The sequence below is a fragment of the Lissotriton helveticus genome, chromosome 12, assembly GCF_964261635.1.
Source record: "Lissotriton helveticus chromosome 12, aLisHel1.1, whole genome shotgun sequence".
Lineage (NCBI taxonomy): Eukaryota > Metazoa > Chordata > Amphibia > Caudata > Salamandridae > Lissotriton > Lissotriton helveticus.
The window spans coordinates 528,079,258-528,223,436 of NC_136073.1; the positions used below are offsets into that span (position 1 = coordinate 528,079,258).

The 144,179-nt window shown below is 45.0% G+C and overlaps 5 pseudogenes; all 5 read left to right on the forward strand.

Moving 5' to 3' along the window:
• The first annotated feature begins 37,377 nt into the window (after positions 1-37,377).
• Positions 37,378-38,131, forward strand: LOC144798856 (tudor and KH domain-containing protein pseudogene; annotated as a pseudogene).
• Positions 38,132-38,460: 329 nt separating this feature from the next.
• Positions 38,461-64,383, forward strand: LOC144798054 (tudor and KH domain-containing protein-like; annotated as a pseudogene).
• A 5,219-nt stretch (positions 64,384-69,602) lies between these two features.
• LOC144798055 (tudor and KH domain-containing protein-like) lies at positions 69,603-92,809 on the forward strand (annotated as a pseudogene).
• A 6,989-nt stretch (positions 92,810-99,798) lies between these two features.
• Positions 99,799-102,915, forward strand: LOC144798056 (tudor and KH domain-containing protein-like; annotated as a pseudogene).
• Positions 102,916-103,111: 196 nt separating this feature from the next.
• LOC144798057 (tudor and KH domain-containing protein-like) lies at positions 103,112-109,759 on the forward strand (annotated as a pseudogene).
• The last annotated feature ends 34,420 nt before the right edge of the window (positions 109,760-144,179 follow it).

Genomic DNA, 144,179 nt, shown 5'->3' on the forward strand with positions numbered 1-144,179 from the left:
AAAAGCCGGATCTTGCACCCAATTGCAACTGTTGCGGTAGGCACTGTTAAAAAGTAAGGAAATACTCCACTTGATACACTGGTGCGATAACACCAGAAAGAGCCCGCACCCAATTACATTGCAGACAATAACTAAAGCTGTCCAATGTGCCAAACTTGCAAAATGGCCGCCCGAAAGTTTCTTTGACAATGACTGGAGCCTGCAACCAATTTAGTTGGAACCAATGACAAAGATTGTCCAAGGTGCCCAAAGTGTTAAAATGGATGCCTGATAAACAGCAGCTCAAGCATTTAGGATGGCTACCCGCATGTCACTTTGTGTGCGCTTTCTGTAGGACATTGGATTTTTCTACATACCAACTGAGGGTTTTGAACAACGTGCTTGTCCAAAAAACAAAAATGGCTGCCTGCATATCTCTGTATATGCTTTTCCACAGGAATTTACCCTTTCTTGATACTTGGCCCAGGATCACCCAAAGCTAGGGACTTTATAAATATGCACCATCCTCTCTGCATAATGTGTTTTTCTTATTTTCCACCCACACCTGTCTACTCGTCAACAGCTATACTTCTGTGCCCAAGATCTCCTCTCTTTACTGAACTTTCTTGGAAAAGGCTCTCAATGCAGCACTAACTTCTGATGTCCTCCAGTCTGACAGCTTCCACCTTAATTTCTTCACGATGCTGAGGTGCTCTCACTACCCATCCCATACTTGTCGCCAGTGTATTGTGTGTAATAATATCGCCACACAAAGATGGTGGGTAAGAGATACTTTATTAGAGCACCTCATCCATCAAGTACCATTGGCATTTGACTCACTGGTACCTAACTTTCATTCTACATTCCAAACACCATGTGCCATCACATAGCCACAAGCTGCAGAAGCATGTCTTGCTAGATATCACACTTTTCCCCATTCAATAGGTAGCCTCTTAAAATAAAACAATACTGCATTACATCATTGACCATTACAGAACGCAAGCTTAATCAAGCTTCTAACATTCCTAATTAACTAGCTTTACAAGACTTTTACATACAATATATTTTCTTCCCTTGTGGATCTAGTCCTTTATTCAACATCATCTTTAAGATATGATTAACTGGTATATCTGCGTTTACTTCTATTTCTGTTCTCACTCATCTGATTCTCAGAGAGATATTTACTTGATTATCACACTCTGATAAATTTTCATGGTTATCCCCTGAGTTCAATACAACTACTTAGTTTTAATTCCATATCCTTCTATCTTTCATCGTAATAACAACATTAGATCATTTTATAACTTACATAGGTTTAGTAAATTGTGGCGGGTAGAGGTAAGAGATACTTTATTGGAGCACCTCATCCATCAAGAACTAGTGGTACCTGACTCACTGGTACTTAACTTGAATTCTACATTCAAGTTCTCTGTCACATTACATAGCCTCAAGTTGCAGAAGAATCTGCAGCTAGATATCACAGGATCCTTGCAGGGGGGCCATATCAAATGAAGTCACAGGTGCTCTCCTGTGGCACTCATCACAAACTGCAGCTCCTTTTGTGAGACATTTGATGTCCTGGAATGGTTAAATCACCAGTTTCCACATTCATTACTTTAATGTCAGTACTGCATTAGTCTATATATTTTTTGCCATAGAACTCCACATGATTTAATCAGTTTTCCTCAAACTAAACTTTGGCCTATTCATTTGAACCCCTTTGCCACTAATATTTATCAACTCCTCATATCACATGTTTCATGTCACCAGGTTTCACTTTCATGTACTCGGTGTGCTGAAAAATGCACATACTTAACAGTCAATCAAAAAGGGGCCACCTACAGACTTGAAAATTATATGCTTCTATTTGTAAGCCTAATTACACAAAGTAACACTTCACAAGTTAGGTCCTGTATTCAGAGTGAAAACATGAAAAATTAGTGCTATATGAGTAATAAGTATCAATTCTACAACCGGGGGTTAGAGGTGGTAGAGAAACTCCTACTCTAAACCAATGAGGGCACAGAGAGAAAAACTCACCTCCCATGATAACATTAAGGGAAACAACCTTTATATTGCAGATTTTACATCACAATAAATTCACAACGTGGTCGTTACAACAACCCCATTGGTACAACGCAGGACCATTACTACGCAAGTCTTTACAATGACTTGCACTAGATGGCACTCTAGACTAAGGAATAGTATGATTTACTTTTACAACACATTCCCTACTGTTGCGCACACTGGAGTTGGAATAGTAAATCATACTATTCCTAAGTCCAGCACACCATCTAGCGCAAGTCATTGTAACGACTTGCGTAGTAATGGCACTGCTTTGTAACAACACGGTCATTGTAACGAACACGTTGTAAATGTATTGTGATGTAAAATCTGCGATGTAAAGGTATATATTCAACGTGATCATAGCGGTGGACTTCACTACCACCATCTAACCTATGGGAGGTGGTGGCCATATGCTCACCGAAGAAGAGGGCGAGTAATTGGGAATCCCATCTCTTCATATCCCGCAGGTAGAAAACATTACAGAAATTGGATACCAACTACTTTCCTTTACATTATTTTAGGGACTGAGAGCATGCAATGGTCACATAAGGTCTGCTTTCTGTGCATCCCATACATATTATCGATCAAGTTGCTCCAGCAAGATTGATTATATACTTGTTGCTCTACCTTTATGGAAATTTGTGGAGGATAGTATGATCATAAATAGGAGTGAAAGTCACCTTAATGCGGTTGTAGGTAAAATGATCAGTTTGATTGGGAATCAGGAGCATGTTATATGTTTGTGCTCTGCTACTCTGATCCCTACTAATGGCAGACCCAAACTTAGATGGGATAGAACTGTATCTAGGCCGAAGGTTGGGGTGACAATAGATAATGTCATTAAAAGAGCTATAGTAAGTTTGGAAAGCCTTCTATCCTGGTAAAGGCAAACACAGGATGTTGTAACGATCAATGAGAATCTGTTCCATTTTCTGGAGGAGTGTTTCTACAGAGATGTCGTTGACCTAAAAAAAACACTACTGCTAGTTGGTTTACTGAGGAGTGCAGGATTGCCTAGCTAAATTTAGGCCTAACCTTGAATGATGAAGAACCGGTGCATATTAGGCTGAAGAGAAAAGTATATAGGCAGAACCAGGCAAAAGCCTGTGCTAACTGGGGAAGCCAGTTCTGGGAGGAGCTCTATGAGGCTGTGGTTTCTGGGTCTAGAGATAGTAAACGCTTTTGGAGCCTGATAGCTAATGGGGGTAAGTGTGACAGACAGTCTTTGTCAAATACCTTTCACTCTGAAACATGGCATAAGTATTTCTAAGACTTGTTTGATCTTCCCTTTGGATTAAAGGTGCACTCCTTGCCACTAAGTTTTAAGAGAGGAGAAACTCTTATCAGCTATTAGCTCTGATGTTATGGGGAGAGTGCAGCGGTGCGGCCGGATGGTGTTTAGGGTGATCGTTTTCAAGAGGACCCAGAGAATTGGTCCACCTATATAAATATCCTATCTAATGCAATCCTACAAGGGGCTGGTATCCCAGTGAGCTAGAAAGCAGTTGAGGTAGCACCAGTACAGAACAAAAGGGCCCAAGGATTCACTCCTAAATTACAGCCCCTTTAGTCTGCTTGATATGATACAGAAAGTCTTCTGCAGGCGGAACCTAATTATGGATGGATGAGGCTGAAGCCCTATCTAGTTTGCAAGCAGGATTTCGATTGGACATTAGTGCTATGGATCAGGTCTTGAGATTCAGGACCATTTATTGGAAGATTGTAATCTTACAAAAATGTAATTTATATCTGTGTTATGTGAATCTGAAGTCCGCGTTCAACTTGGTCTCATGTTCTCTTGGTCTCATGGCCTTTGGGCAGTGACAAAGAATAATGGGGTAGTATTTTGATGAGGCTACACCAGCATACTTATGCTCAGGGTCATTGGAACACTTTAGGGGAACTAACAAGACACATAGTAACCTCAAAAGGTCTCCAACAGGGCTATATCCTTGCCCCTACATTGTTCTCTATCTTAACGATGTGGTGACCTATCTAAAAAATAATGACAGTGATGCCCCGAAAATTACAAAGCAAATAATCCTCTTCTCCTGTTTGTGGATGACACCTCATTGATGTCTAAAATGTAAATGTAAATTGATACTTGTATAGCGCACTACTCACCCGCAAGGGTCTCAAGGCGCTTGTATGAATACCGCTGTGGAACCCATCCTGGCTTTCCCTGTGAGGTGTCCACTCCTGGGCACCCCCAAGGTGGAGGCCAGGCATCCTTAGCGTTGTGGGGGCCGTTGTGGAGATTAAGCAAGCTATTGCCCAGAGTTGCAGAGTGGGACTCCATGATTGGAATAGGCACCGAGGCGAGAATTATCAGGTCTGTGGAATTTTTGAGCCCTAGACCCGCCGAGGCGGGGAATTGAACCCTGGTCCCGGACTAGACCTCTGCATCAGGGTCTGCCGCTCTAACCATTGAGCCACACTTCTCCACTCTCTAAAACTTCCACGGGTTTGCAGAAATTGATATATCAGTTTGAGGCGGCTTTTCGCATGGAGAACGGATGTGAAATACACCACACTAAAACAAAGTAATGGCCCTAAATCATCACAAGTCCTTTAGAGAAACTTTTAAACATGAGGGAAAGGACTTAGAAAGAGTGAGTGAATTTGACTACCTTGGCATTAGGTTGTCAAGTAGTATGCATTGGTTCTCACAGATAAAGAAGAGCAGTCCGAACCTGTTCCATCATGCATCAGCGATACAGAGGATGTATCAAGCTTCAAAAACTAAACAGATATCCCCTGCACTCAGAGTGTATAGTATTAAGGCTGAAGGTAGTGCTCTTAATGGAGTAGAACTGTGGGACTTTGTGAAGCCATCATGTTTGGACGAAAGCTGAAAACACTTTCTTAAGATCCTTGGTAGGACTCCTCAAGAGTACATCATTGTTGCCAGTGCGATGGGACTTGGAAGTGAAACCAATTATGCAGAAAGCTCAACTAAGACTGTGAATCTTCTAGAGGAGGTTGAAAACAACACGAGCCCTAGCAGTAGACAATGATGCCCATAACAAGTTGATAGATCTAGATAAGAACTCTAAGATTGTTTGGATTAATTCAGCCAGGGACACTTTGCACTAAATTCGTTTGGGAGACCACTGGAAAAATTAAGGTTGCCCCCTGAATCTCGCTAGGAACAGAATTAAGGACGCCTATTGAGAGCGTATTTGGACATTAGAGGTGGGTAAATGTAGCCATGGCTCCCTCACTATGGCTTTTGTTTACTTTAAACGGTATAGTATGTATGAGCTGTTATTTGACTACATTATGACCCCAACAGCATGGTCATTATATGTAAAATTCAGGCACGGCACACTTTCTTTGAAATCTTTTAGTGCAAGTTTGAAATCTAAATCAGATCAAAATATGGTTTATAGGTATGCCAAAATAATGATAAGAGCTTGCAGCATTTCCTCCTTCTTTGTCTAGGGTATAATAAACCTAGATCAAGGTGAATCCTGCCCATCTGTAGGCTGCTGGGGCTTAGGCAGTGTGTGGTGGCATTGAGAGTGTTGAGAGCTGAGACCAAGGAGTCAATAGTATGAGCAGTTGCTAAATATCTGATATAAAGCATGAGTATAAGATCTGATGCACTGAGATAATTTATGAGCAATTCTGAATCCATTTGAAGATGCTTAGCTCAGATGGTTTAATGTTCTTTGGTCTTACAACACATACACAATTTTGTTTTGTACATCAGTGATGCGAAAACATTAAGATCATGCACTGTTTCTAATAGGACGGCTTTTGCTTTTCTTATGCTACTGATAAGTTTTAACCTATATTTAAGTGACCATTGTGGTTATACTGTATTTTAGATAAATCCGAAGCTTTAGTGATGATTTTTACATCATGGCTTTTCAAGTGTTTTAATTGTATTTGTGTGTGCTGTGCTTTATGGCTTATATGCCGAATAAAGTATTTTACAAAAAAATTGTCAATAAAAGAAGTCTGTGGGTTAAGTCAAAAAAGATAAAAGGTCTTACATCAACAAACAGAACCAGAATAAGAAAAAGTGTACATGCCAAAAATACAGACCAGAATGTCTTGGTGGGAGAAGTGCACAGTCAAAATAAATAAATACCTCAGTGCTGTGTTTTTGTGATCCATTGAATTCAGGTATGTTCAAACTTTTTACAGTAGTATGTAGACATAGACTGATTTATTGTTTTCAGAGCTTTGTGTCTTGAAGAAGCCCAAGCACTACAGCAAAAGAGTGAAACTTGTGTAATCAAGAAAAATCATGCTAAAGGCACTAAAAATGAGATGGATATAATATTTCAATACCCTGTTTATTAGACTTTGTAACATATTTATTTAGGTAAATTGGACCCAGAACAAATTGATGCTGCTGTACATTCCTTTCTGAACCCAAATGTAGCATCAAGGTCAACACCAGAACAGGAAAGAAGGTATGCAACAAAGTAAGGATATTTAAATCATTTGTCAACACACCTGAGAATAGAATTCCTTACAGCTTTATCTTCATAAAAGTTCTCTATTTTTGGGTCTTTCTCCCCTTCATCTTAACTAACACTTGACTTATTTTTGGAATATCATTGGGATTGCAGTACCTATGGCTATAATAAAAGAGGTTTTTATCTCACTCTTCGTGGTTTTTCAAAGACGAGAATTAGTAACAGCATTGAAGGTAATTTTCAAATGGATTAGATAGGCTATGTATGATATTAATTTACCAATTATATAAAAATCGAATTCTTAGAAATTTTTAAATCTGTAAATATATTATTTGTCCTTTTAGGAGGATTATGAATATGCGCTATTTGGGCGCTATCTGAAGAAAATTGGAGTAACAATAGTTGTTCCAAGTACACTTGCATTGAGCTGCTAATAGGGTTTTAAAGCAATATGGCCATCTGGTAAAAAGCTTAAATATATAAACAAGGTATGCTCCCCCTAGTAATTAAACTGGAAGATTCCCATGGACGAGTGAGCTGGATTAATGACATTGTTCCACCATTTCCCCTTTATGTATTTGTTTTTCTATATGTAGGTTTCTGTCCTTATCGATGACGAATATCCAGATAGTGACTCCATAAATGAGTGCTTCTTACCGGTGAGTTAGTTACGCTCAGATAGATTCATGGGTGAATATGGGATTGATTGAACTACAAGTAAGTGGTGTTAGTGCTTTATTGCCAATGTTTTAGGATGTATGAGCGCTTTGGGATAGAGAAATACTTATCTCCATGGTCAAAATTATTGAATAAATATTCTGTATATGTTATATATATATCAGTAAGATATGAAAATCTGATTCCTTCTTGAGCATTAAGATAAGCAATGTCTCGATTTTTATATTTTTATTCTTTTTATCACAGGTTTTTGAAATAAGTAGGGGAGGAATATATTGTGTCATTGTCCTGAAGAAGGTGGTTTATCCTAGTCAACCCACTGAAACGCATCAACGCCTTGTTTTTGTTAAATTTGGGCTACATTGAATCTCATTTTAATATGAAATTGGCCTCTGTAATGTGATGTTCTTGTGTATTTTCACAAATGAACTTGATTTTTATTACAAATGTGACTGTCTTAAGTGTTTTCTCACCCCCTTTTTATATTGTATTTTCAGAAGACTTTGTGTATATAGTTTGTATGGATTCTTGTGATTAATGGTAACAGATAAATTGTTAAACTTAATATTTGTATTAATGTTTGCACTAAAGTTGGAGATATCAGTATTTCGGTATTCCGGTGAGTTTTGGTCTTTCTAAGCCTGATGTGTATAGATTGTTTACAGAGTGATTGATTTGAATGATAAAGTGTACCCGAAGGGAGCCATATTCTTGACTTTTGAGTCTCACCCGGTGCCCTGTCCCTTTAAAAGGTGGTGCCCCTCTCTTTTCATTTGAAATAATAACATTGTGACCAGCAGTTCAAAGAGAAATACAAGTGAATTCTGTGCACAAACAAATGTATATTCAGAGAAGCGTTTGAAAGATGAGGAATACAGCAGTAAGTGATTGCAAGGTTTTGCATAATACAAAACATGCTAAAGATTTCATTCAAAATGAAGCTAATAGTGGTGTAGCATGTCTCTTTACTTCCATTTTAAAAATAAATATATAAAAATAGTTTACAACAATGTATAATAAACAAACATTTTTACACACCTTTTCCAAATGTTATAAACTTTTTAGTTTTTTCCTATGCATTACTATACAGAGATCTCTGCCATATGGGTGGACTTCTTCCTATGGTAAAGTAATGGGATCAATTCCATATACTTACCTATATGGAGATCTCAGCCCCCAACCAAACTAAACTATAGGGAAAAGTACAACATTTTATTAAACTTGAAAAAAAAAGTTTTATGTTAACTATTTAAGTGAATTAATTGTATATATTTATTTTAAATGTAGAACTAAATAAAAAATGCTACACCACTATTAGCTACTTGTGAATTAGAAATGAAATTAATTTGAGTAGCTTAATTGTATTACAATGATTTGTATTTTATTACAAATTTAAATTAAAAAACGACATTCCCATCTAAAGTAAAAAAAAAATTATCATTAAGAATTATTACATGGATTCCTAGAATTATTTACAAATAATTGCATTGTTGTTTATAACATTTTAACCTTACAATAATTTTAATGCAAACAAGTTTGTTGAGGTGTTTTATGATTAAATAATTATTTTGATATATGTGTATTTTATATTAAATTATATTTGCCTATATTTGACCTACATTAAATATTTTCATTTCATTTCACATTATTTTCAATAGGCTTTTATTTTCAGTAACTACCTCCATTGAATCCTATTTGAGGGTGTTGCAGGTGATTGTGGAGTTTTGAAAAGTAAAAAACAAGCTATTGTTTGCATTTATTGTACTTGGTTTACACAAATTAACAATATAAAGCAAAAAATAACAGAAAAAGTAGCAGTTTAGGGCACAGAGGCAATAATCCCTTATTATTAATTCTTAACTGAAGGAGATAGGATTTCGGTTTTCCGTCAGCATACCAAGGAACAGAATTCCTTTCACAGCCTTATCTGCATGCAAGTTCATTTTATTGTGTCTTTCATTCCTTTATGTTAAGTTTATACGTGATATATTTGTGTAAAAACTACAAATCCATACAAGTTACATAAGTATTACTGTCAAATTATTAATTGTCATATGTTAGCACTGTTCATAGTATTATTATTGTGGGCTCTTCGCAAAGGTAACTTGCACTTGTGGTTAATTTATATCGGTCATTTATTCTTACACTTTTGAGAAACTTTACTTCTTTTGCTTATTCACAAAATATATTTGTAAAGTTATTCAAAACTGTAGACTTTGGAAACAATTACATGAGTGTAAATTACTACTGAAAAAAAAAAGTAGTAAGTCAAGCACCACACATGGCCCACAGTTAGAACAGCGACACTGTCCCATGGAAAATAATGAAAGCAGGGCCTTAATTTTAATCACAGGAAACATGTCATAATTATATTTCATTATTTATAATAGATAAACATATACATGATTATAATTTAATGTTCCAAGTATATGAAAATAGCCCATATTTATTATGCAATTATAAAATATTTTAATAATCTTATTTTAATTAAACAATTAATGCAACAATAACTTTTATTACATTTTACCCTTACATTTTTTTAATGCAAACAAGTTTGTTGAGGTACTTTATCATTAAATTATGATTTTGATATATACTTATTTCGCATGAAATTATATTTATGTTTGTTATGTTAAATTTATTTCTAAAGAGCTCGTTTACCCATAGTTGTCTTGTCGCTAGCTCAGCAGAAACTTATTGCCTGAAGCTCATTGCAGCTGACAATTAACAGCAGCTCATAGAAGGCTTATTGCCAGAGCTCCTTTAGAGCCAAATAATCAAGTTTTTAAAGCTTTCCTAAAGAGAAGCAGACTGTTTATCAATATAAGATGGACAAGCAAAGTATTCCAGGTTATTACCTATTTTAAATAACTTAATTTAATATTAGTTTCTCTAGGGTTTTATTATCAGTCCCTACCTCCATTGCATTCTATGTGAGGGTGTTGCAGTACCAGTGGTTGGCCACATGTAGTACTGGCATTACTTCAACTTTGAGCTGGAGTAATTTACTGATGTATGGATCCCAATTTGGCTATAGTAACTTAAGAAGGGTCGTTTGTGAATGGCAATGGGCTAACTTTTTTGAGGGTGGGTACACGTCCCTCCATAAATCCTACTCTAATACTCTCTTAGGGGCTCATTAGGATGGCGGACGGACTTGCGTCCGTCCGCCACCCTAGAGTAGGAGGGACCGTCCGCATGGGCTGCGGCGGTCCCTCCGTGCAAATTAGGATGTGACCGCCACCCTGGCGGTCACATCCTGGATATTTAACATTGCGGCGGGTGCAGCTTCAAGCTGCACCCGCCGCAATGTTAAAAAAGCATACATTGCATATGTATGCAGCAAGCAGCAGGCACCGCGCGGTGCCTGCCGCTTGCTGCATACATATGCAGGGGGGTACCACAGGTACCCCCCATGTGCACCCCCCACCCCCCCTTCACCCAGGGGGCCCGCAACGGGCCCCCGCAGTGAAGCTCCGTATGCTTTTACACGGAATACCCGCCGTGTAAAAGCATTTCTTTCTGTGCATCCTAATATGGTGGACGGTGTCTGAGAGACACCGTCACCATATTACAGCTTTTCCGCCGCGGTTGTAAGCCAACCGCGGCGGAAAAGCTGCGGACGGAAACCAGGACCCACCAGCCATCCTAATGTGGCGGTGGGTCTTTGGTGGGTCCACTGCGGTTTTTCCGAATCCTCCGGGCCTGCGGTGGATTCCGCCGGCCCAGAGGATGCGGAAAAACCGCCATCCTAATGAGCCCCTAAATCTAATAACCCCTCTTAAATACTCCCTATACCCCTCCACCTTTACAAGTAAGAATGGACCATTTTCCAGCTACTTACATTTGTCCCTCCCACATCACTACTAAAATATATACTTACATGTGTGGGTGGAGATCTCGGCACAGAAAAAGACTGGAGAGATGGAAACTCCACACAGAAGTTTGGGAATTATAAAATGCTTGTATCACTATTGTAGTCATTCTAAACATACAAAAATGCAGTTTTTGAGTAGGCCATAGTTTTGCATGTATGTTGTAGGAATAATAACCATTTGTTCATTAAAATAGATCATGTATCAACCTACAACCATTTTCTTGTTAGATGCCTGTTTCTGAAGTAAAAAAAAAATACAATCAAATATATCTAAGAAGGCAGTTCATATGAAAAAGTCTCAACGAAATAGGATGTGGGCATGGACTTTCCCTATTGTGTTATATCTATTATTGTGACTTATTTTCAGTTCCATGCATTACATGTACTTTTTAGCAAAGTTGTTTGCATTCAGAGTAATGCAAATTATTAGCCGTTTGATGTAAAACATTCTTCTGTATGAACGAGTTGGTACGCTCTGCTATAAAACTGCCCGGCAGCAATTGTTATAATTCCTCTGTGACTAAAAACTCTCCTCAGCTTTCAGATATAGACATACATTAATTTAAAGTTCACCATTAGTCTAAATTCCTTTTTGATTTTACAATTAGCGTGTGTTGTTTCGATTTAGCTACTGTTTTTTCTGGATTTTCTCTTTAAGAACGCTACTTGAGGCAATGTCTGCTTTGTGCAAGAAAAACAATTATAGCTGTACCAAGAAGAACATTGGATTACCAGTACTGGTGGCTGTAATGAAATTATGAGCAGCAGGTCAGAGAAAAAGACAAGGGAATTATTTGCAAAAAAATGAAAGTTTGTTCGGAAGAGTGATTTAGCAGGCATTAACCACAAAGGATTCCATTTTTAAGTGTGATTTTGGGGAGTTGCATTGTGATGATCAGGCTTAACCTCTACCGCGCTAGCGGGTTTTCCCGCTGTGCACTGATTTTTCAAAATCGCGCGTATCGTGACAAAGCCGGCTCGTCATGCGCGTAGCGCAGGTAACGCCCATGATGAGCTGGCTTTGTCATCAGCGCTGAAGGGGTTAAAAAACAGAGTTTATTGTGCTTTGTTCTGACAACCTAAAAATTGGAAAAAATGGGACCCAAAAACAATAATCTCTTATCATAGTCTATTAATTGAACAGCTTTAAAAATCAAGGGGTGGTGGGAAGCTTGCAATTATCCCAATTAACCTCTCAAGAGATACCAAACAAATCAAAGAGAGTGAAAGAGCACTGGATCAAATCGTGGATCTACGACTGAAAATCGTGTAGTACCCTTTAAAGTGATGTTCTGCCAATGGCATGTTTCCCACTGACATACTGATAACTGATAGTGGCATCATTGGGTCTGTACTCCACCAGGAGGAGATTTTCTCTCATGCCAAAGACATTCTGGTATCCTCCTTTCTCCAAAATGGTATGATTTTATTTGAAAAATATTTAGGGGTAGTGGCAACATTAAAAAATAGATACAGGGTGTGTGTTGGGAAATAATGAGGTATCCCACTCATCTTTAAATAATGCAAATGTATGGTCTACCCCAAATGCAGGTTGCCAACAGGTATGCCACACTAATCGTTTGTCAAGTGTTGGTAAAGTAAGATTGAAGTGACTACAACTACCATGAGACCTTGTGACTGGAACTCTTACAAAGATGTGAGACTCGTTTTGCCCCTTCTCAATTGTCTGCCATGTTACAACTGATATTCACTTATATTGCAGGTTACCATTTTTTAAGTCAAGTATTGGTAAGTTCAGATAGAAAGGCTTCCACTGCTATCATGAGGCCCTGTTAGATCTGGGGACTCTAGTTGGCAGAGGTAGGTGCCAATGTCCAAATAGGGACCCTTGCTTCTAGTCAGGGTAAGGGGAGATACTCCTTGGGTAACCCTTGCTCACCCCCTTGGTAGCTTGGCACATGCAGACAGGCTTGATTCCGGTCCAGGAAAGAAACTGGAGTCAGGCTTATCAAAGGCAATGTGTAAAGTATTTGTACCAACACTCACAGTAACACAGCGAAAACACCACAAATGGACTCCACACCAGTTTAGAAAAATAAAGTATCTTTATCTAAACTACACACAATCAAAACGACAAACATCCAACATAAACTGTTCCAAAATAAGACCTTAAAAAGAGTTCAAGGGTTTGCACCAAAATAATCCACAGTTGCGTCACTTTTCGCCCAAAGTAAGTGTAGAGGCGACGAAAGTTCCAAGCGGCAGCTACAGCATCAGAAAACAAGCGATGAGTCACTCCTGAGACCCTGGGAAGGCGATGCGACAACCTCGCTGCATGCAGCGGGTGGGTTGTGTGGAATCCGGTCTGTATGGGGGGTGATGCGATACCTTGTATGGATCCCAGGTTGCAGGTTCTCCGGTAGGAAGCGTCTCGCACAGGTATGATGCGACGATCTCTGGGGAGGCGATGATCTTCGGTGCAGCGGCGATACGCAGCATTGATCCTCTTCTGTCATGGCCCCTCGATGCGTTGGTGCTGGACTCTGCGACGATCTTTGCAGCGACAGGATGCAGTCCACAGGCAAACGGTGGATGGGCCTCACAGCAACGACAGGCTCTGTGATGATATTCGCAGCAACGGGAATCTTCCCGAACCAGGGCGATGCGCTCCACAAGCGAGCAACGCGTCGGGTCTTGCAGCGGCAACAGGCGATGGGACGATCTTCGCGGTGACGGGAATTCTCTTGCACTGTCGACGATTCGCTCCACAAGCGAGCGCTGCGTGCAAAATTGTACATCTTCTTCTTTACTAGCTCGCCAAAAAGCAGGAAACAACCTCCAGAGGGCCCCACAAATGGATCAAGCACTCTAGGCAGGTCAGAATTCACACAGCAGAGTTCAGGGGGAAAGCTGGGGATGAAGTCCTTTTGTTCCTGGGACTTCTTAACAGGAGGCCAGCTCTCCTCAGGCACTTGGAGATCTCTTCAAGCAGGGGACCCCGCAACAGCGAAGTCCTTCCCCTCTCCTTGGCAGAATAGCAACTGCAGGTCACTCTACAAACACACAGCAAGGCAGTCCTTCCTCTTCAGACTTCCAACTTTTCCTCTTGGCAGAGGTTCCTTCTTGATTCCAGGATGATCTAAATGCTTGGGGTCTGGGCCCCAGTATTTATATCAATATTGTCTTTGTTGTCTGAAGGCCTAGAGGCCTTTGCCTTGTCCAAACCAGTTCTGGTCAGTCCTGGAGCACTCTGTTTACATGACTCCTTCTTTCCTTTGAGAGAGAGGGGCAGGGTCATCAGCCACCCAGCAGGAGTTAGAGCCAGCATTGTGGAAGGCAGGCACAGCCCTATTCAGGCCCAAGTGCTATCCCCTCCCACCACTCCACATGCAGATGAAGCTATTCAGCCTAGTGCTGACTCACCCAGCCTCCTGGAGCCACCCCAGCCCCTGTCACTCACAAACCAGACAGTCAATTCACAAACAGGCAAAGGCAGAGAGAAAGGTCAGACATGAAAACAGCCACTTTCTAAAAGTGCTGTTTTCCAACACCGGATTTAAAAAACATCCTTCCTAAAAGATGGGTTATTAAATTCTGAGTTAAGGGATACCAGACTTCAATTTTCCATCTTGCTCCTATGGGAAGATATGCAGGTAAAGATTATACACAGCATTCCGCATTCTAGCCTATGGGCAAGATAGCCTTTCAATAGTGAAAAACGAAATTGGTAGTATTTCACTATCAGAGCATGTCACCCACACTAGTACATGCTCTACCTTTCACATACTTTGCACTCTACCCAGGGGGTACCTTGGGCCTTCCTTAGGGGTGTCCAATGTGTACAGAAAGGGAAGGGTTTAGTCCTGGCCAGTGGGGACACTGGTCAGATCAGTATGTCAGTTAGCAACTGCACACAGGCACTGCGGTGGCAGGCCTGAGACATAATTTTAGGGCTACTCATGTGGGTGACACAATCATTGCTGCAGGCCCACTAGTAGCATTTGAATCACCAGCCCTGGCAAACTCAGTGCACTTTACTGGGGACCTACGGATGAAACAAATCTGTCAATCATGGATAACAAATCATATTAACAATTTATACAGAGAGCATATGCACTTTATCACTGATCAGCAGTGGTAAAGTGCGCAGAGTCCTATTGCCAACAACCACAGGTCAGGAAAACAAGGGAGGAAGAAGCAAAAAGCTTGGGGATAACCCTGCAAAAAAGGGCCATTTCCAACAGGCCCTTTGACAGCAACTCTAACCAAGATGCCAGACTCCACTGGGGGTTTGGCTGGACCCCTCCCTCAACTTTGTTGGCCACACCAAAAGGACGGCGGCGTGCTGCTTCGGCATCTTGCGCAATTTGAGACCTGCTCTTAAGTACTTCGATGCCGCAACCCGTCAACTCGTGGTTCAAGCGACGGTTCTGGCTCGGCTGGACTATGCCAGCTCCCTTTTTATCGGGTTAAACCAGGCCGAGCTGACCCGCCTCCAAAGAGTGCAGAACGCGGCGGCCAGAGCAATCGTAGGTCTTCCTAGGTTTTGCTCGGCCACTCCAACTTTGCGGGCTTTGCATTGGCTACCCGTTAGGCAGCGGATCCATTTAAAGTGCTGTGCATGTCTTTTAAGATTCTGAAGGGCTTGTCGCCCCCCTTATTGCATCAACTTTTGTGTCCCTACATCCCGGGCCGCTCTCTGCGTTCTTTGGACCAAGAATTAGCAGTAGCCCCTCGATTCAAACTCAGTCGAGCGGGGGGCCGCTCCTTTAGGGTGCGGGCAGCCGCACTTTGGAACGCTCTCCCCCTGAAAATCCGGACTCTTGGCGACTTGCTCTCTTTCCGCAAGGCTGCTAAAACCTTTTTGTTTCCCCAGCTATGTTAAATTTTAAACCCCTTTTTTAATATTTTCTGTCTCCTTGTTGTGTTGTGTCGCCACCTTGTCGGTGCGCCGGGACGCTCCTTCGCTGGAGCAGCTGTGCGCAGTACAAATAGCACTAACATAACATAACATAACATAACTCCTGTAGCTCCTTCTCACTTGTCTGCCATGTTACTACTGATCTTTTCTCTTTAAGCACTGTGCAATGTATAGACAATGCTCCACTCAGATATACATCTGAATACTTTGTTTGATGGTGTCCTGGACCCATCAACTTAAATTACTGATGGCGTGACTGTCACCATAACAACGGTGTACCCCTAATATATGTGAGAAATGTAGAAAAGTCAGTTGATTAGCAGTGCAAGGTTACCGCTTGACTCTGTACTTCTCACATGAAGCACCATGCTAAATATACAACCAGGCTGGATGATTGCCTGTATTAGACACAACTAGGCCATGGAATGGACAAGTACATATGTTAAGACTACATTGTGTTTGTAGCTGAGTTTTGCAGATGTCGTCTATCCCTAAAGCCAAAATGCCACATATCTGCATATCTAATGAACTGATTAAATCTACTACATATATGGAATGTCATAAAATATCTAGTAATAAACTTCAACTCCAAACAAATAGACAACAATACTAATCTCTATCTATTTTATTCCATTCTATGTCCCCATTTACTTTGACCCAAACAAAATGAATGTAGATACCTCACATCAACCATTAACAATGTTCTCTATTCATCAACAGGTTGATCAATCACTGCACCTGCACAGGGGTTCGAAACCAAACAGAGTTCCTCTCCACCCCAGGACAAATCCCTAATTGATGTCAACGCTCCGGAAGAGGTGAATGTGGATGACAGTCCTGGTCCATCTGGTCAGCCTGGGCAGACACCCACAGTGGGGCTCTCTGTGTCCACAAGAATACCTCCAACTCTAGCTGGAACAACACAGACAACCCCTGCCCCCCAACCTATGCACCTAGCACAAACAGTCCCCTCCTGTGCCCCTAGTCCTGGATTCTGAAACATCTCACACCACCCCAGTCACAGAGAACAAGGACTCAGTGGGAGCGTGCAGTCTGTGCCAAGAGCACAGGGCTGTGGCGGTAGGAATAGTGGTAGGGTAAATGTTGCAGCCACACAGGCTGCCATTACCCAAGTCTTGGGAGTCTACCAGGACTCCCAAAGTGAAATGGGGCAAGTAATGACTGAATCCAGGAAGTGAATGTGATGCAGAGGAACATATATCACAAGGTTGCTGCCATCCACAATGAGGTGGCCGGCATCCATACCGAAGTGGCCGGCATCCCCACTGAGGTGGCTGCCATCCACACTAAGGTGGACTCCCTAGCTGAGGTGATGCGGGACATTAACACCACCCTCTGCAGGTCTTTTCCACCTGCATCTAACCCTTCCTGTGATACAAGTATATCCAAACCATCAACATTTGCTGCATCCAGAGGAAGGGAGGCCCTATCAGAGGAGGACATGCTTGCACATGCCCCTGTCTCAGCAGCTCCAGATCCTCACTCTGGCAAACCAAGGGGAACTCTACACTAAAACCCAGGAGCTCAGAATGGCAAGACACCCACCACTACCAGGAAGAAACCTTTCCCCTGATGTCCTCTTGTGTGTGCTGCACATTCACTTTGTTGGGCTATTCCTGTCCACTTTTCGATATCTAAAGGGAGGAGCATGTTGGACTTTGGACTCCTGACAATTTGGACTCTACTACAATGGTTTCATCCACCATGGCTGAAGACTTCACTTTTTATTTGCACTGTTGAATTTTAAGTTAGTTTAATTATCTTAGGCTTGTTCACTTCATTAAAAAACACGTCAACCCAAGCATTGACTCCTGTTGTAATTCTCACATAAAACAATGTGAATGTACTACCTTGTGAAGTTTGCAATATCAAAAGTAGGGACATCTGGAACCATGGATATCTTGTATGTAAACAATGTTCAACTCAGAATCACTACCATTTCATCACAACACATACATGTGTCTGGACTGAGAACATCTTTATTTATGTATTGTTAAAATATTAGGCTGACATGATGTAAGCCACATAGCAAATAAGACATGACTCAGTTTTTCTGTGTTAGTGACCATATAATCACTTGCATACTTTCACAAATGGACGAAGGGTACACATCTGGCAGTATCCCACACAATAGGTAAGAATAAACAGCAATAAATCAGGTCTACATCATCAGCTGGAGACATATTGCCTACCTCACAAAATAAATCCTACATCAAATAAAGAAATAAACAGATTATCAGTGCAACCGTTTTTGACCACAGGGTGATTTCAATTTAGGGTTGCTTGTATCTGGTGGAATGTCGCAAACACATGTCAGTGATGTTCTACAATCTCTTTGGCCTACAATGAGGAGCCACATCAACAGCTACATCCAGTTCATAGACAATGAGAAATTAGCTAATGTGACAGCAGGATAGCATAAATTGGGTACAAAACAGCATTGTGTTGAGTCACATGATGGCACACATATTGCATTAGGACCAACATACCACAACGATCAAGTCCAATGAAAGCCAAGTAGTTCCCATCCTATTTCTGTGCAAGCTGTCGATGTACCAGCTTTGTACACGGAAAACTCTGTGACAAGACACTCCCAGGACCAATCCATGCCCACTTTGTACATTTGAACAGCATCCTATACCTGCTAATGTCACAATGCTGAAATGTCCAAATGAAGATGACATGGTGAAGGCACCTAAAACAGACCACTACAGAGAGATTAGCTAAGAAAACATACATATGACACACATCACGTTGTCAACTTCAAGAAAATACAGTCAAAGACAGTATGTACCGCTGAACAAAGCTTATAATACAAACATCTTTCCCCGGATATTTCCAGACACATTTCTTCCTCGTATGTAGCATTAGCATCATCCTCACATCACTACATGTGCTTCAAGAGTAGTCAAAGTCATCAAATTTCACACCAGACTTTCACTCAGGAGAAGTAGTTTTGGATGAGCTCTTTCTTCAAGTCAGCTTCTTCCTCTTCATGACAATCATCATCTTGCATTTCAGAGGGTCCAGACATCTGAATCTGGATCTCAGGAGCCAGAAAGGTCACTCCACTGGCCACTATGTTCTTCCATGGGCCTCATTGAAGCAGACTTCACCTGGTGTTGTGAGATTCCTCAGCGATGCCAACAACCATGGATGGTTGGAATACACTGAGTCTCCTAGATGGAAGATGGACAGAAAGGCAACATTAAATAACAAACTTTCAGATCGTACTTCCTGACATTTCCCACACAAAGTTTGGGCAGATCATACTTACATACAAGCCGGGCCCTCTCTGGTAGTAGTTGTGACATCAGTTGGGGTATGGTGCTGTTCTGCAGTTCGAAGGAATCATGTGCAGATCCTGGAAACTAGGCACAGACATTTGAGATGAACAAATCTGATAAGCAACTTGCACATTGATAGAATTGAATTACTTCCTGTTCAGTACACTTGTTCAATGTCATGTGGTCGCACTATGGCAACATGAGTGCCTTCAATAGATCAATTATATATAGGATGTGACCAAATCCATAGAAATTCACCTTCACAGTGGCTAAATCCTAACGTCTGGGGAACTGGATGTAGTTGGCTATGTGTCTCAAAAGGGCTGCTAGCACCTCTATGAGTATGAGACTGAACATAGGTAGTGACATTCCACCTGAAATAGCAACTGGGAATTGAAATGAGCCTGAGGCCAAACAATGCAACCCAGACATGAGTTTACCTACGGGTCATATGGATATAGGATTATTGATGTGAGGACGAAGGTCAAGCTCTGATTACATAAATCCAGGATAGTTTGCCTATTCAAACAGAATTTCAGGATGACATGTCACTCTTCCATGGTGTGTAGGTCTGGAAATGGGTGGTACTCTGGAGGCTGGCATCTCCTCCCTCTCCAAGGGTACCTATGTGAGCAGTAACACAAAAATGTATTTTGGTCACTGTGTTCACATTAATATATGTGAAGAGTAAAGCAAAAGTCATGTTTATGAACATCAATACTTCATGAAGCAGTAAACATTTTACATCATCATTGTCAAATCTTGAACATCCACCTGTCATACCTAAGGTGGCCTTCACATGTCTGTAACAGAACTGTGCACATCATCAATTCAGAAATTGTAAATTGCCACTATGGTGAAGGTCGCGTAACATTTCATGTGAACCGCCAACCATGGTGTAGTGTGTGCTGTGCACATTTTGCCTACATGCACAGAAATGCACTACACAAATGAAGTTTTGCACTGAACATGACATGGGAACAGTGCATTTCGAATATAAATACGTTGACCCCCATTTGTAGTGGTGGTGACACTCTAAACTGTCACCAGTATAGCTTTTTCAATCGCTACAATAGTGGTTGCCTGACCTCGCTAATAAGACATGTCGAATTTACGCCGCCAGGAAAGTGGACCACACACTGGGAGGTCGCATGCACGGCGATCACAGCCATAGGCTAATGTTAAGGATAGTGACGGTCATGGCCCAATAGCTGTGTTTGCCAACACTGATGGCCGTGTACATGTACGTGATGGAAGGAAAAAATCTTGCCTCCTGACACTGCTTCCGTTAACACCTCTTCCATTTTAGCTGCTGTTTGCCACATCTTGGAGCAATCATGGCATGCACTACAGGGGACAGGGCCTGTCCCTTCGTTCCAGAGGAGCTGGATGCCCTAGTGGACGAGGTTCTTCCCCTGTATGCCAAGCTCTAAGGCTCAACAGAGGAACAGGTATGTTTCTCAAATACATATTGACTTTCGTTTCACTGCTTCCTTTCTATTACTATCGGCTAAATGTGCCTCTGAGTATCAGAGTGTAAGAATTTTGTTGATTGCATACATTGTGTTGCCTTACATAGGACACACATGTAATGGGTTAAGGGGTCCTGGACTTGGTGGAGAGAAGGCCACCATTAGAATGTGTTATAAGGGTGATTTCTACTTGTGTTATAGGCATATCTCTATGCAGGGCTCAAGTTCATAGTAGCTACAAGGAATTCTCAAATTGCATCATGGTACATGTGCATTGCTATGTATAGGCTTCATACCATGAGCCATTTCTGTATACTGGTATAAGCATTTGAGGTCGCTGTTAGCCAAGTGTATCATCCCAATGAATACTCAGCCCACATCTGACTTTGTAAAACAGTTGTCTGGCAGGTACCTATATCTCACAGACCCCTTCTGAGTGCCACACAACCGTATGTTCACAAATGAAATGGGCAGAATTTTCACTTTTCTGTTTTGACTTGTTGGAAATGTGAGGTTCATGTGGGATAAGTAGCCCCAGCTTACAGAAAGCAATGCCTGAAATTGATATGTGGGCAGCCTGGACCAGAGTTACTCAGGCAGGAGAACTGATGCACCAGTAATGTCCCCGTAGACCTGTTGATCCAATTATGTTCTCAGAAAGAGTTATCTGTACCACTACAAGCCATGATAGCTGTTACATGGATAATCGGAGGCAGGGTGACTGAGGTGATCCCCTGACCTGATACCTCTTTCCATTTACCCACAGTGTCAATGTGTGTCTTCACTAATGACTGTCCCATTACTCACACCGGTCTGTTGACACTTTTCTGATTGTGTTGCTTCCACTGTACAGCCCTATTTCACATGTGAGACCCAACAGTGTAGATAGTGGGTTACTTTTGAATAGATGGAGAAATGTGAATCTTCTGCTTGGCTATAGTATTGCCTATCACACCACACAAACAATGGGATGTTGATTGACCACCCTGTTACAATGCTGCATATGGCAAAAGGGGTGTCCTGTGATGGCAGTGCAAACATCACAAACTCATTATGTCTTTCAAGTATATTAATATAAGTAGTCTAAACATACACACAGCCCCAGGAGAGGTAACACTCAGTGTCACACATACCAGCCCTTGTCTTGTGACCTACGTCTTAGGATGTTGTGAATACTATGATAATTTGCTTTATGGACCATATGCATTAATGCAATTGGCCTGGCATTAAAGGTGTCTGGATAGACATGTACAGGTTGTGTTCCCTTCAAAAGGTTTGAATGGTGTTCTGTGTGTTATAGTACCTCATATCACTTTCCAGGTAGGATGGCCCTGGCCTACATGATGTTAGTGGCCTGCCTCAGTCAGTGTAGGTCATAACCAGGGTTGAAGTTAGTCATCAGATGTCCAGAAAGGTGTGAATCCATGCTTCAGTTATGCTTAGCATGTGACATGGACATATGTATTATGTTGACGCTTGATGAATGTTTGTGCTACGTGCAAAAGAAATGTGTTATCAACCTTACAGATAGCCTTAAACTTCCAGTTACAATCAGTTTCTGCATCCATAACATCCATACAGGGCATCACCCATCAGAAGAAGGCCATTTGGAGAGCCATTGTCCGGATGGTACGGTCCCTGGGGATCTTTAACCGACGTAGTTCCCACTGTAGAAAGAGGTACAAGGACCTGTGGCGCTAGACTCGGAAGATTGTGGAGGTCCAGCTGGGAAAGTCCTCCCAACGTGGAAGGGGCATGCGCTGGACCCTGACCCGCCTGATGGCCTGCATACTGGTGGCGGCCTACCCAGACCTTGATGGGAAGTTGAGGGTCCAATAGCAGCGACAAGGGAGTGAGTCCTGGCCAGAGTCACACATGTCATATTGCCAACTTTGAGTGTTACTGACAGGCTTTTCACCAACCATACTGGTGGTGGCACATTTGTCACAAACAGGATGAGTCATTGTTGGTGTAAGGGTAGTAGTAGGTGCATGCTGCTGTGCTGTGCCGATTGTCTTTTTGACCTGGAAGACAGCAAAGTCCTGTCCATATCCAATTCTCTCCTATTCAGCAGACACCTGGCTGAGAGAAGCAAGTAATCATCTCATGTTCTCAGTGATCTGGGTGACAATTGTACCACACAGGCAGTAGGTCTTGCTTTGAGAGGAGTGATAAACCCTCAGGTCTGTCTCTCATGTGACTGTGGACCTATTGCATGTGACATAACATGACTGAAGCGCTGGGGTACCACCAGCACACGGCCTGACCCAGGCTCAGCAACCTTAGGCTCGCTATACAGGAGACCATTCTCCCAGTAAATCCAATGTGATCCAGACTGACCCCCTTCTGCCTGGCTTGTGGCCTGTTGCCTCAAACCCACAGGAGAAGGGCACTTGTGCTGCTCTTCACAAAATTCTTCCCTGGAGGGACCTCCTTCTTGCTGCCAATGGGTTAGCTCAGGTAGGTTCCCCAGTTCAGAAACCTACTTCCCTGTAGGTTCCAGGGCATTCCCTTCAAGGTCTGTCTCCTCCTTTACCGTGGGAACAATGGGGGGCTGGTTTCCCATGCCCCTACCTCTTCTCTTTAAGGCTGGTCCCTGGGCCATACTTTCAGGCTCCAGGGTCTCTTGAACACCCTTAGCTGCCATAGACCAAGTGGTCACACACACCCACTCAGGCAGACCTAACATCTCTAAATGTACCTCCTTCTCCACCCTACCCCAAGGGGAGCTTTCCAAATCATTGCCTAACAGACAAGCAACAGGCATGGCAGCCCTCACAGCTACTTGAAGAGTACCAGAGACCCCCCACTCAAAGGGCACTTGAGCCACCTTGCAATGGCTCTCTGTGTTGTCAGCAGCAACAACTGGGAAGAATGCATTGGGGACCACCTGCTCTTCAGACACCAAGTGACACTTGACAGCTGTCACACTGGCTCCAGTGTCTCTCAGAGCCTCCACTCTATGGCCATTGATGGTCACCCACTGCCTGTATTTTTTAGTGTTATCAAGCAGCTGAGTGTTAGGGACCATCTCAAAGTCTCCTAATGAGGCACGGGACATTTCTGCGGGCCCCCACCCCCCTTGGGCACCCATCTCAGCCCCACCTAGGGCTACACTGGCCATCTGACAGGTTGGTGCTCAGGGTGGCACATACTGACCCTTTTGGGGACACTGTGGATAATACCAATGGTGTCCCAACTGTTTACACTGAAAGCAGGTAACACGCCCCCTATGAACAGGTTCACCTGTCGGGGATCCTAACTTCTTCTCAGGGGGGGGCTGGGAACCCTTACCTTGGTTCCCTTGGGAATTACTTTGGGGCCTTTTCTAGAACTCCCTCTGTTTACCCTTGTCCCCCCATTCTTCTGCTGGGGATCCTGCCCCCCCTTGGCGGAGTCTCCGACAAGACCCTTGTGGACCCTGGTACTGACCCAGCGGTCCGCCTCCTCAGCAAGCTTCCTAGGGTTAGTTTACTTGCTATCAATATGGTGCTGGCGTAGCTCTCAAAAACAATTATCAGACAAGTGCTCCCTAGCAATGAAATCATAGAGCGCTTGAAAATTATTCACATTGCTACCCCTCACCCAACCATCCATAGCTCTGCAAAATAAAGCTACATATTCTACCCAAGTGGTTCCCTAAAGCTTCTTACAATTCCTGAACCTCTGTCAATAGAGTTCTGGGGTCAAACCATATCTTGTCATCAGTGCTTCCTTCATGTGGGCGTAAGACATCCTATTCTCACTGGATAGGTCTACTAAAGTATCCCTTCCTTCAGTCAAAAAGCGGCCCCACAACCCCGCTCCCCAATCCTTCTCAGGGACCCGGTGGGCCAACATCGCTATTTCATAGGCTGCAAACCACTGCCCAATATCTCCACTTTTGCGGAAATCTTTGATGACATCATTGGGAATATGTATCCTGCCTTCTGAAGGCACAGATGGTGTGCTGCCAGCAGAGGGATTGATTTCTAAGCCCTTGGTCTTGATCTCTAACTCCCTCAACATCCTCTCATGTTCCATTCTCATTCTCTCTCCAAAGACAACCTGTTATTCTCTGTTTCCATCTGACTCTCCATCTTAAGCTTAGCCAACTCCAGCTTGAGTGCCCTATTTCTCTCCCTGTCTTCCAACTCTCTGGGGGACAGGTCTTTGGAAGAGATACTGCTGCCAGGTGGAGAGAGTCCCCCTCCCCTGGCTGAAAACACTGGCCTATCAATTTGCCCATCTTCATCCCCAACTGGCTCCACCACAAGATCAAGGGCATTTTTTGCTTCTGCCCATGCCCTCAGCGCCTTTTGGTAGTCATCCTTTTTAGAAATGCCTGGTGTAGCAACTTTCAATTTCTTGCAGAGATGCTTGAGCTGTATCAAAGTGTAGGTTTTCAACCTCTCTTCCTCAAATTCAAGATCCATAGATGCAACAGATGCTGGTTTACTCATGGTAGTAAGAATTGGGAGTTTTCAGGAAAAAATAACAGTTCCAAGAAAAAAGAGTCTAAAAAAAAAGTATGTGGTCGCGTTTGGTCTGCACTCACTAGTAGTGTACACCAATCACTGTATATGAAACACAAATGCAAAGTCCAAATCCTCACCGCTGACCACCAATGTTAGATCTGGGGGTCTCTAGGTGGCAATGGTATTCACTTTCGTCCAATTAGGGACCCTTACTTCTAAGTCAGGATAAGGGGATTACACTCCTAAATAACCTATGCTCACACCCTTGGTAGCGTGGCATGAGCAGACAGGCTTATCTCAGAGGCAGTGTGTTAAGCATTTGTGAATATACACAGTAATGCAGTGAAAACACTATAGATGGACACAACACAGGTTTTATAAAAAGTAATCTTTATATAGACTTAACACAAGACCACAAACAACAAAAATCCACAATACTGTACTTAAAGATGACTTAAAGATGATACAAGTTGCTTAGTTCAAGTTGATGATAAATACGACAAAGTTCTCAACAAAGTACCTGGATGCATAACTCAAAGTGAACAAAAGGCTCGCAAAAGGGGAGATGCGTCGCGTCCGTGATCCGGGGGAAATGATGCGTCGTGCCTCAATGCGTGCGCAGAGTAGGGGATGCGTTGTGATCCTTACCGGTGCGGGGTTGATGCGTAGATTCTTGGCCTGCGCGCCCATTGTGATGCGCAAGATGGCGCCTTGATGCGATGAGATGATCTGGTTTCGATGCGAGAAGAGGGTTCCCTTGATGCAACGATGAGATGATGCTGCAATGACGATGTATAGGCGCCCTGGCAGCCTTGCGCCGACTCTGTACTTTGGAGCCGCGACAGGCCCTGCGACACGCTTCTCGAGTGATGCGATGGTGACTCTCTCGATGGCGTCTTGCTTCTCCGGTGATGCAACAGCAGGCAGCTTTGACGAAGACACGCTTCCAGGGAGATGCGGCGGCGGCACGCTTCTCCGGCGATGCGACGATCTCAGCTGGGGCGGTGACACGCTTCCTCTCGATGCGTCGTGCTTCCAGCTCCCAGCGACACGCAAATGTCTGTAGATAGAATTCCCAGCAAGGATATTCAGAGAGGAGCTGGAGATGCAGTCTTTTGTCCCTGAGACTTCAGCAGGAGGCAAGCTCTTGGAGAATATTCTGTAGATGATGAAAGTCCTTAAAAAGTTCCTTCTCCTTTCCTTAGCAATGAAGCAACCACTGCAGGCCAACCCAGCAAACAGCACACCGGCAGAGGGGCAGTCGAACTCCTGCAGCTTCCTTCGTTCTTCTTTTTGGCAAAAGGTTTCTTGTTCCAGAAGTGATCTAATTTCTTGGGATCAGGGTCCCAATATTTATACCCCAACATCCTTTGTTCTCTGATCCAAAGCAGTTCCTGAGCACTTTGTATACATGGCTCTCTCCTTCCTTTAACTGTGCAGTCATAGACATCAGCTGCCCCACAGGAGGTGAAGCCAGCACCGAAGAGGGAAGGCACAGCTCTCGAGCACTTTGTTGACATGATTCCTTCTCTCCTTTCACGGTGCAGGGCAGAAACATCAAACACACCACAGGAGGTGGAGCCAGCATTGTAGAAGGAAGATCCAGCCCTATTCAGGTCCCAGGTGCAACTGCTCCCTCCCATCTAGATGCAGATCTCTCTATTCACCACTGGGCTGTCCCAGCCTGTCTCCTAAAATCCCCGAGCCCTGTCACTCACAAACCCAGACAAGGAATACACAACCTAGAAGAGGCAGGCCTGGACAGTTAGGCAAGAAAATACCTACTTTCTACAAGTGGTATTTTCAAACACAGAATGTTAAAACCAACTTAACTAAAATTCGTATTTTATCATTCTGGGTTCAGGCATACTAAATTCGAATTTCTACCATGATCCCTGAGTCAGTTAGGTTTATAATAATGTAATAATCTAACTGTCCATTCTAGCCTATGGAGAACAGGTAGCCTTGCAATAGTGAAAAACGAAAATGGCTGTAATTCACTATTAGGACATGCTACACACACCAGAGCATGTCCTACCTTATAATTACAATGCACCCTGCCCTTGGGCCTATCATAGGGGTGTTTGACATGAAGCAATGGGAAGGTTTAGAGACTGGCAAGTGGGTGCACTTGGCCACGTCAACATGGCAGTGCTAGACTGCACATAGGCCTTGCAATGGCATGCCTGAGACACACTTTACAAGGCTGCTTCTGTGGAAGGCACAACCAGTGCTGCAAGCCCACCAGCAGCATTTGATTTAAAAGCCGTGGGCACACATGGTGCACTGTACTAGGGTCTGACAACTCCCGGTCCGCCGGAGCCCTTTTGCTCCAACCTGCACACTTCAAGAAAAAAAGAACATACAATCGGGCTTTCTCTGGGGCCGCCCCAAGAATATGAACTCACTCCCACCTGCCATTAGAAGAATACCGTCTCTAGCTCACTTCAAAAAGGAGACCAAAATTTTCCTAATGGGCAAATTCCTCTCCTAAAGCTCACGCTACAATCACCCCCTGAACCTGACTTTACCTATCGTCACTGCACTATTCCTTGGCTGCCTCACCCTATATTACCCACCCTGCACTTCTGAACAATCCTTCAGGGTTTTGAGACTGCTTTTGTAGTTTATTGCATCGTTTTTGCTCCTATCCCTTATAGTAGTCGGATATTATGACTGTGTTGCTTTACCATGTACTGTTTCTATTTGTTTCCCTATCCCTGGGCTCCCTCCCCCCTTTGTTCTGTATCCCACCTGATACTACAGTAAAGCGCTCTGATACCCTCACGGGTCTGGTTCACGCTCTATAAAACACTAAATAAATAAATAAAATAAAATAACCTAATCATGGAATCACTAATTAGTACATCAATTTAACATAGTGATTACTTGCACTGTGGCAAAGAACGGCACAGTGCCCAAAGCATATAACCAGCAAAAATATATCAAAACAGAGGAGGCAATCCGTCAAAATGGAAAGGAGACTCACGCCAATGATGCCAGGTCTAACAATCTTTTATGAGAGAAGGATTTTAGAGCAGCAAATCACCTTTCACTCAATGGACAATTTTTGCATCCTTACTGGTATTCAAAGCAAAAGAGAGCTTTGTAATGTCCAAGGTGCTCTGCAGACCTATAAGCAAAAAGGTATTAACAAACTTTATTAGCTTGCTGACAGTTTCTAGAACTCTATGTTTCCTTACTTATGTATGGGCTTTGGCGCTAATTGGTTTTATAGTTCTTGCATAATATCTTTCTTTCTTTCTCTCTTGCTTTCTTTCCCTAGTTGTTTGTTGACAGGAAAAAAAGCATTTTGAAAGTAATCCTTTATATCAAAAAAGAAGCAAAGTACATGAAGTTATAAAAACTTTGTGATAGACGGATACAACTTTTGACACTAACAGAAGTCAATCTATACGATTAACCCGCTATACACAGAGGCAAATTCCGATTATAAAAGACCATACACCGGGGTAACCTAAAAACAATGTGCAATGGTAACCCCACAATATATTTCAATAAATCTTTCTACATTTCAGGCAAAAAGTAGGATTTTAAATTAAAGTTAGAGCAAAACAAGCAATTACCAATGCCAAATGTGGTACAATATTCTATGATAGAATTTGACAAGGTAGGAATGCACTATCAAAGTGCACCACACATAACAGAACATAATTCTACCAACACAGCTCTACCTCTTATATAATATCAATCAGCCCAAACATGTGGCAGTCTACAACTAAGACAACAGTTCCCCATCTCATTTTCTGGTATCCAAGATGTGACAGCTTCAGTAAAAATAATTCCTCAAAAGCTGGTCCACAAAGCATATATTAGTGCTCAATGGGTGAGGACATTGTTAGAAAGTAAGTGAACAACATTTCAAATAGTTTTCCTGAGTAGAGGGATCAACAGAAATTGCATGTTTGGAGAATACCATACAATATAATTAAGTATCTCAGTGGAATATCCACTTCCTTGTGGTGGACTCTTTTCAGCATCCCCTACCCATGAGATCACCATCTCAGGGGTGAGATTTAAAGCCTTTTTGTTTTTTGTTTTTTTTGTTTTTTAAAATGGTACATGATTTAATGTTACAAAGCCAATACCTCCATTTAAACCTTTGTTTTCTCAGAGAATTTCTATTTTTAATGTAAAGTCATATTTTATTATGCTATGCATGCAGCCAACTCCCAGTGGCCCTGTACCCTTTGCCGCTCTGCACATGGACTTCTGCGCACAACAGACTATGTCATGTAACAAAATAAAGGGTGTCATTTTAAATAAGGCAGACCTAATGGCTTTATCATGGAGTAAAGAAAAAATAAAAAGCGGTGGGTCTATTGGCTGTATTACGGAGTCAGCACATCAACATATGTAAAGCAGACCTATTGGATTTGTTAAAAAATAATCAATAACTTTATCAAAATGTATAATTTATAAATTCACAAAGTGCAATGTTTAATTATAGTGACTGTCTCAAATTATTTTTAATAAATCATTGTGAATAAAAACATTAAACATGTGATTTTTAAAAATGTTCATGCAACACAGTGCAGCAATAGAACCAACCAGAAGGGGTACTGCACTCCAGCTAAAGAGCACAGAGCTCCTGCTTGAAGTGCTTTTAAAATCAATATGGGGGGAGTGTGTGACATTGATCCACATTCAGTCCATCACTTGTTGTTTTTTGCTTTAAAATCAATATGGCAAGCTCTCCTGGGATCATGGATTCAATGACCCAGGAGAAATGATGTGTTTTTTTAATGTTGCTGGGGCTGCTTTACTCGCTGCGGCACCTCACAACATAAACAAAATGGTTTGTGGTTCCCCTGTCTCTTCTGCTTGCACCACCAACAATAAAAAATATTATTGAAAAAAAGCGCAGGGAGATTATGAGGTGCTCCTACTCCTTGCTCGGAGCAGTGACTCATTTTTTAATTTGGTGCCCACCTTGGGCACCTGCAACATATGCCAGTCTTGGGGGCTGTGGAGAGAGCCCCAAGGTCACAAGACCTCTGCCAACTCCATACCCAGCACCAATACTGAGTGCCGTCAGGAGCCGAGATTTTTTTAAAAAAGTGGTTGCCCTGGTGCCCAACTGCAGCACCCACAACATATTTGGGATGAGGTCCCTAAGGCCTTATGAAGGCTCAGGGGAGGAGGCTGAACAAAAACCCTCCCCTACGTATAAATATCAGCCACAGAGGATGGGGTACCTGGGGCCTCTAAGAGTCTAATTGGGGTGCACACATATTCCCTCTTTTAATTATAATTATCTCACCACTGTAACAAAAAGCAGTGGTTATTTTTTATGAACAAGGCTCAGGTTGAACTTGGTACATTGGCTACTTGGGGTACCAATAGGATGGGGGCAGGTAAGAAATTTAGCCCCTGACTGTGGGGCCTATTTACGAGATGGTTTGCATTGTATTTGCACCTCGCAATGTGGTACATGCATGACGCAAACCTTATGTAAGATTTATGAAGCCAGACAAGGTCACTTTGCATGGCCCAGAATGACTCCATTAACCTAGAGTATGTTAACACAGCGCAAATCGCTGCATTGCCTTGCTTTGCCCTGGGAAGGCATCCATTGGCGTTGTGTGTGTTCCCATGCAACTCCCATAGTTTTTTATGCATTCCCAGACTTACAAGAGCTGAGAGACCTGGGAATGTGCCAGAAAGATACGCCTTCCCAGGTGAAGGGGTAAAAAGGAGAAATGTATCTACTTCTCCTCTTTAGTTCCTCTTTCTATGTGTGCTGCATGTGTGCTGCATTCTGCATATAAATGGCTAACTGAAAGGCTGGGGGATGGGACACCTCCCTGACATCTCTTTGCTGAGGATAATGAATGTCTATGTCCTATAAAAGAAGCTGGAAAGCTTCCTCAATGTCATAATTTCTATTTAAATACCGGGGCAAAATGGATAAATACGGCAATGACTGAGAGGAGAGTATTTAACCGGCATTCCACCAGTCCAATGCCAGCTTCAAAAAATGACTCAGAGGCTTAAGATCACAACATTTCGACTCCAGGTAAGGTCTGATCTCAGCCCAAAACCTGCACGAAAGTGAAGCAATCTTAGTACCAAAATAATATGGTTGTGGGGCTCAAACAGTAATCAGCAACATCCTCCCCCGGACAGAAAATTGATTCATATTTGAAAACGTGAGTGTACATTGACGACTGGAAAATTACAGCCCCAACTTATGGGATACTATAGGAAATATATCTAGTGAGCAAAGAAAGATAAAATAACTTGATACATTTTGGGAATTAAGCAGCCAAGTGAGGGTCAAATGAGACCAAGATTAAGAAACCAAATTATATGAATGGCTTACAAACAAGAAAGCATGCCATAAATCTGGAAGACAACTTTGAAGAACAATCAAACTGTTTGACATGCTACCAAAATCCGCTGACATTACTACTCTCTCTCTGGTCAAGATCCACGAGGAAAAACGTAAAATCAAATCCCAGGGCCACAAAATATTAGTTGGTTCGACGAAGTGTGCACATCTCCAAATGCAATCAGAGGCCACTCGAGATGCGATCAGAAAAGCATGAACTTGCTATGAATCACTAGGAAAAAGGGAAGAGGCATTGCAAAATAAATTGTTTGCACTACAAAAAAATGTGGCCCTCGAGAAAAGCCTGCTGTCAGCATGGCAGAAACTCTCCGAAGCACTAGGAACAACAAGAAATCCTTAGAGGCAAACATAACTGAGAATGCCCGGATTAGTCAATTCTCTATATTTAGAACACCAAGCCAACTATTGAAGCAGGAATTTAAAGCAACTTTCAAGCCATCGAAGGACATAACTAAGATAGAGATGGTTCCAACAGCCAGAAGAGAATATTTAGAAGAAATGTTTGTAAGAGACAAGATGAGCACAGCTATACAGGGACTGGCAAAGGGGAAAGCAATAGAACCCAACAAGACACCGGTGGAGGGTTTCCAACACTGCACAGAATGGAAACTAACAATCTTAACACCCATTTTTCTGAAGATTGGTTTGTGAGCTGTTGGTCCTCTATCCTGATGAAACAGTGTAATGATACCACAGTACAACAAATTCACTAAAAACAATACAAGATCTTACAGACTCATCAGCCTGATAGTCGTTGATTCCAAAATCTTCTATAAGACTCATTTTGTGCTTAAAAGGTGCAAGAAAACACTGCAAACAACAGCAGTTCACGTTTTGCTGTTCTCAATCCTTTGTAGTAAATGCTTACTGTGAATTTCATTAATTACACATTGTAGAATAATAGTGTAATTTCAGGACAAAAATGAACCCGAAATGTGATGCTTTGGAAATCGATAAAATACTCAAATCCCTGTAGAACCTTTGCTTAGTAGGGCAGGAGGGCAAGTAGGAGTATTGAATATTTTGCTGAATGTTCAACTGCTTTTGCTACAGATCACACGGAGAGAAGACTTTTCCCACTAAGTAAAAGCCGCATATTTGTCCTGAACTATGTGCTAAAGCACAGAAAACAATCCACAGCTGCAAACTCTTTTTGTAGTAAAAGCAAAGACATCCTGCATTTTCTAATAAGAAGCTCTTTCTTTGATAACATCGAAAGAAGCTCCAACAGGTATATCTTAGAAAAATAGCATCTTGAATCTGATGATGCATTTTTTTTTACTAAGTGACATCTCTGTGAAAACAACTAAAAGGACGGAAAGATAGATGGTCAAAAACTGGGACCTATGAGAAAACAATTTGAGATTCAAAACTAGGTACATCTACAAGTGCTCTCCCCCCCCCCCCAACCCAACCACCATTCCTGCATCCCAGGAATGTCAGTTTAAATTATGGACTGATTTATTTCCCATGCTGTATATTTAGTTTATATTGCCTTGTACATTAGGTGCTCAAGAGAAGTCTTTATGTTTGCTGTTGTAATATCTTTTGGTGCTATTATTATTTCCTGTGTCTTGGTAAAGCCTTCTTATCATTGTGCTTTTCCCCATCTTTCAATAGGCTACTCTAACCATTTAAAATTAAATCTCTGTGTCATTCTGTAGGAAACGTGTCTTTTCTGCATGAACACCCTACATTTTCACCTTTTTCCTGACTGTGTTTTAGGCTGCCTATAAAACTCTGTACTTGTAACCACCACTGCTAACTAGTAACGAAGTGCCTGTGCTTCCCCTTTTAACGCAGTACAAATATACTCCTAATTGGTATATTTAACTTACCTATAAGTCTCTACTATATAGTACAAGATGTAACCAGGGTCTGTAGGCTAAATGCCACTCGTGGACGGTAGCACCAAATGTGCCGTTCACTGTAGTGACAGGGTAAACATCAGGCATACCACTGTAGCACTATAAAAAATACAATTTTGCAGTTCAGAATAAACAGTTTAAACAGGTAAAAAATACCCTTTCTAATATTATAATCACCCTAAGTAGGCCTAGTAGTCCAAAAGGCAGCGTGCGTGGTATCTAAGGCTAGGAATGTGAGGAAAGTGGTTTAATATATGGTGTGGTTGCAGGGCTTCACCATGTAATAAAGTCACAAATTCATCTTGGATCCAGTAGGCTTGTTTGCAAACCCTTAGCTAAACCCTAGGTAACTGTGGCACGCTTTGTCAAAGAACAAGTGCGAAGAATTTCAAAGTACCAAAACAGCTAAATAAGAAATAAACATAATACAAAGGAAATCCAACACCAATTTATACAAATAACTATTATTTATATGAATTTTTGGACATCAAAAACAACAAAATCAACCGCAGGTTCCGGAGATATAAATGTTAAAGTAAATAGTAAATCACAGCTTTTCACTCATAGAGTAAACAAGCACTGGCAACTACCGAGGTTAATAGTTACTTTGACATTTTTTGGAAGGCTTTTGTAAAGTTGTGTTAGGTGACTTCGGTCCACTTTGGGTGACCAACTCTGACAGGAAGTAAGTCACAGGTGCCAATAAGGCTTGGCAGGACAATTACCTTGCAAACAAAGCAGTCTCCAGTCCAGTCCCTATGGATAAACCACCATAGACTTCAATGGAGTCGCCCCTATGGAAGGGATACAGGATGATGAAGATGCTGAGGATGCTGATTTGGTGACTGGGTCTTCCCGGGGCCACCCCTCAGTTCATGAACATGGTGGGGTGACTTTTGGCACAAGAGTTGATGTCGCTCGAAGCCCTGTTAAAGTCCAGTCAAAAACCAGAGGCCACTGGTTTACTGTTCTGTTACAGCAAAACAAGCAGTTCCCTATAACTGAGGCTTGTGTCTGTCTTGGGTGACCAAACTGCAGTCTGATGGCTCTCCCAAGTCTAGCCGACTACTGTACAACTTTTGAGCATAAGCACTTGGTCTCCTAGGCTGCACTTTGGCGATCAGTAGCGGTCAAGTTATTGTGGCTAACATGACAGGCTTCTTCAGCTTTTGTGGCCTTGTAGCTGTAACAGGTACTCAGCCAACTTGCTCTTGGAGTTATCCCTTCTTTCTGGAGCTCGGGCTGACTTTTCCTCGAGGAGGGCCTCACAGACACAATCCTTTCTTTGCTAGTCCAAGGATCAGCAGGTGCAGTCTAGTAATTGGTGAAGCCTTTCATTGCCAGGTCCTGGGAACTGCAGGGCAGTGCTTCTTCGGTCCTCTCTCCAGTGCACACATGATATGAGGTCTAGGTACCAGGGGTGCCACTTTTATGCTCACACCTTGCCCTTGCGGAATGCGGTGACTACTACCCAATGAGCTATCAGGTGCAGTCCCGCCTGAAGACACCTTCCTGCATTGTGCGGTATCTATCTATTCCAGAATGCTATATACTGCTGCTCCCAAGATAGCAGAATCCTTCTCTCAGTTTGTGGAGTTTGGTAGCCCACCCTTTACTTGTGGCTACCCCGTGGCTACCCTGTGGCTACACATCCACAGGAAAATTCATTTTCCAATTGTTTCACCCTCTTTGTCATTGACTCCAACCTGTCTAAGAGAAAAAAACTGCCCCTCTTGTGCATGTCCACCATTTGCCCTTCACTGGTGGCTTACCCATTGAAGCTCATCATTTAGGGCCATACCCTGCTTGGCCTTTCTGCCAGGGAGAGGTAACATCTTTTCAACAGCAGACCCTTTGTGTTTCTTCCTGAGAATTGGTTACACCCAGGAGGACAGAAGGCAGTCTTGTGGCCAGAAACTGCAAATGGCCACTGGAAAACGTGGGCAGCAAAGTAGTAACAGTTGCCTTTTCTTTAAAAGATGCATCAAATTCAACTTGGGCATCAAGTTGAATTAATGTAACAATTGTTTTGATACCTTGAAGTGCAAACTTTAGCAGTCCATGCAGACATTAGCACAGTTCAGCTGTCAGAGTGCAACCTTGATCAATAGGCTACTTAGTCTTTCGACAGCCAAAATGACAATGTGGGTTCTGTACTGCTGGGACATCAAAACACATGCCCTATTGTTTAATATATAGCAGCCTTCCTTGGAGCGTGTTAACCCTGCTGTTGGGGTGACTTATATATACATCTTAAAAGGGAAGGTTTGGGCTTTCCCATTATTTTAAATAGCAATGTCAAGTTTAACAGTAAAAAAACTGCTCTGCCAGCCTGCTATGGCAGGCTGAGAGCCTTGCTTTATTTTGTCACATTTGTGGTGAGACAATAAGTGCTGCAGTCCATGAGCGACACTTTACCTTACAGGCCCTGGGTACCTCTGGGACCATATACTAGGGGCTTTTAAGTAAGCTAACATGCAAATTGTGAGTGAACCTATCAGACATATACCTTTTAAGAGTTCAAAGTGGTTGCAAGGGCAAGATTGTTTTTTGGTTATCTTCAGTTTGGAAACCACACATCCAGATAGAATCGTATGGAATGGCATTATGCCTGTGACTTTGACAAGAAAATACAGGACACTTCGATACAGGCGTATTATCAATTTATACATTACGCCCTGAAGGAAGCCCCAGGTCGGATGGCCATGTAAAGGGGTGAAACACGTGTTGGCTGTCTAGTTCGCACTCTCACGGATGGTGCAGAGCAGGAATATCGATGGAGAAATATCGAGGGACATTAATATCGGCGCAGAAATATCGTCTGGAAGAAATATCGACAACAAAAATGTAGATGACAAGAATATCGACTGACAGGTAAGTAATATCGATTACAAAAATATAGTTGTAATAAATATCGTTTACAAAAATATCGATTAATTAATAATGTTATGTATTTTAGTGTTTTTATTAAGAATTGTTTGTCATTTTATTATGTTTTTGAATTTTTTTAATTATTAATTTATTTTAAGTTTACTTTTGTGTTATTAATTCTGTAGCGGGTTGTGGGTTTATAGGGGAATAGGGTGGGAAGTAATTTAATTATATAAAATTAATTGAATAATTAATGAGTAAATGTATTAATTAATAATTAGTTGTTAATTAATTTCAATTAGTCAATTAATAATTAATTATGTTAAATGTTTAATTAATTATAGGTGTGTGTTGTGGTGTTTGAATGTGTACATGGTGTGAAGGGTAGTGAGTAATTCATTTTTTATTGATAATTATTTAGTAATTATTAATTGTAATTTTGTAATTAATTTTAGGTGAGTGTTGTGGTGTTGATATGTGTAAATAGTGTGCAAGCTGGTAAGTAATTAATTTTTATTTATGAATTAATACATATTCATAAATTAATTTTCATTAATTAATTACTAAATATTAAATGTAATTGTGTAATTAATTTTAGGTGTGTGTTGTGGATATTATAGTGCTAAATAATGTGTAATTGATTAATTAATAAATATTAACAAATTAATTTTCATTAATTAGTAAATATTAAATGTAATTGTGTAATTAATTTTAGGTGTGTGTAGTGGATATAATAGTGCTAAATAATGTGTAATTGATTATTTTTTATTATCTTTGTTAATAATAATATATTTACATTTATATATTAATTATGTTAAAATTGGAAATTAAATTTAATAAAAATGTTGATAGTTCTGTTTTTTATTGTTTTGGGATCCTGCGCTTTCCCTACTGTTGCACTCACTGGAGTGGGAATAGTAATTTTACCCCTACGATATCCAGCGCTTTTCCTACTGTGGCACTCACTGGAGTGGGAATAGTAATCCAGAGCTTTCCCTACTGTTGCACTCACTGGAGTGGGAATAGTAATTTTTACCCCTACGCTATCCAGCGCTTTCCCTACTGCTGCACTCTCTGGATTGGAAATAGTAATTTTTCCCCAGCCCAGACTTTAGCTTCAAAGCAGATGAGCACCTCGAGGTTTATGTCTCAGCTTCTGAGAATCCCAATCACTTCTGGATCCAGCTCCTGGGCACACGCTCCTTGCACCTTGACAAATTGACAAGCGACATGACATACCTATATGAAAGTGAAGGCGATGCTTTTTCTCTTCGGAATGTCCATGTGGGAGATATTGTAGCTGCAGTTTACACCTCTGATCGGTACTGGTATAGAGCAAAAGTTCTTGGATTATTGGAGAATGGAAATGTGGATCTCTACTTGGTGGATTTTGGGGATAATGGAGAATCCCCGCTGGAGAAGTTACGTGTTTTCAGGAGTGATTTTCTGAGCCTTCCATTTCAGGCCATTGAGTGCAGTCTTGCAGGTGTTGCACCAAACGATGGGGAGTGGTCTGAGGAAGCGTTGGATGAATTTGATCGGCTCACACACTGTGCTGAATGGAAACCATTGCTTGCAAAGATTTCCAGTTACACTCAGACTGGGACCTCCCCTTGGCCACACATCAGCCGGTATGATAATATCAATGGAAAGGATCTGGATATTGGACAGGAACTAATTTGTCTGGGTTTTGCAGTTGAAGAACAAAATGAGGATGGTGCTGAGGATCAAGCTGATCAAATTGTGACTGAGATGCATACGGAATCGCTACAGCAGCTACTGGAGTGTGTCACAGGTTGCTCTCTGAGCGGTTTAATGTAGACCAAAAAAAGTCCAGAAGAAGCACTTACGTTATCCTGTCTAAGTCTGTCAGATTGTGGCATCCAGTTGCTCAGATCTGATGTGGAAACTGAAGCTTACCCCCTGAATCAGACTTTCACATTTGTTTTGGATGCCACAAAGATCTCCACACCATATGACATCCTGTGTGACTCCAATAGCCTAGCAGCTGGCATTAGCATGGTATCATTAGATGATGCAAAGGATTATGAGCAATTCAACAGGACTTTTGTGAGCAATGCTGAAAGTTCTATTGATGAACCTGTCATGCCTGGCATAGAACCCTCAACTGAGACAACAGAAGTCCCCAGTAGTGGCGCTGGCTCTTCTTGCCCAAGTCTGGACAGCTCAACATGTTCCCCAACAAGCTCAAGCCTGCTAGAGAGCAGCTTGGAGGACAGCAGTACTTTTGCACCCCAGGGCTGTTTTTATTATTTGTCTTCAGAGGACTCTGTTTCTAGCTCTGTTTTTTGACAGCGACTCCAAGTCTGGACTCCACTCGCGTCCAAGCATCATATCCTTCAGTTCAACGGACAGTGACCAGGAAGATTCCTCAAGAGAGACCGAGCGAGAGGGGGCCTCTGTCTCTGGAAGCGGGGATGACATCATTCTCATTGAAGACGATTAATGCTGAACATAAAGAAGACATGCAAGAGGTAGACTTTCTGGACGAAGATCTCCATATCAGCCTGTCTAGATCCGGTCCTTGGTTCTGTTTGACTTAATGACTGACATCCCAGGGGCGTCTGCAATAAAGCGGTCATTGTGGGGATTGATGGTCTGCTGCTTTTCACCAAAGGGACTGGGTTGTGACATTATCCTTGATGAACAGAAGTCAAAGGAAGGACTCTGCCAGTGATAGTCTTCCAAAATGTGGCCTGTTAGCTATGTTCCTGTTCTGTACTCCTCTCAAGTCTGGTTTAGTTGTGGCATTTGACCAAGTGCAGGTGTCTGCACCAAGTGCAGACCCTGACTCACAAAACACTATTTTTTCATCGGTGTTGCTCAGCAATAAGGAAAATTTAGATCAGGCTTTCCCTCTGCAGGCCCAAGTGCTGATATAAATTATAAAAACGTACTAACTTTGTACCCTAGACAAATCTTGTTTCTGTACTGAATAGTTTAATTATTTACGAGATGGTGTTAAGTTAACCTTATATAGCTTGACCCTCACGCCTCATCATACACTGTAATCCAATTGTGCCCTCTTCTTTCCTAAAGGATTTAAACACCACATACATGTTGTCTAACTCAAGCTTTCTTTAATGCAGGTTGTCTGTCTAAATTAGCTGGACGTATTTTTTTATTCAGAGTATCATTAATATGAGGCAATGTGGCCTCCTCTTTTACCCCAAAATGTTCAGCAAATTGCCTTTAATTTCTGATACTGCTGTGCAATCCATCCCAATCCTAGTCTAGTAATACTGCTATTTTGGGGGCACATCTTCGCCATCATTGCCCTTCTACCACATTGTGAACCTTTCAGAAGCACCTCCATCGCTGCTCCAATCTTTGGGAACATTTTGGTTACGGAGTGAAGTCCTGGGCACGTTGGAGCAGTGACTGGAAACCAAGGTTTAAAGAACCGGAATAGAATTGTGCAGACCCAGCATTTTAAATGCTTACTGTTGCACTATTTACCCATTGACGTGTATGGGTTTCCCTAAAATATCTCAGGACTTTGGTTCTTGTTAAACCCCTGCCATCATTGCATCTCTGCATTAGAATGCTTCCTGTTTAATTCTTGGTTTGTGCACCATGTTAGATGTGTGGTGCAATGTCTGTTTGCCATATGTTAGTAGCATGTGGTTCCTATTGTATTCCCCTGGAGTAAATAGGGACTTGTGAGAAACAGGGAGTCATTCTAATATGCCAGTACCTCCATAAGGTCAGTGGTAGGGCCCAACAGAGCATTTCGCATGCTTGCTGAGCTTTATCTTATTTGAATCTTGCAACGAATGTCACTTTTTCTTACTCTTCCCAATCCCTCATGGCCCGTCTAGAGGTTCTGGTCTTCGAGGAATTCTGCATATATCCCTGTAGGCTGTTCACAGTGATTTGAAATGTGCCATTACACTAGACACAATCGCAAGGCCATTGACGGTTGCTTGGCGGCCTTCTCTTCCACCCCTAACTATTTTCTCTACTGATGAGGGAAGTTATCCCGAAACCCGAGCCATGTCTCGGGCGACATCCAAAAACCCGGGACATGTATCGGGTCTAGAGATCATCAGTTCAACAAGTACCTACTTGCACCCACTGGGGTGAACCACTCAAGAACTCCATTTACCAGAGTCCCTAGGGGCGATCCGGAGGAGGAGCTAGCGGTGTGCGGTCCATTGCGATTGTTTCTACAAATTGGCTCCCTTGAGCTTTGAGTCGACGGGTTCCTGGACGACGCACCTGCGTGCCGGTTCGGGCATCGAGGCGATTGACGGTTGCTTGGCGGCCTTCTCTTCCACCCCTAACTATTTTCTCTACTGATGAGGGAAGTTATCCCGAAACCCGAGCCATGTCTCGGGAGACATCCAAAAACCCGGGACATGTATCGGGTCTAGAGATCATCAGTTCAACAAGTACCTACTTGCACGCACTGGGGTGAACCAATCAAGAACTCCATGTACCAGAGTCCCTAGGGGCGATCTGGAGGAGGGGCTAGCAGTGTCCGGTCCATTGCGATTGTTTCTACAAATAGGCTCCCTTGAGCTTTGAGTCGACGGTCTCCTGGACGACGCACCTGCGTGCCGGTTCGGGCATCGAGGCCATTGATGGTTGCTTGGCGGCCTTCTCTTCCACCCCTAACTATTTTCTCTACTGATGAGGGAAGTTATCCCGAAACCCGAGCCATGTCTTGGGCGACATCCAAAAACCCAGGACATGTATCGGGTCTAGAGATCATCAGTTTAACAAGTACCTACTTGCACCCACTGGGGTGAACCACTCAAGAACTCCATGTACCAGAGTCCCTAGGGGCGTTCCGGAGGAGGGGCTAGCGGTGTGCGGTCCATTGCGATTGATTCTACAAATTTGCTCCCTTGGGCTTTGAGTCGACGGGCTCCTGGACGACGCACCTGCGTGCCAGTTCCGGCATCGAGGCCATTGACAGCTGCTTGGCGGCCTTCTCTTCCATCCCTAACTTTTTTCTCTACTGATGAGGGAAGTTATCCCGAAACCCGAGCCATGTCTCGGGCGACATCCAAAAACGCGGGACATGTATCGGGTCTAGAGATCATCAGTTCAACAAGTACCTATGTGCACCCACTGGGGTGAACCACTCAAGAACTCCATGTACCAGAGTCCCTAGGGGCAATCCGGAGGAGGGGCTAGCGGTGTGCGGTCCATTGCGATTGTTTCTACAAATTGGCTCCCTTGAGCTTTGAGTCGACAGGCTCCTGGACGACGCACCTGCATGCCGGTTCGGGCATCGAGGCCATTGCTGGTTGCTTGGCGGCCTTCTCTTCCACCCCTAACTTTTTTCTCTACTGATGAGGGAAGTTATCCCGAAACCCGAGCCATGTCTCGGGCGACATCCAAAAACGCGGGACATGTATCGGGTCTATAGATCATCAGTTCAACAAGTACCTACTTGCACACACTGGGGTGAACCACTCAAGAACTCCATGTACCAGAGTCCCTAGGGGCGATCCGGAGGAGGGGCTAGCAGTGTACGGCCCATTGCGATTGTTTCTACAAATTGGCTCCCTTGAGCTTTGAGTCGACGGGCTCCTGGACGACGCACCTACGTGCCGGTTTGGGCATCGAGGCCATTGACAGTTGCTTGGCGGCCTTCTCTTCCACCCCTAACTATTTTCTATACTGATGAGGGAAGTTATCCCGAAACCCGAGCGATGTCTCCGGCGACACCCAAAAACCCAGGTCATGTATCAGGTCTAGAGATCATCAGTTCAACAAGTACCTACTTGCACCCACTGGGGTGAACCACTCAAGAGCTCCATGTACCAGAGTCCCTAGGGGCGATCCGGAGGAGGGGCTAGCAGAGTGCGGTCCATTGCGATTGTTTCTACAAATTGGCTCCCTTGAGCTTTGAGTCGACGGGCTCCTGGACGACGCACCTGCGTGCCGGTTCGGGCATCGAGGCCATTGACGGTTGCTTGGCGGCCATCTCTTCCACCCCTAACTATTTTCTCTACTGATGAGGGAAGTTGTCCCGAAACCCGAGCCATGTCTCGGGAGACATCCAAAAACCCGGGACATGTATCGGGTCTAGAGATCATCAGTTCAACAAGTACCTACTTGCACCCACTGGGGTGAACCACTCAAGAACTCCATGTACTAGAGTCCCTAGGGGCGATCTGGAGGAGGGGCTAGCGGTGTCGGTCCATTGCGATTGTTTCTACAAATAGGCTCCCTTGAGCTGTGAGTCGACGGGCTCCTGGACAACGCACCTGCGTGCCGGTTCGGGCATCGAGGCCATTGATGGTTGCTTGGCGGCCTTCTCTTCCACCCCTAACTATTTTCTCTACTGATGAGGGAAGTTATCCCGAAACCCGAGCCATGTCTTGGGCGACATCCAAAAACCCAGGACATGTATCGGGTCTAGAGATCATCAGTTCAACAAGTACCTACTTGCACCCACTGGGGTGAACCACTCAAGAACTCCAGGTACCAGAGTCCCTAGGGGCGATCCGGAGGAGGGGCTAGCGGTGTGCGGTCCTTTGCGATTGATTCTACAAATTTGCTCCCTTGAGCTTTGAGTCGACGGGCTCCTGGACGACGCACCTGCGTGCCAGTTCCGGCATCGAGGCCATTGACAGTTGCTTGGCGGCCTTCTCTTCCACCCCTAACTATTTTCTCTACTGATGAGGGAAGTTATCCTGAAACCCGAGCCATGTCTCGGGCGACATCCAAAAACCCGGGACATGTATCGGGTCTAGAGATCATCAGTTCAACAAGTACCTACGTGCACCCACTGGGGTGAACCACTCAAGAACTCCATGTACCAGAGCCCCTAGGGGCGATCCGGAGGAGGGGCTAGCGGTGTGCGGTCCATTGCGATTGTTTCTACAAATTGGCTCCCTTGAGCTTTGAGTCGACGGGCTCCTGGACGATGCACCTGCGTGCCGGTTCGGGCATCGAGGCCATTGACGGTTGCTTGGCGGCCTTCTCTTTCACCCCTAACTTTTTTCTCAACTGATGAGGGAAGTAATCCCGAAACCCGAGCCATGTCTCGGGCGACATCCAAAAACCCGGGACATGTATCGGGTCTATAGATCATCAGTTCAACAAGTACCTACTTGCACACACTGGGGTGAACCACTCAAGAACTCCATGTACCAGAGTCCCTAGGGGCGATCCGGAGGAGGGGCTAGCGGTGTGCGGCCCATTGCGATTGTTTCTACAAATTGGCTCCCTTGAGCTTTGAGTCGACGGGCTCCTGGACGACGCACCTGCGTGCCGGTTCGGGCATCGAGGCCATTGACAGTTGCTTGGCGGCCTTCTCTTCCACCCCTAACTATTTTCTATACTGATGAGGGAAGTTATCCCGAAACCCGAGCGATGTCTCTGGCGACATCCAAAAACCCAGGACATGTATTAGGTCTAGAGATCATCAGTTCAACAAGTACCTACTTGCACCCACTGGGGTGATCCACTCAAGAACTCCATGTACTAGAGTCCCTAGGGGTGATCCGGAGGAGGGGCTAGCGGTGTGCGGTCCATTGCGATTGTTTCTACAAATTGGCTCCCTTGAGCTTTGAGTCGACGGGCTCCTGGACGACGCACCTGCGTGCCGGTTAGGGCATCGAGGCCATTGACGGTTGCTTGGCGGCCTTCTCTTCTGATGAAGCAAAGCTTCGCATATTTTGCGGCTTGCCGAAGTCAAGAACCTCGTTTATGTGTAACAAGGTAATTAGTGTACGTCTTACTAACATTTATATTAAGTTTGAGTAAAGTTTATGAAGCTTGCCTATGTGTATTCCTAACTCCTTTAATCCGTGTTTATAAAATGGCCGCCGCTTGTATTTAGTTACTGCGCATGCGTCAGCCACACTCACGTGTCCTGACGCGTCTGCAGAAGTGGAGGGAAATTTATGCGCATGCGTAATACATAGCTGTGCCCATCATGTGGTACTGCTCGTGCCACTGCTCTTGTGCCTGTATCCATGTAGCTAACATATAGACTGCATAAGTATATTTTATGATGATAAGTTGAAAGTACAACCCTGTGATGTGATTTCATAACGTTATGTTTGTGTATTAATTTGTTCTCGCTTACTTTTCATGTACCGCGGGGAATGGGGGTCCAAAATGATTGGGAGCCATATTGACGGTCTCTTCTGCGCATGACCAGAGAATACTGAAAGGTGGCAACTTTGGACAGTGGAACTCAGCCAGCTGGCAGCCACAGTCAAGATGTGCCTGGGAAAGCCACCTCTGCGCTACGAGAACGGAGAATGTTGCTCCTCATGTGTTACAATGTTAATTGTCACTCGTATTTCTGCACAGTTCTCATGAGAACCCCAATCTCTCTAGGCGGTACCCAAGTATGCTAATATAGGCTCAAAATAGCGTATTCTGATTGGTGTGTTACCCAAATTCTACCTTAGGACCAATCCAAATTGAGGGATTCTGACACTTTGCAACATTGGGGGGTGGTACACCGACCCAAAAGAGTATATCTACCCTGGGTTTACCTATGGGAATTGTCCGACTTGTCTGGTTTAGCTGACCTGTCACTGACCCATCGCACTCAATAGGTGACTGAAGATACAGAGAGCTGCGGAGCACTCTGTCCGAAATTGACCATAGACTAAGGTTTTACTGAACCTAAAAGTGCTGGCGAAGCACTTTGCTGGGAGTTCGCTGACCCAATCGGGGTCTTGATCGATAGCTGCAGAGAGGGTGGAGCGCAGGCGTTGCTTCCAAACTGCGGGTGCGGTCCTGTCCTGAGCGGTCCTGTCCTGAGGGTTTGCTGTCCTGTCCTGAGGGTCCTGTCCTGATTCCTAATCTGAGGGTATCCTGTCCTGTCCGGGTGTCCATTCTGCACCTGCTGTCCTTTGAGGGGTATCCTTCCTTGAGGGTTTCCTGTCCTTAACTGACCCGTGGCCAGGGTTTGGTTTCCACACCAGTCTAGGTAAATACTGCTCTAAGTTCTTTAAAACTTGCACCTTACTATCTTTCTGACTTTTGCTTAAATAAAGATACACCTTGCATATGGTGATAATTTTCCATGCCTTTTGCCGCAAACTATTGAACGTAAAGTCATTTGCATATTTCCATGATATGTTCCCATGTCACCCTACCTTTTAGAGATTATATTTTGCATTGCAGTTTGTCATTTTCTGATATGGTCTAGAACCTCCTTACCTAGGCTGTTTAAAGGCCCCTTCACTTTAAGTTTAGCGTGTTACTCTTTATAGGCCCTCCTATAGTTACTCATGCATAGTCTGTCCATACTTAAACATTTCTGAGATTATAGTAATTTTCCCATTTGTAGTCCATATTGCATTTGAATGGTTACTCTGTCGTTATTTCTCTATAGCTACCTAATTTACATTATCTTGGTTATTGATTGCCTCATTTTAGTGTATCTTATGTTTGATGATAACGAACTTTAGATAAACATTTTAAAACTTCCAGTTGTCCGTGGTCATTTAAACAACATTGAATATTATTTTGAAATTGCATTTGCTGCCTTTCCTTTTACAGCTAGACCCCTGATCCGTTGAAGTCATAGGTACCCGTGTCGGTGGATGGTAAGTCGGGTACACTGAGTCATAATAATAGGGACACACACAATTGGTAGCAGCCCGTGAAGTCGCCCTGTCAATGAGTAGTGTGAATTGAAAGTATATGGGCCCTGAAGCCGGAAACGGCGGAATCATTGGCTGGGTGACCTCGCGCGCTCTATCAGTTTTCTGGTAAGCAGAGGTATGGTTAGGGACTAGTTAAAAGGTTAGGCAGGATTAGTTAGACTAGTTGAGTCGGAAGCTGCTAGTATATGGATGCTGCTAGAAGAGCGGCTGTTCTAAGAGACCTGATCAATCTCTTGTGAATACGCACGAATAATATCTTGTAAAAACAATTCATGAATTATTGTATCGTTATTATTCTTGTTCTTATATTGTTATATGTACTAATCCATGCATTTGTAAACCGTATTGTTTCGTGTTGTCCGAACTCCCCGGGCAATTGAAAGGGCAAGTGGTGAATAGAATCCATTGTCCTGAGGTCACAGGCTTAAAGGAAAATTAGGTGCAGGTTAGGATAACCGGGAAGCACTAACTAGGGTTTTTCTGAATACATGTGTGAATAAATGTCAGTAACGAGGTTCATTGGCAAAATTCCCATAGTGGCGTAACCTAGTAAGGGTCACATCGGAAGAGTAGCAGGTTCCTCGGAGCTTGGGTGAAAGCAAAGGGGTCCGCTGGGAAACCTTAGACTCGGAACATATCCCGGAAAGAAGTGGATGAGTTTGGGGGAATAACAGGTTCACCGATGCTAGAGTGAAGGGTAGGCGGAAGAGATCTGCCCGCAGCGTGTGAAAAGTAAATGGAAGTAGTTTACTTGCAGTAAAAGAAATCTTTCTGTCTAGACACTTGAGCACTGTGGCGAATGTGTATTCGTTGTAAAATAACCAAGCACTGAGCACTTTAGAAAGAAAGAAAGTTTCCGTTACCTTGTGAAGGGAGGGAGTCAGCCGCGAAGCGTCTCTGACGTCACTCCGTGCCGCGCTGGGATTGGTAGAAACAGCAGGCGGGTAGCGGGGCTGGAATTGTAAAGGAGGGGTGAAGCGCCGAGGAGTGGGAACTGTCTCACGAAGGGGCCGCGCACCCATTGGTCGAAACTATTTGAACGCGTGCACCCCATTGGTCGCACGGAATTGCAAGGCGCGTTCTGATTGGAAGTAGCTTTGTAAACAGAATTAAGCGTAGAAATCGTATGTGGCACTCGTATTGTCCAGAGACTAGACCCGATCCGAGACACCAAGGGTTCGAAAGGGATCAGTGGAAAGCCAATAGATACGATATTATGTACGGAGGGAAGAGAAAAATGTCCCTTGTAAATAGGGTAAAGAATTATTTTAAAACGGACAAACCGATTAAGTCTAGAGAGGGCGTTATTGTCCCGCCACCGAATACTCCCGCCTCATTCATGATGTTTGACCGAGGGTACAATACCTGTGTGTGGTTGGAGAATTGGGTGAAGTACACAAAAGATGACGGAGTATTGGCTTTTCCGTTAGACGGTACTTTCAATGGCAGAATTTTATTTAATTTGAGAACCCGCATGAATGAATTGCATCCCAGACCGAGACTAACGCAATATGAGGCATTAGAGGAATGGGAGATTGAGGCTTTTGAAAGAGAGAAACCCCGTATGGACAAAGGTCTGACCAAGTGGTACCCCAGGCTGAAACAAGAGACAAGGGATAAGAGGATGAAACAGTGGAGGCAGAGTATGATTGTTGAGGGTCTGTTTCCCATGATGCCGGCATGTCATAACCCTGCAGCGGGTGAGAAAAATACCGAAAAGTGTAAGCATTGGGGGGCCCATGGGGAGTCGGATGATGAATTGTTAGATGACATCTTTACGAGAAGCCCGCCCCCTTATAATGAGGGAACCCGACCTTCCAGTACAGGAGACAATCTCCAACGTCCATCTATTAAGGAGGAGGACAGATCCCTATGTAGGGGGGGAGGTGGCCAGGTATTGCCCTATTTTGAGAAGCCCGAACCTCCGGAGGTGAGGACTATATATCCTAGAATGCCTGTAAGCGCGGAAGAAAAATATTCCCGTGAAAAGCTCTTTTACCCCAGACCCCTTTATGAAAACGAAGAGAAGCCATTAAGCTCAGGAGTGCCCTTTTTGCAGCCTCCATATGGGGAGGAGCGCAGGTCATTGGGAACAGGAACTTTGTTCCCGAAACCAAATTATGGTGGGGGACCAAGTGAAACGCATCCTACTGCCCCGAGTTTTACGCCTCAACTGACCCCACAGATGATACCTGACCGAACCTTAGGAAGAGTGTTAGATGAAAGGGAGCAAGGGGCCATAGCTAGACAGAGGTCAGAAATAATTCAGAAAATCTCCCAGTTGAATACCAGTCCTGAAGCTTTGACTATTCCGGTAACAATCGGACCCGTGGTTCCGTTGTACGGGAATAGTCAAGGAAGTCTGAACCCTCCGGTTATGAACCCAGTGATGGCCCCGCCGAGGCAAGAGCCCCTACTGATAGACGATCAGTCCAGTGAATGCGAGTCTGATGTTGTGTTCTTGGACCTACCCAACAAACAGACCGGAAAGGGAGTGCCAAAGCGGCATAACCCTTTTGATGCGAAAGAAATTAAATTAGAATCAGCAACTGGTACCAGGAGTGTGTCTCTGGTAACTCCAGAAGAAATTGAAATTTGGAGTCGTGACTTAGAAAAACAGGTTCCGCAAACGAAACCTTTAGACCTCTACAAACTGAGAGTAGAAATAGAGGAATTAATGGCAGGAAATGTGGGATTAGACAGATTGAATACCTATTCTGAAGAAGAGTTGCTGTTTATGTGTAAAAGTCTTACCCGGAGTACTAGGGTGCTCCACGAGAAACTGACCGACACTGCAGCTAGTATGGGAATAGATATATCTAGATCGAAGCCCTTGCAGAAACCATACCGAGCTGAGTTCTCCGACAAGGATTTAGAGAACTTGAATGTAACAGGGAGGAAGTTGCAGATTAAAGAGTTGCTTGCAGTTTTGCAAAAATGGGGAGACGTGGAAAGGTGGAAAACGAGGTGGGCACATAAGAGAGAGGAGGCCCGATCCAGACAAGCAACTCCTGAGTTCCCCTTGAGAGAGGTAGACAAGCCCGAAACTTTATGCCCCATGCGCGAAGTACCCGGTGGGAGGTATGTGCACGTTCCATGGTCCAGACAGGATATTGTGTCCTTTACTAACGATTTCCCGAAACTGCGTGAGAAACCAGTTGAATGGTACCGGCAAGTGGAAAGGTTTGTAAAGGTGCAGAAATGCCTGTGGAAAGACCTGGATGGGTTTTTCGACATTGTGGTCCCGGTCGATCTATGGACCGAGTGTAAAATAGCCATAGCTTGGCCTAGTGAGGAATACCCGAGAGATGAGAAAACAGGGGAACCATCGAAAGAAGTGATGAGAAAATATGAGCAAGTAATTCAGCATCTGAAACTAAAAGTGCCAGCAAAGGAAACTGATTGGACCAGGATAGATAGAACAACGCAGGAAAGAGAGGAGACAGTGCACTCCTATTATGAAAGGCTGTTACAGGTGTTTAAAACATACAGTGGTATAGATAACATCGAGATGAAGGATATGACGCACTTCATTTACAGGTTTGTAAACGGTTTAAGGCCTGAAATTTGTCAGTGGATAAAGGATAACAAAATCTGTTGGCACTCCAAAAAGGTAGATGAGGTCCTGCGGTACGCAAAATACTGCGAGGACGAGATGGCAGAAAAGAAAAAGGCTCTCAAGGAGAAAGTGATGTGGGCTCAGGTGAAGCTCGCAGAACAGCAGGAAAAACAGTTGAGTAACATGGTCAAAAATGCTAAGAACGAAGGCCCTGGGGGAGGGGGAGGAGGCAAGCCCCGGCCCAAAATGAGCAGGGAGGAGGCTATGAAGAAATTTCCTTGCCATCAGTGTGGCGAAATTGGACACTGGCGTAACGAGTGTCCTTACTTGCCCGAAGATAACCCTAAAACTCCTGATTTAACTCCACAGACGCAGAAAGAGAGACCGAGAAAGACTCAACCACAGGTAAAAACAGTTCAGGTGCCCCGAGCACCAAAGCAAGTGTACAGGGGAAAACAGGCAGAGGGAGATGAGATAGAAGTATGGGAAAGCAATGAGAACAGAAATGCAGCAACTTCGCAGTATCTTTTAAATGATACCTTCCTTTGTGATGACCAGTACTGACGGGGCCTGAGAGGGGAGGACGAGGAGTGCGTACTTGGCGCCTCCTTGCCGGTAGACTAGTCCGGACCATACATTGAAGGAAAGGTTGACGGAAATGATGTCACCTTTCTGTTGGACACTGGCGCTACTCGTTCTACTGTGAGGACAGTGGACGTTCCAAACCTACCCCTCTCGGGAGAAGCAATCCAAGTAGTGGGTGTATCTAATCAATTGATTAGTACACCTGTTACCAAGCCCATGGAGATCTCAATTGGAAACTTTAAGGAAATGCATAGATTTGTCGTTTGCGACACCAGTCCAGTAAACTTACTGGGACGTGACTTGCTGTGCAAAATGAACTGTACCATCTTTTGCACACCAAAGGGTGTTGAAATTCAGACCCCAGATGAAGACGGCATTTATAAATTAATGTTAGTCCGCCCTGACTCGGAAATTAAACGAATGACCATGCAGGATTTACCCAAAGAACTCCAAGAAGCAGTGAAGCCAGAGGTGTGGGACTTTACTGGGAAAGATGTAGGGTTAATGAAAAATGTGGACCCCATACAGATAGCAATAAAGGACAATGCAGTATACCCCAATACTAAACCCTACAGAATGAATGCAGAAGTGAAAGCTGGTGTTGCTGTGGAAATACAGAAATTGCTGGAAGGAAATATCATACAGGAGGTAATGAGTAGCCCATGTAACTCTCCGATTATGGGCATCAAGAAGCCTAGTGGCAAGTACAGAGTAGTACAGGATCTGCGAAAAGTCAATAAGATAGTAGTTCCCTGTTGCCCTATTGTCCCGAACCCAGCAGTGATTCTGTATCAGATTCCCTGGGATGCTGAGTGGTTCACTGTGATAGACTTGTGTCATGCATTCTTTTCCATTCCTTTGCATCCAGATAGCAAATTTCTTTTCTCATTTGCCTTCGAAGGTCACGTGTATTGCTGGAACCGGGTCCCTCAAGGGTATACAGAGAGCCCCTCTATCTTTAATCAGATCTTGAAAAAATGTTTGGAAACTTTAGTCCTACCTGGGAACTCTGTCTTAGTGCAATACATAGACGACCTCTTGGTGGCGTCTAAAAGTCATAAGGATTGTGTGATTGACACCATTGCCCTACTGAATCACCTGTGTGAAAAGGGACATAAAGTGTCCCCTGACAAGTTACAGTTTTGTGCAAAATCGGTGAAATATCTGGGGCACCAGATAGAAAAAGGTGTCAGAAAAGTGACATCGGAAAGAGTGAGGATAATTCAAAAGATGCAGTTACCCCGTACTCAAAAAGAGATCAGAATGTTCCTGGGTGTGATAGGATACTGCAGGCAGTGGATTCTGGGATTTGCAGTCCTAGCCAGGCCCTTGATAAAAATGACCAAGAGAGGAATGCCAGATATTGTAGACTGGGATGATGAAAGCCTAATGGCCTTCACCAAACTGAAAAATTGTCTGTGCACAGCCCCTGCATTGGGAATGCCAGACTATTCCAAAGAATTTGCCCTATTCTGTGACACTCGCGATAATTGCGCGTTGTCTGTCCTAACTCAAGAACATGGCACAACCAGAAGACCGGTGGCATACTTCTCTGCCACCTTGGATCCAGTGGCTGCTGGATTACCAGGTTGTCTGAAAGCAGTAGCTGGTACCTGTGCCAGTTTAGAACAGAGTGAGTCAATTGTCATGGGACATCCGGTAACTGTATATGTTCCACATGGAGTGGTAATTTTGTTGACCCAAACAAAAACTCAGTATCTCACCCCTAGTCGGCTGACTAAATACGAGAGGATTCTTGTGGGTGCTGCAAATGTAAACATTGTTAGGTGCAGTATTCTGAACCCAGCCACCTTACTCCCTGACCCAAAGGACATGGAAGGGGGGGTGGATGATGAACATGATTGTATTGATCTAACAGAAATCAATACCAAGCCACGCCCAGATATAAAAGAAACGCCATTGCCTGTGCATGATAAAGAACTGTTTGTAGATGGTTCATGTCTAAGGCATGAACAAGGAGGCCTGAGTGCTGCATATGCAGTAGTGTCACTAGAGAAAATCGAGGAAGCAGGTTATCTATATCACATCAAGTCTGCACAAGTAGCCGAATTGATTGCTATGATAAAAGCTTGCCAAATTGGGAAGAACATACGCATAACAGTGTATACTGACAGTCAGTACTGTTATGGGGTTGTGCATGACTTTGGCCAATTGTGGCTACAGAGGGAGTTCCTGACTTCATCAGGTACCCCTATTAGAAATGGAAAGGTGGTCCAAGACCTTTTAGAGGCAATCCAGTTACCAAAGGAACTGGCAGTGGTAAAATGTGCTGCTCATAAGAAGAGCATGGACAAGGTATCACTGGGAAACGATTATGCTGATCGAGTGGCCCAATGGTGCGCCAGAGATCGGTATATCGTGAATCCGAAACGAGGGGGGCCAGGAACCAGCTGCCAACTTCAGGTGTTTGAAGAAGTGCCCACATGGGATGAAGTGAAAGAGTGGCAGCAGGCGGCACCTTGGCAAGAAAGAGAGAAGTGGAAGGACGATGGGTGTCGACCAAGGCGTGTGGATGGTGTCATCTTAGGTCCAACTGGTATGCCTGTGTTACCTAGACACTTACTTAGCACAATGGCGAGGTTGATACATGAAGGGTCACACATTGGTAGGGATGCCATGATTCTAGTATTCCAATAGACTTGGTACAGTAAAAAGTTCAGGAAAGTAGCGGAATCCCTCTGCCAGAGGTGCCTGTCATGTCAAAAGATGAACCCAGGAAAGAAAACTTTGGTGGAACTGGGAAAAATTGGGAGGTCCGGGGGTCCCTTTGTAAGAATACAGGTTGATTTCATCACCATGCCCCGTTGTGAAGGGAAAAGATATGTCCTTGTCATGGTCTGTTTATTTTCCAAGTGGGTGGAAGCTTTCCCTACTCCCCAAAATGACGCAAAGACAGTAGCTAAGTGTTTACTAAAAGAACTGATACCTAGGTTCGGGGTGCCAGTCACTATTGAATCAGATCAAGGCTCACATTTTCAGAATGCAGTGATCGACGAACTCTGTAAGGCCTTTGGAATTGCCCAAAAGCTTCACTGTGCCTATCGTCCAGAGGCTTCTGGAGTAGTGGAACAAATAAATGGAACTATCAAAAACAGGCTAGCAAAACTGTGTGATGCATCTAAAATGACCTGGGTGAAGGCCCTGCCCCTGGTCCTGATGGGACTGAGAAGTGTTCCTGATCGCAAAACAGGCCTAAGTCCCCATGAAATCATTATGGGAAGAGTGATGAGACAAGCATGGGTACCAGGAAGCAAACTGTTGAGTATTACTGATGATTTGGTGCTTGAATACTGCAAGAGATTGGGTGACCAAGTGCGTTCTATCTCTCGCCAGATCGGAGAAGACGCCATCCTCAATCCAACGACTCCTCTCCACAAACTGGTCCCAGGGGACTGGGTGAAGATAAAGAAGCATACTCGGAAGAGCTGCCTGGAGCCAAGGTGGGGAGAAAAACGTCAGGTGATCCGGGTAACTACCACAGCAGTAAAGTGTGCAGGAGTTCCACGCTGGGTACACGCCAGTCACACCCAGAAGGTACCACCAGACGAGGTGCCTGAAGCAGAAGGACGTCCAACAGAAGACTCTGCAGGAGCCAGACCGGAAGTAACTGACAACGTACAGCCCAGTACCAGTCGAGCTATAGAATCAGCAGATGTTGGCCCAAGAATAGTTGATGACGAACTACCAAGAGTCCAGCCTGCTGAAGGGGTCCAAGAAGCTGAGCCAGAAGTAGCTGAAGACGAGCTGCCAAGCATATGGCCAGAAGAGTGGATTCCCTTGATTGATCTCACTGAAGATCCCATTCGAACGAGGGAGCGACTACAGGAAGGTAGAGAGTGGACTAGTGAGGAAAAGCAAGGCACAGGCGAAGAACCTCAGAATCTTGAGATTCACATCAAAACTGAGGAAGGAGAAGGTCAGACAGGGACAGAGCACGTGATTGATACAGAACAAGTGAATAAGACTGAACAAGTGCCCGATACTGAACAAGTGCAGGATACAGAGCAAGTGTTTGATACTCCTCCACTGACTCCTGATATCCGGAAGGGACAGCCTAGATATAGTGTAATAGTTCGAGCAGAAGAAAATCAAGAGATCGAAGTGCTTGCACAGGATCAGATAGTACCAGAAGAAAGTGTTCAGGAACCAGAAACAGAGACTTTTGAAGAGCAAACACAAATATTACCTGAACAAGGCCAGATTAGTAACCAGGCAGAAGAAATAGATGCGAGCCCTGGTATTAGTCAGATAGAAGAAGAAGAAACTGAAACAGAATTACCAACAGTAAATGAAAACAAAAGGGCAAGAGAAGGAAACGAAGTCCAAGTACCAACTAAAAGACTTAAGAAAAGAAAGCATCTTGAGCCCAGGTTCGTAAAGAAGTTAAGACTAAGGATAAAGACGGTAGAGGAAAAACGTGCAGAAGAAAGGAGAAGTGCACGTATAGCTAAACAACAAGAGGATACTTCCAACAGAAGGAGTGATCGAATAAAAAGGCAAAACAAAAAGTACAAGTCACCTGAATGGACACTTGTGTTGGAAGAACTTGAAGATCTTGATATAACTGACGTAAGTGACGGAGAGCCCGTCCCTGAGTACTCTGAAGAGGAAGAAGACGAGCCACCGTGAATTTGCACAAAGTATACTCGTGTAAAGTCACAAAGAGGGGTCGAGAAACTTCTTTCTGAGCCGAAATGTCTGATTCAACTGTGAATGGTAGACCTAGTTGCAGTCGGTTCAAGACGTGCTGCAAGGTGTGTATATGTAGTATAGTAGTACTGATAGTTATATGGATAGGACTAACAATTTTCATTCCCTTTGCTGTAAGTAAAGATACTAACATTGTCCCTACTGAAATTGTAAATACTGACAGTGAGGAGCTGACAACTCAGAGTGTAGCAAGACATGAGAGAGCACTGAGACAAACAAAACAAGACTTAGAAGCATCAGATGAGGGAGGACTACATTATCATGGAATTAAGAACAGGACACACTTAAATGTTTTTGCAAACTTGTTAATACACTATGTAGAGACTATGGAAATTGAAGATTGCTATGTCTGCATGAAGCTACCTACTTCTGTAGCTGAAGGCGTGACATACCATCACTTGCCGTTGACATATGGAATCTCCTGTAGCATTTTAGCTAGTTTATTTTACAAAAGAGGACCGTTACAGTACTATTACTCTAACAATGACGTGATTTTTTCTGAACTTCCTATACGTGGGAACTTGAATCCTGTACATACCAAAAGTGACACCATAAGATATATGGGAGACTACTTTCTGACTATAGGTAACATTGACATAGCTGATGCACACAGAGATAACTTGACTTGTTCTTTGCGTGAGCAGGAAAAGATGTTCCTGAACATGGCTGAGAAAAGGAGAATTAAAATACAAAAGAAGGCTAATGACGAAAGTCAGAAAAGGCCAAAGTGGGCTGAGAACATGGAAGGCACCTCAAATGGTGGGGCGGGTCCTGCTCTGTTGCTGGATTTTGAAAAGAAAGGAAAGTTATGTCTTCATCGCGAGAAGACTAGCTACTATAATAACATTTTCATTGGTTCCAGTGAATGCGAACATAATTACAAGGTAATTGGAGGTTGGGGTTTCAAAAATGGGTCAGAGCCTGTGTTTCCTGGAATTTATTATATTTGTGGGGACAAGGCTTATTTCAAATTGCCGGATCACTGGTATGGAAGCTGCTATTTTGGCATTGTCTTCCCGAAAATATACCATGTGAATGGGAAAGCTGGAAGCAATGAAAATACTAATGGCTTAGTGCGTAGTAAAAGAGAAAGTATAGGTGAAATTATGGGTAGCATTTTCAGTGCACTGATACCTGGAGTGGGAGTGGTTCTGAACACACACAGAATTTGTAAATTGTCTACTATAGTGGATGTATTGTCTACTGAGACAGCTCATGGATTTCTGCTGGTCAATACCGAAATGGTTGCGATCAGATCAATGGTTTTGCAGAATCGACTTGCTCTTGACACCTTATTGGCAAAAGAGGGCGGAGTCTGCCGGATGTTGAAGGCGCAACATTGTTGCACTTATATTCCGGATAAAAGTGTACAGATCAAAAGATATGTGAAAAATATTACTAATTTGACAAAGGAACTCAAACCACTCGAGGTTGATAGTGCCTGGAAGAGACTGGTAGATGGTCTCTCAAATGTAGGTCATTGGCTTGCTAGCGTAGGTAAAAGCTTATTGTTCAAGATACTGATGCCAATTGGAATTATAGGTCTTATTATATTTCTCATTTTTATCTGTTGTAAATGCCGCAAGCGCACCAAAAAGCACGAGGTAAATGCAAGAGGGTTGAAACGGAGTGTGGATGAAATTGAATTGGAGGAAGTGAATGATCAGATATACAAAAAGGTGAAGACTTCTCACCCTACCAGAACTGAAAGAGAAAAGTTAGAACGATTGCTGGAAGAGATAGAGCTATATAAAGTGTGAAAGAAAGTTGGCATCTGGTTCCATTATATTTTGTGATGATAGTAAATATCATCAAAGAGGGGATTGATGAAGCAAAGCTTCGCATATTTTGCGGCTTGCCGAAGTCAAGAACCTCGTTTATGTGTAACAAGGTAATTAGTGTACGTCTTACTAACATTTATATTAAGTTTGAGTAAAGTTTATGAAGCTTGCCTATGTGTATTCCTAACTCCTTTAATCCGTGTTTATAAAATGGCCGCTGCTTGTATTTAGTTACTGCGCATGCGTCAGCCACAGTCACGTGTCCTGACGCGTCTGCAGAAGTGGAGGGAAATTTATGCGCATGCGTAATACATAGCTGTGCCCATCATGTGGTACTGCTCGTGCCACTGCTCTTGTGCCTGTATCCATGTAGCTAACATATAGACTGCATAAGTATATTTTATGATGATAAGTTGAAAGTACAACCCTGTGATGTGATTTCATAACGTTATGTTTGTGTATTAATTTGTTCTCGCTTACTTTTCATGTACCGCGGGGAATGGGGGTCCAAACTGATTGGGAGCCATATTGACGGTCTCTTCTGCGCATGACCAGAGAATACTGAAAGGTGGCAACTTTGGACAGTGGAACTCAGCCAGCTGGCAGCCACAGTCAAGATGTGCCTGGGAAAGCCACCTCTGCGCTACGAGAACGGAGAATGTTGCTCCTCATGTGTTACAATGTTAATTGTCACTCGTATTTCTGCACAGTTCTCATGAGAACCCCAATCTCTCTAGGCGGTACCCAAGTATGCTAATATAGGCTCAAAATAGCGTATTCTGATTGGTGTGTTACCCAAATTCTACCTTAGGACCAATCCAAATTGAGGGATTCTGACACTTTGCAACATTGGGGGGTGGTACACCGACCCAAAAGAGTATATCTAGCCTGGGTTTACCTATGGGAATTGTCCGACTTGTCTGGTTTAGCTGACCTGTCACTGACCCATCGCACTCAATAGGTGACTGAAGATACAGAGAGCTGCGGAGCACTCTGTCCGAAATTGACCATAGACTAAGGTTTTACTGAACCTAAAAGTGCTGGCGAAGCACTTTGCTGGGAGTTCGCTGACCCAATCGGGGTCTTGATCGATAGCTGCAGAGAGGGTGGAGCGCAGGCGTTGCTTCCAAACTGCGGGTGCGGTCCTGTCCTGAGCGGTCCTGTCCTGAGGGTTTGCTGTCCTGTCCTGAGGGTCCTGTCCTGATTCCTAATCTGAGGGTATCCTGTCCTGTCCGGGTGTCCATTCTGCACCTGCTGTCCTTTGAGGGGTATCCTTCCTTGAGGGTTTCCTGTCCTTAACTGACCCGTGGCCAGGGTTTGGTTTCCACACCAGTCTAGGTAAATACTGCTCTAAGTTCTTTAAAACTTGCACCTTACTATCTTTCTGACTTTTGCTTAAATAAAGATACACCTTGCATATGGTGATAATTTTCCATGCCTTTTGCCGCAAACTATTGAACGTAAAGTCATTTGCATATTTCCATGATATGTTCCCATGTCACCCTACCTTTTAGAGATTATATTTTGCATTGCAGTTTGTCATTTTCTGATATGGTCTAGAACCTCCTTACCTAGGCTGTTTAAAGGCCCCTTCACTTTAAGTTTAGCGTGTTACTCTTTATAGGCCCTCCTATAGTTACTCATGCATAGTCTGTCCATACTTAAACATTTCTGAGATTATAGTAATTTTCCCATTTGTAGTCCATATTGCATTTGAATGGTTACTCTGTCGTTATTTCTCTATAGCTACCTAATTTACATTATCTTGGTTATTGATTGCCTCATTTTAGTGTATCTTATGTTTGATGATAACGAACTTTAGATAAACATTTTAAAACTTCCAGTTGTCCGTGGTCATTTAAACAACATTGAATATTATTTTGAAATTGCATTTGCTGCCTTTCCTTTTACAGCTAGGCCCCTGATCCGTTGAAGTCATAGTCCGTGTCGGTGGATGGTAAGTCGGGTACACTGAGTCATAATAATAGGGACACACACAATTGGTAGCAGCCCGTGAAGTCGCCCTGTCAATGAGTAGTGTGAATTGAAAGTATATGGGCCCTGAAGCCGGAAACGGCGGAATCATTGGCTGGGTGACCTCGCGCGCTCTATCACTTCCACCCCTAACTATTTTCTCTACTGATGAGGGAAGTTATCCCGAAACCCGAGCCATGTCTCGGGCGACATCCAAAAACCCGGGACATGTATCGGGTCTAGAGATCATCAGTTCAACAAGTACCCACTTGCACCCACTGGGGTGAACCACTCAAGAACTCCATGTACCAGAGTCCCTAGGGGCGATCCGGAGGAGGGGCTAGCAGAGTGCGGTCCATTGCGATTGTTTCTACAAATTGGCTCCCTTGAGCTTTGAGTCGACGGGCTCCTGGACGACGCACCTGCGTGCCGGTTCGGGCATCGAGGCCATTGACGGTTGCTTGGCGGCCTTCTCTTCCACCCCTAACTATTTTCTCTACTGATGAGGGAAGTTATCCCGAAACCCGAGCCATGTCTCGGGCGACATCCAAAAACCCGGGACATGTATCGGGTCTAGAGATCATCAGTTCAACAAGTACCTACTTGCACCCACTGGGGTGAAACTCTCAAGAACTCCTTGTACCAGAGTGCCTCGGGGCGATCCGGAGGAGGGGCTAGCGGTGTGCAGTCCATTGCGATTGTTTCTACAAATTGGCTCCCTTGAGCTTTGAGTCGGCGGGCTCCTGGACGACGCACCTGCGTGCCGGTTCGGGCATCGAGGCCATTGACAGTTGCTTGGCGGCCTTCTCTTCCACCCCTAGCTATTTTCTACTGAAGAGGGAAGTTATCCCGAAACCCGAGCCATGTCTCGGGCGACATCCAAAAACCCGGGACATGTATCGGGTCTAGAGATCATCACTTCAACAAGTACCTACTTGCACCCACTGGGGTGAACCACTCAAGAACTCCATGTACCAGAGTCCCTAGGGGCGATCCGGAGGAAGGGCTAGCGGTGTGCAGTCCATTGCGATTGTTTCTACAAATTGGCTCCCTTGAGCTTTGAGTCGACGGGCTCCTGGACAACGCACCTGCGTGCCGGTTCGGGCATTGAGGCCATTGACAGTTGCTTGGCGGCCTTCTCTTCCACCCCTAACTATTTTCTCTACTGATGAGGGAAGTTATCCCAAAACCCGAGCCAAGTCTCGGGCGACATCCAAAAACCCGGGACATGTATCGGGTCTAGAGATCATCAGTTCAACAAGTACCTACTTGCACCCACTGGGGTGAACCACTCAAGAACTCCATGTACCAGAGTCCCTAGGGGCGATCCGGAGGAGGGGCTAGCGTTGTGCGGTCCATTGCAATTGTTTCTACAAATTGTCTCCCTTGAGCTTTGGGTCGACGGGCTCCTGGACGACGCACTTGCGTGCCGGTTCAGGCATCGAGGCCATTGACGGTTGCTTGGCGGCCTTCTCTTCCACCCCTAACTATTTTCTCTACTGATGAGGGAAGTTATCCCGAAACCCGAGCCATGTCACGGGTGACATCCAAAAACCCGGGACATGTATCGGGTCTAGAGATCATCAGTTCAACAAGTACCTACTTGCACCCACTGGGGTGAACCACTCAAGAACTCCATGTACCAGAGTCCCTAGGGGCGATCCGGAGGAGGGGCTAGCGTTGTGCGGTCCATTGCGATTGTTTCTACAAATTGTCTCCCTTGAGCTTTGGGTCGACGGGCTCCTGGACGACGCACTTGCGTGCCGGTTCGGGCATCGAGGCCATTGACGGTTGCTTGGCGGCCTTCTCTTCCACCCCTAACTATTTTCTCTACTGATGAGGGAAGTTATCCCGAAACCCGAGCCATGTCACGGGTGACATCCAAAAACCCAGGACATGTATCGGGTCTAGAGATCATCAGTTCAACAAGTACCTACTTGCACCCACTGGGGTGAACCACTCAAGAACTCCATGTACCAGAGTCCCTAGGGGCGATCCGGAGGAGGGGCTAGCAGTGTGCGGTCCATTGTGATTGTTTCTACAAATTGGCTCCCTTGAGCTTTGAGTCGACGGGCTCCTGGACGACGCACATGCGTGCCGGTTCGGGCATCGATGCCATTGACGGTTGCTTGGCGGCCTTCTCTTCCACCCCTAACTATTTTCTCTTCTGATGAGGGAAGTTATCCCAAAACCCGAGCCATGTCTGAGGCGAAATCCAAAAACCTGGGACATGTATTGGGTCTAGAGATCATCAGTGCAACAAGTACCTACTTGCACCCACTGGGGTGAACCACTCAAGAACTCCATGTACCAGAGTCCCTAGGGGCGATCCGGAGGAGGGGCTAGCGGTGTGCGGTCCATTGCGATTGTTTCTGTGCCATTACACTAGTTTTCTCTTCAGCAATGAGTTCTATCATTGACCCCCTCAAGCCTTTTGATGTAGATTCTGAAGTGCTGGTCTTTATTTTTTCAAATATTCATGATTTTTAAGCTAAACCTGCCTTTCCATCACTAAGCACCTCCACACTGGTGCTTTTGTTGTCAAGGACTCTTTCTCTAGCCTTTATTAAACAATGCCTCCATGCAGGCATTTAGGTCTATTTATTAAGTGTATTTATTTGCCCTTGGGCTATGGTTCATGTGAATTGGAAGTGAGGATCAGTTCATGTTCGAGTTTGTAGACTGACTGTTTCAGTTTTCCACAAGCGGAGCAACCATAAGATGTGGTTCTTGCCTAGAGATTTTGTTGAAATTTTCAAGACTGTTTACAAAGCAAAAAACGAAAAGAAATAACTATATATACATAAAAAAGAAATGTACCATTTTTTGTTAGTTTAAATTGATTAAAAAAAGTTTACTCTGAAAAAAAAAAGAAAAAGAATTGTTTGTCATTTTATTATATGTTTTTGAATTTTTGTAATTATTAATTTATTTTAAGTTTAATTTTGTGTTATTAATTCTGTAGCGGGTTGTGGGTTTATAGGGGAATAGGATGGGAAGTAATTTAATTATATACAATTAATTGAATAATTAATGAGTAAATGTATTAATTAATAATTAGTTGTTAATTAATTTCAATTAGTCAATTAATAAATAATTATGTTAAATGTTTAATTAATTATAGGTGTGTGTTGTGGTGTTTGTATGTGTACATAGTGTGAAGGGTAGTGAGTAATTCATTTTTTATTGATTAATTATTAAATATTTTAAAATTAATTACCATTAATTATTTAGTAATTATTAATTGTTATTTTGTAATTAATTTTAGGTGTGTGTTGTGGTGTTTATATGTGTAAATAGTGTGCAAGCTGGTAAGTATTTAATGTTTTATTTATAAATTAATACATATTAATAAATTAATTTTCATTAATTAATTACTAAATAATAAATGTAATTGTGTTATTAATTTCAGGTGTGAGTTGTGGATATTATAGTGCTAAATAATGTGTAATTGATTAATTAATAAATATTAACACATTAATATTCATTAATTAATTAGTAAATATTAAATGTAATTGTGTATTTAATTTTAGGTTTGTGTAGTGGATATAATAGTGGTAAATAATGTGTAATTGATTATTTTTTATTATTTTTGTTAATAATAATATATTTACATTTATATATTAGTTATGTTAAAATTGGAAATTAAATTTAATAAAAATATTGATAGTTCTGTTTTTTATTTTTTGGGGATCCTGCTCTTTTCCTACTGTTGCACTCACTGGAGTGGGAATAGTAATTTTACCCCTACGATATCCAGCGCTTTTCCTACTGTTGCACTCACTGGAGTGGGAATAGTAATTTGTACCCCTCCGCTATCCAGCGCTTTCCTATTGTTGCACTCAATGGAGTGGGAATAGTAATTTTTACCCCTACGCTATCCAGCGCTTTCCCTACTGCTGCACTCTCTGGAGTGGGAATAGTAATTTTACCCCTACGATATCCGCGCTTTTTCTACTGTTGCACTCACTGGAGTGGGAATTGTAAATGTTACCCCTCCGCTATCCAGCGCTTTTCCTACTGTTGCACTCACTGGAGTGGCAATAGTAATTTTACCCCTCCACTATCAAGCGCTTTCCCTACTGTTGCACTCACTGGAGTGGGTGGGAATAGTAATTTTTACCCCTACGCTATCCAGCGCTTTCCCTACTGTTGCACTCACTGGAGTGGGAATAGAATTTTTACCGCTAAGCTATCCAGCGCTTTCCCTACTGTTGCACTCACTGGAGTGGGAATAGTAAATTTTACCCCTCCGCTATCCAGTGCTTTCCCTACTGTTGCACTCACTGGAGTGGGTGGGAATAGTAATTTTTACCCCTACGCTATCCAGCGCTTTCCCTACTGTTGCACTCTCTGGAGTGTGAATAGTTATTTTTACCCCTCCGCTATCTAGTGCTTTCCCTACTGTTGCACTCACTGGAGTGGGAATAGTAAATTTTACCCCTCCGCTATCCAGCGCTTTCCCTACTGCTGCACTCTCTGGATTGGGAATAGTAATTTTTCCCCAGCCCAGACTTTAGCTTCAAACCAGGTGAGCACCTCGAGGTTTATGTCTCAGCTTCTGAGAATCCCAATCACTTCTGGATCCAGCTCCTGGGCACACGCTCTTTGCACCTTGACAAATTGACAAGCGACATGACATACCTATATGAAAGTGAAGGTGATGCTTTTTCTCTCGGAATGTCCATGTGGGAGATATTGTAGCTGCAGTTTACACCTCTGATCGGTACTGGTATAGAGCAAAAGTTCTTGGATTATTGGAGAATGGAAATGTGGATCTCTACTTTTTGGATTTTGGGGATAATGGAGAATCCCCGCTGGAGAAGCTGCGTGTTCTCAGGAGTGATTTTCTGAGCCTTCCATTTCAGGCCATTGAGTGCAGTCTTGCAGGTGTTGCACCAAACGATGGGGAGTGGTCTGAGGAAGCGTTGGATGAATTTGATCGGTTCACACACTGTGCTGAATGGAAACCACTGCTTGCAAAGATTTCCAGTTACACTCAGACTGGGACCTCCCCTTGGCCACACATCAGCCGGTATGATAATATAGATGGAAAGGATCTGGATATTGGACAGGAACTAATTTGTCTGAGTTTTACAGTTGAAGAACAAAATGAGGATGGTGCTGAGGATCAAGCTGATCAAATTGTGACTGAGATGCATACGGAATCGCTACGGCAGCTACTGGAGTATGTCACAGGTTGCTCTCTGAGCGGTTTAATGTAGACCAAAAAAAGTCCAGATGAAGCACTTACGTTATCCTGTCTAAGTCTGTCAGATTGTGGCGTCCAGTTGCTCAGATCTGATGTGGAAACTGAAGCTTACCCCCTGAATCAGACTTTCACATTTGTTTTGGATGCCACAAAGATCTCCACACCATCTGACATCCTGTGTGACTCCAATAGCCTAGCAGCTGGCATTAGCATGGTATCATTAGATGATGCAAAGGATTATGAGCAATTCAACGGGACGTTTGTGAGCAATGCTGAAAGTTCTATTGATGAACCTGTCATGCCTGGCATAGAACCCTCAACTGAGACAACAGAAGTCCCCAGTAGTGGCGCTGGCTCTTCTTGCCCAAGTCTGGACAGCTCAACATGTTCCCCAACAAGCTCAAGCCTGCTAGAGAGCAGCTTGGAGGACAGCAGTACTTTTGCACCCCAGGCCTGTTTCTATTATTTGTCTTCAGAGGACTCTGTTTCTAGCTCTGTTTTTTGACAGCGACTCCAAGTCTGGACTCCACTCGCGTCCAAGCATCATATCCTTCAGTTCAACAGACAGTGACCAGGAAGATTCCTCAAGAGAAACCGAGCGAGAGGGGGCCTCTGTCTCTGGAAGCGGGGATGACATCATTCTCATTGAAGACGATTAATGCTGAACATAAAGAAGACATGCAAGAGGCAGACTTTCTGGACGAAGATCTCCATATCAGCCTGTCTAGATCCGGTCCTTGGTTCTGTTTGACTTAATGACTGACATCCCAGGGGCGTCTGCAATAAAGCGGTCATTGTGGGGATTGATGGTCTGCTGCTTTTCACCAAAGGGACTGGGTTGTGACATTATCCTTGATGAACAGAAGTCAAAGGAAGGACTCTGCCAGTGATAGTCTTCCAAAATGTGGCCTGTTAGCTATGTTCCTGTTCTGTACTCCTCTCAAGTCTGGTTTAGTTGTGGCATTTGACCAAGTGCAGGTGTCTGCACCAAGTGCAGACCCTGACTCATAAAACACTATTTTTTCATCGTTGTTGCTCAGCAATAAGGAAAATTTAGATCAGGCTTTCCCTCTGCAGGCCCAAGTGCTGATATAAATTATAAAAACGTACTAACTTTGTACCCTAGACAAATCTTGTTTCTGTACTGAATAGTTTAATTATTTTCGAGATGGTGTTAAGTTAACCTTATATAGCTTGACCCTCACGCCTCATCCTACACTGTAATCCAATTGTGCCCTCTTCTTTCCTAAAGGATTTAAACACCACATACATGTTGTCTAACTCAAGCTTTCTTTAATGCAAGTTGTCTGTCTAAATTAGCTGGACGTATTTTTTTATTCAGAGTATCATTAATATGAGGCAATGTGGCCTCCTCTTTTACCCCAAAATGTTCAGCAAATTGCCTTTAATTTCTGATACTGCAGTGCAATCCATCCCAATCCTAGTCTAGTAATACTGCTATTTTGGGGGCACATCTTGGCCATCATTGCCCTTCTCTCACATTGTGAACCTTTCAGAAGCACCTCCATCGCTGCTCCAATCTTTGGGAACATTTTGGTTACGGAGTGAAGTCCTGGGCACGTTGGAGCGGTGACTGGAAACCAAGGTTTAAAGTACCAGAATAGAATTGTGCAGACCCAGCATTTTAAATGCTTACTGTTGCACTATTTACCCATTGACGTGTATGGGTTTCCCTAAAATATCTCAGGACTTTGGTTCTTGTTAAACCCCTGCCATCATTGCATCTCTGCATGAGAATGCTTCCTGTTTAATTCTTGGTTTGTGCACCATGTTAGATGTGTGGTGCAATGTCTGTTTGCCATATGTTAGTAGCATGTGGTTCCTATTTTATTCCCCTGGAGTAAATAGGGACTTGTGAGAAACAGGGAGGCATTCTAATATGCCAGTACCTCCATAAGGTCAGTGGTAGGGCCCAACAGAGCATTTCACATGCTTGCTGAGCTTTATCTTATTTGAATCTTGCAACGAATGTCACTTTTTCTTACTCTTCCCAATCCCTCATGGCCCGTCTAGAGGTTCTGGTCTTCGAGGAATTCTGCATATATCCCTGTAGGCTGTTCACAGTGATTTGAAATGTGCCATTACACTAGACACAATCACAAGGCCATTGACGGTTGCTTGGCGGCCTTCTCTTCCACCCCTAACTATTTTCTCTACTGATGAGGGAAGTTATCCCGAAACCCGAGCCATGTCTCGGGCGACATCCAAAAACTCGGGACATGTATCGGGTCTAGAGATCATCAGTTCAACAAGTACCTACTTTCACCCACTGGGGTGAACCACTCAAGAACTCCATTTACCAGAGTCTTTAGGGGCGATCCGGAGGAGGAGCTAGCGGTGTGCGGTCCATTGCAATTGTTTCTACAAATTGGCTCCCTTGAGCTTTGAGTCGATGGGCTCCTGGACGACGCACCTGCGTGCCGGTTCGGGCATCGAGGCGATTGACGGTTGCTTGGCCGCCTTCTCTTCCACCCCTAACTATTTTCTCTACTGATGAGGGAAGTTATCCCGAAACCCGAGTCATGTCTCGGGCGACATCCAAAAACCCGGGACATGTATCGGGTCTAGAGATCATCAGTTCAACAAGTACCTACTTGCACCCACTGGGGTGAACCACTCAAGAACTCCATGTACCAGAATCCATAGGGGCGATCTGGAGGAGGGGCTAGCGGTGTCCGGTGCATTGCGATTGTTTCTACAAATTGGCTCCCTTGAGCTTTGAGTCGACAGGCTCCTGGACGACTCACCTGCGTGCCGGTTCGGGCATCCAGGCCATTGACGGTTGCTTGGCGGCCTTCTCTTCCACCCCTAACTATTTTCTCTACTGATGAGGGAAGTTATCCCGAAACCCGAGCCATGTCTCGGGCGACATCCAAAAACCCAGGACATGTATCGGGTCTAGAGATCATCAGTTCAACAAGTACCTACTTGCACCCACTGGGGTGAACCACTCAAGAACACCATGTACCAGAGTCCCTAGGGGCGATCCGGAGGAGGGGCTAGCGGTGTGCGGACCATTGCGATTGTTTCTACAAATTGGCTCCCTTGAGCTTTGAGTCGACGGTCTCCTGGACGACGCACCTGCGTGCCGGTTCAGGCATCGAGGCCATTGACAGTTGCTTGGCGGCCTTCTCTTCCACCCCTAACTATTTTCTATACTGATGAGGGAAGTTATCCCGAAACCCGAGCGATGTCTCGGGCGACATCCAAAAACCCAGGACATGTATCGGGTCTAAAGATCATCAGTTCAACAAGTACCTACTTGCACCCACTGGGGTGAACCACTCAAGAACTCCATGTACTAGAGTCCCTAGGGGCGATCCGGAGAAGGGGCTAGCGGTGTGCGGTCCATTGCGATTGTTTCTACAAATTGGCTCCATTGAGCTTTAAGTCGACGGGCTCCTGGACGACGCACCTGCGTGCCGGTTAGGGCATCGAGGCCATTGACGGTTGCTTGGCGGCCTTCTCTTCCACCCCTAACTATTTTCTCTACTGATGAGGGAAGTTATCCCGAAACCGAGCCATGTCTCAGGCGACATCCAAAAACCCGGGACATGTATCGGGTCTAGAGATCCTCAGTTCAACAAGTACCTACTTGCACCCACTGGGGTGAACCACTCAAGAACTCCATGTACCAGAATCCCTAGGGGCGATCCGGAGGAGGGGCTAGAGGTGTGCGGTCCATTGCGATCGTTTCTACAAATTGGCTCCATTGAGCTTTAAGTCGCCGGGCTCCTGGACGACGCACCTGCGTGCCGGTTAGGGCATCGAGGCCATTGACGGTTGCTTGGCGGCCTTCTCTTCCACCCCTAACTATTTTCTCTACTGATAAGGGAAGTTATCCCGAAACCCGAGCCATGTCTCAGGCGACATCCAAAAACTCGGGACATGTATCGGGTCTAGAGATCATCAGTTCAACAAGTACCTACTTTCACCCACTGGGGTGAACGACTCAAGAACTCCATTTAACAGAGTCTTTAGGGGCGATCCGGAGGAGGAGCTAGCGGTGTGCGGTCCATTGCGATTGTTTCTACAAATTGGCTCCCTTGAGCTTTGAGTCGATGGGCTCCTGGACGACGCACCTGCGTGCCGGTCCGGGCATCGAGGCGATTGACGGTTGCTTGGCGGCCTTCTCTTCCACCCCTAACTATTTTCTCTACTGATGAGGGAAGTTATCCCGAAACCCGAGCCATGTCTACGGCGACATCCAAAAGCCCGGGACATGTATCGGGTCTAGAGATCATCAGTTCAACAAGTACCTACTTGCACCCACTGGGGTGAACCACTCAAGAACTCCATGTACCAGAGTCCCTAGGGGCGATCTGGAGGAGGGGCAAGCGGTGTCCGGTCCATTGCGATAGTTTCTACAAATTGGCTCCCTTGAGCTTTGAGTCGACGGGCTCCTGGACGACGCACCTGCGTGCCGGTTCGGGCATCGAGGCCATTGACGGTTGCTTGGCGGCCTTCTCTTCCACCCCTAACTATTTTCTCTACTGATGAGGGAAGTTATCCCGAAACCCGAGCCATGTCTCAGGCGACATCCAAAAACCCAGGACATGTATCGGGTCTAGAGATCTTCAGTTCAACAAGTACCTACTTGAACCCACTGGGGTGAACCACTCCAGAACTCCATGTACCAGAGTCCCTAGGGGCGATCCGGAGGAGGGGCTAGCAGAGTGCGGTCCATTGCGATTGTTTCTACAAATTGGCTCCCTTGAGCTTTGAGTCGACGGGCTCCTGGACGACGCACCTGCGTGCCGGTTCGGGCATCGAGGCCATTGACAGTTGCTTAGCGGCCTTCTCTTCCACCCCTTACTATTTTCTACTGATGAGGGAAGTTATCCCGAAACCCGAGCCATGTCTCGGGCGACATCCAAAAACCCGGGACATGTATCGGGTCTAGAGATCATCAGTTCAACAAGTACCTACTTGCACCCACTGGGGTGAATCACTCAAGAACTCCATGTACCAGAGTCCCTAGGGGCGATCCGGAGGAGGGGCTAGCGGTGTGCGGTCCATTGCGATTGTTTCTACAAATTTGCTCCCTTGAGCTTTGAGTCGACGGGCTCCTGGACAACGCACCTGCGTGCTGGTTCGGGCATTGAGGCCATTGACAGTTGCTTGGCGGCCTTCTCTTCCACCCCTAACTATTTTCTCTACTGATGAGGGAAGTTATCCCGAAACCCGAGCCAAGTCTCGGGCGACATCCAAAAACCCGGGACATGTATCGGGTCTAGAGATCATCAGTTCAACAAGTACCTACTTGCACCCACTGGGGTGAACCACTCAAGAACTCCATGTACCAGAGTCCCTAGGGGCGATCCGGAGGAGGGGCTAGCGGTGTGCGGTCCATTGCGATTGATTCTACAAATTGTCTCCCTAGAGCTTTGAGTCGATGGGCTCCTGGACGACGCACTTGCGTGCCGGTTCGGGCATCGAGGCCATTGACTGTTGCTTGGCGGCCTTCTCTTCCACCCCTAACTATTTTCTCCACTGATGAGGGAAGTTATCCCGAAACCCGAGCCATGTCTCGGGCGACATCCAAAAACCCGGGACATGTATCGGGTCTAGAGATCATCAGTTCAACAAGTACCAACTTGCACCCACTGGGGTGAACCACTCAAGAACTCCCTGTACCAGAGTCCCTAGGGGCGATCCGGAGGAGGGGCTAGCAGTGCGGTCCATTGTGATTGTTTCTACAAATTGGCTCCCTTGAGCTTTGAGTCGACGGGCTCCTGGACGACGCACCTGCGTGCCGGTTCGGGCATCGATGCCATTGATGGTTGCTTGGCGGCCTTCTCTTCCACCCCTAACTATTTTCTCTACTGATGAGGGAAGTTATCCCGAAACCCGAGCCATGTCGTAAGCGAAAATCAAAAACCTGGGACATGTATTGGGTCTAGAGATCATCAGTGCAACAAGTGCCTACTTGCACCCACTGGGGTGAACCACTCAAGAACTCCATGTACCAGAGTCCCTAGGGGCGATCCGGAGGAAGGGCTAGCGGTTGTGCGCTCCATTGCGATTTTTTCTGTGCCATTACACTAGTTTTCTCTTCAGCAATGAGTTCTATTATTGACCCCCTCAAGCCTTTTGATGTAGAATCTGAAGTGCTGGTCTTTATTTTTTCAAATATTCATGATTTTTAAGCTAAACCTGCCTTTCCATCACTAAGCACCTCCACACTGGTGCTTTTGTTGTCAAGGACTCTTTCTCTAGCCTTTATTAAACAATGCCTCCATGCAGGCATTTAAGTCTATTTATTAAGTGTATTTATTTGCCCTTGGGCTATGGTTCATGTGAATTGGAAGTGAGGATCAGTTCATGTTCGAGTTTGTAGACTGACTGTTTCGGTTTTCCACAAGCGGAGCAACCATAAGATGTGGTTCTTGCCTAGAGATTTTGTTTAAAGTTTCAAGACTGTTTACAAAGCATAAAACGAAAAGAAATAACTATATATACATAAAAAAGAAATGTACCATTTTTTGTTAGTTTAAATTGATTAAAAAAAGTTTACTCTGAAAAAAAAGAAAAAGAATTGTTAGTCATTTTATTATATGTTTTTGATTTTTTTAATTATTAATTTATTTTAAGTTTAATTTTGTGTTATTAATTCCGTAGCGGGTTGTGGGTTTATAGGGGAATAGGATGGGAAGTAATTTAATTGTATAAAATTAATTCAATAATTAATGTGTAAATGTATTAATTAATAATTAGTTGTTAATTAATTTCAATTAGTCAATTAATAATTAATTATGTTAAATGTTTAATTAATTATAGGTGTGTGTTGTGGTGTTTGTATGTGTACATAGTGTGAAGGGTAGTGAGTAATTAATTTTTTATTGATTAATTATTAAATATTTTAAAATGAATTATCATTAATTATTTAGTAATTATTAATTGTAATTTTGTAATTAATTTTAGGTGTGTGTTGTGGTGTTTATATGTGTAAATAGTGTGCAAGCTGGTAAGTATTTAATGTTTTATTTATAATTTAATACATATTAATAAATTAATTTTCATTAATTAATTACTAAATATTAAATGTAATTGTGTATTTAATTTTAGGTGTGTGTAGTGGATATAATAGTGCTAAATAATGTGTAATTGATTATTTGTTATTATCTTTGTTAATAATATATTTACATTTATATATTAATTATGTTAAAATTGGAAATTAAATTTAATAAAAATATTGATAGTTCTGTTTTTTATTGTTTTGGGATCCTGCGCTTTCCCTACTGTTGCACTCACTGGAGTGGGAATAGTAATTTTACCCCTACGATATCCAGTGCTTTTCCTACTGTTGCACTCACTGGAGTGGGAATTGTAAATTTTACCCCTCCGCTATCCAGTGCTTTTCCTACTGTTGCACTCACTGGAGTGGCAATAGTAATTTTACCCCTCCACTATCAAGCGCTTTCCCTACTGTTGCACTCACTGGAGTGGGTGGGAATAGTAATTTTTACCCCTACGCTATCCAGCGCTTTCCCTACTGTTGCACTCACTGGAGTGGGAATAGAATTTTTACCGCTAAGCTATCCAGCGCTTTCCCTACTCTTGCACTCACTGGAGTGGGAATAGTAAATTTTACCCCTCCGCTATCCAGTGCTTTCCCTACTGTTGCACTCACTGGAGTGGGTGGGAATAGTAATTTTTACCCCTACGCTATCCAGCGCTTTCCCTACTGCTGCACTCTCTGGATTGGGAATAGTAATTATTCCCGAGCCCAGACTTTAGCTTCAAAGCAGATGAGCACCTCGAGGTTTATGTCTCAGCTTCTGAGAATCCCAATCACTTCTGGATCCAGCTCCTGGGCACACGCTCCTTGACAAATTGACAAGCGACATGACATACCTATATGAAAGTGAAGGCGATGCTTTTTCTCTTCGGAATGTCCATGTGGGAAATATTGTAGCTGCAGTTTACACCTCTGATCGGTACTGGTATAGAGCAAAAGTTCTTGGATTATTGGAGAATGGAAATGTGGATCTCTACTTTGTGGATTTTGGGGATAATGGAGAATCCCCGCTAGAGAAGTTACGTGTTCTCAGGAGTGATTTTCTGAGCCTTCCATTTCAGGCCATTGAGTGCAGTCTTGCAGGTGTTGCACCAAACGATGGGGAGTGGTCTGAGGAAGCGTTGGATGAATTTGATCGGCTCACACACTGTGCTGAATGGAAACCACTGCTTGCAAAGATTTCCACTTACACTCAGACTGGGACCTCCCCTTGGCCACACATCAGCCGGTATGATAATATCAATGGAAAGGATCTGGATATTGGACAGGAACTAATTTGTCTGGGTTTTGCAGTTGAAGAACAACATGAGGATGGTGCTGAGGATCAAGCTGATCAAATCGTGACTGAGATGCATACGGAATCGCTACAGCAGCTACTGGAGTATGTCACAGGTTGCTCTCTGAGCAGTTTAATGCAGACCAAAAAAAGTCCAGAAGAAGCACTTACGTTATCCTGTCTAAGTCTGTCAGATTGTGGCATCCAGTTGCTCAGATCTGATGTGGAAACTGAAGCTTACCCCCTGAATCAGACTTTCACATTTGTTTTGGATGCCACAAAGATCTCCACACCATCTGACATCCTGTGTGACTCCAATAGCCTAGCAGCTGGCATTAGCATTGTATCATTAGATGATGCAAAGGATTATGAGCAATTCAACGGGACTTTTGTGAGCAATGCTGAAAGTTCTATTGATGAACCTGTCATGCCTGGCATAGAACCCTCAACTGAGAAAACAGAAGTCCCCAGTAGTGGCGCTGGCTCTTCTTGCCCAAGTCTGGACAGCTCAACATGTTCCCCAACAAGCTCAAGCCTGCTAGAGAGCAGCTTGGAGGACAGCAGTACTTTTGCACCCCAGGGCTGTTTTTATTATTTGTCTTCATATCCTTCAGTTCAACGGACAGTGACCAGGAAGATTCCTCAAGAGAGACCGAGCAAGAGGGGGCCTCTGTCTCTGGAAGCGGGGATGACATCATTCTCATTGAAGACGATTAATGCTGAACATAAAGAAGACATGCAAGAGGCAGACTTTCTGGACGAAGATCTCCATATCAGCCTGTCTAGATCCGGTCCTTGGTTCTGTTTGACTTAATGACTGACATCCCACGGGCGTCTGCAATAAAGCGGTCATTGTGGGGATTGATGGTCTGCTGCTTTTCACCAAAGGGACTGGGTTGTGACATTATCCTTGATGAACAGAAGTCAAAGGAAGGACTCTGCCAGTGATAGTCTTCCAAAATGTGGCCTGTCAGCTATGTTCCTGTTCTGTACTCCTCTCAAGTCTGATTTAGTTGTGGCATTTGACCAAGTGCAGGTGTCTGCACCAAGTGCAGACCCTGACTCACAAAACACTATTTTTTCATCGTTGTTGCTCAGCAGTAAGGAACATTTAGATCAGGCTTTCCCTCTGCAGGCCCAAGTGCTGATATAAATTATAACAACGTACTAACTTTGTACCCTAGACAAATCTTGTTTCTGTACTGAATAGTTTAATTATTTACGAGATGGTGTTAAGTTAACCTTATATAGCTTGACCCTCACACCTCATCATACACTGAAATCCAATTGTGCCCTCTTCTTTCCTAAAGGATTTAAACACCACATACATGTTGTCTAACTCAAGCTTTCTTTAATGCAAGTTGTCTGTCTAAATTAGCTGGACGTTTTTATTCAGAGTATCATTAATATGAGGCAATGTTGCCTCCTCTTTTACCCCAAAATGTTCAGCAAATTGCCTTTAATTTCTGATACTGCTGTGCAATCCATCCCAATCCTAGTCTAGTAATACTGCTATTTTGGGGGCACATCTTGGCCATCATTGCCCTTCTCCCACATTGTGAACCTTTCAGAAGCACCTCCATCGCTGCTCCAATCTTTGGGAACATTTTGGTTACGGAGTGAAGTCCTGGGCACGTTGGAGCGGTGACTGGAAACCAAGGTTTAAAGAACCGGAATAGAATTGTGCAGACCCAGCATTTTAAATGCTTACTGTTGCACTATTTACCCATTGACGTGTATGGGTTTCCCTAAAATATCTCAGGACTTTGGTTCTTGTTAAACCCCTGCCATCATTGCATCTCTGCATTAGAATGCTTCCTGTTTAATTCTTGGTTTGTGCACCATGTTAGATGTGTGGTGCAATGTCTGTTTGCCATATGTTAGTAGCGTGTGGTTCCTATTTTATTCCCCTGGAGTAAATAGGGACTTGTGAGAAACAGGGAGGCATTCTAATATGCCAGTACCTCCATTAGGTCAGTGGTAGGGCCCAACAGAGCATTTCACATGCTTGCTGAGCTTTATCTTATTTGAATCTTGCAACAAATGTCACTTTTTCTTACTCTTCCCAATCCCTCATGGCCCGTCTAGAGGTTCTGGTCTTCGAGGAATTCTGCATATATCCCTGTAGGCTGTTCACAGTGATTTGAAATGTGCCATTACACTAGACACAATTGCAAGGCCATTGACGGTTGCTTGGCGGCCTTCTCTTCAACCCCTAACTATTTTCTCTACTGATGAGGCAAGTTATCCCGAAACCCGAGCCATGTCTCGGGCGACATCCAAAAACCCGGGACATGTATCGGGTCTAGAGATCATCAGTTCAACAAGTACCTACTTGCACCCACTGGGGTGAACCACTCAAGAACTCCGTTTACCAGAGTCCCTAGGGGCGATCCGGAGGAGGAGCTAGCGGTGTGCGGTCCATTGCGATTGTTTCTACAAATTGGCTCCCTTGAGCTTTGAGTAGACGGGCTCCTGGACGACGCACCTGCGTGCCGGTTCGGGCATCGAGGCGATTGACGGTTGCTTGGCGGCCTTCTCTTCCACCCCTAACTATTTTCTCTACTGATGAGGCAAGTTATCCCGAAACCCGAGCCATGTCTAGGGCGACATCCAAAAACCCGGGACATGTATCGGGTCTAGAGATCATCAGTTCAACAAGTACCTACTTGCACCCACTGGGGTGAACCACTCAAGAACTCCATGTACCAGAGTCCCTAGGGGCGATCTGGAGGAAGGGCTAGCGGTGTCCGGTCCATTGCGATTGTTTCTACAAATTGGCTCCCTTGAGCTTTGAGTCGACGGGCTCCTGGACGAAGCACCTGCGTGCCGGTTCGGGCATCGAGGCCATTGACGGTTGCTTGGCGGCCTTCTCTTCCACCCCTAACTATTTTCTCTACTGATGAGGGAAGTTATCCCGAAACCCGAGCCATGTCTCGGGCGACATCCAAAAACCCAGGACATGTATCGGGTCTAGAGATCATCAGTTCAACAAGTACCTACTTGCACCCACTGGGGTGAACCACTCAAGAACTCCATGTACCAGAGTCCCTAGGGGCGATCCGGAGGAGGGGCTAGCGGTGTGCGGTCCATTGAGATTGATTCTACAAATTTGCTCCTTTGAGCTTTGAGTCGACGGGCTCCTGGACGACGCACCTGCGTGCCGGTTCGGGCATCGAGGCCATTGACAGTTGCTTGGCGGCCTTCTCTTCCACCCCTAACTATTTTCTCTAGTGATGAGGGAAGTTATCCCGAAACCCGAGCCATGTCTCGGGCGACATCCAAAAACCCGGGACATGTATCGGGTCTAGAGATCATCAGTTCAACAAGTACCTACTTGCACCCACTGGGGTGAACCACTCAAGAACTCCATGTACCAGAGTCCCTAGGGGCGATCCGGAGGAGGGGCTAGCGGTGTGCGGTCCATTGTGATTGTTTCTACAAATTGGCTCCCTTGAGCTTTGAGTCGACGGGCTCCTGGACGAAGCACCTGCGTGCCGGTTAGGGCATCGAGGCCATTGACGGTTGCTTGGCGGCCTTCTCTTCCACCCATAAATTTTTTCTCTACTGATGAGGGAAGTTATCCCGAAACCCGAGCCATGTGTCGGGCGACATCCAAAAACCCGGGACATGTATCGGGTCTATAGATCATCAGTTCAAAAAGTACCTACTTGCACCACTGGGGTGAACCACTCAAGAACTCCATGTACCAGAGTCCCTAGGGGCGATCCGGAGGAGGGGCTAGCGGTGTGCGGCCCATTGCGTTTGTTTCTACAAATTGGCTCCCTTGAGCTTTGAGTCGACGGGCTCCTGGACGACGCACCTGCGTGCCTGTTAGGGCATCGAGGCCATTGACGGTTGCTTGGCGGCCTTCTCTTCCACCCCTAACTATTTTCTATACTGATGAGGGAAGTTATCCCGAAACCCGAGCCATGTCTCGGGCGACATCCAAAATACCGGGACATGTATCGGGTCTAGAGATCATCAGTTCAACAAGTACCTACTTGCACCCACTGGGGGGAAACTCTCAAGACCTCCATGTACCAGAGTCCCTAGGGGTGATCCGGAGAGGGGCTAGTGGTGTGCAGTCCATTGCGATTGTTTCTACAAATTGCCTCCCTTGAGCTTTGAGTCGACGGGCTCCTGGACGACGCACCTGCGTGCCGGTTCGGGCATCGAGGCCATTGACAGTTGCTTGGCGGCCTTCTCTTCCACCCCTAACTATTTTCTACTGATGAGGGAAGTTATCCCGAAACCCGAGCCATGTCTCGGGCGACATCCAAAAACCCGGGACATGTATCGGGTCTAGAGATCATCAGTTCAACAAGTACCTACTTGCACCCACTGGGGTGAACCACTCAAGAACTCCATGTACCAGAGTCCCTAGGGGCGATCCGGAGGAGGGGCTAGCGGTGTGCGGTCGATTGGGATTGTTTCTACAAATTGGCTCCCTTGAGATTTGAGTCGACGGGCTCCTGGACGAAGCACCTGCGTGCCGGTTAGGGCATCGAGGCCATTGACGGTTGCTTGGCGTCCTTCTCTTCCACCCATAACTTTTTTCTCTACTGATGAGGGAAGTTATCCCGAAACCCGAGCCATGTGTCGGGCGACATCCAAAAACCCGGGACATGTATCGGGTCTATAGATCATCAGTTCAAAAAGTACCTACTTGCACCCACTAGGGTGAACCACACAAGAACTCCATGTACCAGAGTCCCTAGGGGCGATCCGGAGTAGGGGCTAGCGGTGTGCGGCCCATTGCGTTTGTTTCTACAAATTGGCTCCCTTGAGCTTTGAGTCGACGGGCTCCTGGTGATGATTCAGAAAAGGGGGTGGTGATGAACAGAGTGCCTGAATTAAGCAGACCACTCTTACCCAGTCCAAAGATCAGGGCTTGATCCATCACCGTTTTTTAGCTCATTGCACCATCCCAGCTCAGAACTTGGCTATATGCAAATTAGTCTGTTCCTGTCCCAGTGCATGATGGGAACAGGGCAAACCAAACTACCAAGGCATTTAGGTCTATTTATTAAGTGTATTTATTTGCCCTTGGGCTATGGTTCATGTGAATTGGAAGTGAGGATCAGTTCATGTTCGAGTTTGTAGACTGACTGTTTCGGTTTTCCACAAGCGGAGCAACCATAAGATGTGGTTCTTGCCTAGAGATTTTGTTTAAAGTTTCAAGACTGTTTACAAAGCAAAAAACGAAAAGAAATAACTATATATACATAAAAAAGAAATGTACCATTTTTTGTTAGTTTAAATTGATTAAAAAAAGTTTACTCTGAAAAAAAAACAGAAAAAGAATTGTTTGTCATTTTATTATGTTTTTGAATTTTTTTAATTATTAATTTATTTTAAGTTTAATTTTGTGTTATTAATTCCGTAGCGGGTTGTGGGTTTATAGGGGAATAGGATGTGAAGTAATTTAATTATATAAAATTAATTGAATAATTAATGTGTAAATGTATTAATTAATAATTAGTTGTTAATTAATTTCAATTAGTCAATTAATAATTAATTAGGTTAAATGCTTAATTAATTATAGGTGTGTGTTGTGGTGTTTGTATGTGTACATAGTGTGAAGGATGGTGAGTAATTCATTTTTTATTGATTAATTATTAAATATTTTAAAATTAATTACCATCAATTATTTAGTAATCATTAATTGTAATTTTGTAATTAATTTTAGGTGTGTGTTGTGGTGTTTATATGTGTAAATAGTGTGCAAGCTGGCAAGTATTTAATGTTTTATTTATAAATTAATACATATTAATAAATTAATTTTCATTAATTAATTACTAAATATTAAATGTAATTGTGTAATTAATTTTAGGTGTGTGTTGTGGATATTATAGTGCTAAATAATGTGTAATTGATTAATTAATAAATATTAACAAATTAATATTCATTAATTAATTAGTAAATATTAAATGTAATTGTGTATTTAATTTTAGGCGTGTGTAGTGGATATAATAGTGCTAAATAATGTGTAATTGATTATTTTCTATTATCTTTGTTAATAATAATATATTTACATTTATATATTAGTTATGTTAAGATTGGAAATTAAATTTAATAAAAATATTGATAGTAATTTTTACCCCTCCGCTATCCAGCGCGTTCCCTACTGTTGCACTCAATGGAGTGGGAATAGTAATTTTTACCCCTACGCTATCCAGCGCTTTCCCTACTGCTGCACTCTCTGGAGTGGGAATAGTAATTTTACCCCTACGATATCCCGCGCTTTTCCTACTGTTGCACTCACTGGAGTGGGAATTGTAAATTTTACCCCTCCGCTATCCAGCACTTTTCCTACTGTTGCACTCACTGGAGTGGCAATATTAATTTTACCCCTCCACTATCAAGCGCTTTCCCTACTGTTGCACTCACTGGAGTGGGTGGGAATAGTAATTTTTACCCCTACGCTATCCAGCGCTTTCCCTACTGTTGCACTCACTGGAGTGGGAATAGAATTTTTACCGCTAAGCTATCCAGCGCTTTCCCTACTGTTGCATTTACTGGAGTGGGAATAGTAAATTTTACCCCTCCGCTATCCAGTGCTTTCTCTACTGTTGCACACACTGGAGTGGGTGGGAATAGTAATTTTTACCCCTACACTATCCAGCGCTTTCCCTACTGTTGCACTCTCTGGAGTGTGAATAGTAATTTTTACCCCTCCGCTATCTAGCGCTTTCCCTACTGTTGCACTCGCTGGAGTGGGAATAGTAATTTTTCCCCAGCCCAGACTTTAGCTTCAAAGCAGATGAGCACCTCAAGGTTTATGTCTCAGCTTCTGAGAATCCCAATCACTTCTGGATTCAGCTCCTGGGCACACGCTCCTTGCACCTTGACAAATTGACAAGCGACATGACATACTATATGAAAGTGAAGGCGATGCTTTTTCTCTTCGGAATGTCCATGTGGGAGATATTGTAGCTGCAGTTTACACGTCTGATCGGTACTGGTATAGAGCAAAAGTTCTTGGATTCTTGGAGAATGGAAATGTGGATCTCTACTTGGTGGATTTTGGGGATAATGGAGAATCCCCGCTGGAGAAGTTACGTGTTCTCAGGAGTGATTTTCTGAGCCTTCCATTTCAGGCCATTGAGTGCAGTCTTGCAGGTGTTGCACCAAACGATGGGGAGTGGTCTGAGGAAGCGTTAGATGAATTTTTTTTTATTTTTTTTTGAGAACCTTTATTGACATTTCAACCAAATACAAGTATGGGCCTACAACCCCTGGGGCTGGCCGCTAAGCAGTTAGATTAACAGAGAGCAATTTTTAATCACATGCAGCACCTCGGGGAGCAGAATCATCATGCTAGCGTACTCTTGGTCACTGAACATCACAATTAGAAAAACAGGATGTAAAAGGTTTTCATTTTATAGTATAGGATGGAAGGATCAGGTGCCGAACAATTTCCCAGCAGCGAAAAACGGAAGGCAGAATAGAAAACGTGTCAACAGTAAACAGTAATCGGTCAAATCAATGGCGCTGGAACAGGCGGTTCAGGATATGAGGGAATATTACGATCAATTCGCGCCTGCTAGTCACCTGCCCTAAGACCCAGAGAACACCACGAAAATTGAGGCACAGATGAAAAAGCAGTGATTGATACCAAAGGAAACCCACTGCACTGACCCAGAAAAAGAAAAAGACAAAGAAAGATAAGAGAAGAGAAAAAAGGCCATAGAAACAAAAATAAAAACGAAAAATCCCCTCCCCCAACCCCCCACCCTGCACCCCTGCAGATGACTACGCCCCCCCCCCCCAGCAGTGTGCCTGTCGCCCGAGAACCAAACCCGAAATATAGAAGAAACAGAGAAAAAGGAGAAAGAAAGGAAGGAAACCCCACCCAACGCGGAAGTGGAGGAGGGCGATAGTCTATGCGCTCCCGGTCTCTCCCCCCCGCCCTAACAAAGGGGGCCCCCCTAAGCCAGCACCAATAAAGTTGTCCACCATACAAAAAGCCCCGGGGGAAACCACAAACCCCCCGCCCCGGAATCCGTCTGTTAATGAAGCAGTCCCGTTACCAATAGATCCATCATAAACAATTCAACCCACAATCTCAGCCTTGGCCCCGTCTATCAAAGTTGCCGAGTCCCTCGGATAAGTAAAGCCCCATCCCCGGGAAGTCAAAAGTCACACAGAAGCAGCCGGAGCTTGGGCCAGCAAACGGGAGAGGAAAAGCAGATCCCAACGCACACGGCTTACACAAACGATGTCCCTCCCCTGTGGTTCTGAAAATCTGGACCCTATTGTTATCCCAATATCGAGGTCCAATACCCGTGTCACAAAATATCAACGTACCATGACAAATTTAGTGTCCGTGAACCGATAATGATTAGGACATCATTCCTATGTATTTGCGTGACAATCGAGGGTAGCCAACACCCCTAAATCGTAGTTCCCGTCCCAATCCCTTAGACTCCATTTTGTGAACGGCATCCATCTTACTTCTTGCCCTCATGTTAAGTCAATTAAAGGTCGAGCTTGATCCAAAAGGACACGTCCACCTTCCCTGACTTCCCCCTGACCTGTCCAAACTGACTCCATTGCCTTAAGCCAAACCTGTTTGGGCGGCTCCCCGCCCAGTGGCCGAATACGATACTATCGACACATAACATTCCACAAACCATTCACCCCATACAGAACATGCTTTCTACAAACATGCACCTGTCCATACTTCTTCTTTATGGCCAGTTTTATGACTGGGTGGTACCTGCCTTTATTGGTGTTTCATCGATATCTGATGGGAGTCCCGGATCTTGCTGGGTAATCTGTCACGAACTGGACATCTAAAATGTGGGTTTGCTTACGTGACGCCGCACTTTGTCTTATTACAGAAATATGTTTACAGCCATATCATAAACTCAAGAATTCTTGCTTGAAGCCATTATTTCTGTATAAATGGAGAAGACTGGTTCTGTAAAAACGAACACGTACAGTCTCCTGAGAATACATGACCCGTGTTTGTCGTGCTTCTAGGACACGTGTTACTTGGTAGCTACCAATAAAAACTTGATCTCTGACGGCGACTAGAAGACTCTTGTTTCTGTGGTCCGGAACAAGGGAGAACTCAGAGGTCTTCGGGTGTTGTCCCCTGGCACCACCGGTTTCCTAAAAACCCGGTACCTCAATTGGCGCCCAACTCGGGGCGATATCAAGCGGCGACGGTCCAAGTCAGATGTTCGTGAGGAGCTTCGTGTGAAAATTCCGCCGGAGGACGGCCAGCCACTTCAGCGACCCCTGTATGTCGACGTGGTTCCGAAGGTCTTTGCTGCGAGGTTCCCCGCGTCCCGACGGCTACGAAGGACTGCTGCCCTGACTATCGCCTTGTTTTGGACCCAGTGATCCTTGGTAGAGCGAAACGATAGACGAGTCTTCTAGCGACGTCACCGATCTTCAAATACTTCAGTTAAGTATAAGTGGAGCGTCTCCCAGTCCTTAGTTTGTCCTTAGTTTTTGGTATCCTGGAGATACGACTTGATTTGGCACTTGCAAGCCCCAAAGCCGAAGGACTCGTGTTTTCACGAGAAATATCATAATAGATAAACCTTTGAAGTTTGAAGCTAGACTAGTGAGCGAAGATGCCTGGTTTTAGCAGACTTGGAAACTTGTTTTGTCTTGGTTATAATAGGGACTCCCGATTAGAGGATTCGTGTCCGGTTCCTCCAATTGGAACTCCAACGTATGAGCTCTATGTGAAATATGGCGTAGGTCCTATCACATATAATTAAGTGTGGATAAAATACACCCGTAAAGATGGTGTTTTAAAATGGCCCCAATATGGTAGTTTCGACTCAGAAATTCTAGATAACCTAGAGATCAAACTGTTCAAAAAGAAAGCCAGACCGGCGATGTTTGACTCTTTCCGCTTATGGCGTAAAGAGGCCAAACAAAAGGCAATTAAACTAGAAAAGAAGAATAAGAGGGAAAGGGGTATTTCGGTAATACAAGCCGCGATAAAAATTTAAAGACAGCGAAGAGGATCGAATAAGTGAGCAGTTGCACAGGCAACGTAAAATGGCAATAGATAAATGCTATCCTGTTTTACCATCTCTTCAGCAAGAGACAGTAAAAGAGCGTGAGAAAGATCCATTAATGGCGCATTTGCTGAGTTCGCCACCACCCTATGCGCAAAATGCCACAGCACCTCCGCAACCTTTAGTTGCACCTCTGGTAGCTGTTATACCAGCTCCTCTACAGCACTCACCAGCTACTCTTCAGCTGGCTTCTATTTCTCTAGTGCAGCCTCCTCAAGGCTCACCAGTCACATCTATTTCTCCTACTGTTCCTTCTACAACTTCGCCTAGCGCACCTTCTATTTCTTCCGATACTAGTTCTGCGAACGCTTCTGTTTCTGCTTTGCGTGACTCTGTTCTGACACCAGTTATTCCTCCACTTTCACCTTCCGTCTGGCATAAAACGGCCAGCATTATTACTAACATTCCTTCACCACTTTTTCGGTCGCCTAAAACGACCCCTAATACGGGACTAAGACAGTTACGAAGCCAAATGCCTGATTATCGAGAGAGGGAATGCCTGAATAAGTTAGCACGGAATTGGGCTCTGGATACAGCCAGATATGATGTAGAGTCCGTCATGAACGTTTTCCGTCAATGGGATGAACCGACGCACAGATATGTTTTTGAACAGATGTGTGTTTTTCTGTGTGAGGATTTGGAAGATAATGGTCAAGAGAGCAACTGTAGAAAGTTGTGTAGTATATGATTTAAATTCGGGGAAGGCATGATTGTAGGTCCCGATGTCGACAAAGCAGTTGAGGTATTATTATCATATCGAAGCACAGGTGGTAACTCTGGGTCATCGTCTGAATGTGGTACGTCTAGTAGGAAAAGAGCGAAACAGTACCCCATGAGAGAGGTTCCTCCTGTTTGGAGGGAAGGTGATGCGAATGCTAATCCACCAATTCTGCCCCATTTCCAGCGTGTATGGGTACATGTCCCATGGAAAAGATCGGAAGTATTAGCACTCAAACAGTCACTACCTGACCCTCGTAAGAACCCAACTGGGTATTATAAGGAGTTATCGCAAACTGCAAGCTCATGTATAATGAATTTAGCAGATGTAGATATGTTATTTGGGAACGTTGTTCCACATCCTTTATGGAGCAAGATACGTCATACGGATCACGATCAGGAACTAGGTAACTCATGGGCGAACATTGCGACTACAGATGCTAGACAAGTCGGTGGTTTTAAACCTGAGCCGTTAATAGCTGAACTTCCCGGTAGAATTATAGCGTACATGAAGACAATAATGCCTGAAGTACGCGTAAATTGGGACAAGCTATCAGCATGTAAACAAAAGAAAGATGAGAATGTGTCTGACTTTTTCACGAGATTTGAGGAAACATTCACCGACCACAGTGGCCAAGATATGGCTACCGAGGGTGGCCAAAGATTGTTTGTGGACAAGTTCGTACATAATTTGCTCCCTGAACTATGTAATAAACTAAAAGATTTTGAGAGTGCTTGGGCTGTCTCTACGTCAGCACAGATTTTAGCTACAGCCCAGTACTATGAGAATAGGCGTAAAGACGAGCTAGACAAGGCAGATAAAAATACGAAAGATTTGAAAACTAAGGTTCTCCTCCAGCAGGCCTATCCGCCTCGCACGGCTAGTCAGTCCGACTATCAACTGCGACAGCAGTATTCGAGGAACGCGCAAGGTAACGAGTTTTCCCACCAGCGTCCTACATATGGCCCGAATCAATGTGCGTATTGCAAAGAAGAGGGTCATTTTAAGGATAATTGTCCGGCTCTTGCACGACGTTTAAACGGTGGTCAAGGTGTAAGGGGGAGAGGTGTTCAACATGCCCCTAGAGGTAGAGGCCGTGGAAATTTCACTCAGAATATAACTTCTTTTCCGCCTCAGAAGTCCATGAATAGCTTTGACCAACAGAATAATTCATCGTCTAAATCAGCTCAGTACTATGCTGACGACTATTACGCTGAACACGAAAATGAGGGTAACGATTGCTAGGACAGCCATGGACAAAGAGAGGGAGTTGTCTCAGTTCCGGTAGATCAGAATGGACCTTATGTCGAGGTAATAGCCTCAGGAGTGTCAGAGCCATTTCTGCTGGATACTGGTGCCACAAAAAGTTCTATCATGCACTCGAAACTTCCTGGCGCACCTTTGTCTGGCGAAATGAATGTCTCAGTAGGTTTCTCTGGCGCCCCTGTTAGAAACCCGATCTCTAATCCTATGTCTCTTTCTGTTGGCCCATGCGAATTAGAAGCACCCCTCATTTTGACAACAGGTTGTGGTGAAAATTTGCTAGGTTTGGACTTACTAAAAAGGTTATATGCGACCTTGTACTGTTCTCCCTCGGGAGTACAACTTACTTTAGGCAAGAAGGTCATTTCTTCGATGTATTTATCAAAGGAAAATATTCCAACTGAATTATTGTCACTTCCTGATATACTCTGGGCTAATGGTTCTAATGATGTAGGTCGTTTGGAGATAACACCATATGTCATAACGTTGAAAGCCGACGTTAAGTTGCCACGTATTCCCCAATACAAAATATCTAGCGAATGCGAAAAATCATTGTTGAAAATTGTTCATGATTTGATTGATAAAGACGTCATCGAGAAACGACAGGAAATGTCTGCAACAGTCCGGTTTTGCCCGTCTTAAAACGTACTGATCCTTCACAACCCCCTTTGTATAGGTTCGTGATCGACCTCAGAGAAGTAAACAAGATAGTTATCCCACAGTTTCCAGTCGTCCCCGACATTACTGCTTTATTGACAATGGTTCCAGCTTCAGCAAATTGGTTCTCGGTGATTGACCTGAAGAACGCTTTCTTCAGTATCCCGATTGCCGAGGAGAGTAGAGATATTTTCGGATTTAATTTAGGAGGACGAAGCTTCCGCTTCAAGTGCGCTCCTCAAGGCTACTGCGAAAGTCCATCCATATTCAGTCAGGCCCTGAAAACACAACTAGACACGATTGTTCTACAAAGTGGTTCAACTCTGATTCAGTACGTAGACGATCTGCTGATCGCTGCGGACACTGAAGAAATTTGCAAGAAAGCTACGTTATCATTATTGCATCACTTATGTGACATGAAGCACAAAGTCTCCCTTTCCAAACTACAATTTTGCCGACAAGAAATAACCTACTTAGGTCACGTCTTGTCGAAGGAGGGAAGGAGACTGACACCAGAAAGAATACAGGCAATTGCAGAACTAAGGGCCCCAAGGATACAGAGAGAAGTTCGAGTTTTTTTGGGCATTACATCGTACTGTAGACAATGGATACCGAATTTCTCACTGCTAGCTAAACCCTTGCTGGCACTACTCCGTAAAGATACGCCCAATCCTATGCCCTGGTCTGAAGATTGTCAGACGAGTTTTCACAAATTGCGTGATGCATTGTGTTCAGCCCCTGTGTTGGGAAACCCCAACTACAGTAAGCCTTTTACATTATATGTCCATGAGAAGGAAGGTTGTGCATTATCAGTCTTAACACAACATTTTGGGAACAGACAGCGCCCATGCGCGTATTTTTCGGCAACTCTGGATCCTGTGGCTAAGGCACTACCAAGTTGTCTGAGGGCTACCGCCGCAACAGCTGTCTGCATTCGACAATCCGCTGGATTAGTCATGAATAATACTCTGATCGTTATGGTTCCGCACGCAGTAGACATTTTACTAAACAGGACGAAGACACAACACCTTACTAGTGCTCGACTATCCAGTTACGAACTGACGTTGCTAGCAAGCCACATCCACATAAAGAGGTGTGATACACTGAATCCCGCAACGTTATTACCCATTCCGACAGGAACAGACAAGAGTGATAAACATGACTGCTGCTTTAGGACAGAAGAAGAGACAAAAGGGAGAGTAGACTTACAGGACACACCCCTTCCTGAATGCAATGATACTTTATGGGTTGACGGTTCATGTTTCAAGTTACCGAATGGTGATACGACTGCTGCATATGCTGTAACAACATTACACACCATTGTAGAGACCGCACGTATTTCCCACAACTCTGCACAAGCTGCGGAAATCATTGCACTTACCAGAGCATGCGTGTTAGCAAAAGGAAAGCGAGTGAATGTGTACACGGACAGCCAATACGCCTTTGGCGTGGCTCACAGTTTTGGGAGATTATGGTGTGAACGTGGTTTCCTTACCTCACATGGTGCAAAGATACAACATGGTCAGCTAGTTCATGAGCTCCTTGAGTCACTGACCATGCCACTACAGGTTGCCATTAAGAAATGCAGTGCACACAAGAAAATTCAAGACGATATTGGCCGCGGGAATGCATTTGCAGACGAGGTTGCGAAAGAGACCGCAAGGGACACGATGAGTCGAATGTATGTTGCGGGTCCCGCTGGATGTACTACTGATGTGGGAATGTGTGAGGACACCATTGAAAGCGTAAAATGCATACAAGCTGAGGCAACTGAGAATGAGTTGAATGAATGGAGAGAAAGTAAGGGTAGATTGGATGCGAATGGTTGTTGGGTCGAATTATCGTAACACCAGCGATGGCTACTACCTAATGCATACGTACTTGCAGTAGTAACAATGGCTCACGGCATGGCACACATCAGTTCGAAAGGAATATGTAAGCTATTGGCCCCAGTATGGCAGAATAGCAATATCCCAAAATATGCAGAAAATGTGGTCAGAAACTGTATGATATGCCTAACACACAATCCCGTAAAGGAACTCCAACTCCAGCAGGTCACTTTGCGCCTCCTACGTATCCGTTCGAGGTTTTGCAGCTCGATTTCATTCACATGGAAAGGTGCAACAATCTAAAGTATGTGCTCGTTGTTGTTTGCGCTTTTTCAAGATGGGTGGAAGCGTACCCCCTTAAAGACAATACTGCTATGACAACTGCCAAAGCCCTTGTCAAAGAGTTCTTCCCGAGATTCGGTATGCCTAGAATTGTCTGGAGTGATAATGGAAGTGAATTCATAGGACGAGTGATGAAGAGAGTGTGTGAATGTCTAGGCATACACCAGAAATTCCACGCTGCAAATCACCCCCAATCAGCTGGATTAGTAGAGTGCTACAATGGCACTTTGAAACTCAAGCTAGCCAAGATCCAAGCCAGTACAGGTCTTAAATGGCCTGACGCCTTGCCCCTAGCACTCTTGTCAACTAGGATGACCGTCCATTCCAGATTAGGTCTTAGCCCCCACGAGATCGTGTTTGGCCGCCCAGCCAACGTCTGGGGCGTGCCAAGACCAAAGAAACTCCGTGAAATAGAACACCCCGTACTGCTTGATCATTTGTGCGAATTGACAGCTAAATTGCGTGTTTTACACCAACAGGTTCACAGTTCCTCTCCGCCAGCCTCTGACGATCCAGGTCATACAATCAAACCCGGTACGTGGGTATTGGTGCGGAATTTCCAGCGCACCAACAACGGACAGCCGAGGTGGACCGGACCATACCTGGTACTTCTTTCCACGAGATCAGCGATTCGGGTGGACGGCAAAAAGAACTGGGTGCATGGGACCCATTGCAAACGGGTCTCTCTGCCCCTCCCATACGACCGGTGGGTCGATAAAGGACTTGCCGACTCTAAGACCGAATCCGTACCTCGTTCCATCCCCTTCAGTGATGCACGTTTAAAAGAGACTGGTACCGAAAAGGAGAGTGATCGTATTTTGCAAGGACGTGTGTCACCATCTATGCAATTGGACACTACCGAACCTGAGACATTGTTTAAAGACCACACCATACCTGAGAAGCGACGATACAACCTGAGATCCAGCCACAGGGACTAATAAAACCTTGATCTAATGTGATTTCCCTTTTCCCCCAAGAACTATTTTTATCTTCCAGCTCTCTCGTCCCAGGGAACTAGCTCATTTTTTTGATTTTCGAACCGCCATCCGGTTCTGCTGCTAGGGTCGCGGTTGAAGTGTGGGGAGTGCAACCAAGGAAGTTTTAGGTCCACGGTTCTGGTTGGTCCGAGGGAGTCACCCCGGACCGAACGGAGCGCGCTCCCTGGCAGAATCAACCTACCACCGCGGGCAGCAAGTAGAGGATGGAGTTTCCAAGGGTAGAGAGACCTGTCAAACTTACGAACTTTGAAAAAACAATTGTGTACTATACTGTCCAAGAAAAGATTTTTAATAATATGTGTTCTAATGCTGTGTAGCACTGTGATGCTTTTGATTGGTTATGCTCTATTCGTATTTCAAGTTTCCCTACTCTCAAATGACACTCTGCCGACGCCTTCTCCCACTCTCTCACCACATTCTTTTCACCCTCTACCTGAACACGAGTCTGCCAGAAGGCTCGAATTTGTAAATAACTCTTTCATCCAACTCCTACACCAACACCAGTCTATAATGAACACATCAAACTGTTGGATATGCGGACTCATGCCGCACACGACGGATAAGGGTATCCCATACTTCATCCTGCCATTTAGTTATTATGGTTCTCTGTGGGCTTTTCAGACCATGTTCCTATTCGCCCTAGAACCATACCCGACCCGTTCCACTGAAAGCGATTCCAGTAACAAGGCACTAATAGCAGGGATAAGAAATATGAGTAGAGAGTTCGACACATATCTGACTATCCCCAAAGACGAACTGACCCCATACACTCGTTGGAACGTAACCCAACATGGCGTTTACCTGATCAAGAGCCAGGCAGCAAAGAAATCCCGCCCAGTTTGGATAGTGCCCCACCGAGGTCACCTATGTTTACAAGGTATTGGTAGAGATCCCACTGCACAGTTAGGAAAGAGCATTTGCACAGAAACATATGTGCTCGCCTCCCGAACTTCCCCTATACTCTTAGCAGCCAAAGGCACGTATTTCGTCTGCCACGACCAAGCCTATACATGGTTACCCCCTGACTTCTCAGGCACGTGCTTCATCTCATTTCTGCTGCCTCCTACCTACACGGCCCGAGCAGATTACCATCGGACAAGGACAGCTAGAGGTGTCGTGAGTAAAGACGACACCGCGGGTCAGGAATTTGCTGACTTCACAAAAGGTTTTCTGCCGTTTTGGGGGCCTATGGTGAACAGCAGGAATATTCGCCAGTTAGCAAGGATAGTTGAATCCGCCGTGACTACAACGGCCAGAGCACTTGGCAATTTGACAACCGAGCTTCAGTCGGATCGACTTATGACCCTTCAGAACCGAATTGCCCTTGATATCATACTCGCCGATCGTGGTGGTGTGTGTAGAGTCATCCAATCCAGTTGTTGCATATTCATCCCTGAAAATGCACCGACAGTATACCAGGCCATCTCTAAACTACATGAAATATCTGGTTCCCTTCACGTTGAGAAAGGGGATTGGTCCTTGCTAGGGTGGTTCTGGGGACTGATCGCTGCCTGGGGATGGAAAACGCTAATATTCATTGGGATGATCTTAACAGTTCTGTTTATGTTCTGCCTATGTGTCCAGTGCGCTCCTGCACTCTGTGGCCTCTGTGCTACTTCATGTGTACGGAAGCCTGCGTCAAGGGACGAACTAAGCAACAGGATGATGTTACAGCAGCATCTCCACGAATTCCTTCATACAGATTTGGACTCGGATTAACATGAGTTATTGCCTTACATAAGGGCAAAAGGAGGGTCTGTGGTTCTGAAAATCTGGACCCTATTGTTATCCCAATATCGAGGTCCAATACCCGTGTCACAAAATATCAACGTACCATGGCAAATTTAGTGTCCGTGAACCGATAATGATTAGGACATCATTCATATGTATTTGCGTGACAATCGAGGGTAGCCAACACCCCTAAATCGTAGTTCCCGTCCCAATCCCTTAGACTCCATTTTGTGAACGGCATCCATCTTACTTCTTGCCCTCATGTTAAGTCAATTAAAGGTCGAGCTTGATCCAAAAGGACACGTCCACCTTCCCTGACTTCCCCCTGACCTGTCCAAACTGACTCCATTGCCTTAAGCCAAACCTGTTTGGGCGGCTCCCCGCCCAGTGGCCGAATACGATACTATCGACACATAACATTCCACAAACCATTCACCCCATACAGAACATGCTTTCTACAAACATGCACCTGTCCATACTTCTTCTTTATGGCCAGTTTTATGACTGGGTGGTACCTGCCTTTATTGGTGTTTCATCGATATCTGATGGGAGTCCCGGATCTTGCTGGGTAATCTGTCACGAACTGGACATCTAAAATGTGGGTTTGCTTACGTGACGCCGCACTTTGTATTATTACAGAAATATGTTTACAGCCATATCATAAACTCAAGAATTCTTGCTTGAAGCCATTATTTCTGTATAAAAGGAGAAGACTGGTTCTGTAAAAACGAACACTTACAGTCTCCTGAGAATACATGACCCGTGTTTGTCGTGCTTCTAGGACACGTGTTACTTGGTAGCTACCAATAAAAACTTGATCTCTGACAGCGACTAGAAGACTCTTGTTTCTGTGGTCCGGAACAAGGGAGAACTCAGAGGTCTTCGGGTGTTGTCCCCTGGCACCACGGTTTCCTAAAAACCCGGTACCTCACCCCGTCTCCGAAGCCAAGCATCGTTACATCCGCCATTTTGGGAGACCGATTGGGGAGGGGGTGCGACTCGTTCCGATACATATTATAGCGTGGGCCAACAGTGTCCAGGATGAGGGAAGCAGTGAAATGTTCCGATAACTGTAGGACCGATGTTTCCGAGAACGTAAGAGAGTCACCAATCTCAGCACACACGATGAGTTCCATGCCTTCGGTGGCAGGCACAGCTTCCAGCACCGGGTCCAAACGCGCCACTAGGGCGCCAAACAGGAGGCAGGTCGGCTGCCAGGTCTCAAAAATCAAGTCAGGGCTTGCTCCCGGTCCTATGATCCCATCTGCTGCCGACAGTAAATGATTGACCTGGGCCCTCACCGTCGCGTGAAGTGCCGCAAGTTCCGCCATTACCATCCGCAAGGAAGGGCCACATTGGGTCTGTTCCGCCAAGTTCCATACGTCCGCAGACATAACGATCCCCACGGAGAGGCGCCTTCTCCGGGGCAGGATACGCCGGAGCAGAAACAAGCCCTGAGGGACCGGCTAGCAGCACGCAGCAACGCGCGGCGGGACCCCCACCCCGGGGCACCAGCGGTGCTAGTGCCGGGCCTCCGGGCCGGGGCCCCCCGCGACGCAGCACCGCGCGCCACCCGTCACCTCACCTCAGGTACAGCACCAGGCAGCAGATGGTTGCAAAGTAGTCCAGAGAAATTTTCAAAAGTGCCAAGGACCGGACCCAACCGCTCTCCTTAGTCCGTTGTTGTTCACTTTGGACCCGGGTAGACCAGCAATCGAGTCCCCGGCTTCCAGTCTGGGTTAGGCCTCAAAACATTTTCGATGTTACTTCACCCCAGAACATCAGAAAAATTCCGTGGTCACACCATCGGGGTGCCGACTAGTTCACCCACACGAATCCGGGGCAGGAGATCAGGATATTCGACAGGATAAGCGAGTGTAGGACGGAGGTCAGCGGAGCCGGGAGACTATGCGGCCATCTTAGTTGATGTTGTAGCTCCTCCCCCTCGCGTTAGATGAATTTGATCGGCTCACACACTGTGCTAAATGGAAACCACTGCTTGCAAAGATTTCCAGTTACACTCAGACTGGGACCTCCCCTTGGCCACACATCAGCCGGTATGATAATATCAATGGAAAGGATCAGGATATTGGACAGGAACTAATTTGTCTGGGTTTTGCAGTTGAAGAACAAAATGAGGATGGTGCTGAGGATCAAGCTGATCAAATTGTGACTGAGATGCATACGGAATCGCTACAGCAGCTACTGGAGTATGTCACAGGTTGCTCTCTGAGCGGTTTAACCCCTCCCATGCTGATGACGGAACCGCTCCGTCATCAGCCGCGGTTGAGCTGTGCTGATGACGGAGCGGTTCCGTCATGGCCCGCCCAGCTCGATAGAACGCTCATGCGCGGCGCGAATTCCGCGCCTGCGCTGAGCGTTCTATTGAGCGGGGCGGGCCGTGACGGAACCGCTCCATCACGAGCACAGCTCAACCGACGCTGGTGATGGAGCGGTTCCGTCACCAGCATGCGGCCTCCCCGCCCCCTTAGCACTGCAGTGGAATAGCCACCGCAGTGAAGGGGTTAATGTAGACCAAAAAAAGTCCAGAAGAAGCACTTACGTTATCCTGTCTAAGTCTGTCAGATTGTGGCATCCAGTTGCTCAGATCTGATGTGGAAACTGAAGCTTACCCCCTGAAGCAGACTTTCACATTTGTTTTGGATGCCACAAAGATCTCCACACCATCTGACATCCTGTGTGACTCCAATAGCCTAGCAGCTGGCATTAGCATGGTATCATTAGATGATGCAAAGGATTATAAGCAATTCAACGGGACTTTTGTGAGCAATGCTGAAAGTTCTATTGATGAACCTGTCATGCCAGGCATAGAACCCTCAACTGAGACAACAGAAGTCCCCAGTAGTGGCGCTGGCTCTTCTTGCCCAAGTCTGGACAGCTCAACATGTTCCCCAACAAGCTCAAGCCTGCTAGAGAGCAGCTTGGAGGACAGCAGTACTTTTGCACCCCAGGGCTGTTTTTATTATTTGTCTTCAGAGGACTCTGTTTCTAGCTCTGTTTTTTGACAGCGACTCCAAGTCTGGACTCCACTCGCGTCCAAGCATCATATCCTTCAGTTCAACGGACAGTGACCAGGAAGATTCCTCAAGAGAGACCGAGCGAGAGGGGGCCTCTGTCTCTGGAAGCGGGGATGACATCATTCTCATTGAAGACGATTAATGCTGAACATAAAGAAGACATGCAAGAGGCAGACTTTCTGGACGAAGATCTCCATATCAGCCTGTCTAGATCCGGTCCTTGGTTCTGTTTGACTTAATGACTGACATCCCAGGGGCGTCTGCAATAAAGCGGTCATTGTGGGGATTGATGGTCTGCTGCTTTTCACCAAAGGGACTGGGTTGTGACATTATCCTTGAAGAACAGAAGTCAAAGGAAGGACTCTGCCAGTGATAGTCTTCCAAAATGTGGCCTGTTAGCTATGTTCCTGTTCTGTACTCCTCTCAAGTCTGGTTTAGTTGTGGCCTTTGACCAAGTGCAGGTGTCTGCACCAAGTGCAGACCCTGACTCACAAAACACTATTTTTTCATCGTTGTTGCTCAGCAATAAGGAACATTTAGATCAGGCTTTCCCTCTGCAGGCCCAAGTGCTGATATAAATTATAAAAACGTACTAACTTTGTACCCTAGACAAATCTTGTTTCTGTACTGAATAGTTTAATTATTTACGAGATGGTGTTAAGTTAACGTTATATAGCTTGACCCTCACGCCTCATCATACACTGTAATCCAATTGTGCCCTCTTCTTTCCTAAAGGATTTAAACACCACATACATGTTGTCTAACTCAAGCTTTCTTTAATGCAAGTTGTCTGTCTAAATTAGCTGGACGTATTTTTTTATTCAGAGTATCATTAATATGAGGCAATGTGGCCTCCTCTTTTACCCCAAAATGTTCAGCAAATTGCCTTTAATTTCTGATATTGCTGTGCAATCCATCCCAATCCTAGTCTAGTAATACTGCTATTTTGGGGGCACATCTTCGCCATCATTGACCTTCTCCCACATTGTGAACCTTTCAGAAGCACCTCCATCGCTGCTCCAATCTTTGGGAACATTTTGGTTACGGAGTGAAGTCCTGGGCACGTTGGAGCGGTGACTGGAAACCAAGGTTTAAAGAACCGGAATAGAATTGTGCAGAGCCAGCATTTTAAATGCTTACTGTTGCACTATTTACCCATTGACGTGTATGGGTTTCCCTAAAATATCTCAGGACTTTGGTTCTTGTTAAACCCCTGCCATCATTGCATCTCTGAATTAGCATGCTTCCTGTTTAATTCTTGGTTTGTGCACCATGTTAGATGTGTGGTGCAATGTCTGTTTGCCATATGTTAGTAGCATGTGGTTCCTATTTTATTCCCCTGGAGTAAATAGGGACTTGTGAGAAACAGGGAGGCATTCTAATATGCCAGTACCTCCATAAGGTCAGTGGTAGGGCCCAACAGAGCATTTCACATGCTTGCTGAGCTTTATCTTATTTGAATCTTGCAACGAATGTCACTTTTTCTTACTCTTCCCAATCCCTCATGGCCCGTCTAGAGGTTCTGGTCTTCGAGGAATTCTGCATATATCCCTGTAGGCTGTTCACAGTGATTTGAAATGTGCCATTACACTAGACACAATCGCAAGGCCATTGACGGTTGCTTGGCGGCCTTCTCTTCCACCCCTAACTATTTTCTCTACTGATGAGGGAAGTTATCCCAAAACCCGAGCCATGTCTCGGGCGACATCCAAAAACCCGGGACATGTATCGGGTCTAGAGATCATCAGTTCAACAAGTACCTACTTGCACCCACTGGGGTGAACCACTCAAGAACTCCATTTACCAGAGTCCCTAGGGGCGATCCGGAGGAGGAGCTAGCGGTGTGCTGTCCATTGCGATTGTTTCTACAAATTGGCTCCCTTGAGCTTTGAGTCGACGGGCTCCTGGACGACGCACCTGCGTGCCGGTTCGGGCATCGAGGCGATTGACGGTTGCTTGGCGGCCTTCTCTTCCACCCCTAACTATTTTCTCTACTGATGAGGGAAGTTAACTCGAAACCCGAGCCATGTCTCGGAAGACATCCAAAAACCTGGGACATGTATCGGGTCTAGAGATCATCAGTTCAACAAGTACCTACTTGCACCCACTGGGGTGAACCACTCAAGAACTCCATGTACCAGAGTCCCTAGGGGCGATCTGGAGGAGGGGCTAGCAGTGTCCGGTCCATTGCGATTGTTTCTACAAATTGGCTCCCTTGAGCTTTGAGTCGACGGGCTCCTGGACGACGCACCTGCGTGCCGGTTCGGGCATCGAGGCGATTGACGGTTGCTTGGCGGCCTTCTCTTCCACCCCTAACTATTTTCTCTACTGATGAGGGAAGTTATCCCGAAACCCGAGCCATGTCTCGGGCGACATCCAAAAACCCGGGACATGTATGGGGTCTATAGATCATAAGTTCAACAAGTACCTACTTGCACACACTGGGGTGAACCACTCAAGAACTCCATGTACCAGAGTCCCTAGGGGCGATCCGGAGGAGGGGCTAGCGGTGTGCGGCCCATTGCGATTGTTTCTACAAATTGGCTCCCTTGAGCTTTGAGTTGACGGGCTCCTGGACGACGCACCTGCGTGCCGGTTCGGGCATCGAGGCCATTGACAGTTGCTTGGCGGCCTTCTCTTCCACCCCTAACTATTTTCTATACTGATGAGGGAAGTTATCCCGAAACCCGAGCGATGTCTCGGGCGACATCCAAAAACCCAGGACATGTATCAGGTCTAGAAATCATCAGTACAACAAGTACCTACTTGCACCCACTGGGGTGAACCACTCAAGAACTCCATGTACTAGAGTCCCTAGGGCCGATCCGGAGGAGGGGCTAGCGGTGTGCGGTCCATTGCGATTGTTTCTACAAATTGGCTCCCTTGAGCTTTGAGTCGACGGGCTCCTGGACGACGCACCTGCGTGCCGGTTAGGGCATCGAGGCCATTGATGGTTGCTTGGCGGCCTTCTCTTCCACCCCTAACTATTTTCTCTACTGATGAGGGAAGTTATCCCGAAACCCAAACCATGTCTCGGGCGACATCCAAAAACCCGGGACATGTATCGGGTCTAGAGATCATCAGTTCAACAAGTACCTACTTGCACCCACTGGGGTGAACCACTCAAGAACTCCATGTACCAGAGTCCCTAGGGGCGATCCGGAGGAGGGGCTAGCAGAGTGCGGCCCATTGCGATTGTTTCTACAAATTGGCTCCCTTGAGCTTTGAGTCGACGGGCTCCTGGACGACGCACCTGCGTGCCGGTTCGGGCATCGAGGCCATTGACAGTTGCTTGGCGGCCTTCTCTTCCACCCCTAACTATTTTCTATACTGATGAGGGAAGTTATCCCCAAACCCGAGCGATGTCTCGGGCGACATCCAAAAACCCAGGACATGTATCAGGTCTAGAGATCATCAGTTCAACAAGTACCTACTTGCACCCACTGGGGTGAACCACTCAAGAACTCCATGTACTAGAGTCCCTAGGGCCGATCCGGAGGAGGGGCTAGCGGTGTGCGGTCCATTGCGATTGTTTCTACAAATTGGCTCCCTTGAGCTTTGAGTCGACGGGCTCCTGGACGACGCACCTGCGTGCCGGTTAGGGCATTGAGGCCATTGACGGTTGCTTGGCGGCCTTCTCTTCCACCCCTAACTATTTTCTCTACTGATGAGGGAAGTTATCCCGAAACCCGAGCCATGTCTCGGGCGACATCCAAAAACCCGGGACATGTATCGGGTCTAGAGATCATCAGTTCAACAAGTACCTACTTGCACCCACTGGGGTGAAACTCTCAAGAACTCCTTGTACCAGAGTTCCTAGGGCCGATCCGGAGGAGGGGCTAGCGGTGTGCGGTCCATTGCGATAGTTTCTACAAATTGGCTCCCTTGAGCTTTTAGTCGACGGGCTCCTGGACGACGCACCTGCGTGCCGGTTCGGGCATCGAGGCCATTGACAGTTCCTTGGCGGCCTTCTCTTCCACCCCTAACTATTTTCTACTGATGAGGGAAGTTATCCCGAAACCCGAGCCATGTCTCGGGCGACATCCAAAAACCCGGGACATGTATCGGGTCTAGAGATCATCAGTTCAACAAGTACCTACTTGCACCCACTGGGGTGAACCACTCAAGAACACCATGTACCAGAGTCCCTAGGGGCGATCCGGAGGAGGGGCTAGCGGTGTGCAGTCCATTGCGATTGTTTCTACAAATTGGCTCCCTTGAGCTTTGAGTCGACGGGCTCCTGGACAACGCACCTGCGTGCCGGTTCGGGCATTGAGGCCATTGACAGTTGCTTGGCGGCCTTCTCTTCCACCCCTAACTATTTTCTCTACTGATGAGGGAAGTTATCCCGAAACCCGAGCCAAGTCTCGGGCGACATCCAAAAACCCGGGACATGTATCGGGTCTAGAGATCATCAGTTCAACAAGTACCTACTTGCACCCACTGGGGTGAACCACTCAAGAACTCCATGTACCAGAGTCCCTAGGGGCGATCCGGAGGAGGGGCTAGCGTTGTGCGGTCCATTGCGATTGTTTCTACAAATTGTCTCCCTTGAGCTTTGAGTCGACGGGCTCCTGGACAACGCACCTGCGTGCCGGTTCGGGCATTGAGGCCATTGACAGTTGCTTGGCGGCCTTCTCTTCCACCCCTAACTATTTTCTCTACTGATGAGGGAAGTTATCCCGAAACCCAAACCATGTCTCGGGCGACATCCAAAAACCCGGGACATGTATCGGGTCTAGAGATCATCAGTTCAACAAGTACCTACTTGCACCCACTGGGGTGAACCACTCAAGAACTCCATGTACCAGAGTCCCTAGGGGCGATCCGGAGGAGGGGCTAGCAGAGTGCGGCCCATTGCGATTGTTTCTACAAATTGGCTCCCTTGAGCTTTGAGTCGACGGGCTCCTGGACGACGCACCTGCGTGCCGGTTCGGGCATCGAGGCCATTGACAGTTGCTTGGCGGCCTTCTCTTCCACCCCTAACTATTTTCTATACTGATGAGGGAAGTTATCCCCAAACCCGAGCGATGTCTCGGGCGACATCCAAAAACCCAGGACATGTATCAGGTCTAGAGATCATCAGTTCAACAAGTACCTACTTGCACCCACTGGGGTGAACCACTCAAGAACTCCATGTACTAGAGTCCCTAGGGCCGATCCGGAGGAGGGGCTAGCGGTGTGCGGTCCATTGCGATTGTTTCTACAAATTGGCTCCCTTGAGCTTTGAGTCGACGGGCTCCTGGACGACGCACCTGCGTGCCGGTTAGGGCATTGAGGCCATTGACGGTTGCTTGGCGGCCTTCTCTTCCACCCCTAACTATTTTCTCTACTGATGAGGGAAGTTATCCCGAAACCCGAGCCATGTCTCGGGCGACATCCAAAAACCCGGGACATGTATCGGGTCTAGAGATCATCAGTTCAACAAGTACCTACTTGCACCCACAGGGGTGAAACTCTCAAGAACTCCTTGTACCAGAGTTCCTAGGGCCGATCCGGAGGAGGGGCTAGCGGTGTGCGGTCCATTGCGATTGTTTCTACAAATTGGCTCCCTTGAGCTTTGAGTCGACGGGCTCCTGGACGACGCACCTGCGTGCCGGTTCGGGCATCGAGGCCATTGACAGTTGCTTGGCGGCCTTCTCTTCCACCCCTAACTATTTTCTACTGATGAGGGAAGTTATCCCAAAACCCGAGCCATGTCTCGGGCGACATCCAAAAACCCGGGACATGTATCGGGTCTAGAGATCATCAGTTCAACAAGTACCTACTTGCACCCACTGGGGTGAACCACTCAAGAACACCATGTACCAGAGTCCCTAGGGGCGATCCGGAGGAGGGGCTAGCGGTGTGCAGTCCATTGCGATTGTTTCTACAAATTGGCTCCCTTGAGCTTTGAGTCGACGGGCTCCTGGACAACGCACCTGCGTGCCGGTTCGGGCATTGAGGCCATTGACAGTTGCTTGGCGGCCTTCTCTTCCACCCCTAACTATTTTCTCTACTGATGAGGGAAGTTATCCCGAAACCCGAGCCAAGTCTCGGGCGACATCCAAAAACCCGGGACATGTATCGGGTCTAGAGATCATCAGTTCAACAAGTACCTACTTGCACCCACTGGGGTGAACCACTCAAGAACTCCATGTACCAGAGTCCCTAGGGGCGATCCGGAGGAGGGGCTAGCGTTGTGCGGTCCATTGCGATTGTTTCTACAAATTGTCTCCCTTGAGCTTTGAGTCGACGGGCTCCTGGACGACGCACTTGCGTGCCGGTTCGGGCATCGAGGCCATTGACGGTTGCTTGGCGGCCTTCTCTTCCACCCCTAACTATTTTCTCTACTGATGAGGGAAGTTATCCCGAAACCCGAGCCATGTCTCGGGCGACATCCAAGAACCCGGGACATGTATCGGGTCTAGAGATCATCAGTTCAACAAGTACCTACTTGCACCCACTGGGGTTAACCACTCAAGAACTCCATGTACCAGAGTCCCTAGGGGCAATCCGGAGGAGGGGCTAGCAGTGTGCGGTCCATTGTGATTGTTTCTACAAATTGGCTCCCTTGAGCTTTGAGTCGACGGGCTCCTGGACGATGCACCTGCGTGCCGGTTCGGGCATCGATGCCATTGACGGTTGCTTGGCGGCCTTCTCTTCCACCCCTAACTATTTTCTCTACTGATGAGGGAAGTTATCCCGAAACCCGAGCCATGTCTCAGGCGAAATCCAAAAACCTGGGACATGTATTGGGTCTAGAGATCATCAGTGCAACAAGTACCTACTTGCACCCAACTGGGGTGAACCACTCAAGAACTCCATGTACCAGAGTCCCTAGGGGCGATCCGGAGGAGGGGCTAGCGTTGTGCGGTCCATTGCAATTGTTTCTGTGCCATTACACTAGTTTTCTCTTCAGCAATGAGTTCTATCATTGACCCCCTCAAGCCTTTTGATGTAGATTCTGAAGTGCTGGTCTTTATTTTTTCAAATATTCATGATTTTTAAGCTAAACCTGCCTTTCCATCACTAAGCACCTCCACACTGGTGCTTTTGTTGTCAAGGACTCTTTCTCTAGCCTTTATTAAACAATGCCTCCATGCAGGCATTTAGGTCTATTTATTAAGTGTATTTATTTGCCCTTGGGCTATGGTTCATGTGAATTGGAAGTGAGGATCAGTTCATGTTCGAGTTTGTAGACTGACTGTTTCAGTTTTCCACAAGCGGAGCAACCATAAGATGTGGTTCTTGCCTAGAGATTTTGTTTAAATTTTCAAGACTGTTTACAAAGCAAAAAACGAAAAGAAATAACTATATATACATAAAAAAGAAATGTACCATTTTTTGTTAGTTTAAATTGATTAAAAAAAGTTTACTCTGAAAAAAAAAAGAAAAAGAATTGTTTGTCATTTTATTATATGTTTTTGAATTTTTTTAATTATTAATTTATTTTAAGTTTAATTTTGTGTTATTAATTCTGTAGCGGGTTGTGGGTTTATAGGGGAATAGGATGGGAAGTAATTTAATTATATAAAATTAATTGAATAATTAATGTGTAAATGTATTAATTAATAATTAGTTGTTAATTAATTTCAATTAGTCAATTAATAATTAATTATGTTAAATGTTTAATTGATTATAGGTGTGTGTTGTGGTGTTTGTATGTGTACATAGTGTGAAGGGTAGTGAGTAATTCATTTTTTATTGATTAATTATTAAATATTTTAAAATTAATTACCATTAATTATTTAGTAATTATTAATTGTAATTTTGTAATTAATTTTAGGTGTGTGTTGTGGTGTTTATATGTGTAAATAGTGTGCAAGCTGGTAAGTATTTAATATTTTATTTATAAATTAATACATATTAATAAATTAATTTTCATTAATTAATTACTAAATATTAAATGTAATTGTGTAATTAATTTCAGGTGTGAGTTGTGGATATTATAGTGCTAAATAATGTGTAATTGATTAATTAATAAATATTAACAAATTAATATTCATTAATTAATTAGTAATATTAAATGTAATTGTGTATTTAATTTTAGGTGTGTGTAGTGGATATAATAGTGCTAAATAATGTGTAATTGATTATTTTTTATTATTTTTGTTAATAATAATATATTTACATTTATATATTAGTTATGTTAAAATTACAAATTAAATTTAATAAAAATATTGATAGTTCTGTTTTTTATTGTTTTGGGATCCTGCGCTTTCCCTACTGTTGCACTCACTGGAGTGGGAATAGTAATTTTACCCCAACGATATCCAGCGCTTTTCCTACTGTTGCACTCAATGGAGTGGGAATAGTAATTTTTACCCCTACGCTATCCAGCGCTTTCCCTACTGCTGCACTCTCTGGAGTGGGAATAGTAATTTTACCCCTACGATATCCCGCGCTTTTTCTACTGTTGCACTCACTGGAGTGGGAATTGTAAATGTTACCCCTCCGCTATCCAGCGCTTTTCCTACTGTTGCACTCACTGGAGTGGCAATAGTAATTATACCCCTCCACTATCAAGCGCTTTCCCTACTGTTGCACTCACTGGAGTGGGTGGGAATGTTAATTTTTACCCCTATGCTATCCAGCGCTTTCCCTACTGTTGCACTCACTGGAGTGGGAATAGTAAATGTTACCCCTCCGCTATCCAGTGCTTTCCCTACTGTTGCACTCACTGGAGTGGGTAGGAATAGTAATTTTTACCCCTACGCTATCCAGCGCTTTCCCTACTGTTGCACTCTCTGGAGTGTGAATAGTAATTTTTACCCCTCCGCTATCTAGTGCTTTCCCTACTGTTGCACTCACTGGAGTGGGAATATTAAATTTTACCCCTCCGCTATCCAGCGCTTTCCCTACTGCTGCACTCTCTGGATTGAGAATAGGAATTTTTCCCCAGTCCGGACTTTAGCTTCAAAGCAGATGAGCACCTCGAGGTTTATGTCTCAGCTTCTGAGAATCCCAATCACTTCTGGATCCAGCTCCTGGGCACACGCTCTTTGCACCTTGACAAATTGACAAGCGACATGACATACCTATATGAAAGTGAAGGCGATGCTTTTTCTCTTCGGAATGTCCATGTGGGAGATATTGTAGCTGCAGTTTACACCTCTGATCGGTACTGGTATAGAGCAAAAGTTCTTGGATTATTGGAGAATGGAAATGTGGATCTCTACTTTTTGGATTTTGGGGATAATGGAGAATCCCCGCTGGAGAAGTTACGTGTTCTCAGGAGTGATTTTCTGAGCCTTCCATTTCAGGCCATTGAGTGCAGTCTTGCAGGTGTTGCACCAAACGATGGGGAGTGGTCTGAGGAAGCGTTGGATGAATTTGATCGGCTCACACACTGTGCTGAATGGAAACCACTGCTTGCAAAGATTTCCAGTTACACTCAGACTGGGACCTCCCCTTGGCCACACATCAGCCGGTATGATAATATAGATGGAAAGGATCTGGATATTGGACAGGAACTAATTTGTCTGGGTTTTACAGTTGAAGAACAAAATGAGGATGGTGCTGAGGATCAAGCTGATCAAATTGTGACTGAGATGCATACGGAATCGCTACAGCAGCTACTGGAGTATGTCACAGGTTGCTCTCTGAGCGGTTTAATGTAGACCAAAAAAAGTCCAGATGAAGCACTTACGTTATCCTGTCTAAGTCTGTCAGATTGTGGCATCCAGTTGCTCAGATCTGATGTGGAAACTGAAGCTTACCCCCTGAATCAGACTTTCACATTTGTTTTGGATGCCACAAAGATCTCCACACCATCTGACATCCTGTGTGACTCCAATAGCCTAGCAGCTGGCATTAGCATGGTATCATTAGATGATGCAAAGGATTATGAGCAATTCAACGGGACGTTTGTGAGCAATGCTGAAAGTTCTATTGATGAACCTGTCATGCCTGGCATAGAACCCTCAACTGAGACAACAGAAGTCCCCAGTAGTGGCGCTGGCTCTTCTTGCCCAAGTCTGGACAGCTCAACATGTTCTCCAACAAGCTCAAGCCTGCTAGAGAGCAGCTTGGAGGACAGCAGTACTTTTGCACCCCAGGCCTGTTTTTATTATTTGTCTTCAGAGGACTCTGTTTCTAGCTCTGTTTTTTGACAGCGAATCCAAGTCTGGACTCCACTCGCGTCCAAGCATCATATCCTTCAGTTCAACGGACAGTGACCAGGAAGATTCCTCAAGAGAGACCGAGCGAGAGGGGGCCTCTGTCTCTGGAAGCGGGGATGACATCATTCTCATTGAAGACGATTAATGCTGAACATAAAGAAGACATGCAAGAGGCAGACTTTCTGGACGAAGATCTCCATATCAGCCTGTCTAGATCCGGTCCTTGGTTCTGTTTGACTTAATGACTGACATCCCAGGGGCGTCTGCAATAAAGCGGTCATTGTGGGGATTGATGGTCTGCTGCTTTTCACCAAAGGGACTGGGTTGTGACATTATCCTTGATGAACAGAAGTCAAAGGAAGGACTCTGCCAGTGATAGTGTTCCAAAATGTGGCCTGTTAGCTATGTTCCTGTTCTGTACTCCTCTCAAGTCTGGTTTAGTTGTGGCATTTGACCAAGTGCAGGTGTCTGCACCAAGTGCAGACCCTGACTCATAAAACACTATTTTTTCATCGTTGTTGCTCAGCAATAAGGAACATTTAGATCAGGCTTTCCCTCTGCAGGCCCAAGTGCTGATATAAATTATAAAAACGTACTAACTTTGTACCCTAGACAAATCTTGTTTCTGTACTGAATAGTTTAATTATTTACGAGATGGTGTTAAGTTAACCTTATATAGCTTGACCCTCACGCCTCATCATACACTGTAATCCAATTGTGCCCTCTTCTTTCCTAAAGGATTTAAACACCACATACATGTTGTCTAACTCAAGCTTTCTTTAATGCAAGTTGTCTGTCTAAATTAGCTGGACGTATTTTTTTATTCAGAGTATCATTAATATGAGGCAATGTGGCCTCCTCTTTTACCCCAAAATGTTCAGCAAATTGCCTTTAATTTCTGATACTGCAGTGCAATCCATCCCAATCCTAGTCTAGTAATACTGCTATTTTGGGGGCACATCTTGGCCATCATTGCCCTTCTCTCACATTGTGAACCTTTCAGAAGCACCTCCATCGCTGCTCCAATCTTTGGGAACATTTTGGTTACGGAGTGAAGTCCTGGGCACGTTGGAGCGGTGACTGGAAACCAAGGTTTAAAGTACCGGAATAGAATTGTGCAGACCCAGCATTTTAAATGCTTACTGTTGCACTATTTACCCATTGACGTGTATGGGTTTCCCTAAAATATCTCAGGACTTTGGTTCTTGTTAAACCCCTGCCATCATTGCAACTCTGCATTAGAATGCTTCCTGTTTAATTCTTGGTTTGTGCACCATGTTAGATGTGTGGTGCAATGTCTGTTTGCCATATGTTAGTAGCATGTGGTTCCTATTTTATTCCCCTGGAGTAAATAGGGACTTGTGAGAAACAGGGAGGCATTCTAATATGCCAGTACCTCCATAAGGTCAGTGGTAGGGCCCAACAGAGCATTTCACATGCTTGCTGAGCTTTATCTTATTTGAATCTTGCAACGAATGTCACTTTTTCTTTCTCTTCCCAATCCCTCATGGCCCGTCTAGAGGTTCTGGTCTTCGAGGAATTCTGCATATATCCCTGTAGGCTGTTCACAGTGATTTGAAATGTGCCATTACATTAGACACAATCACAAGGCCATTGACGGTTGCTTGGCGGCCTTCTCTTCCACCCCTAACTATTTTCTCTACTGATGAGGGAAGTTATCCCGAAACCCGAGCCATGTCTCGGGCGACATCCAAAAACTCGGGACATGTATCGGGTCTAGAGATCATAAGTTCAACAAGTTCCTACTTGCACCCACTGGGGTGAACCACTCAAGAACTCCATGTACCAGAGTCCCTAGGGGCGATCCGGAGGAGGGGCTAGCGGTGTGCGGCCAATTGCGATTGTTTCTACAAATTGGCTCCCTTGAGCTTTGAGTCGACGGGCTCCTGGACGACGCACCTGCGTGCCGGTTCGGGCATCGAGGCCATTGACAGTTGCTTGGCGGCCTTCTCTTCCACCCCTAACTATTTTCTATACTGATGAGGGAAGTTATCACGAAACCCGAGCGATGTCTCGGGCGACATCCAAAAACCCAGGACATGTATCGGGTCTAGAGATCATCAGTTCAACAAGTACCTACTTACACCCACTGGTGTGAACCACTCAAGAACTCCATGTACCAGAGTCCCTAGGGGCGATCCGGAGGAGGGGCTAGCAGAGTGCGGTCCATTGCGATTGTTTCTACAAATTGGCTCCCTTGAGCTTCGAGTCGACGGGCTCCTGGACGACGCACCTGCGTGCCGGTTCGGGCATCGAGGCCATTGACGGTTGCTTGGCGGCCTTCTTTTCCACCCCTAACTATTTTCTCTACTGATGAGGGAAGTTATCCCGAAACCCGAGCCATGTCTCGGGCGACATCCAAAAACCCGGGACATGTATCGGTCTAGAGATCATCAGTTCAACAAGTACCTACTTGCACCCACTGGGGTGAAAATCTCTAGAACTCCTTGTACCAGAGTCCCTAGGGGCGATCCGGAGGAGGGGCTAGCGGTGTGCGGTCCATTGAGATTGATTCTACAAATTTGCTCCTTTGAGCTTTGAGTCGACGGGCTCCTGGACGACGCACCTGCGTGCCGGTTCGGGCATCGAGGCCATTGACAGTTGCTTGGCGGCCTTCTCTTCCACCCCTAACTATTTTCTCTAGTGATGAGGGAAGTTATCCCGAAACCCGAGCCATGTCTCGGGCGACATCCAAAAACCCGGGACATGTATCGGGTCTAGAGATCATCAGTTCAACAAGTACCTACTTGCACCCACTGGGGTGAGCCAATCAAGAACTCCATGTACCAGAGTCCCTAGGGGCGATCCAGAGGAGGGGCTAGCAGTGTGCGGTCCATTGTGATTGTTTCTACAAATTGGCTCCCTTGAGCTTTGAGTCGACGGGCTCCTGGACGACGCACCTGAGTGCCGGTTCGGGCATCGATGCCATTGACGGTTGCTTGGCGGCCTTCTCTGCCACCCCTAACTATTTTCTCTAATGATGAGGGAAGTTATCCCGAAACCCGAGCCATGTCTCAGGCGAAATCCAAATACCTGGGACATGTATTGGGTCTAGAGATCATCAGTGCAACAAGTACCTACTTGCACCCACTGGGTGAACCACTCAAGAACTCCATGTACCAGAGTCCCTAGGGGCGATCCGGAGGAGGGGCTAGCGGTGTGCGGTCCATTGCGATTGTTTCTGTGCCATTACACTAGTTTTCTCTTCAGCAATGAGTTCTATCATTGACCCCCTCAAGCCTTTTGATGTAGATTCTGAAGTGCTGGTCTTTATTTTTTCAAATATTCATGATTTTTAAGCTAAACCTGCCTTTCCATCACTAAGCACCTCCACACTGGTGCTTTTGGTGTCAAGGACTCTTTCTCTAGCCTTTATTAAACAATGCCTCCATGCAGGCATTTAGGTCTATTTATTAAGTGTATTTATTTGCCCTTGGGCTATGGTTCATGTGAATTGGAAGTGAGGATCAGTTCATGTTCGAGTTTGTAGACTGACTGTTTCGGTTTTCCACAAGCGGAGCAACCATAAGATGTGGTTCTTGCCTAGAGATTTTGTTTAAAGTTTCAAGACTGTTTACAAAGCAAAAAACGAAAAGAAATAACTATATATACATAAAAAAGAAATGTACCATTTTTTGTTAGTTTAAATTGATTAAAAAAAGTTTACTCTGAAAAAAAAGAAAAAGAATTGTTTGTCATTTTATTATGGTTTTGAATTTTCCTAATTATTAATTTATTTTAAGTTTAATTTTGTGTTATTAATTCCGTAGCGGGTTGTGGGTTTATAGGGGAATAGGATGTGAAGTAATTTAATTATATAAAATTAATTGAATAATTAATGTGTAAATGTATTAATTAATAATTAGTTGTTAATTAATTTCAATTAGTCAATTAATAATTAATTATGTTAAATGTTTAATTAATTATAGGTGTGTGTTGTGGTGTTTGTATGTGTACATAGTGTGAAGGGTAGTGAGTAATTAATTTTTTATTGATTAATTATTAAATATTTTAAAATTAATTACCACCAATTATTTAGTAATCATTAATTGTAATTTTGTAATTAATTTTAGGTGTGTGTTGTGGTGTTTATATGTGTAAATAGTGTGCAAGCTGGTAAGTATTTAATGTTTTATTCATAAATTAATACATATTAATACATTAATTTTCATTAATTAATTACTAAATATTAAATGTAATTGTGTAATTAATTTTAGGTGTGTGTTGTGGATATTATAGTGCTGAATAATGTGTAATTGATTAATTAATAAATATTAACAAATTAATATTCATTAATTAATTAGTAAATATTAAATGTAATTGTGTATTTAATTTTAGGTGTATATAATAGTGCTAAATAATGTGTAATTGATTATTTTCTATTATCTTTGTTAATAATAATATATTTACATTTATATATTAGTTATGTTAAAATTGGAAATTAAATTTAATAAAAATATTGATAGTTCTGTTTTTTATTGTTTTGGGATCCTGCGCTTTCCCTACTGTTGCACTCACTGGAGTGGGAATAGTAATTTTACCCCTATGATATCCAGCGCTTTTCCTACTGTTGCACTCACTGGAGTGGGAATAGTAATTTTTACCCCTCCGCTATCCAGCGCTTGCCCTACTGTTGCACTCAATGGAGTGGGAATAATAATTTTTACCCCTACGCTATCCAGCGCTTTCCCTACTGCTGCACTCTCTGGAGTGGGAATAGTAATTTTACCCCTACGATATCCCGCGCTTTTCCTACTGTTGCACTCACTGGAGTGGGAATTGTAAATTTTACCCCTCCGCTATCCAGCGCTTTTCCTACTGTTGCACTCACTGGAGTGGCAATAGTAATTTTACCCCTCCACTATCAAGCGCTTTCCCTACTGTTGCACTCACTGGAGTGGGTGGGAATAGTAATTTTTACCCCTACGCTATCCAGCGCTTTCCCTACTGTTGCACTCACTGGAGTGGGAATAGAATTTTTACCGCTAAGCTATCCAGCGCTTTCCCTACTGTTGCACTCACTGGAGTGGGAATAGTAAATTTTACCCCTCCGCTATCCAGTGCTTTCTCTACTGTTGCACACACTGGAGTGGGTGGGAATAGTAATTTTTACCCCTACGCTATCCAGCGCTTTTCCTACTGTTGCACTCTCTGGAGTGTGAATAGTAATTTTTACCCCTCCGCTATCTAGCGCTTTCCCTACTGTTGCACTCGCTGGAGTGGGAATAGTACATTTTACCCCTCCGCTATCCAGCGCTTTCCCTACTGCTGCACTCTCTGGATTGGGAATAGTAATTTTTCCCCAGCCCAGACTTTAGCTTCAAAGCAGATGAGCACCTCAAGGTTTATGTCTCAGCTTCTGAGAATCCCAATCACTTCTGGATCCAGCTCCTGGGCACACGCTCCTTGCACCTTGACAAATTGACAAGCGACATGACATACCTATATGAAAGTGAAGGCGATGCTTTTTCTCTTCGGAATGTCCATGTGGGAGATATTGTAGCTGCAGTTTACACCTCTGATCGGTACTGGTATAGAGCAAAAGTTCTTGGATTATTGGAGAATGGAAATGTGGATCTCTACTTGGTGGATTTTGGGGATAATGGAGAATCCCCGCTGGAGAAGTTACGTGTTCTCAGGAGTGATTTTCTGAGCCTTCCATTTCAGGCCATTGAGTGCAGTCTTGCAGGTGTTGCACCAAACGATGGGGAGTGGTCTGAGGAAGCGTTAGATGAATTTGATCGGCTCACACACTGTGCTGAATGGAAACCACTGCTTGCAAAGATTTCCAGTTACACTCAGACTGGGACCTCCCCTTGGCCACACATAAGCCGGTATGATAATATCAATGGAAAGGATCTGGATATTGGACAGGAACTAATTTGTCTGGGTTTTGCAGTTGAAGAACAAAATGAGGATGGTGCTGAGGATCAAGCTGATCAAATTGTGACTGAGATGCATACGGAATCGCTACAGCAGCTACTGGAGTATGTCACAGGTTGCTCTCTGAGCGGTTTAACCCCTCCCATGCTGATGACAGAACCGCTCCGTCATCAGCCGCGGTTGAGCTGTGCTGATGACGGAGCGGTTCCGTCATGGCCCACCCAGCTCGATAGAACGCTCATGCGCGGCGCGAATTCCGCGCCTGCGCTGAGCGTTCTATTGAGCGGGGCGGGCCGTGACGGAACCGCTCCGTCACGAGCACAGCTCAACCGACGCTGGTGACGGAGCGGTCCCGTCACCAGCATGCGGCCGCCGCGCGTCCGCCCCGCCCCCTTAGCACTGCGGCGGAATAGCCGCCGCAGTGAAGGGGTTAATGTAGACCAAAAAAAGTCCAGAAGAAGCACTTACATTATCCTGTCTAAGTCTGTCAGATTGTGGCATCCAGTTGCTCAGATCTGATGTGGAAACTGAAGCTTACCCCCTGAATCAGACTTTCACATTTGTTTTGGATGCCCCAAAGATCTCCACACCATCTGACATCCTGTGTGACTCCAATAGACTAGCAGCTGGCATTAGCATGGTATCATTAGATGATGCAAAGGATTATGAGCAATTCAACGGGACTTTTGTGAGCAATGCTGAAAGTTCTATTGATGAACCTGTCATGCCTGGCATAGAACCCTCAACTGAGACAACAGAAGTCCCCAGTAGTGGCGCTGGCTCTTCTTGCCCAAGTCTGGACAGCTCAACATGTTCTCCAACAATCTCAAGCCTGCTAGAGAGCAGCTTGGAGGACAGCAGTACTTTTGCACCCCAGGGCTGTTTTTATTATTTGTCTTCAGAGGACTCTGTTTCTAGCTCTGTTTTTTGACAGCGACTCCAAGTCTGGACTCCACTCGCAACCAAGCATCATATCCTTCAGTTCAACGGACAGTGACCAGGAAGATTCCTCAAGAGAGACCGAGCGAGAGGGGGCCTCTGTCTCTGGAAGCGGGGATGACATCATTCTCATTGAAGACGATTAATGCTGAACATAAAGAAGAAATGTAAGAGGCAGACTTTCTGGACGAAGATCTCCATATCAGCCTGTCTAGATCCGGTCCTTGGTTCTGTTTGACTTAATGACTGACATCCCAGGGGCGTCTGCAATAAAGCGGTCATTGTGGGGATTGATGGTCTGCTGCTTTTCACCAAAGGGACTGGGTTGTGACATTATCCTTGATGAACAGAAGTCAAAGGAAGGACTCTGCCAGTGATAGTCTTCCAAAATGTGGCCTGTTAGCTATGTTCCTGTTCTGTACTCCTCTCAAGTCTGGTTTAGTTGCGGCATTTGACCAAGTGCAGGTGTCTGCACCAAGTGCAGACCCTGACTCACAAAACACTATTTTTTCATCGTTGTTGCTCAGCAATAAGGAACATTTAGATCAGGCTTTCCCTCTGCAGGCCCAAGTGCTGATATAAATTATAAAAACGTACTAACTTTGTACCCTAGACAAATCTTGTTTCTGTACTGAATAGTTTAATGATTTACGAGATGGTGTTAAGTTAACCTTATATAGCTTGACCCTCACGCCTCATCATACACTGTAATCCAATTGTGCCCTCTTCTTTCCTAAAGGATTTAAACACCACATACATGTTGTCTAACTCAAGCTTTCTTTAATGCAAGTTGTCTGTCTAAATTAGCTGGACGTATTTTTTTATTCAGAGTATCATTAATATGAGGCAATGTGGCCTCCTCTTTTACCCCAAAATGTTCAGCAAATTGCCTTTAATTTCTGATACTGCTATGCAATCCATCCCAATCCTAGTCTAGTAATACTGCTAATTTGGGGGCACATCTTCGCCATCATTGCCCTTCTCCCACATTGTGAACCTTTCAGAAGCACCTCCATCGCTGCTCCAACTTTTGGGAACATTTTGGTTACGGAGTGAAGTCCTGGGCACGTTGGAGCGGTGACTGGAAACCAAGGTTTAAAGAACCGGAATAGAATTGTGCAGACCCAGCATTTTAAATGCTTACTGTTGCACTATTTACCCATTGACGTGTATGGGTTTCCCTAAAATATCTCAGGACTTTGGTTCTTGTTAAACCCCTGCCATCATTGCATCTCTGCATTAAAATGCTTCCTGTTTAATTCTTGGTTTGTGCACCATGTTAGATGTGTGGTGCAATGTCTGTTTGCCATATGCTAGTAGCATGTGGTTCCTATTTTATTCCCCTGGAGTAAATAGGGACTTGTGAGAAACAGGGAGGCATTCTAATATGCCAGTACCTCCATTAGGTCAGTGGGAGGGCCCAACAGAGCATTTCACATGCTTGCTGAGCTTTATCTTATTTGAATCTTGCAACAAATGTCACTTTTTCTTACTCTTCCCAATCCCTCATGGCCCGTCTAGAGGTTCTGGTCTTCGAGGAATTCTGCATATATCCCTGTAGGCTGTTCACAGTGATTTGAAATGTGCCATTACACTAGACACAATCGCAAGGCCATTGACGGTTGCTTGGTGGCCTTCTCTTCCACCCCTAACTATTTTCTCTACTGATGAGGGAAGTTATCCCGAAACCCGAGCCATGTCTCGGGTGACATCCAAAAACCCGGGACATGTATCGGGTCTAGAGATCATCAGTTCAACAAGTACCCACTTGCACCCACTGGGGTGAACCACTTAAGAACTCCATTTACCAGAGTCCTTAGGGGCGATCCGGAGGAGGAGCTAGCGGTGTGCGGTCCATTGCGATTGTTTCTACAAATTGGCTCCCGTGAGCTTTGAGTCGACGGGCTCCTGGACGACGCACCTGCGTGCCGGTTCGGGCATCGAGGTGATTGACGGTTGCTTGGCGGCCTTCTCTTCCACCCCTAACTTTTTTCTCTACTGATGAGGGAAGTTATCCCGAAACCCGAGCCATGTCTAGGGCGACATCCAAAAACCCGGGACAAGTATTGGGTCTATAGATCATCAGTTCAACAAGTACCTACTTGCACCCACTGGGGTGAACCACTCAAGAACTCCATGTACCAGAGTCCCTAGGGGCGATCCGGAGGAGGGGCTAGCGGTGTGCGGCCCATTGCGATTGTTTCTACAAATTGGCTCCCTTGAGCTTTGAATCGACGGGCTCCTGGACGACGTGCCGGTTTGGGCATCGAGACCATTGACAGTTGCTTGGCGGCCTTCTCTTCCACCCCTAACTATTTTCTATACTGATGAGGGAAGTTATCCCGAAACCCGAGCGATGTCTCGGGCGACATCCAAAAACCCAGGACATGTATCTGGTCTATAGATCATCAGTTCAACAAGTACCTACTTGCACCCACTGGGGTGAACCACTCAAGAACTCCATGTACCAGAGTCCCTAGGGGCGATCCGGAGGTGGGGCTAGCGGTGTGCGGCCCATTGCGATTGTTTCTACAAATTGGCTCCCTTGAGCTTTGAGTCGACGGGCTCCTGGACAACGTGCCGGTTCGGGCATCGATGCCATTGACAGTTGCTTGGCGGCCTTCTCTTCCACCCCTAACTATTATCTCTACTGATGAGGGAAGTTATCCCGAAACCCGAGCCATGTCTAGGGCGACGTCCAAAAACCCGGGACAAGTATCGGGTCTATAGATCATCAGTTCAACAAGTACCTACTTGCACCCACTGGGGTGAACCACTCAAGAACTCCATGTACCAGAGTCCCTAGGGGCGATCGGGAGGAGGGGCTAGCGGTGTGCGGCCCATTGCGATTGTTTCTACAAATTGGCTCCCTTGAGCTTTGAGTCGACGGGCTCCTGGACAACGTGCCGGTTCGGGCATCGATGCCATTGACAGTTGCTTTGCGGCCTTCTCTTCCACCCCTAACTATTTTCTATACTGATGAGGGAAGTTATCCCGAAACCCGAGCGATGTCTCGGGCGACATCCAAAAACCCAGGACATGTATGGGTCTATAGATCATCAGTTCAACAAGTACCTACTTGCACCCACTGGGGTGAACCACTCAAGAACTCCATGTACTAGAGTCCCTAGGGGCGATCCGGAGGAGGGGCTAGCGGTGTGCGGTCCATTGCGATTGTTTCTACAAATTGGCTCCATTGAGCTTTGAGTCGACGGGCTCCTGGACGACGCACATGCGTGCCGGTTAGGGCATCGAGGCCATTGACGGTTGCTTGGCGGCCTTCTCTTAAACCCCTAACTATTTTCTCTACTGATCAGGGAAGTTATCCCGAAACCCGAGCCATGTCTCGGGCGACATCCAAAAACCTGGGACATGTATCGGGTCTAGAGATCATCAGTTCAACAAGTACCTACTTGCACCCACTGGGGTGAACCACTCAAATACTCTATGTACCAGAGTCCCTAGGGGCGATCCGGAGGAGGGGCTAGCAGAGTGCGGTCCATTGCGATTGTTTCTACAAATTGGCTCCCTTGAGGTTTGAGTCGACGGGCTCCTGGATGACCCACCTGCGTGCCGGTTCGGGGATCGAGGCCATTGACGGTTGCTTGGTGGCCTTCTCTTCCACCCCTAACTATTTTCTCTACTGATGAGGAAAGTTATCCCGAAACCCGAGCCATGTCGACATCCAAAAACCCGGGACATGTATCGGGTCTAGAGATCATCAGTTCAACAAGTACCTACTTGCACCCACCGGGTGAAACTCTCAAGATTTCCTTGTACCAGAGTCCCTAGGGGCGATCCGGAGGAGGGGCTAGCGGTGTGCGGTCCATTGCGATTGTTTCTACAAATTGGCTCCCTTGAGCTTTGAGTCGACGGGCTCCTGGACAACGCACCTGCGTGCCGGTTCGGGCATCGAGGCCATTGACGGTTGCTTGGCGGCCTTCTCTTCCACCCCTAACTTTTTTCTCTACTGATGAGGGAAGTTATCCCGAAACCCGAGCGATGTCTCGGGCGACATCCAAAAACCCAGGACATGTATCGGGTCTAGAGATCATCAGTTCAACAAGTACCTACTTGCACCCACCGGGGTGAAACTCTCAAGAACTCCTTGTACCAGAGTCCCTAGGGGCTTTCCGGAGGAGGGGCTAGCGGTGTGCGGTCCATTGCGATTGTTTCTACAAATTGGCTCCATTGAGCTTTGAGTCGACGGGCTCCTGGACGACGCACCTGCGTGCCTGTTAGGGCGTCGAGGCCATTGACGGTTGCTTGGCGGCCTTCTCTTCCACCCCTAACTATTTTCTCTACTGATGAGGGAACTTATCCCGAAACCCGAGCCATGTCTCGGGCGACATCCAAAAACCCGGGACATGTATCGGGTCTAGAGATCATCAGTTCAACAAGTACCTACTCGCACCCACTGGGGTGAAACACTCAAGAACTCCATGTACCAGAGTCCCTAGGGGCGATCCGGAGGAGGGGCTAGTGGTGTGCGGTCCATTGCGATTGTTTCTACAAATTGGCTCCCTTGAGCTTTGAATCGACGGGCTCCTGGACGACGTGCCGGTTCGGGCATCGAGACCATTGACAGTTGCTTGGCGGCCTTCTCTTCCACCCCTAACTATTTTCTATACTGATGAGGGAAGTTATCCCGAAACTCGAGCGATGACTCGGGCGACATCCAAAAACCCAGGACATGTATCTGGTCTATAGATCATCAGTTCAACAAGTACCTACTTGCACCCACTGGGGTGAACCACTCAAGAACTCCATGTACCAGAGTCCCTAGGGGCGATCCGGAGGTGGGGCTAGCGGTGTGCGGCCCATTGCGATTGTTTCTACAAATTGGCTCCCTTGAGCTTTGAGTCGACGGGCTCCTGGACAACGTGCCGGTTCGGGCATCGATGCCATTGACAGTTGCTTTGCGGCCTTCTCTTCCACCCCTAACTATTTTCTATACTGATGAGGGAAGTTATCCCGAAACCCGAGCGATGTCTCGGGCGACATCCAAAAACCCAGGACATGTATGGGTCTATAGATCATCAGTTCAACAAGTACCTACTTGCACCCACTGGGGTGAACCACTCAAGAACTCCATGTATTAGAGTCCTTAGGGGCGATCCGGAGGAGGGGCTAGCGGTGTGCGGTCCATTGCGATTGTTTCTACAAATTGGCTCCATTGAGCTTTGAGTCGACGGGCTCCTGGACGACGCACATGCGTGCCGGTTAGGGCATCGAGGCCATTGACGGTTGCTTGGCGGCCTTCTCTTAAACCCCTAACTATTTTCTCTACTGATCAGGGAAGTTATCCCGAAACCCGAGCCATGTCTCGGGCGACATCCAAAAACCCGGGACATGTATCGGGTCTAGAGATCATCAGTTCAACAAGTACCTACTTGCACCCACTGGGGTGAACCACTCAAATACTCTATGTACCAGAGTCCCTAGGGGCGATCCGGAGGAGGGGCTAGCAGAGTGCGGTCCATTGCGATTGTTTCTACAAATTGGCTCCCTTGAGCTTTGAGTCGACGGGCTCCTGGACGACCCACCTGCGTGCCGGTTCGGGCATCGAGGCCATTGACGGTTGCTTGGTGGCCTTCTCTTCCACCCCTAACTATTTTCTCTACTGATGAGGGAAGTTATCCCGAAACCCGAGCCATGTCGACATCCAAAAACCCGGGACATGTATCGGGTCTAGAGATCATCAGTTCAACAAGTACCTACTTGCACCCACCGGGGTGAAACTCTCAAGATTTCCTTGTACCAGAGTCCCTAGGGGCGATCCGGAGGAGGGGCTAGCGGTGTGCGGTCCATTGCGATTGTTTCTACAAATTGGCTCCCTTGAGCTTTGAGTCGACGGGCTCCTGGACAACGCACCTGCGTGCCGGTTCGGGCATCGAGGCCATTGACGGTTGCTTGGCGGCCTTCTCTTCCACCCCTAACTTTTTTCTCTACTGATGAGGGAAGTTATCCCGAAACCCGAGCGATGTCTCGGGCGACATCCAAAAACCCAGGACATGTATCGGGTCTAGAGATCATCAGTTCAACAAGTACCTACTTGCACCCACCGGGGTGAAACTCTCAAGAACTCCTTGTACCAGAGTCCCTAGGGGCGATCCGGAGGAGGGGCTAGCGGTGTGCGGTCCATTGCGATTGTTTCTACAAATTGGCTCCATTGAGCTTTGAGTCGACGGGCTCCTGGACGACGCACCTGCGTGCCGGTTAGGGCGTCGAGGCCATTGACGGTTGCTTGGCGGCCTTCTCTTCCACCCCTAACTATTTTCTCTACTGATGAGGGAACTTATCCCGAAACCCGAGCCATGTCTCGGGCGACATCCAAAAACCCGGGACATGTATCGGGTCTAGAGATCATCAGTTCAACAAGTACCTACTTGCACCCACTGGGGTGAAACACTCAAGAACTCCATGTACCAGAGTCCCTAGGGGCGATCCGGAGGAGGGGCTAGTGGTGTGCGGTCCATTGCGATTGTTTCTACAAATTGGCTCCCTTGAGCTTTGAGTCGACGGGCTCCTGGACAACGCACCTGCGTGCCGGTTCGGGCATTGAGGCCATTGACAGTTGCTTGGCGGCCTTCTCGTCCACCTCTAACTATTTTCTCTACTGATGAGGGAAGTTATCCCGAAACCCGAGCCAAGTCTCGGGCGACATCCAAAAACCCGGGACATGTATCGGGTCTAGAGATCATCAGTTCAACAAGTACCTACTTGCACCCACTGGGGTGAACCACTCAAGAACTCCATGTACCAGAGTCCCTAGGGGCGATCCGGAGGAGGGGCTAGCGGTGTGCGGTCCATTGCGATTGTTTCTACAAATTGTCTCCCTTGAGCTTTGAGTCGACGGGCTCCTGGACGACGCACTTGCGTGCCGGTTCGGGCATCGAGGCCATTGACGGTAGCTTGGCGGCCTTCTCTTCCACCCCTAACTATTTTCTCTACTGATGAGGGAAGTTATCCCGAAACCCGAGCCATGTCGACATCCAAAAACCCGGGACATGTATCGGGTCTAGAGATCATCAGTTCAACAAGTACCTACTTGCACCCACCGGGATGAAACTCTCAAGATTTCCTTGTACCAGAGTCCCTAGGGGCGATCCGGAGGAGGGGCTAGCGGTGTGCGGTCCATTGCGATTGTTTCTACAAATTGGCTCTCTTGAGCTTTGAGTCGACGGGCTCCTGGACAACACACCTGCGTGCCGGTTCGGGCATCGAGGCCATTGACGGTTGCTTGGCGGCCTTCTCTTCCACCCCTAACTTTTTTCTCTACTGATGAGGGAAGTTATCCCGAAACCCGAGCGATGTCTCGGGCGACATCCAAAAACCCAGGACATGTATCGGGTCTAGAGATCATCAGTTCAACAAGTACCTACTTGCACCCACCGGGGTGAAACTCTCAAGAACTCCTTGTACCAGAGTCCCTAGGGGCGATCCGGAGGAGGGGCTAGCGGTGTGCGGGACATTGCGATTGTTTCTACAAATTGGCCCCATTGAGCTTTGAGTCGACGGGCTCCTGGACGACGCACCTGCGTGCCGGTTAGGGCGTCGAGGCCATTGACGGTTGCTTGGCGGCCTTCTCTTCCACCCCTAACTATTTTCTCTACTGATGAGGGAACTTATCCCGAAACCCGAGCCATGTCTCGGGCGACATCCAAAAACCCGGGACATGTATCGGGTCTAGAGATCATCAGTTCAACAAGTACCTACTTGCACCCACTGGGGTGAAACACTCAAGAACTCCATGTACCAGAGTCCCTAGGGGCGATCCGGAGGAGGGGCTAGTGGTGTGCGGTCCATTGCGATTGTTTCTACAAATTGGCTCCCTTGAGCTTTGAATCAACGGGCTCCTGGACGACGTGCCGGTTCGGGCATCGAGACCATTGACAGTTGCTTGGCGGCCTTCTCTTCCACCCCTAACTATTTTCTATACTGATGAGGGAAGTTATCCCGAAACCCGAGCGATGTCTCGGGCGACATCCAAAAACCCAGGACATGTATCTGGTCTATAGATCATCAGTTCAACAAGTACCTACTTGCACCCACTGGGGTGAACCACTCAAGAACTCCATGTACCAGAGTCCCTAGGGGCGATCCGGAGGTGGGGCTAGCGGTGTGCGGCCCATTGCGATTGTTTCTACAAATTGGCTCCCTTGAGCTTTGAGTCGACGGGCTCCTGGACAACGTGCCGGTTCGGGCATCGATGCCATTGACAGTTGCTTTGCGGCCTTCTCTTCCACCCCTAACTATTTTCTATACTGATGAGGGAAGTTATCCCGAAACCCGAGCGATGTCTCGGGCGACATCCAAAAACCCAGGACATGTATGGGTCTATAGATCATCAGTTCAACAAGTACCTACTTGCACCCACTGGGGTGAACCACTCAAGAACTCCATGTACTAGAGTCCCTAGGGGCGATCCGGAGGAGGGGCTAGCGGTGTGCGGTCCATTGCGATTGTTTCTACAAATTGGCTCCATTGAGCTTTGAGTCGACGGGCTCCTGGACGACGCACATGCGTGCCGGTTAGGGCATCGAGGCCATTGACGGTTGCTTGGCGGCCTTCTCTTAAACCCCTAACTATTTTCTCTACTGATCAGGGAAGTTATCCCGAAACCCGAGCCATGTCTCGGGCGACATCCAAAAACCCGGGACATGTATCGGGTCTAGAGATCATCAGTTCAACAAGTACCTACTTGCACCCACTGGGGTGAACCACTCAAATACTCTATGTACCAGAGTCCCTAGGGGCGATCCGGAGGAGGGGCTAGCAGAGTGCGGTCCATTGCGATTGTTTCTACAAATTGGCTCCCTTGAGCTTTGAGTCGACGGGCTCCTGGACGACCCACCTGCGTGCCGGTTCGGGCATCGAGGCCATTGACGGTTGCTTGGTGGCCTTCTCTTCCACCCCTAACTATTTTCTCTACTGATGAGGGAAGTTATCCCGAAACCCGAGCCATGTCGACATCCAAAAACCCGGGACATGTATTGGGTCTAGAGATCATCAGTTCAACAAGTACCTACTTGCACCCACCGGGGTGAAACTCTCAAGATTTCCTTGTACCAGAGTCCCTAGGGGCGATCCAGAGGAGGGGCTAGCGGTGTGCGGTCCATTGCGATTGTTTCTACAAATTGGCTCCCTTGAGCTTTGAGTCGACGGGCTCCTGGACAACGCACCTGCGTGCCGGTTCGGGCATCGAGGCCATTGACGGTTGCTTCGCGGCCTTCTCTTCCACCCCTAACTTTTTTCTCTACTGATGAGGGAAGTTATCCCGAAACCCGAGCGATGTCTCGGGCGACATCCAAAAACCCAGGACATGTATCGGGTCTAGAGATCATCAGTTCAACAAGTACCTACTTGCACCCATCGGGGTGAAACTCTCAAGAACTCCTTGTACCAGAGTCCTAGGGGCGATCCGGAGGAGGGGCTAGCGGTGTGCGTTCCATTGCGATTGTTTCTACAAATTGGCTCCATTGAGCTTTGAGTCGACGGGCTCCTGGACGACGCACCTGCGTGCCGGTTAGGGCGTCGAGGCCATTGACGGTTGCTTGGCGGCCTTCTCTTCCACCCCTAACTATTTTCTCTACTGATGAGGGAACTTATCCCGAAACCCGAGCCATGTCTCGGGCGACATCCAAAAACCCGGGACATGTATCGGGTCTAGAGATCATCAGTTCAACAAGTACCTACTTGCACCCACTGGGGTGAAACACTCAAGAACTCCATGTACCAGAGTCCCTAGGGGCGATCCGGAGGAGGGGCTAGTGGTGTGCGGTCCATTGCGATTGTTTCTACAAATTGGCTCCCTTGAGCTTTGAGTCGACGGGCTCCTGGACAACGCACCTGCGTGCCGGTTCGGGCATTGAGGCCATTGACAGTTGCTTGGCGGCCTTCTCGTCCACCCCTAACTATTTTCTCTACTGATGAGGGAAGTTATCCCGAAACCCGAGCCAAGTCTCGGGCGACATCCAAAAACCCGGGACATGTATCGGGTCTAGAGATCATCAGTTCAACAAGTACCTACTTGCACCCACTGGGGTGAACCACTCAAGAACTCCATGTACCAGAGTCCCTAGGGGCGATCCGGAGGAGGGGCTAGCGGTGTGCGGTCCATTGCGATTGTTTCTACAAATTGTCTCCCTTGAGCTTTGAGTCGACGGGCTCCTGGACGACGCACTTGCGTGCCGGTTCGGGCATCGAGGATATTGACGGTAGCTTGGCGGCCTTCTCTTCCACCCCTAACTATTTTCTCTACTGATGAGGGAAGTTATCCCGAAACCCGAGCCATGTCTCGGGCGACATCCAAAAACCCGGGACATGTATCGGGTCTAGAGATCATCAGTTCAACAAGTACCTACTTGCACCCACTGGGGTGAACCACTCAAGAACTCCATGTACCAGAGTCCCTAGGGGCGATCCGGAAGAGGGGCTAGCGGTGTGCGGTCCATTGTGATTGTTTCTACAAATTGGCTCCCTTGAGCTTTGAGTCGACGGGCTCCTGGACGACGCACCTGCGTGCCGGTTCGGGCATCGATGCCATTGACGGTTGCTTGGCGGCCTTCTCTTCCACCCCTAACTATTTTCTCTACTGATGAGGGAAGTTATCCCGAAACCCGAGCCATGTCTCAGGTGAAATCCAAAAACCTGGGACATGTATTGGGTCTAGAGATCATCAGTGCAACAAGTACCTACTTGCACTGTAGGAAGGTTGATCCCTGACTATGGTTGCCCCCAACTTTTTGCCTGGTGTTTTGCTGGTTTTCTGACTTAGTTGACCTGGGGCCCTGCTATTCAGGACCTCAGGCCCACTGCTCTCTCTGTAAAATGGATTCCATGTACCTTAGGTACATATCTAAATTGGCACTGGGCCCTCTCCAAGTCCCTGTACCCAGGGCTGAGGTGCACCCAGAAGTCTCCCAGGGGCTGAAGCATGTATTGTGCCACCCCTGGATTGACTAACTAAAACTGACACAACTGGCTGCACGACAGCTGGGGCAAGGTGGTGTACTCACCCCTTGCTTTAGATATAGTATACCTATATCTAACCCTAAAATGGACACACAGATCTCCTATCAGTCACTCCTATGGCAGGCCTTAACAATCCTGAAGGCAGAGTGCTGGGAATCGTGTGAGATGGTGCTCTGGCATGAGCTGAGCCTGTCTGCGGCTTTCGGGATCTATCCCTTAGCCGTTTCCATGATATCGCATACCATATACTCTTAAGTGCATTATAATCCTCGCGGTTATGTGCCAACTCTGGTATCGCTTTATCAAAACATGTCGAGTAAGGTGTCATACGAATTGGAATACTAACCCCTCGCCAATTCTGGCGACGGGGTTAGCATTCCACCCTTCTAGAGGGACACGACATGTATGTAACCCCTAACCCCGGTTAAAGTCAGACAGAGCCTTAGCATCCACAAAATGGATGCTGCCACCGAGACACAAGTCTGCCCTCCTGCTGCTGGGAGTCCTCCCAGAGCAGGAGATAAGGACAAAGGGTTTCCTGCCAGGGGCGGTGCCAGCACCGTCCCAGACAGGGTTTTGTGTATTGTAGGTAGGCAGGGCTTTAGAGGAAGGTGACTGCACGTGGCACCCCGGTGCTCACTGTGCATAGGCTGGCTGGAACCAGTTCCAGGGTCACTCCAGACCCTGTGCTGGGGAAAAGCCCGCCAAGGAAGTGGGTGTAACCACCCCCCTCCTAGTCCCACCCATAGGGCAGTGCCAGCCCCTTTTTACAGGATAAAGGTAGGAACTGGCCCCCTTCCAAAGCAGATCATCTTTGAATCCTGAAACTACTTTCTGCGAAAGGAACTCAAGACTTCTTCCTAAGATTTCTCCCTTGTGACTAAGGAGTAGTCACCCTGCATCCGCAGGCACCATCTAAGAACACTGCGGTCTGCTGCAAGTCCTTCCTCCGGAATCCGACTGCCCAGCTCGACGAGAACCGGCTTCCCTGGCACCTCTGACCTCTACCTGCATCATCAGTCACGCTGAGATTCGTGGGTGTGACGAGACCTCGAGGGACCGGCCATCTTCAAGACTGCACGACTTCTTTCCAGCAAGCCCGCCGAGTGAATTCCTGGTGAGTGCTTTGGGGTCCCAGAAGCCCCCACCCTGAGCAGCTCCAGCACCGAAGAGCAGCCCCCCAGCATCTCCACGATCTGCGTGGGGCCCTTCTGCTTTTTGCTGCTCACCGCGTTGTTTGGCTACTAGCCCGCTGGCTTGTGGCCTTCCTGACGACGCCCGACGACATTTCTGCTGCTGGTCTGGTTGCTCCAGACTGGCCCTTGCTTCCCTCCATCGGAGAAGTACCCTGGACCCTCCTGGTCCACCCAAGACGCCATTTTAGGTCCACCGCGTGGGCCTTGCATTTGCCAAGACTTGTTGCCCAATCCTGGGTCCAGCGACGTCGACAGCAAGAACCTTCGTGGGACAGCTCGCACCTCCATCCTGGTCGCCGACAACGCCTCCTGGTCCGAGAGACTGCAGAGCCCAGCAGCGCCGACTCACCTGACTGCGGTGACTTCGCCCGGTGCCATCCTGGTGCCCACTTAATCACTGGCTAGTGATTCAAGAACTTGGTCCCCTCTGCTTTCAGGTTTCCTTCTTCCTTGATCCAGGCTTGGATCCATCGAACTTTTCTTCACTGGTCGCCTGCCAGCAACTTCTTCCTTCCAGGCTCCTGGTCCGGCAACGAGATCCCCGACGTCTTTTCAGACCTATGCAGCTGCAGCCCCTGGGCTAGGTAACTTCGGCACTTCGGTGTCCCAGCATAGCCTCACTATCCTAGGGTCAGGATCCACTGTCGTTTTCTTCCTACCAGGTCGGGTTCGCCCGTGAACACTAACTTTGCCTTTACTAGCCTCCATAGACTTTGTCCCGCATCCCGCGTGAGAGTGCACACTCTGCACCCGAGTCCCCTAGGTCTCCTAGTAGTAATCTAACGATTCCCTAGTCCAGTCCTAGCGATTCCAAAGCCTATTAGAACTGTTACTTACCTGCTAGTAATTCGCATTCCACTTTTAAAGTATATGGTTTTTCGTGCCCCTCGGGCATTTGTGTATAACGTGCTAACTTAAGTATTTTCGTAAGAGTTTTGTTGTGTGCCTAGCACCCTGTCCTCATAAAGAGTACAGGGTTGTTGTGATTCTAATAAATACACTGTTTATTTTCATAACACTTGTGTGGTGTCCTTTCACTGGGTGTTCAAGGGGTAATGTGATGGTAAAACAGCTGGCTTAACACGCCCTCTAGAGTCTTAGCCTTAGACTGCTCGTATCCATGCTACTAGGATAGCTGGTCTATAAGGTTGACTTACAACCAATCATCAATAAGGGTTGTTTGGACTGATATATAGTGATCACTAGAATAGTGAACACTGCACATCAGGCCAACTTCTCACATGCACCCACTGGGGTGAACCACTCAAGAACTCCATGTACCAGAGTCCCTAGGGGCGATCCGGAGGAGGGGCTAGCGGTTGGCGGTCCATTGCGATTGTTTCTGTGCCATTACACTAGTTTTCTCTTCAGCAATGAGTTCTATCATTGACCCACTCAAGCCTTTTGATGTAGATTCTGAAGTGCTGGTCTTTATTTTTTCAAATATTCATGATTTTTAAGCTAAACCTGCATTTCCATCACTAAGCACCTCCACACTGGTGCTTTTGTTGTCAAGGACTCTTTCTCTAGCCTTTATTAAACAATGCCTCCATGCAGGCATTTAGGTCTATTTATTAAGTGTATTTATTTGCCCTTGGGCTATGGTTCATGTGAATTGGAAGTGAGGATCAGTTCATGTTCGAGTTTGTAGACTGACTGTTTCGGTTTTCCACAAGCGGAGCAACCATAAGATGTGGTTCTTGCCTAGAGATTTTGTTTAAAGTTTCAAGACTGTTTACAAAGCAAAAAACGAAAAGAAATAACTATATATACATAAAAAAGAAATGTACCATTTTTTGTTAGTTTAAATTGATTAAAAAAAGTTTACTCTGAAAAAAAAAAGAAAGAATTGTTTGTCATTTTATTATATGTTTTTGAATTTTTTTAATTATTAATTTATTTTAAGTTTAATTTTGTGTTATTAATTCCGTAGCGGGTTGTGGGTTTATAGGGGAATAGGATGGGAAGCAATTTAATTATATAAAATTAATTGAATAATTAATGTGTAAATGTAATAATTAGTTGTTAATTAATTTCAATTAGTCAATTAATAATTAATTATGTTAAATGTTTAATTAATTATAGGTGTGTGTTGTGGTGTTTGTATGTGTACATAGTGTGAAGGGTAGTGAGCAATTCATTTTTTATTGAATAATTATTAAATATTTTAAAATTAATTACCATTAATTATTTAGTAATTATTAATTGTAATTTTGTAATTTATTTTAGGTGTGTGTTGTGGTGTTTATATGTGTAAATAGTGTGCAAGCTGGTAAGTATTTAATGTTTTATTTATAAATTATTACATATTAATACATTAATTTTCATTAATTAATTACTATAATTAATTACTAAATATTAAATGTAATTGTGTAATTAATTTTAGGTGTGTGTTGTGGATATTATAGTGCTAAATAATGTGTAATTGATTAATTAAGAAATATTAACAAATTAATATTCATTAATTAATTAGTAAATATTAAATGTAATTGTGTATTTAATTTTAGGTGTGTGTAGTGGATATAATAGTGCTAAATAATGTGTAATTGATTATTTTTTATTATCTTTGTTAATGATAATATATTTACATTTATATATTAATTATGTTAACATTGGAAATTAAATGTAATAAAAATATTGATAGTTCTGTTTTTTATTGTTTAGGGATCCTGCGCGTTCCCTACTGTTGCACTCACTGGAGTGGGAATAGTAATTTTACTCCTACGATATCCAGCGCTTTTCCTACTGTTGCACTCACTGGAGTGGGAATAGTAATTTGTACCCCTCCGCTATCCAGCGCTTTCCCTACTGTTGCACTCAATGGCGTGGGAATAGTAATTTTTACCCCTACGCTATCCAGCGCTTTCCCTACTGCTGCACTCTCTGGAGTGGGAATAGTAATTTTACCCCTACTATATCCCGCGCTTTTCCTACTGTTGCACTCACTGGAGTGGGAATTGTAAATTTTACCCCTCCGCTATCCAGCGCTTTTCCTACGGTTGCACTCACTGGAGTGGCAATAGTAATTTTACCCCTCCACTATCAAGCGCTTTCCCTACTGTGGCACTCACTGGAGTGGGTGGGAATAGTAATTATTACCCCTACGCTATCCAGCACTTTCCCTACTGTTGCACTCACTGGAGTGGGAATAGAATTTTTACCGCTAAGCTATCCAGCGCTTTCCCTACTGTTGCACTCACTGGAGTGGGAATAGTAAATTTTACCCCTCCGCTATCCAGTGCTTTCCCTACTGTTGCACTCACTGGAGTGGGTGGGAATAGTAATTTTTACCCCTACGCTATCCAGCGCTTTCCCTACTGTTGCACTCTCTGGAGTGTGAATAGTAATTTTTATCCCTCCGCTATCTAGCGCTTTCCCTACTGTTGCACACACTGGAGTGGGAATAGTAAAGTTTACCCCTCCGCTATCCAGCGCTTTCCCTACTGTTGCACTCACTGGAGTGGGAATAGTATTTTTTACCCCTACGCTATCGAGCGCTTTCCCTACTGTTGCACTCACTGAAGTGGGAAAAGTAATTTTTACCCCTATGCTATCCAGCGCTTTCCCTACTGTTGCACTCACTGGAGTGAGAATAGTAAATTTGACCCCTCCGCTATCCTGCGCTTTCCCTACAGTTGCACTCACTACAGTGGGAATAGTAATTTTTACCCCTACGCTATCCAGCACTTTCCCTACTGTTGCACTCACTGGAGTGGGAATAGTACATTTGACCCCTCCGCTATCCTGCGCTTTCCCTACTGTTGCACTCACTGGAGTGGCAATAGTAATTTTACCCCTCCACTATCCAGCGCTTTCCCTACTGTTGCACTCACTGGAGTGGGTGGGAATAGTCATTTTTACCCATACGCTATCCAGCGCTTTCCTTACTGTTGCACTCACTGGAGTGGGAATAGTAATTTTTACCCCTAAGCTATCCAGCGCTTTACCTACTGTTGCACTCACTGGAGTGGGAATAGTAAATGTTGCCCCTCCGCTATCCAGCGCTTTCCCTACTGTTGCACTCACTGGAGTTGGTGGGAATAGTAATTTTTACCCCTACGCTATCCAGCGCTTTCCCTACTGTTGCACTCTCTGGAGTGTGAATAGTAATTTTTACCCCTCCGCTATCTAGTGCTTTCCCTACTGTTGCACTCACTGGAGTGGCAATAGTAATTTTTACCCCACATGCTATCCAGTGCTTTCCATACTGTTGCACTCACTGGAGTGGGAATAGTAAATTTGACCCCTCCGCTATCCTGCGCTTTCCCTACTGTTGCACTCACTGGAGTGGCAATAGTAATTTTACCCCTCCACTATCCAGCGCTTTCCCTACTGTTGCACTCACTGGAGTGGGTGGGAATAGTAATTTTTACCCGCACGCTATCCAGCGCTTTCCCTACTGTTGCACTCACTGGAGTTAGAATAGTAAATTATACCCCTACACTATCCAGTGCTTTCCCTACTGTTGCACTCACTGGAGTGGGAATAGTAATTTTTACCCTCCTGCTATCAAATGTTTTAACTCCTAATGTTTTTATTTTGTTATTAAATGTATGTCTTATTTTTTTTATATCTTCATGTGTTAATTAAATATAGAATATTTTATTTTAAAATATGTATATATGTTTTTTTATAATTAATACATTTTATAAATTAAATAAAGATAATAGTTAATAAAATTTATTTAAGTAAACATATGTATATGTACACTTGTTTGTCTTTATACTTATTAAAGTACATTTATTTGTTATAATTAGTTAAAATATATATTGAAGTTAATTTAATTTGTTAATAATAATATTATTTAATTAATTTAATTTAAGTTATGTTATTTTTTAAAGTCGATATTTTTTACATCTATATTTTTTACATCTATATTTTTGAGTCGATATTATTGTACTTACCTGTCTAAGTATAGGGAGTCGATATTTTTGTAATTGATATTTTTACATCGATATTTTTGTTGGCTATATTTTTGTTTTCGATATTTAAACATGGAACCCTCACGGATAGAGTGACTACACCTTTAATACTACCAATAAAATGATCTTATTTCCTGAAGAAAACCAAAAAACAATCTTGCCCTTGCAACCACTTTGAACTCTGTCTACATATTAGAGTGTTAGGGGTTTTCGCCCTGTCAAGGGCAAGTGCCACAACAAAATCTTTGCTCAGCATATGGTCAGTAAGTGATCGGGACCTTTTTACCCCTTATCTCATATACCTTTTAAGGGCCAGGGCACTGCCACTGAGGTCTGGTTAGCAGGTGTCAGTGCACTTTCAGAGTCAGAAAAATGCATCATCAGTCCAAACTATGGGGATGATCATGCAAAATTAGCATTTCTATTCAAGGACTTGTAGAAAGGTTCTGTTCACATGTCCTTATAGCAGCTAGCGCACTAACACAATTTTCACTGTGGCAGGCCTAGCTGTCCTATGTAAAAAAGCAGTAAAGATCAAAATACTAATACTACATCTCGAGAATGGCACAAGCTAGAAGAATAATTAGATAAATATTTGTATTAGTTAAAAATCCAATTTAATGGTGAAGTCAGATTTTTAATAAATGTTAAGGAATGTTTCCTTTTCCCTGCCTGAAGTTACTGGATGCATATTTCCATTGGCTCTTTAGTTTTTCTCCGTCAACAATTAACTTTGCATAGGAGTGAAGTGCATCTTACGAGCAAATATATGCGGCCCTAAATGGGCAGAGATTACTGATCTGAGCCCCACAGAATATGCAGAGTGCTTGCTGTGGGTTTCCTTTTTGATGCTAGTGTCAAATTCTGCTTGACAGGTCGGTTGTCATTACATATAACACTTGGAGCACACTTGAAGGGGGAGAGAAAGAGATACCACAACTCTCCTTGAGGATCCAGTGACTGTTTGCTGAAGGGCTCTGCTTGTGTCCAATCAAACTTCTGTCTCTGGGTTTTGTGAGGGTACAGTGTTTACCTCAAAGTGGATTTAAATGTTGGATGTGGAAGGGCATTAGGATTACCATAGTGCACTACCCATATACACCCCCCAGATCTCAGAGCCCAAATTTAGTGCAGAGAAATTGTTACTTGTATGGTACTTTTACATGCTGAATAAAGAATGTTAACTAACTAACTAACTAGTGCAGCTTATCACTTTTGCCATCTTGAAAAGTGTGTAGGGTTGACCATGGGAATTTTTATCCCATTTGGTTAGGGCTTCCCCAGGAGTCACTGCCATCCCTTAGCTAGTGCCAGGTATAAATGTGGCATCTATAGGTACCACTTCAGAGCACATCCTGGACCACTGGAAGATCAGAAGATGACCGGACCTTCGGTCTGTGACCTGAGAGGAGCCCTAAAGGACTGGACCTGCTCCTTTGTGCACACCAGGGGGAAGAAGTGAACTCCAAAGGTCAAATTTGGACTCCTGTTGAAGTTACAGGGATACAGAAAGCTACAAGACTCCTTTTCCTGGAAGTACGCAGATGTCAAGTTGCAACTGGACATGGACTGGACCCTGCTGTTGGCTTTGGCCCTGCCTCATACCCTGTGAGTCTCTAAATACTTCCCCAGAGGCTCCAGAAGTGTGAGCCCGTGGTGGATTAGAACTTAAAGGACTAAGTCAGTAGATAAAATATTTGACCAGGACAAACCTTGTTAGTGTATCTAGACTGGACTCTATTGTGGTCAGACTCAAATTGTGCCTAGGACTCACCCTACTACAACCACTGACTATTAACTTGAAACTTTAAAAATTAATATCTCTGATTCCCTTTATTGAATTTGTGAATGTTCATATTATTTCCTTTATTATTTCCTTTATGTTGTATTATGTTAAAATAATTTATACAGCACATGGCTGCCCTGCAAAAAACTTCCCATCTCTCCTGAAATTAGACATCCAACACCTGCATAGGTATCATTCAAACTGCCAGGTCTTAGGCTGTTTCCTGAAGATATATTGGCTTGTAATAATCTGATATTGCATAACATAGGCCCTAGGAAGCAAAAGGATCTGCATCTATGGCTGGTTAATTTGAAACTCAGAATTGCAGCCAAACTAAGTTCAGCTGATATTAGACATCTAGAGGGATAGTAAGGCAAAATGAAGGAGTTGAGAATGGGTGGACCAGTTTTAAACATGGCACGATGAGCGATACACAAGGCTTTGAACTGAATGTGTTTTTTCCACTGGAAGCCAGTGTAAATAACAAAGTTGCTTAGAAACCATGATACATTTAGGCATGACAAAGCAATCTCGCCACAGCATTTTGAAAGATCTGCAATCTGCTCTGGATAAACTTAGGAATGCCCAGTGGGAGGATTTTGCAATAATGCAATAATGCAGGCATGAGATAATCATGGCCGGCACTTTGGTCTTTAGGATTATCAGAGGAAACTCCTAAAGAAATTTTCTCAAGCTCCTCAGTAGGGTAAAGCAGCAGAAAGTGGCAAGCTTGATGAAGTGCAAACAATAACAGGAAACATCTATTACAACTCAGGCTTTACAACTCGGTGCCTTTACAATGCAGTCAGTACCACAACTGCGACATTACCACAAGTTCCATTACAACGCAAGTCATTACAATGGCTTTCTTTAGGGAATGCGGTGTTGGGCTTGTGTTGGATTTTAAGTCCAACACATTCCCTTACGATACACTGACTGGAGTTGGAATAGTAATTTAAAGTATTCCTGAGTCCAGCGCTTCCCTAAAGCAAGTCGTCGCAATGACTTGCATTGTAATGGAACTTGTGGTAACGACACAGTCGTGGTATTGACTGCGTTGGTGGTAACAGATGCTATTCACCAATAACATGTTGTCGATCCAAACTCCCAGACTCTTTACAACAGGTTTAGGGCCAGGGGTTGGCCCTGATATGTCCAACCACCAGGGGGAACCCCAAGTAGATAACAGTTTGTTCATAATTAGCACCTCAGTTTTATTGTCATTAAGTTTTATGCCATTCAAACTCATCCAACCCGCCACAGAGGTCATACAAGTTCTAAAATGAAGGAGGCTGCTATCGCCATTGTCAGACTGTGATAAAATCAGATGAGTGTCATCAGCATACGACACCAGTCACAGACCATACAATTCAACAATGTCTGCCAACAGGCGGACATAAATATTAAAGAGTGTGGGACTCAGAGTAGGATCCTGAGGAACCCCACATTCAATATGCAAATGCTTCAAGGAAATGTTACTCTATTTTTCCAATTCCATTTGGGATTTGTATTATTTTGCATTTTGACTTTAGTATTTGTTTTGGTGTTGCATAAACACTGTCTGCTCTGTACCATAGCTAACAAAGGTTTGATCGCAGGTTAATGTAGTGTCCTCAGAGGTTCACCCTGACAAGGGTTGCGGTTATTACTAGAGATGAGGGTTCACACACCCAAAAAAACAATCTTCAGTAAGTAGCTATTTAAGCCAAATACCACATGGTATCTAACCCTAACGAACTACTTACCCAGGCTTGAGTTTCAAACTGACCATTCCAAATAACTATCCTTATAAATCCAACAACTGAATTGATCAAAGCTAAAAAATAACAATCCTAATCACAATTAAATCCTACTCACTAATAGCCAAGGAAGTACGCTATCAAGCAGGCTACTCTGACAAAACGTAGAGTTGTCCACTATTGCAATCCTATATTTATGGCTGAGAAAATGCAAACAAACATGAGCGAGTTAAAAAAGAGTGGGAAAAAGGTCAAAATGGAATATGTTGCCTACTTTCTATTCATTCAATTCCCACTCAAGTTTTAAAGAAACAATAGATCTACATTCATTCTAGAATACTTTTTATTTCAATTATTCAACTGAATATGCATATTCCCAACTGATCATATGTAACGTCCAAACCTACAAAATGTTTACAACTTATCTCCAATCATCACCATTCTTCACAACAAACTGCTCAAATTATATGAAACAAAGCTATCTGGGTAAATGCACAAATGTATTCATCTTTCCATATAGCTTGTAAAATCATTTTACAGTCAGTAGTTTGGTCTTGGAACTGCCCTTGGTAGGAGAAGAAGAGTCAGCACTCTATGCTTAGATCGCGCTTTGCAATCCCCTGTTCTGTATTCGAAAAAGTGGATACCCTTGTTCAAATTCCCCATCTCCTTTCATATGCCAGTTATCACAAGTTTCATTTCAGTCATTGTCACTTCAGTATCACTCATGCTGACTTTGACTGTATGTTGAACTTCATGTGATAATCATACCGCAATGACGAATGTGACAATTTTTGTTTATTGAACTGACCGGGATTTCTTTAAGGCTTGGAGTATTTTGTTACATGTAACTGATGAGATCCCATAAGTTACCTCTGTGCGTCATATGTGGGCTGACATGTTATCTTACTCCTGTCATTGTATGTCAGTGTGGAATTGCATGCTGTGGCAATTATGTTTTTGGCATGCCATGACAACAGTGGGTCAAAATGTTATATTTCAGATAGTAAAAGACCACTCAGTCTGTAAGGTTACCACAGCAGTGAGTGCTTACACTAAAGAGGACAGACAATTCTTTTGGCAGCCAGGATCAGGCACGTAATCTGCAGATTGCTGTAGCACCAGACTATCATAATTAAATCATAAATCACAATCGCGAATTATGTTAGTGCACACATTTCCATTCAGTTGTTTGCCATGTGACAGCAAAAACTGTATCAGCTTCCCAGTAATGTTTATTTTTTAAAGAGGGAGGAAGGGGATTGACAAACTACTTTTGATGGCAATGATTCCACCCATTGAGAGATCTTCATTGATGATGTAGTCAGGCAGAATTAATGTCTAATTTCCACAGTGTAGTCATTGTGATCGATTTTTAGAGAAGGATATAAAAAAGCAGCCACCAATTGCATACCTGTTGCGTACCTCTCTAGGTGTCACAGGACACCTAGAGAGCCACGACAACAGAGCCACACTGCTGCAATAACCAAGAAGGAATGGCACCCAGCTAGGATGATACCATACTCCTCATGTATTGCCTAACCGTGAGTGCAACAGGGGCCTACCCATCGCCAGCACATACTACAAAGCAGCGGGGCAATTCCCAAGCTGTGTTTCCCACACCTGTTCGGTCTCAAAATGTCTTGGTCATCGCAACACCAGGCTTTTGCCGCTTATCGTCCCTCTTACAAGTTAGAACAAGGACGTCACTGCCCTAGAAGAGTCTGGGATATCACAATTCACCCGACACTGAATCTCCCATCTCAGAAGTATTGCTTCGGTGTCTCTGATTTAAGGATGCAGGCTGTAGGCAAGTAGAGAGGTGGCGGCGGAGGGCTAATTAATGGAGTTCTGAAATCTTCTAGGCAAAGGGTGGCAATCCTCAAGTTAGTGCATTTCCAGAAGCAGCATCACCTGGTAGTCAGAGAGGTTAAACTTCATTGAAGCATGACCATTGTTGTATCAGGATAACAGTGGATTTCAGAGGAAGGGAAGGAGGAAAGCAACATCACATCCAAAAGGCAATCTTGTTTATTACGAAATTTGGACTTTGTGTTTGTGGTTTAGGTGTAATTAGATATCTCAAAATTACAGATCATTAAAGTACTAAAATGCCCAAAACTATAGAATCAAAAACGCAATGTCAATGTAAATAGTTTTTTTTAGAGATCTCCATAAACATTTAAAAATATATAATACATTTAAAAAGGTTTAGAGGTATACCACGTAACACAACTGTTCTGCCTAATGATGGATTGCCTTTATTGGATCAAAATAGCTTAAACATTTGCAAACTGTCCCTTAAAAAAGAATAAGAACCAAGACTCGTTAACAACAAGTAATGAATGAAAATGAAAATGAAATGAGGCATCGCCTGGAATCAGTTGCATTGTCCTCCTCAGAGCGGTGTCTCAGGCGGATGTCCAGCCTTAACCTCAATTGTGAACTCTTGAACTAAAATGGCTTTTGAGCTATTACAAAGGTAAAACATTTATTTCAATTTTACTTGAAGTGCCCAGAGATATAAGTGTTCTACTATAAACCTGGTGCAGAATAATTTCTACACCATGAGCAAAAACAATTCACCTTTAGAATAAGTTTCTAATTTAATATTTTAAATGACTTTATTTTTGACATATTTCAGCTGAAATATATATCTGTCAAAAATTCATTCTGTAGGCACTAAGCACGAAAGACACAATTCCATTTCAGGTTCAGTCTACATTAAACAGAGAATTGGCAGACAAATGGAAGTGCACATAAATAATGATAATTCAATGCAATTAAAAAACCACCAATGAATTAATATATGCACAGCTCAGGCTAAAACTTATTTTACTGATGAAAAGTTGCACTCTGTAATGCTGCCACAGCAATTCATGGTAAATCACACATTACTGTACTAATAAAAGATGCCCAGAACATTGCATACTCTGTAAGATGGTTTATTGAACAGAGGTAAAACCCCACACCACAGTCCTGCGAGCCACAAGTGGTCAGCCAACTGCCAGATCACCCCATAAAACAATCCTAGATCATAATGGAATACATAGATGTCATAATGAGCTGCAGCCCCAGTCTAGCTGAGACTGCCTAAGTACATTACAACACATCTCCCTACCTTATACAACACACAACCATAGCACAAAACTCAAATCAAAGATGGAAGTTAAATCTTCTAACTGTACAACATATATAACACACACACAACATCTAACATATATCTATATTCCTCCAAGAATGAAGAAAAACACTTTGAACACAAAGCAACTAATTGCTAACTTATGACAAAACAAAGCTAGTGGTGTTACTCAGACATAACATTCCAAATAGCCTAGTGTCCTTCTCATCCTTGCCTGCCTCCTGGCTTGTACTATGCCCATTGTCTCATCTCCTCTTCCTATCACTGACTCATCTCTTCTCTCCAGTCGACTAGCAGCTTCCTGAAACGTACTACCACTATGTTCGATGGTGAAATCCCTGTCATTCATCACCATGATGAACATAAGTCACAAAGATCTCCCCTCTCCATTGACCTTTCTTCCACTCTTCCTTGTCTCTAATACAGAGCCACACATCTGAGGTTCCACGGCTGACCATATTCTAATTCGGCCCAATTACCTCCAACAGCCTTAACTCTAAAGGGCCTCCTGAATTTGATCAAACATATTCCACTGCCACCGGGCTTCACCTTCACCCAATCTCCCACATTAATAAACTGTTTTTCCACATTTGCATTAGAACACACAATTGTCTGTCTCTAAAACAGAGGACCAGATTTTTTGTTGGCAGGAGGCCCAATGTCCATCAGCATGCTGGAAAACATTACATTCACCACACTGATGGATTACTGCCCACCATATTGTGAGATCACCGCCAGCCCTGCTATAATATCTGTGCTTTCACTGCAATGGTGGCTCATGTCAAGGTACAGAAGGTTTCTTGTGTTGCCACCATGTTTGAAAGAGGGAGTTTGTTTTTGAAAAACAAAATTCTGTTGATTCAGAAACCCAGGGGATTTTCTCCACGGGAGTGGGGGTCATTAGTATTCTCTTTTGCTTGGGACTGCTAGGTTTTCCCCTTTCTGCCCTGAACAGTAAAAAAAAAATACATCAGACTGTCAACTATAAATAGAACGGGCAGGTGACTGTTATAAAGTATTCATTACACCAGAATTGAATTATTTGTAGGTTTATTGAATAGCATCACCAACAGACGCCTTCCAAGACATCCAACTCCACTGGCTCCAAAACTCCACTGACAAGTGGAATCATGAAGAGAGAATGTAGAAGATATAGAATACCAGTATGTCATAGGACAACCAAAAGTAACATGCAATGTACATTACAACACATCCCCCATACTAAGAGAAAATTAGAAAGAAAAGAACAATAATTAAATTAAAAGAAAATAACACCTAACCAATAATCACAGCAATAAGGTAAGAAACTGAAAACAAGAATTAAACGAAATCCTTGAAACGTACAGGAGCACGATGAGTTCTCAGCGGAAATCTCCTTGATGGAACAACATTACCACCCTTTGATGAGGAGGTGGAAGTGGAACCATCAAGATTGGTAGAAGAAGGAGACGTCACATCAGAAAACTTAACAAGCCTGGACATGCTCCATTTACAACCATTTTGCATAGTAACAACATTTTTGCAAATATGCGTGATCATGAACGGACCAATAAACTCAGAGCAACCTTTCTTTGAAAACCTAGGTTTTTTAACAAGGACCCATTCACCCACACTCCACAATTTAAGTTTGGTAGAATTCTTAACATCATAACGTTCTTTATATTTTTGTTGATAAGAATGAATTCTATCTTGCACATCCCCCTTTTCCAAAGGGAGAGCAGATTGAGGAGGAAGCCAAGCAGGGTTTAATTTAGAGCAAGCTTGTCTTCCATGTAACAAAAAAAATGGAGAAGATTTTGAAACAAAATTAACAGTAGTGCGGTGGGCCCACCAGGTATCACGCAATACATCTTTAAGAAAACTTTTCATATCAAGAGTTCTCTGAACACATCCTTTGACAACACGATTCATCCGCTCCGCAAGACCGTTGGCTTGAGGTGCATAGAGTGCAGTCTTAAGATGTGCTATACCATAGTCTTTCAAAAAGGACTCCATGTCAGTAGAGACAAATTGTACACCATTGTCTCTTATGATGCACTCAGGAATACCTTCAGACACAAATTCATCTCGCAAAAAATCAATAACCACTTTGGAAGTAACTGAGGCTACACACTTGGTAGATACCCACTTAGAAGTGTAATCAACAAGAAGAATAACAAATCTTTCAGATGATATAAACAAACCAAAAGGACCCATGATGTCCAAGCCTAATTTGGACCAAGGTTGATCAGGAACACACACTGGTGATAATGGGGCCTTACTTACAGCTTTAGACTTGTCATTAACAGCACATTGATAACAGTCCTTAACCACACGCTCTACTTCACCATCCATATTGGGCCACCAATATCTCTCTCTTAAACGTGTTTTGGTAAGACTCCTACCCATGTGTCCATCATGGGCCAAATTGATTAACTTTGATCTCATTAAAGAAGGAGGAATCAATCTCTCACCTCTCATCACAACATCATCCACAATAGTAAGTTCATCACGAACAGACCAAAATGGCAAAAGATCTTTGCTAATGCCTCTACTATCATTGGGCCAACCATTAATTACTAAATCTTTCAGTAAAGGAAAAATCTGATCAGCAGATTGAGCAGATACCCAATCCTGCAAAGAAATGGCACCTTCACTCACCCAAGATACGTTGACACAACCTAGCTCCAAATGTTCAGTTTGATCTTGTACAGGCAACCGCGAAAGACAATCAGCAGCCTTATTTAAGGACCCAGGAAAATATTGCACAATGAAATTCAATTCCTCCAAACCTTCACTCCGGCGTTTAAGTCTCGGTGTTAACCTTTCACTTTCCATACACGAAAATACCTGTATCAATGGCTTATGATCAGATTTGACCACAAAGGGGATACCCCATAAATAAAACTTGAAATGCCTGATTGCCCAAACAATGGCAAGAGCCTCTCTTTCGATACAAGAATACTGACTCTCAGCTTTCTTTAAGGCTCTGGAGGCAAATGCTACTACTCTTTCTTCACCATTGTCCAACTGAGAAAGAACGGCACCCAAACCAGACAGGCTGGCATCCTTAGTCAAAAAAGTCTTTCTTTTGGTATCGAAATGGCCTAAACTAGGTAATTGGCGAATAGCTCTGTTAACAACTAAGAAAGCATCATTGCAATTAGTATTCCACTCAAAATGAACACCCTTTTTTAGAAGATTCCTGATAGGGTCAACAACAGATGCAATTTTTTTTATGAATTTCGCATAAAATTCAGCTAACCCAAGGAAAGATCTTACTTGATCCTTGTCACATGGAGTGGGAGCATCAACTATACTGTTAGCTAATTCTAATTGAGGCTGTATCCCTTCACCAGAGATCACATGACCAAGGTATGTCACTGAAGTTACACCAATTTTACATTTAGCTTTGTTAACAGTCAAACCCTTATCCGCCAATTTAGTCAAAACAGATCTCAATATCCTGTCATGCTCAATATCATCACAGCCAAACACAAGAATATCATCTTGGAAAAAAATGACATTAGAAACATCTCCTACCACCATTTTCATGATCCTTTGAAAACATGCCGCCGCGGATGCCAGACCAAATGGCATTCTCACAAAACGAAACGCTCCAAGAGGTGTAACAAAGGAGGTAAGGTGTTTCGAATCATGATGGAGCGGCACCTGGTGGTAAGCTGAGGATAAGTCAAGTACTGATTTTTTTTTAGCTCCAGACAGCATAGTAATGGATTCAGGAATATTAGGGAGGGGTTGACGATCCACCCATATGCATTTGTTTAACCCTCCGAGGTCCACACACATGCGAATGCTATTACCCCCATCCTTGGGGGCCAAAACTACAGGGGCCAACCAATCAGATGACTCAATTTCCTCAATTACATTCAAATCAATAAGTCTGGAAAGTTCTTGTTTCAGTGGAGCTAACATCAAGTTTGGAACTTTCCTGACTTTATATACACATGGAATTGCATTCTTTTTTTAAGATAATACGATGTTCAAATCCTTTTAATAAACCCAATTTGTCAGAAAAAACACGAGGGAAGTCATCAAAAACCCTGTTTGAAGAAGAGATTTGGTCAATAAGCATAACTTGATCAGAGGGTTTGAGAGCATTCGGATTGAGAATAATCCCCAAATCTCTTTGAGGTCTCCATCCCAAAAGATTATCACCCCTGTAAGCAACATAAATTTTACCAACAGTCTCATGCCCTTTGAAGTGAATTCTCATAACTGTATACCCAGATACATCAATGCGGGAATGATTATAACTGACTGGGTTAATATCAGGTTTGATTAGTTCTACATTGGGGAAAGTTTTGTTCCAATTTTCATTACCAATTAAAGTGAAAGGCGACCCGAGTCGGCTAGAACCACAAAATCTTCTCCACCAATTAACACATTACACTCAGGCATAGTGATGGGATCAGCATCAATGATGCCATCACTAGTGACACTAGAAACTACTAATCTGGGATTATCTTGTGTGTATTCAACATTTTCAATGGAGTGTATTTTGCTAGTAGATTTGCAAACTCTGGCATAGTGGCCTTTTATGCCACATTTAAGACACGTAGCAGACTTGGCATAACAATTTGGGAAGGAAGAAGAATGATTAGGACTACCACAACGATAACATTTAATTTTACTGCGATCAAAAGGAATTTTAGTCTTTTGATTAGGAACAACCCTACAAATGCTATCTTCTGAGGAAATAAGGTGAATACCCCCTTGAGGACCAGAAGAAATGGATTGAGTGACTTCATGAATGCTGCTGGAACTGGAAGAACCTTCAGAAGAAACTTTATGCTCTTTCATTTCTTTAGCCCAACTAGAAGTGTTCTCAATACCTTCAACAATTGCTAAAGCTTCTCTAAGGGAAGGATTTTTAGACAGAAGCTTCTCCCACTGATCACGTATTAAAGAATCAGTAAGATCCCCAAATTCACAAGTAAGTGCAAGGGTTTTCAAAGAAGCAACATAATTGCCAACCTTTTCTTTGGGTTCCTGTACTCTCATAAAGAATTGATGTCGTTCTAAAACAACATTTATTCTAGGTCCAAAATAGTCCTCTAACATTTTTAAAGACATTTGAAAAACATCTGACGGAGAATCACCAGAACCATTACCTAAAGGTATTTCATCAATACTGTCGTAAATATTGCGACCCTCTACACCTAGATTGTGAAGTAAAATAGCTTGTTTCCTTAAAGCAGAGAATTTTTCTCCACCTATAGCTACTAGATAAGAGTCAAACAAAATTTTCCACCTTTTCCATGGTAGAAGGGGTTCGCCCTTCTCACAAAGAAAAGCTGGTGGTTGAGTCATAGAAGTTGAACTCATTGTTAAGGACGGTGTTAAAACTATAGGATAAACAGCAAAAGTTGAGGAAAACCAAACAAAATAAAGGTAACTTTAAAAAAAAAAACATTTTATTGATGCGACTGAGGCAATCCACAGTAGTAGAGACCATGTACATATCAAGGACAGAAATACAAGAAATGACGTATCGAGCATTGTACGTAAAAACAGCAGTGTACACAGTAGGATTGCGTATTTGGACATTGAGGATGATACAAGGAACTTTTTTTTCTGATAAGGCAACAGAAATTCACAAACAAATAATGGACATTACAGAATTGGAAAGCAAAATACAAAGTAACTAAAATCATATCTACTAGATTGCAAGACTGGTACAGCAAATCAGATCGCGATGTGTGAACCACCACTTCGGACAACATCCCCTGTTCAGATTCATAAGACGGGACCGTGGTCCCCACTACCCGTGAATGGGTGGCTCGATATGGCCCACACGGCTGAGTGTCAGCCATCAGGGCCGGTGGACATGACAAGCCTAAGGTAGTATCCCCAGCAATAACAGGCAAGAGCCATTAGGGGCTGCAAATTACTATGGGTCACCAGACGGCAAGCATCTGGTCTCCGGAGACGAGGGGCAAATGTGAGCCGCACGTGCATCCATGTGTAGCCAGGTGCAGCGAAGGAGACACGTGCGCACTAGCCCACCCCAGTTGGTGTGTTAGGATGAAGTGACTGGGATGGCGTGTCGTGAGCCAGTGTCGCAATGTAATGGCGATATGGACCCCATATGTCTGTCGGCGGGAAGAAGTTGGGAGCTGTTCCGAATACTCCACACTATTCACATTGCAGTTTGCCACACTCCGAAGCCACGAGGTGCTCGTCGGGGCACGTCCAGCGCACCAGAGTAGCGCCACCTCTCTCTTGGCCAGGAGGAAGCAAATGGACGCCAATTTACGAATCTTGCGGGGAAAATTCGCAACATAGCCCAGCAGTGCAATTTCCGGTGTGACAGTTAGTGGTAAACCCAACATTTCACCCAAAATCCTGTGGACCTCCACCCAATAAGTGTGTAGCCTCGGACATGTCCAAGACAGGTGCACAAAGTCAGCCTGAGGGGCATTGCACTTGGGGCAGGCATGGGATCTATTGGCGTCGATTCTGTGAGCAAGCGCCGGTGTGTGATACATCCTTCGCAGGAATTTAAAGTGTATGAGCTTGTGCCTACTATTCATTGAAACCTCCCTGGTCACGGCACAACACGCCTCCCACTGGTTGTCCGAAATCTGTGTGCCCAGATCATGCTCCCATGCAGTGCGCACTACCCCGTCTGACGTTGGAAGAGAGGACAAGCACAGCTTATAGAGTTTGGACACCACATGTGCTCCTGAAGTATTCTGTATAAGGAATGTAAGTGCAGGGTTGTCGTCAGGTGGGAGGGGAAAGGTGGGGAATACAGCGCGCAACATCGCACGGAGTCTTGTGAGTGTGAATGCATCCATGAATGTACGGTCAGTGAAGCGGGGGTCCTCAGTCAAAGAGAAAGCGTGACCATCGGGGAACAAGTCACCGATCATGCGTAGCTGGAACTTGGACAGCGAACGGCAGACCACCGATTCGCCCGTGATGGGAAGCCAGTGCGAGTTAGGCAAAGGAAGGGCAGAGGAGTACAGTGATTCAGTGTGCAGTAAACGCCTAATCTTGTCCCAGGCCCAAGCAGTCGTGGTTAGCGGGCATATGTCATGCGGGTCCCGAGGGAGACCTTTGCGTAGGACTTCGTTGAGTGACATTGGGAGCGCCGCATCAGCCTCTGGCCTCAAATGCGGAATTCTGGCATCCGGATGATACCAAGAATGTGCGTAAGCACCCTGGGCGACTAAGTTGTAGAGATAAAAGTCCGGGACCCCAAAGCCGCCCTTTTCATATGGCAGTGTCAGCGTGCGCCAGGCCACTCGAGGGGTTTTTCCGCCCCATACCAACCGTAACAGGGCAGTGCATAGTTGTTGGAAAAAAACCTTTGTGAGAGGGATCGGGATGTTGTTGAAAAGGTACAAAAAACGGGGGAGGACTACCATCTTGACGATGGCGATCCGGCCTGCCATAGACAGAGGGAGATGGAGCCATCTGTCCGTATTATCCTCCAAAAAATCTAGGGCTTGACCGTAGTTCAGGCGTACAATGGACACTGTGTCGAGGTGGATATGTATCCCAAGGTACTTGATAGAGTCCTCGCACCACTCCAATGGGAGGGCGCAGGGCCACCGCGTGGTGGCGGGGGTGAGTGGGAATAGGAGCGATTTGTGCCAGTTGACCTTGAGGCCCGAGTAGTCGCCGAATCGCGCTATCTCCGACAGTAGGGGTTGCAGGTTTGCTTCCGGGGTACGGACATAAAGGACCATATCGTCTGCATAGAGCGACACCAAAAGATGGGCTGTACGGAATTGGAGCCCCCTGTGGAGATGTTTCTCCTGGAAGTGGCGCACCAGGGGTCCATTGCACGTATGAAAAGGAGGGGGGAGAGGGGGCATCCCTGCCGGGTTCCTCTGGAGAGTGCAAACTGCTCAGTAATAGTACCATTTAAGTGAATGCGAGCCGTGGGTGCAGTATACAGCAACTCCACCGTCGCCACAAAGATTGGGGGCATGCCCAACCTCCGCATCACTTCCAAAAAAAAAGGCCATTCCAGAGTGTCGAATGCCTTTTCAGCGTCTAAAAATACTGCAGCCGCCGGAGTGGAGGGGTCGATTCTGTGAAGGACCGAGAAGAGCGTACGGAGATTCAGGGAGGTAGACCTGTGAGGGACAAAGCCGCACTGCGCCGGTGAAACAATGGTGTCCACCAGCAGTGCAAGCCGCATCGCCAGGACTTTTGCCAAAATCTTGTAGTCGAGGTTGAGGAGCGACAGTGGGCGATAGGAGCCGCATATCGTGGGGTCGCGGCCCGGTTTGGGCAGCAGAACAATGACCGCTTCTCTAAGCGTGGCGGGGAGGACACCAGCCTCCAGAGCCTCCGTGTACACTTCAACAAGTCTGGGAACCAATTCCTCTTTGTATTCTTTGTAAAAATCGGCCGTGAAGCCGTCAAGACCAGGCGCTGAGGATCCCCTCAAGGAGTCTATGGTTTCAATAATCGAGTCGGGTGTGATGGGATGGGCCAGAAAATCCTGCATATATTTCTCCAAGAACACCATGGCAACTTCATTAATATACGACCCCGGGTCTCTGCAATCCTCTGGCAGGGCAGACGTGTAAAGGTGGCGGTAGTAGGCCAAAAAAGTATCACAAATGGTGGGGGTGGCAAAATGGCGCTTGTTGTGTGAGTCTATTATGTCAGTGATGTATGCAGCCTGCCGTGGCGGGCGGAGCAGCTGAGCCAATAGTCTGCCCGGCTGATCCCCCTCACCGTAGCGGCGTGCGGTGTGGTATCTTCCCTGAAACCGCAATTCTCTGTCCGCTGTCTCCCTGAACTCTAGAAGCAGCTCGAGGCGCCGCACCTCTCGGCACGGCGATGGGTCAACAAGGATCTCATCTTCCACTGTTGATAGCTCGGTCTCTAACCGGCTCAGAGTGGCACGGACTTCTCGTAATGCCCCAACAATAATCCTCTATGGCTGAATGGATCTCCTCATTAAAGACCGGGTCCGCTAGGGCTCTCCCCGGGAAACGCCACTGCCGTTCATACCCACCCAACCTAGGGACCGCTAGAGTCAACACCACCGGGGAGTGATCAGAAAGTGTACGTGGAAGTGTTCAAAGATCAGTCACCCATCCCGCTAGGCCCGGAGAGAGTAGCCAATAGTCGAGTCTGGTGCTCGTGTTGTGGTAGCTGGAGTGGTGAGTTAAAGCAGGGGCATTTGCATGTAGTTTGGCCTCTATATCTAGCAGTAAGAAATGGGAACAAATAGCCGCCACAGCCGCACGGGCAAGTGGCTTGCGGTCCGGGGAGGAAGACGTGCTATCCCTGCAAGGGTCCATCAATAAGTTGAAGGCGCCCCCCAACGCCAGAAGCTCTATGTTTGAGTGGAGCAAAGTGAGGTACAAGTCGTGGAAACAAGCTCGGGAGTCAGTATTTGGACCATAGATCCCCACCAAGGCAATCCTGTAACCATACAACACACCACAAAGTATCGCGTATCTGCCTTCTCCATCCACCTTACTGTCTGTGACGACAAAGGGTATCCGTTTATGGACCATAATTGCAACCCCCCGGGCATACCTACTATAGGTTGAAAACACTTTGTGGGTACCCCAGCCCCTGGCCAAGGAAGCAGTGTCTGCCTGCACCATGTGGGTTTCCTGCAGGAAGAGAATGTCCACCTTATGGCGGTCAGCATACTGCAGAACCTGTTTGCGTTTACGAGTGGTGTTCAAACCCCGAACATTCCATGTCTTCAATTTAAGCCTGGAAGGACCAGTCTGCAGACCTAACCCGGCCATACTGTCAGATCAAGAACAGTGAGCAATGAGTGATCATCAAACAAGCCGATACCACAAGTCTCGCAATCAAACAGAAAAGAGAAAATATGCCACAAAAAAACACACACAACCCGTCCCCCACCCACCACCCAGCCTCCCAACATCCCCGGAGAGGCAGAACCCAAACAAGCTCTGAACAGCAGTGCAGAACATCAATAGCCAATGATACATAGCAATATAACATATCTGCAAACTTAAGAGTAGCAAACCCCAAGAAAAACAGAACAAACAGGCATTCGCCATAGGGGGAAGCAACGCCGCCCCCATGCGGGCGGCCCAGCAGCGTGACGTACGAGACATTGGCTAGTAATTTAGACCCAGCAAAGCCGAACCGTCATCCACCCTGGATAAGGAGTTATGCAGACAGTGCCAAAGCATGAACAGCCTAGGCCAGTTGCAGCAAACAAGTCAGCACTAGCCTGCGAGTCAGAATGACGTGGAGAGTTAGAACCGGAGCCGGGAGCCGAGCCCGGTCGCTTTTTGTACTCTTGGCAAAAATCTTGGGCCTCGGCTGGGGATTCAAAGATGCGGAATCGGCCGTTCACTTCCACTTTCAGCCGCGCCGGGTAAAGCATGTTGTATTTTAAGCCAAGGTTGCGGAGAGCGGCTTTGATGCTGGTCTATTTCCGTCGGGCCTCTTGCACCATGAGCGTGTAGTCCGGAAAGAAGGACAACTTGCTCCTCTGCCATTGCACTTCTCCCATCTCACGTGCAGCACGGAGCGCGGCGTCACGGTCCCGAAAGTTCATAATCCTGGCAATGATGGGACGAGGTAGTTGCCCAGTGTGCGGCCTAGGCCCCAGTGACCAATGTGCCCGCTCCACCACAAAGCCCGCCGTGAATGTGTCTCTTCCGAACAGTTCAATAAGGAGGTGCTCCACGAAGGTATCAAAGCGACCAGTGGCAGTCGTCTCCGCCACACCAAGGATGCGAATATTATTCCTCCGGCCTCGCGCCTCCAAGTCCTCATTCCTAATGGCCACCTCTTTAAGAATCTTTTCAAAACGTTCCAGCCGTTTCAGCGTTTT